The sequence below is a fragment of the Sinohyriopsis cumingii genome, chromosome 15, assembly GCF_028554795.1.
Source record: "Sinohyriopsis cumingii isolate HCF-2022 chromosome 15, ASM2855479v2, whole genome shotgun sequence".
Classification (NCBI taxonomy): Eukaryota; Metazoa; Mollusca; class Bivalvia; order Unionida; family Unionidae; genus Sinohyriopsis; species Sinohyriopsis cumingii.
In genome coordinates, this window is record NC_142975.1 from 130,497,735 (window position 1) to 130,641,913 (window position 144,179).

General features: G+C 36.3%; 3 protein-coding genes across 8 annotated transcripts in view; all 3 read left to right on the forward strand.

Moving 5' to 3' along the window:
- LOC149782777 (uncharacterized) overlaps positions 1-3,410 on the forward strand; it is a 7,194-nt gene extending 3,784 nt beyond the window's left edge. The window contains exon 2 of the mRNA XM_089934925.1: positions 1,140-3,410. Coding sequence (XP_089791051.1) covers positions 1,167-2,963 — 1,797 coding nt within the window. The 5' untranslated portion in view covers positions 1,140-1,166 and the 3' untranslated portion in view covers positions 2,964-3,410. The remainder of the gene's footprint in view (positions 1-1,139) is intronic.
- A 25,549-nt stretch (positions 3,411-28,959) lies between these two features.
- LOC149782778 (uncharacterized) lies at positions 28,960-37,993 on the forward strand. 4 transcript variants are annotated; one of them, XM_089934277.1, is made up of 3 exons: positions 28,982-29,115; positions 31,390-31,642; positions 32,991-37,993. In XM_089934277.1, exon 3 carries the CDS (start codon positions 33,009-33,011, stop codon positions 34,857-34,859), a length of 1,851 nt encoding a protein of 616 aa, XP_089790403.1. In that variant the 5' UTR covers positions 28,982-29,115; positions 31,390-31,642; positions 32,991-33,008; the 3' UTR covers positions 34,860-37,993. The 4 variants fall into 4 exon arrangements, with proteins under 4 accessions (XP_089790402.1, XP_089790403.1, XP_089790400.1 ...); XM_089934274.1 differs by having other exon boundaries at positions 31,390-31,646; positions 32,991-37,992; XM_089934276.1 differs by lacking the exon at positions 31,390-31,642 and having other exon boundaries at positions 28,960-29,115; positions 32,991-37,992.
- An 11,375-nt stretch (positions 37,994-49,368) lies between these two features.
- Positions 49,369-112,393, forward strand: LOC149782779 (uncharacterized). Of its 3 annotated transcripts, XM_089934278.1 has the most exons (3): positions 81,925-82,003; positions 94,095-94,168; positions 106,796-112,393. In XM_089934278.1, exon 3 carries the CDS (start codon positions 106,812-106,814, stop codon positions 108,600-108,602), a length of 1,791 nt encoding a protein of 596 aa, XP_089790404.1. In that variant the 5' UTR covers positions 81,925-82,003; positions 94,095-94,168; positions 106,796-106,811; the 3' UTR covers positions 108,603-112,393. The 3 variants fall into 3 exon arrangements, with proteins under 3 accessions (XP_089790405.1, XP_089790406.1, XP_089790404.1); XM_089934279.1 differs by lacking the exons at positions 81,925-82,003; positions 94,095-94,168 and adding an exon at positions 49,369-49,493; XM_089934280.1 differs by lacking the exon at positions 94,095-94,168 and having other exon boundaries at positions 81,918-82,003.
- Positions 112,394-144,179: the final 31,786 nt, after the last annotated feature.

The window sequence follows — 144,179 nt, forward strand, 5'->3', positions numbered from 1 at the left end:
TAATACATCAGTACAATTTCAGAATATTGGTTTGAAAAGATTCGCCAGACAAAAATTCCATCAAAGGTTCTAGTTGTGAATTTCTCAATGTTACTGTCATGTGGCGAGTAATATTGAAAGTGTAGTATTCGTCATAATTATTTCCATGGTTTTATGGCTCATCTGTTTCATATTATACCTCACAAAATAATAGAGAGGTTCATTCTGGAAGTCGTGTATATGTCATTATATTTCTAGTACATGATACAACAATGCTTTTCGGAGTGAATTAAAATACACTGTTTACGTGAAAGATAATTTGTTGACAAGACATCTCTCTCTCTCTCTCTCTCTTTCTCTCTCTCTCTCTCTCTCTCTCTCTCTCTCTCTCTCTCTCTCTCTTGTCAGCGTAATACGTTAGAGATCACTATCCGTCCCTTTTAATATCTGGATCATCTTTTTAATCCGTACATTTTACGTCTTTGAATGTATTCAGATTTGTTTGCTTAATTTTTATTATAAACTTTTTTCTTTGTATGAGAGCTAGATCTACTGATTTTCCAATACTGGTATTGGGTAGACAGGGTTGTAATAATTGTCTGCCTCGGTGGCCAGCAGATTTACGGCGTGGTTACGTTCCACGTTTCCGTTGTCGTTTTTACATAGACGTAGCTAGAAGCATTTGATCAGACATGAGCACGTGATTACAATATAAGTAAAATGTGAACCGTATACTTAACTCAGATAAATAAAGGGTGGATATCAACAACGTTAAACTAGATGGGCATTTTATTAAATATATAATAATAAATAATCAAATGAACAGAACAACTCGTTAAACACGACCCCTAGGATATTGCTATCTGTCCTCATCAAATCACGTGTTCACTTCCCATCATAACGGGCAGAAAGATATCGTATACAACCAACTAATATGACCTTCTGGATTTTTCTGTCAGACAACAAAGCATTAACAACTCTATAAAGTCTAGTCTCTCCATGTCTTTTTGCAAGAAGCAAAACATAAGTTAGAAAATCATACTGAAGAACTTGAATAATGCCAGCCTTTAAGGTTATATTTGTGTACCATCTGACAAATGCTATGATATCCATACATGCACTATAAAACTCAAGCTAAATTTGCATTTTGATACTTACAGGAAATATATACGACAGAAGAAGTCACGATGGATAAAACGATATGCAGTGATCACGGCAAGCAGGCGTTGTATATTTGCAACGAACATGACATTCCAATATGCGGAGATTGCTTGATAAAAGTTCATTTTTTATGTGTAAGCAGAAAGTCTGTTATTTCCGTAGACGATCGAATGATGGAACTGAGAAAAGAGTGCAAGCAATTAATTGATGAGATACGAAAACATAACGAACTGGCTGGAGTATTAATAGCAGAGAAGAAGAGGCAGAAGGATAATGTTACTGGTAAATGTATGGAGTTCAGGCGAATGATTAAGATCACCAGGGAAGAATTAAATAAAATACTGGATGAAAAGGAAGAAGAAAGTTTGAAAGAGATCAAAGAAATTGAATTAGAAGAGAACACTTTATACAATGATTTCTTAACGAAGATGACAGATGTACAAATAAAACTGTCCTCATTAATAACTGAGTTAGAGAAAATCCAGAATGAATCGTGTGTCCAACTTACTTCAGATCTTAGGAGAGGAAAAGGCTGTGTGAAGGAAATTTCGGAAATAATCAGAAAAGTTTCTACAAATGTGCAGGAATGTGATTTGCAATACCAGGAGAACCAAGAAGTTATTGAAGTCTTAAAAGGTTTTCAAACCTTTGGTAAAATTTCGAAAAGATATGCAACTGATCAGTGCAAATTGGAAAGTGCACGGAACAGCACATGTGGCCAAAATGATTTGTCCTCAGACGACATGGATTCTGAGTATGCTTCTGATGTTTGCAGTTATGAAGTGTCTGATAGTTTTCAGGAAACTTTACAATGTATACTGAATGTATTTGGCTCATCTTCGTCGGCTTTGAAGGAAGGGGATGCTAATGCAAGACAACCTTTCAACATAGACAGAGGTTCAACTTTGCAGCAAAAATCAGATAATGACGATGAAAGTCCATCCTTAACACCAAACATCTTTCCAAGACGTTTAAAAATTAAATGGGACTCGCGTGCCATAACAAGGGAAAACAAAAAAGGCGAAAGTAGCAAATACCAAATGGAACATTTTTGTAGCCTGGAACTGTCCAATCTTTATTCAGAGACGAACATTGTTGCTCTTCCAAATGGCAGACTTGTGGTTTCAGCTGCAATCACCGACAGCATTCAAGTAATCGAAAAAGATGGAACGTTTGCATTCTGTTCCATCGATTTTAAGAACCCTCAAGGTATTGTCCACATCGATGGTAACAGAATAGCGCTTGCTACAGCTAATGGAGTGTTCATATTGGTAGTACAAACCTCACAATTATTTCAACTACAGAAACTTTGCGAGGAAGAGATTTTCGGTATATATTACAGAAATCAAATTCTGGCAATGTGTGCTAATAACTGCGTTCTTATTGCATCCGCTGATGGAAAAGTCATTAGTAGAATTGAGCGCTTTGGTCTCGTTATAAAATATCAGCTGCAGAAACCTAGGCATGTGGCAATAGACATGACTGGAAGATTTGTATACATTTCGGACGAGGACGCAAGAAAAGTTGTATGCTCTACCATAAAAGGAGCTAAGAAATGGGAACACCAACTTCCGAATGGAATGCCCAAAGGAATTGAGTCTTGTGAAAATATATATGTTGCTGTTCCAGAAAAGAACAGCATTACAGAACTTTCCCCTTCAGGAGAGTTTCTAGCATCGTATTGCCTTGATTTAAGTCCGTATGGTTTGCACATCACTGCAGAAGGAAAATTGTATGTGACAAATCATGAGATAATAGACGACAAGTTCGTAGCACATGTAACAATACTTCAGGTATTTGACCGAGCCATCAATAATGTCTGAAAAATGTTTTCTGCAGCCGGAAGTGCAGAAATTACGGAAGTCTTGAAGTTAAAGTGATATGAGTTACCTTTATTCTTTAGTGGAGTAGAGTCCACTTCCATATGCAGTATAGATGGTACCCTAGCTTCTCACCTATGGACTTTGGTTCTCTGACTCTAGAATGTATTGTGAGGATTCATTCTTTAGTACTGTAGAAACCTTTGACATGTTTCTGTTCCACCGTTACTTACAAGTCTTGGCGTAAGCATTATTAATAACCTTGGTCAAACAGTGTTCACTTTGAATTCCACTGCAACAAACTAGTTGGCTTCGACAAACATTCGTGATCGTGTAGTACATTAGCATGAGTGATTAAGGTTTACTTAAAGCATAACACCTGGCTGTATTTTATGCAGCCTAATTTAAGACTATGTTTGAGTTATCGTAGCAAAAATAATATATTCTATATTCTTTCAGGTGTAAATTAAATTAGTAATAACGAAATGAATGGATAACTCCATTTAAATATATTCACTGTGTTTCTGGATGCATGCAAGTTATACTTTTTTAATCTTGTATTACTGCAGCATCTCACAAGATTCTTAATGCGTACAAGAACGCTATAGTTTTGGAAACAAAAGGTTCCGGAACCTAAATGATTTCAGTTAATCAGAAGTATTTGTGAAATATTTGATTAAATAGTTTCAAAATGTTATGTTCGAAATAGACTATATTTTAATTTATTGTATAGAACAAGTAAATTTATGCATAATGCAAGTATGCAAATTTTGCAATAATTAGAAATTAATTAGATATGCAATCAATATTTAATACTTTATTAATTCAGATATGCGAAACAATTGTTCAATGAAATTACAAAAAAAAACAAAATAAAATAAAATAGGCAAAACTAATAACGCAAAAGGTTGATGCGTGTATCGACATGTGCATTCACTCAATAACTGAACAGCCAATAACAATTGTCAACAATGAAAGGAACAATGCAACATACATAATATACAATCAACACGCCGTTTGGAGTGATCAACATCCAGTTATTTACCATTCAAAACCCAATGATCTTCTATTCAGCACCCACACACTGCTATCAACAGGCCGTTTGAAGTTCAGAGCACCCAGTTATCTACTTTGCAAAACCGAATAACCTACCATCCATCACTGAACATCTAATATTAAACCGGAAGATAAAAGGTCATTTCCTAACTAAATTGTATGCTAATACACCAGTAAAAGTCTTATTCTTCTTTTCAGTTATCCTGTTACAATCGGGTACATTTTTGTGGAGGAACTGACATTTATTGTTCTAGTAACACCTATTTCAGTGACGAAGCTTAAGTTTAACTGTTGCAACAGCATACCAATTTAGGGGCGAATCTAACTTTTACTGTGAAGAAAAACTACTTTTACTATTCCTGCTGGACAGGATACAGCTGGGTGTTTGAGAGTAGATGCCTACGTGTTGGATAATTGATCACTGTATTTTGGATGTTAGCCTTTCCAAACGGTATTTTGGTCATTTAGTATTGGTGTCAGATAGTAGTTCACTGGTCCTGACACTTGTAGATAATTGAATGCTAGTCACTCAAATCGGAGCTTTGATATTATTGTTTGGTTCTAGATAGCAGCTAACTGGTTGTTGTATTGTAGATAATTGCGTATTAATTTTTACAGCAATATCTTCAATTTGATGTGAGAGAACAGTTCATGTTTGAATATGCTTTATCATCAGGAATATGTTTTGAGAGAGAATGAAACAAAACGTCAAGGAAGAGAAACATCAAAGATAGGAGGAAAGAGAGCAGCAACACTCGATTTGGTAAAAGCAAAACTAACTTCAACTGATGCTTTCAAGAACATGATCCTAAATGAATATTTTAACATCACAACCCAAGATGAGTGACTTAAAAGAACGCTTGTAGGAACTATCTTTTGAGCTGGAGAACGTAATTGCAATAACTTTACGAAGATCCAAATGAAACGCAAACTAGAAATAGTTTCTTGATTTTTCGAACTAGTCTTATTTACGTATTGTAATAAAACCGCCCCTTTATTTGACGAAAACATTTTATCCAATGTGTCTTAAGAAATGGATTAGATGTCTGGTTTTAAAATAATGCAAACAAGCTCAAAATTGTATCAGGGTATGAATATTAATATTTGGCACTGTGTCTTCAGTCTAATCCACGATTTTGTTTCTCCCATTAAAATAATGTCGGACAGAATATGGAGCCCATAATGGAGTATGTTTTTGCAAAATTTTAAGAAACCCAATATACCTCAGATGTTATTTGACTATCAAGAGAGAGACAGAGACAGAGACAGATAGACAGACAGACATACACAGAGAGACGACCCAGACAATAATATAGAGGTATTTTGTTAGAACATTAGATCTACGCTTGACAAAGAAATATTATAACAACGACGTACTTCAATCCTGTGCGGTGTTACAAAGATTGGGTTGAGCAAGACGATTTCCTTTCTTTCAATTTTGGACGACATGTCGTACGTCTATTATTCCTTAGATTTCGTTTATTTCAAATTTGTGCTGGCAATTTATGATAATTTCTAACTAATTACATTCCTGTTGACGTTTTGTAATGCGTATTTGAATTTTAATTGTAAATTTTTTCAACAAGAATACATATTTAAGTGTTTATCCTTTGTCGTTTTTGTTATTGAAATTCGGAGTCTGATATTCAGATGCACACACGCTCACCCACTCTCTCTCTCTCTCTCTCAATAGTCCGATAGTAGTGTGTAAGTGAGTGTCTTGCTCCACTGGCCTTCTTTGTGGCCCTTCCACCCATCATCGACTCTACCGACTACTCTGCTGTGATTGTAGAAACAAAAAATCCGCAGAGTACATACTTATTCAGACACGCCTATGGAAGCGATCAATACACGCTGCTAGCAGACCGAAACAAGTAAATGAATGTACTGTTTAGCAACTAATGTATTTCGATCAATACCCGTGCTTTACATTCGGTTTTTTTCTGCATCTAAATCCAGGCTGTTTGTTATTTTTGCGTGTAACTGTCTGTGGTTATCCATTTCTGCCAGAATTGTTTCAAACTCAGCCTCACTGATTATTTTATCTTCCATTGCAGCTGAGTACAATTTACTGATCTTATTCAGACTGCCTTATGGACTGAAAGTAATTCGGATAATACGAGTATTCGTGAATGCAGTCACTCTAAATTAATTTGTTAGTACCATCAACTATACCAGTTACTATTGATATGGCACCGAAAATAGTACCGACTGGTACGTATACAATATTGATGTTTTCGTAATTCCAATTACACCAAGACCAACAGTCGTTGCCGCAGGAATACCGCAGAAAGCATCTACGACGAAACACCCGCATTTGTATTTCCCGATCAGCGTGGTTTTCTTGATAATTTTATTTCGCAGCTTTTGTTCCGCTTCGATTATTTTTCACGTCATTAATAAGACAATCGCATATTTTGGTTGCATGACAGACAGACCTTGTACAGTCTCATCATCGAACACAGGCGCATAACGCACATGCACTTCTAGCCAGATATTCTTTTTTACATGCACAATTGTCATGCAGTTATGAAAAACCTTTGCCTCGGGAATACTTAAATCTGTGTCGATTGTACGTTCTGGTGATATGGCACTCTTCCCATTCAAAAACACACCGATTATGCCAGAACCTTTAACATCGAACGATAGTTGCTGCCCAGTAGCGGTTACCAGGTTAAGTGCGTCCTTGTTGCGTAACAGTCGAGATCGTTTTTGTCTCAGCTGAGTCAGTGTTGGTGTAAAATATTCTTTGGTGAACGTTACCCGGGTGGATACATCGGTAAAGGATACTTAACAATTGTAAAAGCAATCCAGGAGAGGTTTTTCATCTGCTGATGAATATAGCGACTGAGTATTTTCACGAGTATTGGCGAAGATTTCAAGCTGACCTCATTTGGTTGTGGTTCATCACGGTTATTCTAAATAGCAATTTTTACTTTAGCCGTAACACAATTATATTGTAGTTCGTACGAAGGCTTGGTAACACTACTTTGATATTCCTCGAGAAGTGGAGCAAAACTATTATCAATGTTAACGTCCGCTGCCAGCTGATCCACCACTCCGTCGGTAGATTCTGCAACTTCATTACCGCGCTCAGATTCCATTAATAATAAACAATGCTATAATCTAATCTTAAACGCAAACCACAAAGACGGTTACGTACACTTCAGGATAAACTTTGAGTGCTTCAAACTGATTTTTATCTTAGGAACCATTTCAATACAGCTTGACCTGGTAAGTTTTGATATTACTGTTAGAAAATCAAGTCAGCATTCCCATTTGACCCCACGTGTCTTTGGTTTTAGTCACCATGAACTACTATTGTTAGGTCTCGCGCACCGTTAAGAAGCATCCTTTGTGTATATTAAAGCTATTTGCATGAAGAGAAGATCAAATATGTCGATCGTTTACTGAGGTTGTGTCAGATTACCTTTCTCCTTCTTTGATTAATAATACATTACTCCGTGACCTTATTACACACGGTGGTGTAGGCACATGTGCGATTTCTCCTTGCACGTATTGTCTTGAATAAATGCAACCGAAACAACGTTGTCTCTGATATCACCGTTGTCGGTCAATACTGTCTTGAATGTCTAAGTTTGATGTTTTCAGTTTGCCAGTTTTAACTTCAAAAATCACAAGCTCACCATGATCAAACACCAAGAACAACACGACCAACAAACTCAGACAAATCCGCTTTGGTGGCAAATCGGCTCAGATGTACATGAGCAGCGTGTGGTCGAACAAAGTTACGACCATAAATGTAAATATATATTTTGTATAATATAATATCACGTGACATCAATAAGTGTTTGTGGTTTGCGATTTCAACTGGCGGTGCATGTCCATACGATTCAAAATACAAACTATGTTGAGATGTTACCACTTATGCACCCAGTAAGAGCAATGTCCTGTTTGATAAATTCAGATTGACAATGCTAGTTTCACGAGTCAATGGCGTGATCTTTTGCGACCGGGTAATCTAAGACCTCTGCCTGATGGCTCATGCAATGTAATCGAAGGCTTCTTCCTTTTCTATACGGTCACCGACTGCCTTTTTGAGAGCAATTCCTGACGCAGTTCCTATAGCTCTTAACGCAGCAGCCTTTGCAGCCGCTGGAGCTGCTGCTGCCAACAATGCTAGAATGACTACAAGGAATGAATCTATTCCACCAGTCTTTTGTATTTATGCCTCTTCTGACCTGGATAATTTTAATATCAGTGAGGTGTGTTTTTGTTTGGCCCCACTAACCAGAACGAGCCGCGTTTTAGATATCATCAATATTTCACAGCGCAAATCAAATTGTCCGTCTTGATCTACAATGGGAAAACGAATATGTGTCTGCCGATTTTTATGACGTGGTTGATACAGAGGTGCTGAGGGAGTAATCGATATTAAATCACCTGGCTCTGTGTTTGGTGAAAACTGAAACAAAGTGTTTAGACCTGCTTCATACATATCACTGATGTCACAAGTTACACTGATGTGTTCTGGAAGTAATTCCAACAATGACAGGCGCGATATGATTTCCCACATCATTATCATCTGGTATTTTGCCATTCCAACCTAAAACTGCTCTTAATTATTACAGTGTGATGTCAACTGCATACGTTTGAGATTCAACGGTAATGACAGACCTGTATGTGGGCTCATGAGCACGTACAGAAATTTTGGAATCTTTGCAAGTCAACACTGAAATTCGAAGTCGATTGTCTTCATCGATCGATTCTCTGTAGTACGTGGCAGAGGGAACTTCAATAGTATGCCAGTACGCATCAGTGTCTGCTGAAAACATAAGTTTTTAAACCTCATAATTCCTCAAGTTTACGTTCTTTTTCTTTTTGTGTGTCGGTGATTGCCCAAGGTATTTACGTCCTCGGGCTTTCTTCTGCAGCATCTTGACTTGGTAATTAAAGCCGTGGTTGCGGTTGTGGTTGTGGCCGTATCATAGGTGGATCCCATCTTCTGACAAAAGCTCTCATGACGCTTCACTTTCTTCAACATGTTCACCCCTAAATGAATTTAATATTTTTCTAAAATGAGCCCACTGAGTTACGGTATATATATATATATATATATATATATATATATATATATATATATATATATATATATATATATATATATATATATATATATATATATATATATATATATACACACTCCCGTTTGAGTCTGACACAGAGCAGTTCATTCCATCATAACTGTTATTCCTGTATTCTGTATGGAGAGAGAGACATAAAGACAGCGAGAGTCACAGAGAGAGAGAGAGAGAGAGAGTGTATGTTGAGCGATGTTGGATAGTAGATGAACTTCATAACGTCAGTGCTGAATTTCCATTTTACCCAATATCGCCTTCGACCGCATCTTAGTACAAACTTATGACGTAAATTTAATATCCGTTTGAATCCATTTTATCCCGAATTACTCCTTACGCACCATAATTGGTCTCCGTCTCTCCTTTGGTTGGATTGTCTTTGATCTATCACGTTGCCTGTGCAACAAAGGACCTTATATCAACTTTCATCTGACAATAGTCCTACAGTTCTACATTAGTCAAAATGCATTTCAAAGTGAGAGTGAAATGAATGGTATTGTTAAATTGACAATATTACGTACTAAATGTTAGATAACGAAAACAATACTGCTCACAAGAAGGTAAAATAAGTGTAATTTATTGAATATTTTAAAGTGATTTTCGCACATACCTCAAAGAAACCTAACCGTCATACCTCTCATGAATTATCTGTGATGTAATTTGGATGAGGCATGGGGTGAAATAGACTTTATTAAGGTGAATTTAAAATCGTCATGTGTTTATAACAAATGTGATTGCAATACTAACACATGCCTTTTTTCATGGATAAGTGATTTCTGAATTTATGACGTTTACCTTCTTGAGTTAGTTCTACCGATTTAACATTGTGATACATCAGTAGCAAGAGAAAGAGAGAGAGAGAGATGGAGAGGGAACATATATATATCATTTGGATGTAACAGTATGAAATTTGCTTATGCCATTGTAACCTACAGCAATATGAAATTGATATATGTAATTTTGCATCACTATGAACTACCACACTGCAGACATCGTAGCTATATGACTTTGTTAAAGCTACCTTAAAAATCCGAATCACACACACACACACACACACACACACACACACACGAGCAATTTCCCATACATAAGAGTATGCATGTGATACACATCTTAACTGTGTCCACTGTGGTCTGTATAATTCTCCTGTAAATGATATTGCCTAAATGAAATGATGTAAAAGTGCTCTACAGCAGCATAGCTAATATCAAGCAAGTTGGACATTGGTTTGAAAAGCTATTGAATAAATAGGTCGAGGCACATAGAACAAATGTAAATCATCGCAAAGATTTGTACAGAAGTTGCATTTTGCAGATCTATATATCGGCTGATGATAAGTGTGTTCTATTTCTCAGGTTGAATCATAAATAAAGTGAGCATATACATTATTCCTTTTCTTGTCACGATGTTTATTTCATTAGAAGGAAGAACAATAACTTGCGATGTGATAATTATTGATAATTAATGAAGTGAAATTGCAATGGTTTGAGGCCTAGAATAAAAGGGTCTCCAACGGCACGATATTTTCAACCATCTTCCAGTCTATTGATGTTTAACATTTCAACATTGCAAAGGGCCGTTACAACCAGCCGTCTATTCACCACCACCCTCTGCTATACTCCCTCCAGACGGCGCGTTTGCATTGCAAAAATGTAAATTGTTTGCCAAATGAAGTTTACGTAAAGTATCTGTCATGTAATCTTAGAAATCAACTTTTGGGGAAAAAACATATATATACTCATTCTTTACATGCCTCCCACAGAAGTAAAGAATGAAGAAAAAAGTCATTCGCCTAGCTACTTAAATTAAACTATATTATAACTTATTATATAATGGAGATATCCGTAACAATATAAGATACTGAAACAATAACGACTTATCCGATAGTATGTGTGATAGTACCTCTAGGATGTTGAATAATAGATGACTTCGTGCTGGTCATTTTACCCTTTTCTTTGGTCACTGTGAGGTGCTTGTCAGTCAAAACAGTGAGATTTATTTCTGTCATACATATCATTCACAACTGTCACAATTTTCAAACAAATATTAAGACGTTAAAATTTATTTTAGTCGTAAATTTTGTTTAAATTAGTCTGAATATTTCTCAGTCTATGTTAAGTTTGACAATATGTGTCCATTGTTTATCTTTCTCAAATGTACAGCTTGTATTTATTTGGCGAGATTTTTTAAGTATCGTCTGAATTCCATACTTCCTTAGGAATTTTGTTATTATTTTAGTATCTACCCTATCTTTTTTCCGGATATTTTAATCTCTGCTAAAATCATTGAAAGTTTCGCACTTTTAGTACTAGCTTTTGTTTAGTTCAATCTTTCTTATTTTCTTTCTGATATTTCTCGCCTCTAGTTGAATATGCAATAGTTTCAGAATTAGCTGTGTTCATTTTATTGTTATTATGAGTTAGGTGTCTTGATTATATATATTTATTATGTCAGTACAATATACACAAACTTACTCAAACTGCCACCATTAATTTTATTGATAAGACGTGTTGACGGTATAATGAAGGGCGTTGAATAGTAGATGACTGTGTTGATTCATACACATGGCATATTGATGGAATAGTGTGTGATGATTGGTAGTGCATGATTAAGGATTGGCCACTAAACACCGCCTGTTGGCGGGTTAATGGTAGAATATGCCTTTTTGGACACAATACACGGCGTGTTGGATAGTAAGTGTCGGGTAGTGTTTACTACACATGTTCTTTTTGGGGATAGTAACTGTAGGGCATTCATCTCTACACACGTCGCATTGATGACATAGAATGGCGTATTGGTCACTATATACAGCGTGCCGGAGAGCATATGTGGGGTAATGGAAAGTATGTGTGGAGTATGGGTCTCTACATCGGATGTTATGACGGCTTTATTAGATGAATTGATGTTGTTCACTATATACGGTGTGTTGAATAGGATGTGTTTCATTTGATGTCAACAAATTCTAACAATATATACAATACGCTCTCTCTCTCTCTCTCTCTCTCTCTCTCTCTCTCTCTCTCTATATATATATATATATATATATATATATATATATATATATATATATATATATATATATATATATATATATATATATATATATATATATATATCCATAGGTAGATAGATTGATAGATAGATAAATATATACAGCTGCAATCTGTTAGTCTCGAAAGACGATGGAAGTGCGCTCATGAGAGATGTCCCAGTTGGTGGTTGTACAGCGTCTGCTGTGGGCTGTGGCGATGTTCATAGTTGTTGATGATGATGCTTGGGAGTCCGCGTCCTGATCCATCACGTTTGTTTTCTTTAGGCTAATGGACAGCCCATGCTCATCGCATGCTTTATATATTTGTGTGTGTGTTTGTGTGTCAAAGGGGCAGAAACTGACTATAAGCAATTGTGTATTGACTGAGTGAAAGAACTCCTTACATTCCTGCCCAATGTGTTCTCTGCAAATTGTAGTTATGTACCTTAGTCGCTATTCCCAAGCGCCTTTACAAATTGATAAGTTGATTGGTTTCATTTTTGAGCTTCTAGTTTTATTCCCGTTGATTAAATAAATATAAGACACACTTGTGACTTAAATATGAAAGATGATAAAATAAAATGAAACAAGAATAGAGCACTACAAAGACTGGATTAGCTTTGTGAACGCAGAGCGCTCAGCCATTCAGGTACCGAAGCATGAAATTAGTGTGGAATATAAACGAAGCGAAAAGACGAACTAACTAGAGATAATTAAAGTGATTTTAATGTATTTACAGTTGATCTAAGCTATTATTCTGCTTTAATTAACATTACTACCGACCACAACATTGTTTCTCTCCCCACCCCACCCCTCTCTCTCTCTCTCTCTCTCTCTTGACAACGTTTTCATATTCACTATGGCGAAATGGTAATGAAATATTCTTACTTCGTAAAGATATTTTCATGAAATACTAGAATCACAGACAGTGTCTAACTTCTCATATCAAACCAGATCTATCCCACTACAAAAAGAATTCTCGATGCAATTAAATACAGATCATGAGTAAGGTTCAAGGAAATAACAGCTGATTTGAATTACCCCCCAAATGTAGCATGATTTTTTTTTCGAATGAAAGACGTTCTTTATAACAGTTATAAGAGGCAATTAAAGAATCACATGGGTAACCCCCCCCCCTCGTAAATACAAAAAAGTGTACTGCATTATGGGTACTGTACAACTCGGTGCGGTCCTGGTATGTCAATATTAACTGATCAATAAATACGTAATTTGAAATTGCATGATTAAATAAGGACATGCCAATGTCATATATGAAACATGATATCGACATAACGTGTGCTATCATGAGCTGTTCTTCATTCTGCACTATTAGGAAGAATGTATGAGTGGATAAGTATTTGGGGTGGGGGAAACAAATTGTAAACAATCCTATTTTAAGCATTATAGTTAGTGTCTGTCAATAAGCAGACAAAATATGCATGTGCAATAAATGCGATAGCAACAGTAATGCCTACCACATCTCAGGCATCATTTATTTATTAATTCAAGATTTTCCTGACTTTTAGATTACATTTCATTCACACTTGCAGGCATACAAATTGAAATTTGTTTATAAATTGTTAAGAAAAGTAAGGTTTTTATATTTTCCCTTTTTCAGACGGCTGACTCAGGGATAGTCTTTCTGTAATTCGAAATTTTTCAATGAGTCTCATCATGTCCCACATATAGAGAGATGTCTATCATTATCTGCGTATGCCTCTGTATAATTATCTTGTCATTACCATTACTTAAACGACATAAAAATCAAAGAAGGAAACAGTAGCATCGCTAATATCGAACAAGTAGGACTTTTTTGTAAACCTTGTGGACAAACACTGAAAAACAGACAAAACTGAGAAATATATTTTTTTACATTGTAAAAGTGTTATTTTTTGTGTGTGCCAAGAGAAGTTGTGTAAATTATCAACCGTATCATTAGGAGTATTGATTGGTCTGTTTCAATGTGCTTAACAGAGCTAACGAACTTAGTGACTGATGCACTCTTACGTTGATCGGTATCTTTACAATCCTGACAAATTGATTGAATCGAAAGTGCTTACCTTGACATCCCCAACCGCCAATAAAGAATGTAAGCTAGATTGTTTAGTCACGGACGACTTCAACTAAACGATAATAAGGTTTATATTAAAACAAATAACAAAGTGATATGTTTTACTAATTGTAAATTTAATTGTCCAGAATTAGAATTAAAGGGGACATATGTTGATTGAACAAAACTAACTTCATTTTAATTTGGAACATTAAAAATATTAGCTGGGTATTTTGTTGAATATATTTGTCTTTAAGTCTGCGAAAAAATATAAGCGTCTTAAAGTTTTGCAGTTGGACTACGCAGAACAATGTTCCTTATTCATCCTTAGGTGTTATTTGAATCAACCTTTGTGTCAGAAGAAACCAAACGAATAAGGTATACCAATTGAAGGGAAGTTCTCTGAGCACTCTAAAAAGTCCAGGAAGTAATTGCTACTAATAACAAAGATCAGGCAAGTTAATTCAACTATTCATATCCCAGTAGGTTACTCTACATCTAAGATGTTCCCTGGAGTGAATGGTCCGTTTGTTTATTGGAAATATCATATAGTTGCGATATGTGCACGATATAATTAATTACCCTCATAACTGATCTATAAATAGGTTCCCGCACTAATGTATTATTTGCCTTAATGTTTGAATCCACTTAAAGAAAGGGCATCTCCTTACTGTTTCTTAAATCTAAATTTCAAAGGTCATGATCAACGGTCTCCATGATTTTTAGATTTTAAATTTAGATAAAGTATACCATCGTGATCCCTCTTATGCAAGGCTATAAATTAAAATCCTTTGACATAAAGATGGATTAAGGCTGTTATTATACCAAGTAAGATTGACGTTGACGTAGTAATGGAAATTAAAGCAGGAAAATAATATTTTGGTATATGCCAGCTTTGTAAATAACTTTAACATGGGGAGGGGATCAAGCAAAGTTTTAACAATAGGGGATTTTATATATATCCATCGACGTTATGGGCAGTGTATTGCTGTCTATTGCATTGTCTGTACATCAAAGTGTCTAAAAAGTTACAGACAAAAGAAGTTAAATTGAATATTTATAAACTTGAGAGATTTCCTAGCTTTGATGAAATTCTAGTTACTATATTGCAAAATTGTCTCAACCTTAGTTTTTTCTTTCTTGTTTTGTTGTAAGAACTTGTATTAACTAGGGCTTTATTCTTTTGAACACATGCTTGAAGTTTTATTTTTAATTATCCTTTTCATCGACATTTATTGTCAAGCTTTGTGGCCTTGTTAGGGGGCATCTTACTCCTAATCCAAGACTTTGATATCTGCACAGTTCAGCCTAGGTCGGCTGACACAGTGTGTCCCTGGGAAAGGCCCCAAATTATTTACTTGCCATTGTATAGCCAATCACGAGTTGAAAATGCCACCAAAGGGAACATTAACTTTAACCAACACCTGACTCAGGTCTAATTTTTGGTTATTAATATATGTTCTTGAAATCTAACACAATCACCGGCTCCGACTATCTAATAAGTTATATGGAGTAAATGGTGCGTTTGTTTATAGCAACTGCACTTAGCAGTTAAATCAGAGTACTTGAACACACCGGACAATTCGGGCGCTTACAGTTGTAAGGGATTTGAAGTATATATTTTGTAAGTATCAACTTATTGCATATTATTATAACTGCATAAGTATGTTTGGCATGTAATACAAAAGCACATTTATATTACCTGTTGTTCACAATAGTTAGAACTCTTGTAAAATTGATGTAATGAAGGTCATCGAAGCTGTAAACTGGATTGATATCTCTAACGAAATCATCACCTTTCGGGATTTGTTTACGTGAAGTGAGCATTTCCTTTTCATATAACGGGTGGTCACTGTGCAATTCAATGTATAATGAAAAGTTATCCCAAAAGATTTCCTCTTCGGCTATAAAAAGAACTGTCTTTCCAGGAATGTAATGTAGTTCTTAGTTAAGGTTTTAAAAACATGTAATTTGTCATTTCCTGCATGGTAAATCTGACCTGTTAAAATGTCGAGACATGCAGGCTAATAGAGTAGTGTCTTTTCATGACTGTTTACTCTAGGTATTGTAAAGATTTGCTACGGCATCAATACACCCAGGAAAAAAGCCTTAAACGCAAATATACCTTAAAGCGGGCTGTGCCCAGTCAAATCAGGTACTGAGTGTGTTTCTGACCTACGCTAATACCCTATGCGACATGTGCTCGACAAAATTTCATTCATTACCCTCTTAATTGATCTTGAAATAGTTTCCCGCACTAATATATTATTTGTATTAATGTTTCATTACACTTCGAAACGGGCATCTCCCTATTGGTTCTCCAATCTAAAGTTCGAAGGTCATGGTCAAATGTCTTTAGGTTTATTTAGATATAAAATTTATATAAATCATGCCCTCGTGTTTCTGCTTATGCACGGCTATAAATTGAAAAATGGATCAAGGCAGTTATTATACAGAGTAAGATTGACGTTGACGTGGTAACAGGAATTAAAGCAGGAAAAAATATTTTGGTACATGCCTTGTTTGCAAGCTTTGTAAATTACTTTAAAATTGTAAGAAGACCAACTAAAGTTTATTAAAATATGGATGTTATATATCCATCGTCATTTGTGGGCAGTGGATTGCTGTCTATTGCATTGTATGTACATCAAAGGGTCTAAACAGTTACAGAAAAATAAGTGAAATTGAATAGTTATAAACTTGAGAGATTTTCTAGCTTTGAAGAAATTCTAGTTGTTATTTTGCTATTTTGCAAAACTATCTCAGCCTTAGGTTTTGTTTGTCGTAAGAACTTATATTAACTAGGTATGTTTTCTTTTACTTTTGAATGTTAGGACTACACCGTATTTTTACCAGTTATAACTTTAGTTAGCATGCAATGGAAATGATATGCTCTTGAGAAAACGTGCTTGAATTTTTTTTTTAATTGTCCATTTCATCTAAATTTATTGTCCAAGCTTAGGGTCCGTGATGGGGAACATCTTATTCCCAATCTAAAACTTTGATATCCGCACAGTTAGGCCTAGGTCTGCTGCCCCAGTGTGTCCCTGGGAATGCTCACAAATTTTCTTGGCATTGTATAGTCAATCACGAGTTGAAAATGTCACAAAAGCCAACATTAACTGTAACCTATATTTCATGAAGGTCTAAAAAGTTTGATTAATATATGTTTTTGAAATCTAACATAATCACCGGCACCGACTGTCACGGGTTAAATAATGTATTTCGTGTTAGAACTATGCAAATTCGACTATTTATTTTCATTTCATTTCAGCCATTTTGTCTCAGATCAGTTTTATTTTTACTAAATTAGCATGTTTTCTAAATTTAACTGAGTTTTATCACAGGACTGGCTTCTAATGATGGCCTATTTGAATTGTCGAAAATAGATTATAGCTTCCTTGATAATCATTTTCATGAATTGATATCTTTAGAAGTTATCCCATTGTTTCAATATAAGGAATATTGTTTATTTTGGCAAAAAGAGTTGTGGTTTCAATATGCCGCTAAATTCATGAAAACTGGCATCACGTGAAAGGTAATGAATTAGTGGTATTTAAACTTGTTTGCGTCAGTATACAATCGATGAGTGTTGTACGTTTGAGTCGATTCTGCTAACAAAACATGTGTTTTGATGTCTATAATACACATTCATTTAATACCTTGCTACGAGTCATGTTTTAAGATAAAACTAAGACCGGTGCTATCGTCGTGATGAATTTTACGAAATTTGTACCTGGAGATAAGGTTATGTTATACTTTGATCTGTGCCTCCTAGGCTCAGGTACTGAACATAGGTAGCGTGGCAGGCTATAGCGTGACAGTGTGACAGGTTATACATCTTAAAAAGAAAGAAAACAAAGCACAACTTTATGAAGCAGAGCTAATATGACAAGGCCTCCCTTACTGGGCTGATCGTATTTAATTCAGCAAAGAGAAATGCGTTGTACATTGCTGTTATTCTAGGGTGTGGACGTATGGACATGTGCGTGTACGGACTATCACCCGAATGCCAAAGTTCAGATTTGTCTCCGCCTTAAATATATCCAAGCGACAATGTTACTGCTTTTCCTGAGTACTATGAAACGGCTTGTATTAATTCGTGTCTCCCGTAATAAGGTAACTGACACAGTCGATCACGTGAAAAAACATGTCGATAAATTAACATGCAAGTGCAGAAACACCTTTTTGAAAATAAAAAAACCCTGCTGCAATTTGAAACCTTCTGTCTGAAGAATGCGCGTTAACCGTGCAATGTTTTCTACCAACCATGAGACCACCTATTCTGGATCCGTTTTGTGGAGGCATAATCCTCACTCAACCATTTTGAAAATGTTTAGGTGAATAAATAATACATAGAAAGGTGAAATTACACGAATCACATTTTCTATGAACTCTTATGTGTAATATATGAACAGTGGTCTAGCTCAAAGGTAACAAAGTAAATCACAAGCAGGAAACGAATGCATACAATCGTATCCAGCATTGTGTTGTTCGATCTCAGTATTTTATTTTACCCCATCGTCACTAGCAGTTTACCCCGTTCATCTTCCAAGACATAATGGATAGTTTAAGTAAAATTAACATGTCTTCTAAAAAGCATATAATACTGACAAATCAGCACCATATACAACATAGATTATATGGGGTATCTATACAGGTCCCTCACTTTCTAACAGGACATGAAATATATATCTACTTGCCAATCTATTACCTACCCTATCTAAACCCGTTCCTAATTTGGTTTCGACTTGTAGCTATTAGATATGATTTATATCTTAATATTTTAGCTTCACAGTTGTATCCATCTGTAAGCGTTTTCAAGCCGTAATTAAGTATTGAAGTATCATAAAACACGACCGAAATATCTATTATAAATAAGTCGCCCTATCTCAGATTATTAAACACCTATAGGTGAAAATATCACGATAACAACTTATGATACGAACTTAGGGAGTGATAATTTTATGAAACTAATTTGAGTTATCATAGAGTCCTGTGAATACTGTAAATTATGACGTAAGCTACTAGGAATAGCTACGTGTTTGGTTTTAGAATATCTTTCAAGCACCGACTACCAATAATCACCAAATACTCACTGAAATTTAACAAAGCTATAAAATGAGATTGCAATGCAAATAACATATACCCAAGGTAGGTGTGTGTGTGTGTGTGTGTGTGTGTGTGTGTGTGATTTGGATGTTTAACGTATCTTTAGCAATGTTTCAGTCATATCGCTACAATATCTGCAGTGTGCAGTTTACAGTGATGTCTAGAACTGGGGCATCATGCCGCAGACAGGTAGCATCATGCCCCACCCGGTCACATTATTATGATGCCAGGCTGACCAGTCCTAGCACTAACCTCTTAATGCTGGGCGCATAGTGAGGCAGCTGTTAGTATCATTTTTATTAGTCTTTAATATGACAACGGTCATGGTTCGAACCCTCGACCTCACTCATCTAAGGCGGACGCTCTAACCACTAGTCCAACGGAGCGGTCCCCTAGATCTTTTACAATACTGATGTTATTGAAGAGAAATAAGTCGAAGCGAGATATGGAAAAAAAACATGGAAAGAAACGTAAAACAAAAGAAGCAAAGAAAAAGAAAGAAGACAAGAAGAGATTACACTCTTAGAATATATTAAACCAACAAGATTTAAATTGCTTGAAATCGTGTTTTGATTACCTTTAGAAATATGAAAATGCATGTGCTGAAAATGAGGTTCACTTTCGACACAAACCGTTACTTCGACCGATTTTGAATATATATTTTCTTAACATAAGTTCTATGTGAGGGAAATGAACTTGTTTTGAGTTTGTCGTCTTTAAGATAGGAGTTTGTCTGCACTCTAAACGAAATGATTGTTGTTTTGCTTGATAAGAAAACTAACCTATTTATCTCCCCTTAAAACCCTATGATCCCTTCAATAAAATTATAATCTACCCATTCTATAATAGCCTCTCCTCCTTTTTTAAAACCAAAACTAGCATCATCTTAATCCATTAAATGTCAAAACCCAGCTATCTGCTATCCAGCACTTACTTGTCTACTACCCATCAACCAATCATCTTCAATCAACCCCTAGTTATTTACTAACTAGGGCTAAGTTATCTAATGTTAAAACCAAGTTATCTACTATCCACCTGACAATTACTATTAAAATCACCCAGTGATTTTACTATACACCTACCAGTTATGTCCTACAAACATATTATTATTAGCAATACTCGGGGATCTTCTATCCGGAAGGTTAAAGAATACATTCTATATCGCCCCTTTTACCCCTAAGGATCTCCTTCCTTTCAAGGAAAAATATAGATTCCCTTATATAACATCCCCATCTAAAACAAAAGTAACATCATAATCGTTGAATATCACTCACTTATGTTTATACTACCCCACAGCATGGATTTAAGAGAAACAGTTTAAATCCATTATCATCAAAACTATCATTAATATATCCATTAAGACGTTACAATTATCAAGTAAACATCTATTAATTAGTATATAATTTCGTTACTGTCCTAACAAAGATACCGTTCCATGCACACAAAATAGGATTTTAAAGATTATGTTTAAATGCAACTTAGAAACTCACTCCCCATCCCAACCCCCAATACCGCCTCAATTCCCTCCCTGCAAGTCATCTTATACATGTTGGCACAAATCTCTGCTTTCATCTTTACTATACCTGCCAACCTCTCCTCTCCTATTATAATCAAGTATATCATCCAATAGCGTGTATTTGTAATATTATTTAGGTGCAAAATATTTGGCTGCACTCTAAATTATATTTCAATTATGGCAGCTGCGAGCGTGGCTCATATGCAACACAATTCAAGATCTTACCATCTGTTAAATTACTTCAAGAGTTATCTTAGATCAAAGTTTCATTCATCACTTTCTATACAAAGTTACAATTTGGCGTCTTCGATAGCTGAGTTGGATAGATCAAAACACTGACCGAAGTTTATGACCCCCAACGTCAGTATATTTGTGACAGTTGCGCATGTATTTTTCTAAATGTAGACACAGATTGTTTGGCGACATGTAATGGTCTGTAACTAATTTTCTTGTACTATCGTTTAAACCCACTAAACTATAGCATATAAGTGTGTGTGTGTGCGTGTGCGTGTATTTGTGTATTAAACCCATAGAGTGAGAGTCCGTGCCAGAGTTTAAGTCTAAGATCCTGGAAAGCGGCATTGCCTATAATCTCAGCTGGCAAAAACGTGTTGGATCATAACCTTTTCTGTAATTCAACTATTATTGAGTTTTACTTACGATTTGGCGTATGATATAAAGGTGATTATTACAAACTTCTATAAACCTTAGACGATACATCAGGAAAAAATAAACGCCACGTTCTATCGGCAGTCTGAAATCAACAGACTTTAAACAAGGCATAGATTGTTAAATTTGTACTTAGCCGATAGAAATCGTCCGTAATAGATGCCTTATTTCACAACAGCTTGTTTTACTCCAGATAGTAGACGACCGGGTGTTGAATATGACGGCTCATAGTTATGTTATTATTGCAATGTAACATTTTTCTGGGTATTGTTTTCATTTTTTTTAAAGAAATTTTCTTCTGATGCAGTGCCAAAACAGAAATAAACATACACTAAGCTAAGACATATGAAACGGCAAAATCCATATTAATGATAAAATTCAAACTGAAGTAAATTCTCTATCTCCGTAAATTAGGACAATGAAAATGTAAAGATTTTAATTTATCTAAATAATACAAAGACACGCAGGAAAATTAGATATTGAAAATAACGACTGTAATGTGTATACCCTCAAGAAATTTCCATGATACAAAACTAAAGATGGAAATGAGTCCATATTACACAGAGACACGCGAAACATTCAAATAATCCACAAAACTGTAATGTGTCTATAGTGCTTAGAAAAACTCAATAAATTAAATTAAATTAATACGAACGATTCCGACTGGAAGTTATCTATAATAAACAGAGACATTCATCAAATTAAAATAATACAAACAATAAAGGCAACAAATTAACTATGCCTTACAGAGATATTTCCACCTATTAGGTACCTTCTTAACAATATACACTTATGACTGCAAACTGAATGTACAAATGTAGAGAGCTTATGAACACATGACTCGGTTACAAAGGTTATTGCATGCACTTGATTTTCTTGTCAGTTAATACACATGAATAAAGGTTGTAAAGGTCAAACTTTTATCAAGACTGTTGAACCTTGTCAATGTACAGATTAACTGTGATCGCACTTCAGATTAGCTACGTATAAGCTATGTATAGTGGCACACTTATAAATAGTACATAGTAGAAAATTATTTATATAGAACTAGCCCACAAATATTGACCATATAATAAAACTGAAGATAATACTGTTGGTCGTATGTCTGGACAGTATTGCAAGTTATTACCAATAAAGAGCGGGAACACTTAATTAAAAAGCGAACATTATCTTAACATAAGTATTTAAATTGGTAGGATCATATATATATATATATATATATATATATATATATATATATATATATATATATATATATATATATATATATATATATAAAGATGCATACGCGTGATATGCATTCAACATTAAAGAAAGCAATTTAAGATAAAGTCAAATGAGTCTAATTCATGTCACAATTTACAAGTAGCGTGAATGAAAATATGAAATTACATCTGTTATTTTCAACCGTTATAGCATATGAACACATCTAGTTTCATATGAAGGTATGTACTACACTGACGAATTGCCCATATAATTGCAAGTAGCAAGAAGGGTGGACGTTCTGAAACAGTCCATTACAATTGATTGAAAGGTCTTTGTACTCCTACGTGAGAACTTCTCTAGAACACTGATCAAAATTTAAACAGTAATCCAGGTAAGATACGTTTAAACAACATTTCATCAACTATTTTAATTTATTGTATGCATGTTTTTTTCTTTCTTCGCCATTAACTTTACATTGTCAAACTCGTGCATTATTTTTTAGATACTACACGGCTTCATACTGCAAGACAAGTGTATACAATAGTATCGTGTATTATTAACTAAATGGTAATTAAACCATGTAAACTCATATCGTAGACGCTTTTGGTTGATTAGATTTGTTTTTGAATGATTAAAAAAGTTGTCATATTCGTTTGAAAGTAGACGATGTGGACGACTTCACTGAGTCACAAATGAAACTTTGAAACAAACAAAGGAATGCACCTTATATTCGGAAATATCAGCAATAAACGTGAGAGACACTTTAATTGAAAATACCATTATGATCATATCAACTGTAGTGGATATAAAAAAAACAAAGGCTTAGTTGTCGTGCTTTTTGAAGAAGATCCATCTGCTGGTCCATTTTTGAAATCTTTCAACCGTGCTGGCAATATTACAGAACAAATATCAATAGAGAGTATATATGATAATGACTGACGAAAAGATCCAAGTCCTGCAATATTTTGATGACGCCAGATAATCGAATACTTGTCTCAGATGAAACAAACGGATCAATTTACTGCTTTGCAGCAGATGGCGGTCTTCTTTTCGATACCAGTGATATCTAATCACCGCTTGGATTATGTCATATGATGTGTAATTTTTTAGTGGTAGTTAATAATGAAAGGATTATACCTATGGAAGCGCAAGATAAGGGATTTGCAATAAAGGACAAATTGTCAAGATATGCATTTTACACACTGTATATACCCATGGTATAGATAGTCTGATTTTTAATCGTCATGTGATAATCAGTGTGGTTTATTCACGGAAATAAACCAGACGACGTGACTATGAAGTCGACAATATGATTACGTATATTAGATGTACAAGTGAAATTAGCCCTTTGACCGTCAAGTAAGCCATTTGTTCAGTACATTACTGTAAAGTTTACCAAACGCAATCCCCATAACAACATAATTATAATGGAATTCAATAAAATGATTACTACCTTATACTTGTTCGACCATTTAATATCACACTTAAGTCTTCATCTACTGTACAATTCAAAATATTTAAGCCTTTTCTCGAGTCATTATTTTGATACTTGTAACCGTCGACCCTCTCAAGATCAATGTACATGACGTAGTCAGTAGCTCTGACATATGGCGCATTGATACCAAAGGATTAACTACTTAATTACTATATATATATATATATATATATATATATATATATATATATATATATATATATATATATATATATATATATATATATATATATATATATATATATAGTAATTAAGTAGTTAATCCTTTGGTATCAGTGCACCATAATTCGGAGCTACTGGTATGGTGGGGAGGGTACATTTGCATGACGCTCTTACGTACAATGATATTTCAGACAATTTTATTACGTTGTAATTCAATATTCAAATTCGTGCAGTGTAATGTTCTGTGATCAATGATACGTATATTCATTTATTAAACAGTCAACACACCTACTATAAAGAGTGATTGTCCTATAGGTGTATTGTAGATTGCAATGTCCAACACATGCGAAGAAATAAAAAACATAGTGACTATGCCATCATGTTTTTTGTTCGCATTCGTAATTAAATGTTTGAATGTAAACATTTCCTATGTAATGTCATTAAACATTTGTATGCAACTGTTACTTATGTGAGCTATGGTTTGGGTTGACTTACACATTAGATGACGGTGCCAATTTACATAGATGTAATTAACATAGTACCACATATTGTCTGCACAAAAAGGTATATCTAAAACGAAAATGCTTAAAGAGACGCTGCCAATTTCAAAGTAAAACAGGGGTCATGTTCTTATGCCTCTCCATTCCCGTTCAAGTAAATGACACAGACTACGCATCGCCAATGTTCCCGGTTCTGGGATGTTCTCTTCAGTTCAGCCCACGTTATTTTGGCAGCCTTTTTTATCTCTTCCTCAACAGACATGCGCAAGGTCTTCTATTGCCTGCTAACATTTACGTTGCCTTGGGATGCCACTCAAGGCTTGCTTAATGGTGCTGTTTGTTGGATTTCTCAATATATGCCCAAACCACCATCACTTCCTTTTGGATAATATTTGTCGAAAAGGAGTTGACCAGTGGTTTCCCACGAGTCAGTGTTACGGATCCGCTCTGGAAATTAGATGTTGAAGAGGTGACGGATGTAACTGTTCACAAAGGAATGAATTGTTAGGGTCGTCGTGCTCACCCTCCAGTTCTGCGAACAGTAGAGAGAAAATACTTCATTTTTGTTTTGAACAGCCAGATATAGTTCTTTTAGAGATGGATGATGAAATCCGTGCTTCTTCATGCCGTTAAATTATTTTCTGGAGTTCCTTATTTAAACTTGTTCTGAAAGTGTCCCGTAAGGAATCACCCAATAAGTGGATATCTTGTATAACTGATGTTTTATAGATATGAACTTTCCTGAGATTCCGTAATGGTGTATCAGATACGAAACTAATTCCCTGCCCATACTATCAAAACACTCCCAGATTCCACCAAATTCATATAGAGAGGCGAATTGCCATTCCAGGAATTGTTACATTATAATAAGCAGTGTAGTGGGGTGGTCTGTGCATGAGCTGTGTTTGCGGATGCCTGCCTGTTCTTCTCCCATCTGTTTCGAGAGACCTCTTTTGTCATTTCGTGATGATTTTGTTGAAGACTTAACTGTTTACAGAGCGGGATAATTTCTTTTACCAGTGTAATCATATATCCCTTCTTCCATTATGTTGAGATTTTTGTCCACATTTTAATGAATAGCTGGTACTTAATTTATGTTGTTTGCTTAATGGCAGTTTTAAGAGTTTCTGGTTGGATGCCACATTGGCCTGCTGACTTGTTTGTTTCTAGTGATGATAGGGCCTTTGAAGGGAATTTAGGAGGCAAATATGAGTATAATGCAGATCAATTTTCGCCCAAAAGGACAAAAATCAAAACACTCCGTACCTAATTCAGTTTCTATACAAGTTTTTATCGAGTGGGAACAACCATGTTGTGAAGGAAATAAAATAGAGACTAAAATTCACATTTGGAAGACAGGCATTCGACCCTGAGCCTGACATGGGACGTCTTGACAATAAAGGTTTATAGACAACCGCTATAAGACTAATAGGCACAGTAGACAAAAGCACCATAAGGTCCCTTTGTATAATATAAAGAACCATTAAAACTGTAGCTGATAAAGAAATATTTATTTGTTGCATATTTATGTCATCAGTTTTAAATTGGTCAATCTATTATGAAAACCTTTAGCAACATATTAAATTGCAAAGTACCTGAAATCTCTTTTAAGTAGCCACAGACGATACTGTTTAATTTTGGCTGATGTAACGTGGTTAAATATGAATATCAAACGAAACAACAAGATCTTACCGGGGTTTTCCCGGGTTCTTCTTCCACCAGTCATTCTAGCCGCCATGCATATCCTATAGTATGTTGAAAAATGCCGTTAAACCCACATCATATGTAATCGTTAAACCCCTTGTTTAACCTCAGGGCAGGAATTCAAATATCACAACCCTCTCACATACTGACACCATATGGTCAACCTATATCAAGCGTTTGGTTAATTTCCAGCCATAGTTTTAGAAGATAAAGTTATAGGCAGTCAGATAAATAAGCAAACGATCGGTTGAATGAACGTCTGCAGATTATCACAATATTCCTGTGCTGAAGCCTATCGAAAAATAAAGGAAATCAGGCATGGCTCGATATGAAATTTTTCTGTTTAAGGCTTGGAATAATTATGTGTGGGTACACTGTTCTTCATTAGGACCTTACATCACAGGATTTATGTCACACTTGTGTATCTTGTAGTAAAAGATAAATCTGTATATATGCATTGTTTGATCTCCATAGTAGCTAAAACATATGTAGTACTTCAAGCATTCTTAATCTGTGAATATACATTAATTTCAAGAAAATAATAGTTTGCTATTTCTTTATATATGTCTTTGAAACTTGGCCTATCATCCTTTACTAAATTACATAAATTCATATAGTTTTTATAAAGAAAGAAGATTAGCAAGAAATAGATAAGATAGACATAAGCTTACCTTCGTAATATACGAAAATAATATTATTGACATAGGATACGAAATGAAAACTAAGGAGGAATCAATATTATCGTAGATATTTTATTTTGTCTGTCTTAAAACAAGACAGAAAAGATTAACTAAGAATTGTATACCGTCCCTCTTCTACGCAATGGTAATCCTTTGTCTTTATTGACTATTGCTATTCTTGGACTGCATACCTGTTGAATGAAAATTGAATTTACTCATAAATTACTATTAAAGGTAAGATTGTTCTAAATTCTTTTGCTATCGGATTTCTTTTAGACCTTTCAACTTTTGATAAAGTTTACAGGGCAAACCTATCGTTCTATTTGCAATGAAAAATTATTAATTAGCATCTTTTCAATATATTGTACTCCATAAAGTCAAAAAGAGTCTCTTTTATCTAATTCGTGGTGTTAATTGTTGCTACTAACGCAACTCGACGATAAGTTATCAACGTTAGGTGGAATGTACAACTGATCAATATTTCTGACCTGACAATGAGCTTGTTCAGTTGTGATATTTTGTCTGTATTTTTTTTTTCTCCGTAATGTGCGCTTCAAATAATGTTCCGGTAACCTTATCGTATTTATTTTTATATGACTGGACCAATATCCAGTATTTATTTGGCATCATTGCCATCGTCAATAGAACTAGCAACATCATCCACCTTTTGACTCTGGCATTTTATTTTCTAAACAATAGCTGATTTTCAAAATTATTATATTCTTAATTGATGATATGCTATAGCGAGGAATTACGTGCCTATTTCTTGAATTTCATTTTAACAATCGTAATTTTACAGATGTAATTTTAACTGTTTCATAGACAATGCAAAGATCGTTTAGCAAAATGTTTTGTTTCTTTGTAGTTGACATTCAGCAGAATACCATATAACATTGTGTGTATGTATCGTACATTACACGCCAGCAATCATAGATAAGAACCAACAAACAAGAGAACTAACAGGATATTATTTAATTATCATGATAATTATATGTTACATTGCTTATAATTCTTTTACTGATAATGAGAAGCAATTTATTGCAACTAATAACATATTTATGACATGTCTATAGCTAATAATGAAGCTATTGTGTAGGGCATAACAATTTGTTCAAACCATCAACTTTACAGGAGGTTGTGTATGTGTGATAATGCACGAAGAATATACAAATTACAAATCAATATCCTTTTTTTGGTAAGGTTGTGATCTAAACAGAAAATTATATGTAGCCGGCTGCAATCACATTTTGCTAATAAGAAGAAAACAACTGGACGATTAATTCCACATCGATAATAAATCGGACGCATGAATTGAGTGTTGTTCTTTGTGTCACATTATATATACACCCCTCTTGTCCTGACGATAAGGCCAAATATTCGATTGTTTAGTACAACACCTGTCTTAATATGTCAGGAAAACCAGGTAGATTTATATATACTGATGACACACTTGATGAAATAAAAATACACATACGTCTAACAAACCAATAATACAATGTTATTTTTACCGTTTTTGTACTAAACGGGCGAAACTTTACGGCGGTTGTAAATTTTATCACCAATGGGAAATCATTAAACTTGACGATTCTGCGCCTACACAAATAGCTCTAAATACTTGTACTCATTATAATACACGGAACAAATGTTCGTTGTGTTTTAGATGTATTACACGAGTGTGTGTAATATGTACCGCAAACTGTTGTATCGAAACAATAGCAGCAAAGTAATGTAATCCAGAAACAAATATACATCAGTTCGGCCTTTTTAATGTGATAACTTTGGTCATATGCAGCCCAAAGTGCAGCCTGTTGGCAGATATGAATATAACAGTCATAGCATATTTGCAACCAGCCGCACAGCAAGACGCCAATGAAGGTAACTATAACCTTTCCGTTCATTCTACTCTTCAGCTGACATTCACACTTCCAAAAACTATCTAAAGTTTCTAAACCTCTCCGTCTAGTATTTTTTCTCTCTTTCATTTATTACGATTTTTTCTGTGTTTGAAGCTCATACATAATTATCTAGTAAGTTGATGTACGATTCAGATGAGAATAAGACTTATAGGACGAAATACGATCTGACTAAATCTTTACATGACATAAACTGTCTATTCAATGTAATTGGATAATATGTAGTTCCCATGTGTTTTGATTTCAATTTTGAAGCTCCTCTTCCATGTTATGTGACGATGTCAACGTTAATATCACTAGGAAAGTTTAAACAAAGTATATGCCCTTGATACAATGACAGAACAAGGATAATAACTTAAATGAGCAGCTGGAACATATTACATCATATTATTACATACAACGCGTCCGCAACGAAATTTCTAAATTAACCATGGTATCGGTTCCCATGTTTATTAAATTTAAATTTTGTGCAAAGTGATATATATATATATATATATATATATATATATATATATATATATATATATATATATATATATAAAGCAACTATCTCTTGGCGATATTATGATATATAAATGTGTATTTGGAAATCCACATTGTTTACAAAATAAAATATAGATTTCTTGGATTATACATTTTGATGAATTTTGCTTTACAAACTGTGTTTTTTATCATATCTTACCTTAACAGTAGCCAGTTCTTCAAAAAAGAAATTCAAAATTGTAGGTAAAATACTGTTCGTACGCTACACCACACTGTAGGCAAATGTTGGTACTCAAGAGTACAATTTTATAGTGCTGAACCTCATGGTCCATGACTTATTTCGGAGTTTGCCTCGTTTTAGTTTCTTTGTCTCTGGTGTTCTGTTTCGTCTGCAGATACACCGCTGCTTTTATCGTGCTTGTTTTTTTTTTTATGCGTAGAAATTATATTATAACGCATCATAGAAAAGGCAAACTTATTTTTTTAGAACTTCTTAGTGTCCGCTGCAATGCATTTTCTCTATTGTCAAGGAACCATAGCCGTGAAAGTGCAGTTCTTGGTCGTAATATGGGATGGATTACTACCCTATATCATGTTATAATTATCTTTCTTTATGCTTGGATTCAACATTTCTATTCAACATTAGGTTTGTTTACACCAGGAGTCAAAAGTAAAACTATAGCTACAAGGTAATGACATGTTGGTAGACAAGCATTGTGTTCCGCTGTATGCATTGCAAATAAAGGTAAGGATCAAACCTTAAATTCAAACTGCATTTATTTAAATTTGCCTATCTCAACCAATTGCGATACCTTGCCTAACCTGCGAACTACTCAGTTTTATCATATTGGTGTACCGTAGGCCTTATCATGATACCGTTGGCTGGACAATCACATTATGGATATCAAGTCACCGTTACAAACGAACTCCCAATATTACTGTGTCTCACATACAGGTTTTCAGTCTCTTAGTCATCAAAAAAGAGATGGTGTTGGTGTAGATACGAAAGATGCATTATTTAAATTAAATGCATGCATGGTCAGCACAATACTTTATATACCTGTATAGGTAAGTTTTTGTATTCCCGATTTATATACGATTTGCGAAGGCACACATTGCTATATTCACGAATCTTAGCCTCTTCTGTATCATCAAAGGCTCGTGGTATTTCTTCATTTCAGTTGTGTCGACACATGAACCCAATTACATGGTACTTACTAGTTTATGATTAAGGAAACCTTGACAAGGACTACATCTGTATGCATGCATGAACTGTTATGTATATCAACATTATGTGTAGTATTTTCATAATAGTAGTTTTTGTAAGGGTAGCTTATTATGAAATATCCAAGGACATGTGGAATTATAGCTGAATTACAATTACTGTGAATTAATTAAAAGCCATTTGGATTTACAACATAATGATTTATCCATATTGTTGATACAGCAATACAATAGATACATAATTTGTAACACCTTCGGAACTTATTCAGAATCCTTACAACATGAAAGTTGATATAACTTTTATGATTTTAGGTATTCATTCATCATACTCTCAGTTATTTTATATCATTCACTTTGTAATTTAAGAAAATAAATTATATTTTCAATTATACAAAACTTGTTGGTTAACTTTCTTTCTTGTTACCCAGTTTAAGACCCTTGAGTCTTAACAGTGTATGTGTGAACGTACGAACATATGTATGTGTGGGGTGAAATGTGGATTATTAACGTAGCTTTAAAAATTTTCCAGTCATACCGCTTCAATGTCTGCAGTGTGGCAGTTTATAGCGATGTCTAGGACTGGGGCATCATGCCACAAACATGTAGCATCATTTCCCACCCAGTCACATTATCCTCACACCAGGCTGACCAGTCCTAACACTACCCTCTTAATGCTGAGCGCCTAGCGTGGCAGCTGTTAGTACTATTTGTATAAGTCTTTGACATGACCCGCATCCGAAGTAGACGCTCTAACTACTAGGCCACCGAAGTGGTGTTCGTATGTATGTATGTGTACCTTTGTTTCGTTTGATTCTATCAGCTTTTACATTTTAGACAGCTTTTAACTATGGGCCTTGAAAAGAATACTACAATCATATAGTCGCGTGTATGTGAACGGAGTGCTGTGTTCTTTTATTTAAAGGTCAATTAATAAGGCAAGAGTCCTCTACTGCTAATTAGTTTGATTGACGCCATTTTATTAGCCATATCCCTTTATGTCAAGATCAATTATCATCCTTAAAAATGATTGCACAATTATGTATTAAACAATTCCTCATTATTGCTTAGACAATTAATTCAAGTAACTGCTTTAATTGTTTTAAGTTGGATATAGCCTTAGTAGCGATCTCTTGACTGTAAAGTACAACATACCTCACATTTCTTTGTTTAGTAAAAATAACCGAAAGAACATAGAAACATAGACTTTGACCATATATATTCCCTCGGACTTTGCGCAATATCTTATCATTGCGTACCCAAAATGTAAAACGATAGGAACATGATGATGCTTCGTACAACGGAATTGAAAGAAAAGTGGATCTTTTTATGTATTTTTAACAGCTCATCTTTATAATTCCATTCGATTTTCCATCAAAAGCTCATTGCATCAATATTAAAATCGATTTCAAGACAAGCGTTATATCACATTATATGCTAATATTTAGTTATCAGCCCATAAATACATAACAGTTCTTTTGATTGGTCAGTACCCGTGAATTCGACTTTGATTTGAACAACTTAAGTTAAGGAAAATATAGTGACGAATCATCAGTATTACCTCCCAACAAGTACAATGTACAATGATGTAAGTTGGCACAGTCATTCTTTGTACCGAGATTAAGTAACTTGCCATGCAATGTCCTTGAACTCACTTATCCGGAGTAAATATATTACGTATAGTGAGCTTTCCATCATATTATGGACTTTTGGACCGCATAATCGTATGTAATAAATGAAAGTTATACCGCTATGTTACAACGTAAAATTCGTTACTTGCCATACGCTAAATAAAAGTAAGTTATAAAGCCAAGTCATATTTTCTGTAATGGTGATGTGTGTGTGTGTGTGATGAAGAACTCTGCCTTTGACTGGACGAATACTAAATCACATCAAACAACCAATGAATGTCGTTAAATAAACTTATTATGTAAACAAAACTGAAGTTGAGTCTAGAGCGAAATATTAAAAGAATAATATGTGATACTGTTTGAATGGGGGAGTGAAGGGAGTAGAAGGTTTTGGAATACTAATATTCTTAACAAACTACAAATATAACCTACAAATAAATAAAGTGTTTTATTTGCAAAACGTTCTGTGTATGCCATTTTACTGCCTTTACTCTTCCTTCAGTGATATCCCCGTTACGCAATGGAAGAGGCAACCCCTAATTGTGCAATGGAAGAAGCAACCCTTCATCGTGGCGTAAACGCGACTGACGAGAATGTTGTACAAGAATCTCAAGTACATAGGAAAAAACAGTATGGCACTATAGACGCAAATGGTGTCGAAAACTGCACTTCTTCCTTAATGGAAACAAAAATGGACGATGCTAAAGAATGTATGCAGCTTGATAAAACAAGAGAACCTTTTAAATCCGACGATATCACAGATAGTTCGACTGCCACCACTTTTTGTCTCAAAAACTATCATGACTCAAAAGTTAAATTAAGAGAACTTGAAGACACTATTCAATTAGTAAACATGACCAGTGAAAGCTTTGCAACCGATAAAAAGAAATTAGAGACTGAACACAGGAGCAATGAAACACTGGATGAAAAATGTCAAAAACATCCGGGTAGAAAATTGGAATATGTCTGCAATGATCACGGAGAAGTAATTTGTATATTATGTAGAGACAAGCATCATTCTATGTGCAAGAGCCAGGGATGTATTAGCGATCTTGAAGACGTATACAGAGTGGAATGCAACGACTACTTGGATAAAAGTAAGAAAATCCTGGATGAAATAGAAACTATACTTTCTGACAAAAAGTTTGAGTATCAGGAAACCAAATGTTCTATTGAGAGATGTAAATCAGATATTGTAAACAATGAACTTAGACAAAGCATCAAATCAAACGAGAATCAGCTTTGCAAGAGGTTGTCAGAAATAGAATCGAGGATAGAAGGGGAGCATTCTGAAAACGTAAAGATTCTGGAAAGAAAACGCAGCGATATTAATAGCCTTGTAAGAAAAATTAATAACTCAAAATCTACAGCCAGCTCTGTCGCAGCTGCTTTTGATGGTCGGAGGATGCTTGAAGAATGCAAGAAATCTCTTGGGTATATAAAAGACAAATTGAAAGTGATAGTGGTCTTTGAAAAAGATCCTTCTGTTGGTCAGTTTCTAACAACTTTCAACGGTATCGGAGATATTAAAGAATTAACAACGGATAATGAATACGATAATACCGTTGAAAACCAGGGCCACACAGAGAATTTCACTTTGCCAACGAGCTCTAAGTCTTGTAATATTTTGGTAATGCCAGACAATCGAATACTTGTCTCAGATGAGACTAATGGAAGCATTTATTGTTTTGGTGCAGATGGTGAATATCTTTTCCACACTAAGGCTATTAAATCACCACTTGGACTATGTCTTATGATGTGGAATTTTGTCGTGGTAGTCAATTATGAAGGCATGACACCTCTGGAAGTGACAAATAAAGAATTTTCCGTAAAAGAAAAATTGTCTGGAGATCCATTCTATGCAATTTCTTTTGGCAGTGGCTACTTTGTTGTTTGTGAAGAAAACGCCATCCTTGTTATGAATTGTCTTGGCCATAAGAAAAAGGAAATCCCAAATGTTGCTGGTTGGCTTTGCAGGACATTATTTTCTAAACCAAAGGCGATATCATTTGACGACGAAAGTGACACCAAGTTTTATGTGACAGATGGAGGCCAGAGAAAGGTTCTCTGCATGACGATAGACGGGAAACGACTTTGGGACCTTAGTATCAGTCAGGGCTGTCCAGGAGAAATAGCGTGTAGAAAGTACATATTTGTTCTTTGTAGGGACATGAGGAAAATCCTTCAGATCGAGAAGAGTGGAAACTTGTCTGCGTTGTACGATACAGGATACGAAAATCCATGTGGAATGTTCGTAGATCAAAATATGACAATATATATGGTGGAAACAGCAAAAGAAAACAATGGACCAGAAACTACACAGATTCGAAAGAAGGATAAAAATGAATGGTTTCGTGAAATAGCTACTTGACGAAATGAAAAACTTGCTAAATGTCAACTAACTTGTTTTTTGAGACGAATCGTCTATTACCCAAATAAATTACTTAATGCGACTGAAAGGTGTTACTCTAAAGTACAAATGCACAATACCTGTTATACTATATATCCTCTATATCTTAATATTATATATGAATATTACTTTATCATTTACACATTAATTTTCACACAAAAATGAAGTACCCAACCATGTCTTTTGCAGATATTTAATTTACTTTCCTTCAAAACGTGTCCAGAATATTAACATATGATATTCAGCTTAAATCCCCGGTATATTGACTGTCAGTTAAAATATTCATATAGAATTTCGTTAAGTGTTATGCTAAATGACCGCCATAAACAATTTTGATGCTGAAATATGTAAAGCTGGCAAACTCATAACATACATAATTTGGGACACATATAATAATAAAACGTTCAGCATTTTGTAAAATGAAAACAACTGCAAATTTAAAACGAAGTTTAATTGGTCAGATGTAATAAAAATTACCTGAATGAGACCTAAGAAACTGTCATGCCTTTCTGACTTCCACACTCTCTACATCACTTCATTTCACAACGAATTAGGGTTTCTGAATTTTCTACAGACCATATAACATATGACCCCTGTAAAATTAAATTTGTGACAATGAACTTACCCGTAATGTCCTCAAACTCTAAAGAGCAAAAACTCCTGTTTCCTTATTCATAGTTCTGATAATGGAATCAGGCAAAGGTATATATCTCAATTTCAATAACACTCTCCAACAAAGAAACAGTCACACACACAAAGACTGAGAAAGTCGATTAGGAACCGTCTGTATGGAAAACTTAAAGCGTAACATCCTCAGCCTTTTGAAGGAAATCGATAATGTAATTTGTCACAAATTAGAACTATATTTTGAGATGTTTTCTTTCACATGGAACAATACGTTGGCAGAAAGGTGATAAAATTACAATAGGAACATTTTAATCCTTTGCTGTTGTAAGATATGTGGTACACTCATCCAGAGTTTAATCACCAAATACATCTAATCCATAGTTATGGTTACAACTACATCTGAGGTTATTTCATGGTGATCGGAACACTACTCGGCCATTTCCGCCAGGTTGCGATGATGAATTTGTACGCCATATTGTACACATGAGAACGAAATTTGCGCAGAATCATAGTTCTCAGTGGCGAAGAAATACATCAGAGATTTCTTAACGGAAAAGACTGAGGATGTTGTTCCTATTGTAATTTCTGCTATAAACTTACCAATCCTGGCAGTATCATCACAAGTACGTATGAGTCCCTTTTAGACAGTCGAGGTTATTTGACTCGCTTCGGAAATAGGCAATGATGTTCCGAATGTACCAAAAAGTACCATTCCGACCATGTTCGCTATTTACAAAATAATGCATCGAACGCTTGTTTCATTCGCAACTTTTCGATCACTCCTAATCTTAAAAGTAGGCCAGATGGTCGAAATCGATTGTGTTTTAATTTTGATCGAAGCAGTTTTCTGCTAGCAAAATGTACTGTATCCCTGTCCCTGACACATATTTCAAGATATTCTAGTTACAGGTTAGAAAGCAGCTGTGGACCACTCTGATTGATCGTCTTTCTATTTTTTAAAATATTTCCACGTGCGTTTCAAACATGCCAGAAAATAACAATGTACGGAAGTCTAGCATTCGATAAACAATTTAAAAATTCCAACAAGACAACTCTTACTCTTCCCAAGATTGCAAGGAATAGCAAACTATTTCTGAATTAAAACCAAATCAGTTCGACTGTATCAAAGCGGCAATATCACACGATGTAAAAATTATTTTGCCGACCGGCTATTGCCAGTTGCTGATATTTGAGATTCTTCCTCATAACGTGTTGGATCTTGATGTTGCTTAGTTCGGTGCGAATTCATAATGACAATGTCCGAACCGTACAGCGTAAAGCTTTACAACAAAAACTAACTTCAGAGCAAAATGTGTCCGTATTAATTATGAAACGTTTCAATCTGATATTCGGATGACTTGGACGTTTTGATTAGCATTGAGGTAACGAATTCCATTCGTTGGCTGTTTTGGGAAAAGCTTAATTTGAAACTACCAGTTTGTGTGTATGTCATCTTATAAGTATATCATACTGATTTTTCTTCTTATTCTTTTCGGTTGGATTAAATTTGGCGCAGTATATTTCCTTTGTTAATTGACCTTTGTAGAAAAATACTAATTTCTTCTAGAGTTTACGTTTATTTAATAGTTTTCAGGGAAACGCCTTGAGCTTGAGATCTAACTTCCTGAAGTATAGTCATAACTGGAAGTAACAAACCTGGCTGCTCGCGAATGGATTTTTTCAATTTCAACATCTAAATATTGGGAGAAGGGTCCCAAGCTGTACAATCAAATCCTAAGATAGTTCTAACTAAACCCTTGAAGTAATTATTTGGCATGTTGTTGGCAAGATGCTTGCATTATTGTAAATGATCTCGTACATTGCATTATGCGTGAGAAGTTACTGCGGTATTCAAAATCATATTATATGTGGACTGTTCTTCCTTCCAAAACTGAATAGTTTCAGTGATGAAGAAACGTTCATAAATATATGATATATACACTTAGTCGGACATCCTTAAGCAAGTTTGTCTCGACATGAAAAAATACAGAAGAGAGTGACAGATTGTAATTGATGAGGTCCACTGTTTTCAAATATGGGGCTTTTTTAGCATTGATAATAGTGACCTCAAAATATTGAGAGCCATTTATTTCCGTAGTACTTATTTGGGCGCTTTCTGATTCAGCTGCAACAGTCCCAGTCATTAAATCTACGTTACATATGAAGCATTATTCCATTGTGAAAAAAACGATTTCTACAGGGCTAATACTTTAATTACAATTTGGAGGCGACCACCAGACACCAATATGAAAAAATCATATGAATTGATCCAGTTATTCAATTAGTATTGATATTAGTAGTACAGGTAGTAGTAGTTGTTGTTGTTGTTGTTTTTGTTGTAGCAGTGATGGTGCTGTTATTATGTTTGTTGTAATATTATTTTAATTTGTTTCCTTTGCATTGTTTTGCTTTTACTGTTTCTAAATTTTTAGTATTACCAACAATGCTGCTTTCAGAAAGGAAGCAAAGCATTGTCACCATCAATAATAAATATTTGTTTGCTTTATATATATATATATATGTTATAGATGATATGGCAGTTGACCCCAGTTACTTTGTGTGTGATGTGGAGGGCTATTAGAACAGAGTGTCCAATGACCTTTCTGTAATTTAAATTTCATTGTATCTGCTTCATATTCTTAAAATACAAGAATTATATTTCATGCTCGTGTAATTTATCTTTTTTGCCATTATTGTTTTTATTTACTTTTCAAGCAATGTGTTCTATCTATTTTAGTATGCTGTATATTAGGGAAAGTGTGAGTAAAGCATTAATTGTCACGGACTAGCAGTTGTTTCTCCAACATGTACTGGAAGCGCTTAAAGAATGCCCTGAGTGTATTATTACAAGTCATATCCTTAATAACGGTCAGTGTTGTCCATTTTCCAGCAAATAAGACAGGGTACAATTTCTTTGTGAGGGCATTCGAAGTGGGATACTACCCCTATATTAATGTGCTTCGTGGGTTGAGCAGTATTCACAACACTCTTTTAATAGTTATTGCCTCTGAAAAAGCACAGAAGCATCTGCTCTCTCCATTTTGGAATTTTTTGTATTTTTGTATTGAAATTGATATTAGTTTAATGAAAATGTCAAATAAACCAACTACAACATGCAAAAAACACACCCAGCAAATAACAATAACTTGTTGACCAACTTGTCACTAAAATTCTCTCTCTCTCACTCTCTCTCTGTTTCTCTCTCTCTCTCTCTCTCTCTCTCTCTCTCTCTCTCTCTCTATATATATATATATATATATATATATATATATATATATATATATATATATATATATATATATATATATATATATATATATATATCTGTGTGTGTGTGTGTGCGTGTGTGTGTGTGTGTGTTTTGGGTAGTCTCAATCAATATTTCATGAGAGTTATTCATAATGGTATAAGTACTTGTATCAACTGACAAATTAAGTTTGTTTATGCAATATTTCTGTGATCATCGTTTCATTCTTTGTTTGTAGGGACAAACAAATTTTCTTCTGTAAATGTGTGTAAGTATGAAACTATGTTATCTTCCTTTTAGGAACTTAATAAGAAGGAGCAGCTCTTGGAAAACATGTTACTGAAATTAACACCGGATACTTTAGGTGCCTAGTGAAAAAAACATGTTACTGAAATTAACACCGGATACTTTAGGTGCCTAGTGAAAAAACATGTTACTGAAATTAACACCGGATACTTTAGGTGCCTAGTGAAAAAACATGTTACTGAAATTAACACCGGATACTTTAGGTGCCTAGTGAAAACACATGTTACTGAAATTAACACCGGATACTTTAGGTGCCTAGTGAAAAAACATGTTACTGAAATTAACACCAAATACTTTAGGTGCCTAGTGAAAACACATGTTTGAAACTTAAGTAGGTCAAGCTTATGAGCGGCTCACGTGGTTTTCTCTATACAGACGTTAGGGTCAAAAATATGTCAATGCTGATAAAGATTGGCTTAATCATAAGAATTAGGAAATATAAATTTATATATATAATTGTTACTATTATAATGTCTCCATAGCTACACTATCTCAACGGTCACGACGGTTCAGAAAATGCATGTCTTTTCTTTTACTTAAATAAAAATAAACCTCCATCTTCTTAAAGTAATATATATATGTAATTTTATTGCACTGAAGCTCAGTAGAATTTACTAAAGTAATAAACAGCTCACTAAAGTAGTACACATTTCATTACATCTTATCTTATTAGCACTGCTAATTTGTGTAACGTCTAACCAAGACATGTGCACACAATGCAAGTGAGAAGTGCAAACCAAGTATGTATCCTACTGATGTCTGTCATGATCGAATAAATAGTGCATACCGAATAATAATAATAATAAGAATAATAATAATTGAACACAATGCTTACACCATTTGCTTTATGTACACCATCCAGGTTACCTTTTACATAAATTTTAGTGTGTTAATATGGAATCGACTTCTAAACAGGAAGTACATGTGACATTCGGTTATCAGTGTCCCCAGTTTTGATGTCATTTCCAATTCGTCATGGGCAGTACCAACAGTTCATTGATAACAATATCACTACCTTTGCCCGGGGAGGGGTATTGCAATTCGTCGATTTTGCATTCCCCGAATGTGCTTAGATCATCCTATTTACCTTTAACAAATGTGAAGACAAGTGGAATATACATGCTACATCATATATTGTCTCTAACTATTTTTTATTTGCTAACTAAATTTGGCTTTATTTTAATTAGTTCAATGCAATAATGAAGGAAACATAATCACTCAAATTCTTTAGACGTTTACCGATTCATGTAATCATTGGGGAGAAGGGAAAGAGTGGGAGACAGATAAAAGACTAGCAACTAATTACTTTTGCCTTTTGTCTCTTTAAAACAAAGCTTTATGCTACGTGTAACTAGGAACACAAATGATAACTGCATGATTACTACAGCTTCGTGTGTACATTAACGATTGCATTTATAAACTGACCTCACGTTTTAAACAAATATTGACCTAATCAAAACACTGATATTGAGACTGCGTTCGACTTCTAACATTTAGTGAAATGAACTGAACTTATTTAAAATTAGGACGTATCTCGTGCTCTCTCTCTTTCTCTCTCTCTCTCCAATCGCAAGTACAATTTACACTAGAACAATTAAAGTATATGCAAATATTCAGTTGGCTTTCACGTTCCTCCGTGCTTGCGAGCGAACGATTATGTAACTAACTGTTATATAGGGTACCCATTCCTTATCAAGTTCTTCGTGACTCTACTCTTTCAAAATGTATATTTTTCTTGTACAAAAATGGCATTATTTGAATTAGATTCTTGTCATAAGGCATACATTTCCTCTTGGCTGCTTCATTATTCACCCAGTTTTATTCAAATTGATTCATGTATCTACTTAATTTCAACAATTTCAATTCAGCTCATCTTGGAAACTTGCACAGAAAGCGTGAATTGCACGCATTGAAAGAATAAGGTGCAAACGATATATATATATATATATACCAGATCCATTAAAAATAACATGGCCTTTGAAGTGTTGGTATAAAGCAACTTGATATACCAATAGTATTGGTATATCAAATTGTGATTTGCCCATGGCGTATGAATACGCATAATGAAGATGTTTTTATAGCTATTATACTCTCTAGACATGGATATGAATTTCTTATAATATTACATTTAAAAATGAAAAAATAACAAAATAATGATTTTCTTGTAAAATAATTTATAGAAACTAACATTTTTATACAAAAAAAAACAAGAATACTCAATTCAGGAAATAAATATTATTGAGCTCCACCCTGTGTCGTCTGCTGTCATCTCTGTCAACACTGCTGTTTCAAGTCTCTCCCTCTGGCAAAAATCAAACACTGCAACTCTGTGGAAAAAAGAAAACAATGACATCAGATAAGGAGCAAGATCAAGAAGCAACATTTAATCTACTGAACTGTGAGTTAATTGGAGAGTTTGATAGAAATATGGCTGAGACATTTGTAAATGAAAAAGATCATTGTGTTAGGGAAGACAGATTTGTACACCATGACCCTGATGATAATACTAAAATTTATAGAAAGTAAGTAGAATGCAAACACTTTAAAAAAGACACTTTTTGATGTAAGGCTAGTGACAGAATTCTTGCAGTCAAAAAATGAATTCAGAAAGTTAGACAAGATAAACCCAAATGAATTGGATCAGCACCTGGCTTGTTTTATACTCAGTGTTAGCAGAAAAGATGATCTGAGTTTGAACCGAACAGCTTAAGAAGCATTATCAGCTCCATTGATCGCCACCTTAAAATCAAGAAATATGCAAGTACAATCATGAGAGGAACAGACACAAATTTTGCATTAACAAGGGAAGCTCTTTGGGCTAAGCAAAACGATTTAAAATCTAAAGGAAAAGGAAATAAACCAATCGGAGTCAACCAATCACAGATGAAGAAATAAATGCCTTGTATAGGAAAAAACTATTGGGGATGGAAAAACCTGAAGCCATTGTTAACACATTGTGGTTTAACAACTCTGTACATTTTGGTTTGTGGGGAGTGACTGAACATTACAATTTGAAATGGGGGGATGTTACACTAAAGAGAGATGTGAATGGCCTCGCATATCTTGAACTCAATGAAAGGCAGACAAAAACAAGAACAGAAGACAATGTCAAGGACATCAGGGATATTAATCCTAAGATGTATGAAAACAAAAACAACAAAGAGAGAGATCCGCTTGCTATCTACAAACGGTATGCTGAGCTAAGACCAGCAGACTTTTGTCAACGTGAAGATCCTTTCTATATTGCGCCCAACACTATGCCAATCTCAGCGACAAACCCAAAATGGTTTAGGAAACAAGTCGTTGGAATTAACAAACTTGGATGCATCATGAAAAAAATGAAAGAGAAGGCAAATATTACAGAAAGAAAGAAATTAACAAACACAAGTAGCCGCAAGTACTTAATTCAGAAGTTAAGAGACAAAAACATTCCCCCAACTGATATCATGCAAATTTCTGGCCACAAAAACGTGCAGTCTATAAACAGCTACTCAAATGTTAGTGAACAACAACAACAGACGTACTCCAATTACCTGAGCAACACCGGCCACCCAAGTAATGATGATGTTAACCCCCACCCTCACAACAAAAAAATTGCCAACTGCACAGCTGCAGACTGCAGTATATCAAGTTCCCAAACGTGTAATATTCAGCAGAATACAATTATAAAGCAACCCATTCTACGGATCAAACATCACCGTACAAAATATGTTTGTTATGAACCTAACGGAAAACATGAACGAGATCCCTAACTGGGTCAACTTTCAACAGGCGAATTCTCAAACAGGGCCCACACAGCGGAAACGTAGGAGATTTATTGAAAGTGACACTGACAGTCAGTAGAAATAGCGAAATATGGACATAAACCATATCAATGAAATGTGGTTAAGGTTAAATTATTTAATTACCTATTGTTCCTTCATTATTTTGACGTTTCTGGCTCGAATCGTACGGTTGCTATCGATGCAAATGGCCGCCCTGTTACTGTTCATGACAACGAACGCTGCAAATTCAATGTTTGCATGCACATTGTTAAAAATATTTTGAATGTTAACTATCAGCCTTGTGCTTTCATTTCATTAATATTGCTAAACGAAACATATATAAATTAATATGAATGAAGTGTACAGGAAATTATGAATAACTACAGAACTTCTTTTTTGAGCGTACATACATGCGAGGGGTTGTGAAGAGTTCACTCCCATAAAGTGCGCTGTTTGTGGCCGTCAGTTTTATCTCCCATATAAAATGAAAACTTTGATGTGGTATAAACAAAATATATGTATAGTATGTACGCTGTATCAATGATATACCACTCGTTGTATACATTTTTCATTAAAAGGAAACTCGGGCAAGCCTCGTTTCCTTTTAATGAAAACTGTATACATCTCGTGGTATATCATTGATACAGCGTACATACTATACATATATATATATATATATATATATATATATATATATATATATATGTGTGTGTGTGTGTGTGTGTGTGTGTGTGTGTGTGTGTGTAGGTATGTATGTATGTATGTATGTATACAACTTTAGAAAAGCTGGTGTTAAGTCAGTATATATATATATATATATATATATATATATATATATATATGTATGTATGTATGTGTGTGTGTGTGTATGTATGTATGTATGTATGTATGCATGTATGTATACAACTTTAGAAAAGCTGGTGTTAAGTCATATGTTACTTGAATTGTCGAACTAGCATAATGTTCAATGAAAAAGTTTAGTCTAGATATAGTATGTCTGAGTGGTCTAACTTTGATTTCCCGCTAATATCTAAAATATTATCCGTGACATAGCAAAGTTAATACAGATTAAGCAAAGCAAAATGTTATTGTTTAATATGTGAAAGACTAGTAAATAAAGAGGAGTAAATTATGTTCTTTTGTACATCCACCATGTTGATATTTAGGTAAGTATTGAGTACATTACGTCACCTTGGTACAGACGTGGTGACATAGACCCAATCAATGTTAAAATTCGGAAAATGTAAAATAAATTGAACAATAATTTTAGAAATGCAATCCTTTCTAATCAGAAAAATGAAGTAAAACATGATCAACTATAAGACGTAATGATGTTAAAAAATTATGTATAATGTGTCGATGATTGCTTTGTGTTTCATCTACCGCACTGCCTTAAAACTTTCATGATTTCCTAATGTTATACATCCTGGAACAGTTTCTTCAAGCACTTCACATCACAATACTTCTTTTTCACAGGGAGGAAATCGACTCACTCAACAAGCATGTGCTCCACTGTCAGTAGACACTGACATGGTACATATTCAGGTCGGTCTTGATCGAGTCAAGTATGTGTATCCGATTGGCTACTCAGAAATATTACATCATGTCTTTAATTGGTTCTGTAGGATGAGGGTAGTATAGAGCAGTTTGCTATGTTTTTCAAGGTTTTATATATAAGCAACGCTTCCACTTAGAACGTCTAGATTGTTAACTGTATTGAAGAATATGGGGTACGAGCTGATGTGATGCAGGATAATGTATCCTGCTAGGGAATTCGACGCCACATGAACGAGGGTCAATATTTTGTAATGCTTAGTCAACAAAATATTTACCATATAGTTTACTGGACTCTCATTAAGCACCGAACACAACTAATCTTATTAAAATGGATAAAATGGTTGGAATGTCCTGTTGGAAAAGAAACGTAACGTACTAATGGTATTAGGAAAATAAATATCGCAATACGTCTGTGAAACTTGACGACACCCTACTGAAAAGATGAATGAGAATTCCTCTAAAGTTATGGAAATGTTTTTTTCTCAAGTTTGCTGTCGTATTGGCGTCATGATTCTTGTGGTCAATCTGTTTTGTATAATACTTCGAAGTAACATGTGGAGTCATTCCTGAATCCCTTGTGTTTCACAATATTCCTAATTCAGGATTATACAACAAAAGAAGCGTTTTTGACTTAAGCATTACTCTCTCTCTCTCTCTCTCTCTCTCTCTCTCTCTCTCTTTTGTGCTAATATCAGCAATTAGAGATCACTAGCCGTCCATCTTCAAAATTTGTATAATTATCTTTTTTCTCCCTGAAATTTAAATCTTTTGATGTATATTAGTTTTTTGAACTGACTGGATAACTGGTATTTTTTCTCTGGATGATAGTTAGATCTACTAATTCACTTGGACTGGCGTGAAGTAGAAAGGGTTACCGCTATTTTCACCCTGGAATGATAATCCGATCCCATTTATGGCGTTGTAAGCGTTCCATATTTCCGCCGCCATTTTTAGATTTCTTTTTCCGAAGTAGTTAACCGCGTGTTCACCATTTAAGGAATATTTCTACTTAACTACGGCCAATAACACTTGGCATTGACCAAGAATAACAACGTTGAACTAATGTGACAGCTAAAAAGTACATAATTTTTATAAATAGACATAACAATAACATAAAAGAACTATCCATAACGTAGTGATGTACCATCCAATACTGAGTCATCTAATATCCAACACCCATCTATCAACTATCCAACCGGAACAGTATAAGTCATTTCTCACTAATCTTTATACAAATCCAGCTATAAAAGACATATTCTCCATTACATTTTTAATGTTACACTTTGATACATTTTCGTGGTAAGACTGACTTTGTATGTTCCAGTTTCACTAATCTTAGTAGAAGAAACCAATGTAAATGTTGCAGTAGCATACAAATTTACGGACAAAATTCACTTTCATGTGCTGTAGAATACACCTTAGCGAAGACAAATTACTTTACTGTTGCTCCAAATAGTAGATAACTTGGTGTTGAATAGTAGATGCCTTCGTGTTGGATTATTGATCACTGTAATTTGGATACTAGATAACTAGGTACTAGCTATTCCAAACGATATGTTGATGGTTTAATATGGGTGTTGGTTAGTTGTTCATCGGTCGTGAATTGTAGGTAACTGGATGCGGGTTACTCCAAATGGCATGTTGATAACATAGTGTGAGTGCTACATTGTAGCTTACTGGGTGTTGTATAGTAGATAACAGGGTTTTAATTTGTTCAACAATATATCAAATCTGAGTAGTCCAAGTTAAATCTCCATATAGTCATTAGTGATCCAATAACCTAGTACATACCCCGAATACAACTCTTTTAATTGAATTTCTTCTTTTTGCACGCAGAAGACACACCACGAATAGAACATATCCATTTTAAACCCACTACATGAATTTTCTTGTTCCGATTTCAACCTCAGATCATATTTGTTTTACCGACACCCCAATAAAGTATGCTAAGATGATTTAAGATGGTTGACATCTGACTGTATTTTTAAAATCAGGAATACGTTTCCAGACAGAATTGTTTAAATAATTGTTTTTCTGCAATTGTTGTCATTTATTTTAAGAACTATTCATACACAAAGAGGTGAACTTAGTTTCGTTACCCTATACGAAGCTTCACATGAACAGAAATTTAGAATAGGAATGTTTGTAAATGTTGCATGCTCCATGACGCGACACCGTGTCTCATTATCTCAGTAGCCATCATCCAGTTGACGTGTTATCTTGTCCTCAAGTTTCCGTTCTTTAACGATACCAACTTCATAGCTGAGTATAGTAATTTATACCTGAAAATATAGGTTGATCACGCAGTGTGCACAAAGGCCATCTCTGGCGAAAGTCAAGATTTTGAGCTAAAAGAAGAAATCTGTAAATGATAATATAGTCAAACATGAAATGAAAATGAGAATCTGTATATATGTTCGATGTTATATGTGGTAATGTGAGATAAGTGTCTCCTCAGAATATGTCGCGTGTTGCTGAGAGCACCTGAAGTTCATTAGGCATATAAAGTCTACGGCACACAAAGCAGTCTTTACTAAAGTCGTTATGAAAATAGTAGCAATCTACCTATAGCTACACATAAGTACGAAAAGCACAATACACTTAAATAGAAACAAAGCAAACGTAAATACAGACCGGCATTATGTGAGCAACTTTAAGTACACAACGTTATTGGGTCATAGACAAGACTGTTTGTTATGTTTCATATTATCTATGATCACATAATTAGTTATTACGTAAGGACCAATGGTTGAGAATATTATATATTTATGCACGCACGCGGGCATGTATGTATGTATGTTTTTAAAATTTAACGGCAATTCAATTCTAGAGTGCTGGGTTAAGTGAGTTAAGATACCATAAATATACAAAAACCATGATGAAACCAAAACAGATAAAATCTTTAAAATGCCATGGCCATTTTAAAAAGCTGCACTCTTTTAAAAGACCAAGATCTTCCCAATGGAGCATCACCATTGAACACATGTCAGGATAAAACGATTGCCTCCATTAGTTGCTTTACTAAACCACATAAATTTGAGGGTAATGTAACTGTCAGAATATAAATGCTGTGAGGTTAATATGCGGAACAGGTTGACGCATCTTTACTAATATTTTTGCGAAAAAGTAATAGCTACAAAGAGTCTTTTGGAATAAATACTGTTTACGAAGTTACCAACGGGTCAAGAGTAGCAAAGGTCGTGTTTAGTATTCAAATTTAGACAAGCATAATAAAGTTTTCTTATTCAACGAAGGAAGGGGATTATTCATTATTACTATATATATATATATATATATATATATATATATATATATATATATATATATATATATATATATATATATATATACACATATCCTTGCCAGAAGCATATGGCATCTAAACTAGGCACCTTTTGATAATGTTTTCGCATATCACTTGAAATAAGGTCTAACCTAAACGATACTTAACGATAAAGGTCTGTTCGTCCGACACTCTCCCAACACTATGTTGTAAAACAAAACCTTAAGAAACTGATCAAGGTCATCTACCAGCTTTCTCAGTGAACTTGTTCTATTGACTTTCATTAAACATATATGTCTGATTCCAACAAAGTATTCGACACTTAAAAATAATTTACAGGTCATATTTAATAGCAATTTTTTGTATTTAATTCAACAGGCGAGCCAAATTAGTATGATTCAGAACTTTCATATACAATAAATTACATTTAAATCCTTCCATCTTGTCGTGGAAAAATTATTTGGCAGTAGTACATCGTTTTCTGGGTACTTAGGTTTGAGTAGAATGTTTGCTAAATAATTCATAGATGTCATATCTGCCTGCAAATCCCTACACTCTTATTTTGTATGTAGGATCCTATCATTTTGAAATTATAAGTGTGCTTCGTCTGGCTGCTAATTCAGAAACATGCGACTTTTATCCAATTTATTTGTTTGGGGCCGGAGGTCTAAAGGGTGAGTTAAGATTTATGTCGACCCTATAGAAAACTAGGAAGTACCATCTCATTACTGAAGTAGTTACATATTTTCTGCTAGAAATATGCTATTTATATACATAGTTATCAATATTTTGCGTTATTACTTCTAAGAACTTAGAAATGTATACTTTGCACTGATCTAAAGGTATCGCTTCAGATAATTCGTAGTGTGTAATGATTATACATTTTACCCTACAGAATAATGAACTAAAAGGATGCATATATGTATGCATGTCATCGGATATTTGTATTAATATTTGTTTCGTATTCATTCTTCTATACTTTTATTCTTCTTACTATCGGCCATATATTGTATTTCTCATTCTGTACATATATTACATACCTTGTCTGTTTATTTATCATTTGTATTTTCAGATGTCTGATATAATGCACGCAACTTCTGCAAGCAAATTTATGATTTTTCGTTGACGTTTGTTCAGACTATCGTATTATTTCAAAAATCATAATTGAACCTAGAAAAACAATTATTTTTTGGAAAAAGCTATAGTAAATTATACTCATATTCACTTAAATGCGTGCCTGATTAATTTACACCTGAGTACACCTTACACATCTATGCTGTGGATTAAAACTATATAACACTATGTCAATATATGACAGAAGTGAAATGATCAGCTGTGTTATAGATTCCTCCATCGGCACATACGTTGGTGAGTCCAGAACATTAAGTATCCTTCTAAAAACACTGAGATCTTCTATATGCTATGAGATTGCACTTGGCATACATTATCTCATAGCTATAAATGTTGACCGGTACGGCAGGCAGTCCACGATGATTAGACTGACGATCAAAATGGCCCTTAAAAGTGTCATATTTTTAAACACAATTCATGTCTCCATTTCATTGGCACTGTTCCACGATCATTTATTATATGAGGTTAATCTTTGCTAAAAGAACTTCCTCATTGTTATGCAGGCAAGAAACTAGAGCAAACTAGGTTAATTCTGTTTGTGATAGCTAGAAAACAGTGTAAACCAGGCATGGAGTAGATAAGATGACGACTGCTATCATAGGCAACCCGAAATATAGACACACATGAGAAGGAAGTAAACAGTTAATAGCAGGTCCAAATCCAACCACAGATCATATAAGGTAAATGCATATGTATCGTCCCTTCATCTGGTGTTGTTGTTGTGTGGTTTAACGCCATTTTTTCAGCACACGATAGGCTATACATGGCGGCCAGTATTAATGATGGAGGAAGAACCCGGGAAAAGCCCGGAAAGAACCACCGATCCACGAGAAGCTACTGGCAAGTTTTCTCATACACCCACAGTGGCCGAATCCGAGACTCGAACCCACGCAGACAGAGGTGAGATGGCAATGATCCGTAACGGATCAGTGAATGTACAGTTTTGTACTTATACTGCCTCGATAAGTGTTGCTTTTTAAACAAGTCTGTTATAGTCTTACTCTAATTCTGTCAGAATGTTAACATGATTAGGGGTATTACTTGATATACTATAACTAGAATCAGTACAATATCCGTACCTTTCTTCGAGAAAAGTCAATGTTTTCTGTCCAAATCAATCTTCTACGTACTTTATCTTGTTTCTTTGTGTTCCAGATGTAAGTCTCTGGATCTACTGTGCTGATCATTCAAGCGAGGTTGCAATTTACGTGTCATTATAATGTCTGGCCATATCTTGTGGTCTAAGTTTTAAAGTCACAGAGGATTTTAACATGCTTCACACATTCATTAGGTGATTAACCTTACGCATACTGCATAAAGGTTAGAAATACTGATTTTGCATATTCACCGTCGCATTGAAGACTTGGAATGTTTGATCTTCAACTGTCATTCGCGGTTTTCCGTTTCTCTCTTTAATCCTCCCATCTGTAGCCATTTTCAAGTGCCCGCACCATCATGCTATTATTTGCCGTGATAAACTGTTCATACATTCCCTTGTTCTACGATCATTGTACTCTTTCCAGCGTCTGCTTTGCTACTACATGTTTTTACTTCATATTGTTTAATAAATTCCCCCTTCCGAACATCAAACCATTGAATTCCTGTTTACTCTCCAGGATGTATTTCCTTGCACTTCATTTTCCAGCCTCAGCCGACATTTTCTCATTTATAAAGCTTTTTCCTGCAATCCTCCTTGGAGCTACATCAGCCTTTGGGTACAGCGCGTGGGAGATGAACATAAGCTTTCTAGTTCTTCTACTAAGATCTGATTTTATTATCATTATTATTAGCGTTGTTATTATTGATATATATATATATATATATATATATATATATATATATATATATATATATATATATATATATCCTCCCGTTTACATCTGTCACACAGCAGTTCATTCCATGAGAGAGAGAGACAGAGAGAGAGAGACTGAGAGACAGAGACAGAGAGAGAGAATGCGTTGAGCGGTGTTGGATAGTAGATGAACTTTATAACGTCAGTGCTAAATTCCCGTTTTACCCAATACCGCCACCAACCGCACTTAGTACAAACATACAACATAAGTTTAATATCCCTTTGAATCCATTTTATCCCGAATTACTACTTACGCTCCATAATTGGTCTCCATCTCTCCTTTGGTTGCATTGTCTTTGATCTATCATGTTGCCTGTGCAACAAGGAACCATACATCAACTTCATCTTGGTCGCAAGTGTGACGCCCTGGAAGTGACACTAGTCCTACATTAGTCAAAATGCATTTCGAGGTGAGATTGAAATGAATGGTATAGTTAACTTACACGATCTTACGTAAATGTTAGATAACGAAAACAGATACTGAAAAGAAGGTAAAACAAGTATAATTTATTGAATATATTATATTTTAAAGTGATTTTCACACATGCCTTAAAGAAACCTAACCGTTATACCTCTTATGAATTATCTGTGATATAATTTGGATGAGGCATGGGAAGAAATAGTTTTTATTAAGGCGAATTTGAAACCATCATAGGTGTTTATAATAAATGTGATTGCAATACTAACACTTGCCTTTTTTCATGGATAAGTCATTTACGAATTTGTGAGTTTTACCTTCTTGAGTTAGTTCTACAGATTTAACATTGTGATACATCAGTAGGAAGAGAGAGAAGAGAAAGAGATGGAGAGAGAGAGAGAGGAAAAAGGTCTATACCATTTTTATGCAACAGTATGAATTTTTCTCATGTCATTGTAACTACATCAATATAAAATTGATATATGTGATTTTGCTCTAAATTAAATATATGACATGTTTGAGGACGCCGGTACTTTAATACATCTACTAGGGACTTGGTTTATTCTTAGTGAGGTTCCGTTTGATAACTGTGTCAGGTGAAATTGGTGAAGCGGTTAAGTTCTGGTTGTGATTGTACATTTATTAATGGAAGCAAAAATTCTAAAATCTGGAGGGGAATGTATTAATAATGGCGGTTATATAAACTGGAAGTCTGATTGGATAAATTCGAAACGGTCACTCGAATTTTGATGAAATGTACCGTATCTATGTAAACGGAACTGCTAATTGCACTTCTGAACTTGGAATTAATTTAGTTTCTAGTATTTACTAGTAGGGGTGTGTCCTACAATCAGTCTTCTACAATTTGCGTTGTTTATCTAAGTAAATTGTTATATGGTGTATATGGGGGCACGTTTTGTTCTGATATCCATTTATCCTATGCATTAATTTCATATTTAAATATTTGTTTGATCCAGGATATAACACCGAGCTCGGTCGTCCCTTAGACATCGATAATCATCATTTAAAAGGTAATAAGCCACCACATTTGACATAATCATGATCATTTGTTTTTAGACTATAGACAATGTTTACATGTTTACTATGATTACTCTTATGCATATCTGTATTGGGTCTGACATTTGATAGGATTCTAACTTGGAACGAAAATGTTTGCTAAAATTAGTGTTCACGACATTAACTCGTTTATAATTTGATGGATTGTTCAATTAGAAATGACTCACATATTGGTCGTGTTAAATATGTATAAATGTAAGTTTGGTAAACAAATTATTCATTCCTGTTTCATATCAGTCTTTGGGAAATATATTATCATAATTTTCGGTTGTTTTAAGATATCATTTGAGAATAAACTATTCCAATTATTCATTCATATTACTAAATTGCACATTGACATTTAGATTAGCACATTATTTTGGAATTATTGAGAACTCAATCAAATACATGCAGGATTGCATTCTTATGGCACATTAGGACTTTCAAGACTACTGGTACAGCAGGACAGTCAAGACTCTGGAATTCATTCGGAACATTCTATAGTTTTGGACCTGGGAAAAAACATTTAGGTCTTTTTTTGATTTAATTCATAATATTGTAAGCGTCTTTTGAGCTTGAGTTTTATATTCAAGGGAAATGGAATAATTTTACTTAAATGGCTAGTTTCACTTCCTTTTTGTTACATATTTTAAGACCTAAAGTAATAATACTACCCGGTAATCAAGTACAAGTCTTTCATAGAGGTAATATCTAAATACGGTTATCACAAAATGTACGTTCTCATTCTCTATAAACACAAATCTATCCCGCTTTTTAGAACTATATGTACTATTCAGTACAGATTATAGATAAGCTTAAGGGAAGAATACAATCGATTTGAATTGCTCAAGAAAATTTATTATTTAATTTGAACGAAAGACGTTATTGATAGCATAACGACACGTATAAGTAAGTAGCAAATAAGTTCCCCCAGAACCGTAAATACAAGAAAAGTGTGCTGCTATAAAATATGGGCACTATACATTTCAAGTCCTCTTCGTATTTCAATATTTATTGATCAGTAAGGATGGAATTTAAAACTGTATGTTTATGCAAGCAAGGATATGCCAAGGCGATATTCTTATATGAAACATAATATATAAAATACGCGCTGTCGTCGTATGCTCTTATTGTAAAGCGACTTCGAAGCATGGGTGGCTTGGTGGTGCTGAAGCATGTGAGGGGAGGGTAGAGAAATACTAATTTAAAATCATCCTTTCTAATGAATTAGGGACAGTGTCTATGAATAAGGAGGTAAAATATACCTGCGTTATAAATGCGATAGCAAGACTAATTCCTACCACATTTCATGGGTCACTCATTTGCTAATTCAAGATTCTTGCCGGCCTTTCGATTACATTTCGTACATATGTGCAGATCCACATATTGATAAATTGGAAAGGAAAGTAAGGTACTATTTTAAAAGGGTTGACTCAGGGAAATATCAAGGTCTGTAGGCCTTATGAAAGTTGGCATTCAGTCCCATCCTCTGTGTGTGTGTGTGTGTGTGTGTGTGTGTGTGTGAGAGAGAGAGAGAGAGAGAGAATGGTGGAGGCGATATCTGTATCATTACGTGCACTTTCTATACATAAGTGTGTGCATCTGCTTAAGTAAGGTCGTTTGCGTAACTCACGCAAGACGTACGTTATGCACAGCTTACGCACTTAAGTGAAATGGGTCCCTGATTCACATCTTAGCTGTGTTCACTGTGGTCTAAATAATTATCCTGTAAATGATATTTCCTAAATGAAATAATGTAAAAGTGCCTTACAGCAGCATAGCTAATATCAAGCAAGTCGGACATTCGAGACACATGGAACATATGCAAATCATCGCAAAGATTTTTTTTACAGAAGTTGCATTTTACAGATCTTTATATCGGATGTTGATAAGCGTGTTCTATTTCTCGGGTTGAATCATAGGTAAAGTGCGCAGATCAAGTGCGCATTTAAATTATTCCTTCCCTTGTCACGATGTTTATTTCATAAGCGAGAAGAACAATAACTTGTGATGTGATAATTAACGACAATTAATGAAGTGAAATTGTAATGGTTTGAGGCTTGGATTAGAAGGGTCCCCAAAGGCACGATATTTACAAACATCTACCAGTCTATTGATCTTTCTTTTAACATTGCAATGGGCCGCTACATCCATCCCTCTATCCACCACCGCCCTCTGACATACCGCCCTCCAGACGCCGCGTTTGCATTGCAAAAATGTCTTCTTTTTGTCAAAGGAAGTTTAAATAAAGTATCTGTAAGGTAACCTCAGAAATCAACCTTTAGGGAAAGTACATACATATATTCAATTTTTTACCTGCCCGCCACAAAAGTAAAGAATAAAAAAAATTAAATGTCATTCAACTTGCGACTTAAAGAAAACTATGTTATAAATTAATACAGATATAATACAGATATCTGTAACAATATAAGATGCTGCAAAAAATAATGACTTGTCCGATAGTATGTGTGATAGTACCTCTAGAATGTTGAATAATAGATGACTTCGTGTTGGTTATTCTACCCATTCCATTGGTCACTGTGAGGCGTTTGTCACTATAATCATTGAGATTTTATTTCTTTCATACATATCATCCACAACTATCACAACTTTAAAAAATATATTAAAATATTAACCTTTATTTTTACAAGTCGTAAATTTTGTTTTAATCGGTCTGGATACTTCTCAATCTTTGTTAAGCTCGGTAACATGTGTCCCTTGTTTATGTTTCTCAAAAGATGCAATTGAGTAAATGTTTCACTTTTAATTTTTTCCACAATTTGTAAGTTTATAGTTACAGCTTATATTTATTTGGCAAGAATTTTTTTTAAAATATCGTTCTCAATTTCCATACTGCCATAGAAGTGTTATTATTATTTTAGTATTTACCCTATTTTATTTTTTTCCGGATATTTTAATCTCTGCTAAAATCCTTGAAAGCTTCAGAATTTTAGTATTACCTTTAGTTTAGTTCAATCGGTCTTATTTTCTTTCCAATATTAATCGCCTCTAGTAGATTATGCAATAGTTTTAGAATTAGCTGTGTTCGTTTTATTGTTATTATGAGTCGGTTACTCAAACTGCCATCATTAATTTGATGTGTAGATAAGGCGTGTTGACGGTATAACGAAGGGTGTTGAATAGTAGATGTCTGTGTGTTGATTCTTACACATGACATATTGATGGAATAGTGTCTGATGATTGGTAGTGCATGAGTAAGGATTGGTCACTACACATGGCCTGTTAATGGTAGAATATGCTTTTTGGGACACTACACATGGAGCGTTGGATAGTAAGTGTTGTGTAATGTTTACTACACACGGTTTCTTGGATAGCAACTGTAGGGCATTCAGCTCTACAAACGTCGTGCGGATAACATATTAAGGCGTATTAGTCATTATACACAGTGTGAAGGAGATTATATGGGGGTACTGGACAGGGCTTGTATAGTATGGTTCCCTACATAGGATGTATTGACGGCGTTATTAGATGACTTGATGTTATTCACTACATTTGGTGTGCTGAATATTATGTGTTTCATCTGAGGTCAACAAATTCTAAAAATATATACAATATGCTATCGAAGATATATATATATATATATATATATATATATATATATATATATATATATGCAACTGTGTATTGACGGAGCGAATGTTTATATGCAACTATGTATACATATGCAACTGTGTATTGACGGAGTGAATGAACTCCTTACATCCCTGCCCAGTGTGTCCGCTACAAATTGAAGTTTTGCGCCTTAGTCGCTATTCACAATCACGTTTGCAAATTGATAAGTTGATTGTTTTCTATTTTGAGCCTCTATTTTTATTCGCTTTGATTAATCAATATAAAATATATTTATAAAATTAAAAATAAAACAAAATTAGAACACTATAAACTCATGGTTAACTTCGTGAACACTGAATGCTCAGCTGTTCACGCACCGGAGCTTAGAATTAGTGTGAAATAGAAACGAAGCGAAACGAAGCCCACAAGAAGTATTTAAAATAATTTAATGTATTTACAGCTGATCTAAATTATTATTCTGCTTTAATTAACATTATCACCTACCATACAATTGTTTATTCTCTCTCTCTCTCTCTCTCTCTCTCTCTCCATCGATCGATTGACAAGGTTTTCATATGTACTATAATGATAGGGTAATGAAATATTCTCTCTTCATAAAGATATTTTCATTAAAAATTAGAATCACAAGCAGTGTCTTACATGCTTTTCATATAAAACCAGATCTGTACTACTGCAAAAATATTTCTCGATGGAATTAAATACAGAAAATGAGCAAGTTTCAAGGAAAGAACATCTGATTTGAATTGCCCCAAAATGTAGAATTTATTTCGAATGGAAGCTTTTTGACAAAATTTATAAGCGGCAATTAAAGGAGCAAACACCACTCTCTTAATTATAAAATCAGTATACCGTAATACAGTACAGGTACTTCACAACTCAAGGCGGTCTTGGTATGTCAGTATCAGTTGATCAGTAAATACTTAACTTGAAATTGCATGTTTAAATAAGGACATGCCAATGCGAATAAGAAACATGATATCGAGATAATGTGCAATGTTCTTCTTTCTGCACTACTAGGAAGAGTGTATGGGTGGGTACGTGATTGGGTTGGAGAAACAAATTTTAAACAATCCTATTGGATGCATTATGGTTAGTGTCTGTCAATAAGCAGACAAAATATGCTTGTGTAATTAATGCGACAGCAATAGTAATGCCTACCACATTTCAGGTATCAGTCAGTTATTAATTCAAGATTTTTCCTGACCTTTCCATTACATTTCATTCACACGTGCCGCAGTAGTGAATAGGGATACCCTAGCATCAATGGGAATTAGCATTACAGACCCCCTTGGGACAATCTAGCATCAATGGAAAATTAACATGGAGAAAAATCGTGGGACAATCTAGCGTCAAGGGGAATTTAACATGGGAATAAATCGTGGGACTGTCTAGCGTCAAGGGGAATTGAACATGGGAATAAATCGTGGGACTGTCTAGCGTCAAGGGGAATTGAATATGGGATTTTTTTTTTTTTAAAAATTTTTAAATTTAAATTTAAATTTAAATTTAAAAAAAGGGTAGGCAATTGAAAAGTCATTCTCTTTTCGAGAAATATGGCTGGCCCTGAAAAGGGCCTTTGGTTTTTCTTCTTCTTCTTCTTCTGCTTCTAATTTCTTCTTTTCCTCCACCAACTTCTTATTTTCTCACCTACACTCTTTTTCTTCTTTTTTTTCTCCTCCTCTTCTTTCTTCTCTTCCTCCTCCTCTTCTTTCTTCCTCTTCTCATTTTCTTCTTCTTTTTCAATTTTTTCATTCCATGCTCTCATCCTTATCCTTTCCTCTTCATCCTCCTTCTCCTCCTTTATTTCTTTCAACAGATCACTGATGATTACCTTCATTTTTCGTAAATTGTTTATCTCCATCTTCACTCGATGGGGACTATAAGAGTAGTGATCCTCGTTTAGGTTAACCAACATTTGCTCAAACATTCCTAAATTGTCCAGGACGTTTTGCAATTTTTCCATTTTGTTAATGTGGTTCGAAGCCATCTTCTTTTTTATTCTTTGCAGAATGGTTTGAACGACGAATACTGTGGGTTCTTATACGAAAAGCGCGGACGTGATGGAAAACATCCCCCTAAGACATAAAAAATTGATCTTACCTAGATCATGACCAAACAACGCGCGGACGTGAAGGAAAACATCCCCTACTTTCTCATTTCATATAATAAAACCAAAACTATACTCTCCACATACGCTAAGAAACAATAAAGAAACTACTATTCACACAAACTTACGTGAACAGTTTCAAACACAAACACAATCACACAAACACATACACTTCCACTATCAATAAAAGAGTTAGTGTTTATATTCACACTACTCTACCTACACACACTGGCAAATGGATCGTTATTTCTTTTCTAGAGTATTGGGGTAGCCCTGAAAAGGGCTGTTTGTTTTTAACTTCAGAGGCCCTCGTTAATGGTGGCACCTTCTGGGTCTGGCACCACAGTCACAACGCCTACTCCAATCATTGGTCCAATTGACTGAAGTTGTTGGAAGAGCTGACGGGGGGTGAGTGGCTTCACTATCCCACTCCTCCGTTTGCGGAATAGTGAACACTTCTTCTTCCCTTTGTCTACTTTGTCTTCTATTCCTCATTCGAGGATGAACAATTGGTCTCCTTACCTCTTGTTGTGGTTGTAACTGTGGTGCAGTCATTGCCTGTGGAGGTTCCATCACCCAGGGCTTCACCTCACATTTCTCTATCATGAACACGTGAGACCTTATCCCTCTCTTTTTTTCTTCCTCTTCTTTCAGTTTTCTTTCTTCTTCCTCTTGTTCTATCCTGGCTTCTTCCACAAGGGCCTCTGAAGCCAGCTCATTCAGGAGGCATCTGGCATACTCTAGATGCATCTGAAGTTCCATCAATTTAGTCAGTCTGCTGCTCATTTTTCTAGTGTTGAACAATCAACAAGGGTAGCTAAACTGTCCAGCTAGTTTCAATTTATACTGAAAGCGCGGACGTGAAGGAAAACATCCCCCTAAAAAACATAAAATTGATCTTACCTAGATCATGACCCAACAACGCGCGGACCTAAAAGAAACACTCACTCACTTTTTTATGCTACCCATCACTATTTTAAAATTTTTTATTAATCACTTCAATAGACTATTTACATACCCAAAGCAATCCAATCTAACCCCAAATATACACCTCAAACACCAAAAAAAGACATTATTTTAATCTACTATTCACACAAACTTACGTAAACTCTTACAAACACACAAACACATACACTCTCACTATCAATAAAGAGTTAGTGTTTATATTCACACTACTCTACCTACACACATTGGCAAATCGATGGTTATTTCTTTTCTAGAGTATTGGGGTAGCCCTGAAAAGGGCTGTTTTTTTTTGTTTGCTATGGCATTCTTTTTTAGTTTCTAAGAATGCGATGTCCTCTGATTATAGACTTTCTGGCAATAGGTCTGCTTCTTCGGAAAGAGAAGAAGAACTCTTTGGTGTCGATACGGCAATCGACAAAGTCTCAGTCAAGTTCAGGTTGCTGCTGCTGCTGCTGTTGTTGTTGTTGTTGCTGTTGCTGCTGTTTCTGAAGTCTGTACTTCTCTGTCCATTCTTCTTTCTCCCTGTTCACTTCTTCTCTGAAGAGCTCTTCTATCAGGTCTTCAGTGACTTTTAGCATTCTCACGTTCTCTATTTCTTCTGGCTTCGGTATCAGACTGTGTCTGACCCTATGCAAATTCACGTAGGCTTCGTTGAGCTTAGCTAGTTTGGAGCACATCTTCTTAGGAGGATGAGTCGACAATGGATGGTTAGTCTGGAAACAACCCCGGTTCTTAAAGTCAAAGCGCGGACGTGAAGGAAAACATCCCCACACGGTTTTCGAGCCGCAACGTTCAGTGAGTGTCATGAGAGGGATAGTAAGAAATGAAAGAGCATCAATCCAACATTCTTATAGCTAAACAAAAGACAAAGGCATTTTTTTCCAAAACACAACATTTTTTATTCAAAAATCACTTAACACTAACCAACAACAACTGTAACATTTTTTAACAATAATCCAACATGATAACATCAAACATTTTTTTCTTCAAATACAGTCTACTTTAAACAGGGCTGACAACGTTGTGAATGAAATTGTGATTTCCACTGTTGGAAATCATTAGGCCAGTGATGGACACTACGTTTCCTAGCTTGAGACAAAAGATAAGCATAATGGTCACAGAACCATCGATCTACTTTCACATCGTTTCTAGCAGAAGAACGAGGATCAAAATGAGTCACTAAATGTTCTAAGGAATAGCCCAGGCTGCGATGATGCAGAAAATACACACAGTACTGTCCACACACCAAGGAATCTGTGCCTTGTAATTTCACATTATTGAATCGGGTGGTTTGAGCATTTCTTCTCATAAAGTCAATGATATCGTCTTCCAAAGGGGGCAATCCATAGGAATCGAAATATTCCACACATCCTTCTTGAGGAAAGTAAACGGCTACCCAGTGGGTTCCTGGGAGATGACTGTCGTCCGTGTTGATCACGTAAGCTTGATGGTCTTGAGGTTTGCGATGAGGGAGTTCATCTTTAGCACAGACGACAGGATTCCAAGAAGCCGTATACGAACTGTGGTTCAAAAGGTAATAAAGTTCCCAGGTATCCATTGTTTTGTGTTTTTTTTCTTCTTCACAGGTAATAATAAGTCGTCAATTCGATTCTGACTTTTTGCTTGAAAATGTCTGACGAATAAACGGTTATTCGTTCTGTTTCCTCACTCTGATTCAGGAGAGCTTCGATACGATGGATCTCTTGAGTGGTTAATGGTGGACAAGAATGTTCACGCAAGTCTTTATACCACTGATGCAACACGTCTTTGTTCGAGATGAGACTCCAAGCTTCATCCAGATACTCGTCCAATTTTTCTTCTTGACTCAGCATCAGACATTTATCGTGTTGAATTTGACTGGGATGATCGTTTTGACATCCATAACAATTTTTCTTGATCAATTCCGTCATTTTTTCCACCAAGTGTTTGGCAAACAGGAGACTAAATGGGCTTCTTGTTCTGGCCATCTTGACTTCATCATGATCACTTCTTCTTCTTTTTCTATGGTCTCCTCACATTTCATGTCCAAAGTTTCTCCACTAGGTAAAGAGGGATAACAGTCTTCCATGGTTTCTAGTAATCTAGAATGACTTCTCTCAAACTGTTGATTTCTATGGTATTATCGAATTCAGCATACAGGATGACGTTCACTGTGTTATCTGCGCGTAAAGCTTCTGCAAACTGAATTTCCACACGAATTTGGCCAGATTTTATAGGGTGGAAATGTCCCTCGTCGCTGCCTTGGTAAGGAGTGAAATCGAAAGCCCACAAAGTGTAGCCTCCTGCATAATCGTCGTACGTAATGCCGTGACTGGTGTTGGTTCAGAACTGGCCCGTGGCTTCGTACAAGGACAAGTACGATCTCAAGTAATTCTTCTGGGCAAAGTTAGGCTCGAAAGGTCGGGTACACAAGGTCTTGCCGTCGCGACTGACTTCGATCTTGGACACATTGTAATGTTGAAACTCAAAAGGATTTTCGTTGTAGGCTCCGTTGAAGGCTGTATTCTTGACGATACCAACAATCAAACGCTTGGGTAACTGTACTTGGAACAGATGATCTTCGATCATGGATCGCTGTCCAGCAGGAATGGTGAAGGTTTTCACTTCTACGCGCCGGATCGGGTACTTGGCGGTCGTTCTGCTCAACGTCTGACTGATGTCGTTTCCCACTTTAGGCAACACTTCCACACGACGCACGTAAAGTCTGGCTTCTTGAATGACGGTTTTGTAAGAAGGGATATCATCACCAACACCAGACATCAAATGGAAAGCGGCACTGCTGCGATTCAGTCTCAGGCGGACATCCACCCCGTTCAGCAAATACTTTTCTTGTAACCATATGTCCAAATGCAAGCGATCCATCAGTTCTAAACTACGACTTCCAGCAATTTTCTTTCGTCGTTCTACAAATCCCGATAAATTTTGAGTTTCCCCACTAATTGTAACGGTGTTGAACCTAGTCGCTTGGTCAGGTTTCCATACCAAGCAAGCATCCAGATGAGTGTTCTTGGCTTCTTTTCCGTACGTCAAGAGATTTTCCAGGTAGGCTCGGTAAGGGTAAGTATCCATGCTGCTGCTGACTAGTTTGTTATTCAAGTACAAGTCCACTTCGCTGAACAAGGAATGCATGAAATTATTGACGGGAGCTACTGCATCATAATTGTCTAGGTTAGTGTTGGGTGGTTCGATCACTTTCACTTTCAAGTACAGGTAACTGCTATTCAGATCGATGTAATCTTCGGGCTATCCTTTGATTTCAAACTCGATGGGAGCGGAATCGGTCAATGAGGAGACCGGGTGAAATTCCACCCACTGGGATTCTTGCATGGTCATCATGGTGGGGGGCATGGCAAACATATCCAGTTCCGTCTTGGAACAAGCGCAAGACTCTCGGTGCATCACTTTTTTTTTCTGTGTCTCAATAATCGAAAACGTCTAAGTCTCGAACGGTTCTTCTTTTCTTAGCCTTTCTCGCTTGAAGTCTGGTGAAAGGGTGTTTTCTGCGTCGTCTCTTTCTGCCTTGTCCTTGCTGAATGCCTGACTCGGTAGCGTGCAGGGCATTTATAGGTGTGTCTCGTCGGCCCAAAATGTCTTTGCCCGTTTGCAGCAAGACATTTTTACCTGCCCTCATGAAGGCTTCTTTAGGGTTTTGTTTGTCGATGATGACATTTTGGAGAAATTCTTTGCCTTGCGTCAGTGCCGCATCTTTCAAGGCGTGCAATCGGCGTGTCACCATCGGTTTCAACACCGGGGCCACCGAACGAAAGGCCGATTTTAACATGTCTCCTAAACCGTGTCCTCGCTGTCGTGCAACCCCTCGGTACACTGGATACATGACTTACTTACGAGTCGTGAGAGAACCGTTTTCGAAAATGGAGTTTCACAGTGACTTTGCTTTGATGATTGGAATATTTTGTCCCAAATCTCCTTTTATAGTAATGTTGACCGTGTCCAAATACGACTTGCTGACAGGCAAATAGTGAGGATGGACAAATTCGCGGTGAACGTGGTAAGTGTTTCCACCTTCCTCGTCAGCGTTCGTGGCAGAATCCACTTTGAAAGGAATGACACGCAGTAACGGTACGGAAGTGTGTCCCACCACGTTGTACTGCAACACATCGGAGTACACAAACATCAAATTCAGTCCTTGGTTCAGTTCTACCGGGGTACGAAAATACTTGGCAAAAGTCTCGTTGTCGGCAATGATTGGTAATTCGGGTTTTTGTTCTACTTTCTTCCTCAGCTCCATGTCTCCGCCCAACATGTCAAACAATTCAGGACAAAATAAGAAAGACATTTTACGCCCCTCAGGAAATTTTATCAGGAAGCGACGAGCTGTTTTGTGGTACTCCAGGGTGACGATACCTTTATTGACACTTTCCAAAGCTTTCAGAAACACGCCATTAAACCTGGTGGCTATTGGGCTGACCAAATGTTGACCACTAAAATAATAGCCTGGGGGAATGAACAAGTGATAGGTGGTGTACTTTTGATTTTGTAAACGGGTTTTCTTGTCATATTTGCTATGGGTATCCATCCACTGTTGCAATTGCTCGTCATAAACTTCCACATCAAATTTATTTTGATTGGGAAGGACATTGAGGACTTGGGTCGGGTGAATCATTTCCACTAAAGCCACTTCCCAATGGGCTTCGTAATCTAAGGGGATGGCCTGAGGTAATTTGGCCGTGTAACAGCACAACGTGTTGTGGGGAAACACCTCCATGGAACTGTCACTGGGTAAGGTTAAGTAAAATTGGTTTTCGTGACTCATAATTCCAGAGTTCTGTGGCTGTCCGAGGGGTTATTACTGGACGTCAGAGGCGTGTCTCCACCAAAAATGGGGTTCTGGTTGTGGTTGGACTGGTGACTGGCACTGGCACTGGACACAAGGTTCCCGTGGTTCCCGTTCGAGGAGATTTTCAGGGAGGGATTGGGAAGCAGGTAACCGATGCAACTACTCAATAAAATGGTCCACAATTGTTTGTCTCCTTGTTGCAAACTCAAATTGGCAATGGCTGCCCCGATGACACAATACACCACGAAGATTTGGCAGAAAAAGACGATTTGCGTTTTAGGCACACGTTCTCCACACCACACCCACAAGGGTTGTTTTTGTAACTCTTGCACAGAAGAACTAGGTGAAGGAGGAGTGGTCGACGTAGTAGCTGCGTCTGTGTGAAAGGGCATGATGGTCACTTCTTCTTTTTATAGTCGATGACTTGCGAAGCGTCGATCCAAGAATCAAAACTGGGTGGATATCCTTTCCAACGTACTTTGACTTCTTTGACACGTCGTTTGCCCACTTTACGGGTTCTGCGTTCGAGAATGCTTTCGATGTCGTACACGTCGTCTTCTTTTTTGGTGACACGTTCTAACTCGGGCAAATAAAACGTTCCTTTGAGCACTTCTCCGTTCATGTCTTCCAATTTATAGACGGCACGATGACGGCAATGCACTCATCCAGTGACGCGAAACAATTCGGTCGTCCAGTTAGGTAAGTAACCTTTGTCGAAAGTGCGTTTGGTTTTGCCAATGCGCACCCAATCTCCTACGACCAACTCTCCACTTTTCTTGGGGACAGCCCTCGTCGGGGACGTACCAAACAGACGCTCAAACACCAACACTTCGTTGTCGGGAGTCACGTCTTGCGGGGCACGTCCGATGCTTCGATGGTAAGATTGGTTGTACGCTTGCACCAGGTGAGGTAAGATGTCGATGTACTTCAGAGTGTGGTGATGCGTAAAATATTTCCACATGCGTTCTTTCAAAGTGCGTTGAAAACGTTCCACGATGCTGGCTTTGGTTTCGGGATTCTCGGTGGTAAAAAAATGAATGTCACGTTTCTTTAATTCTTTTTGGAAAGCTTGGTTCAGAATTTCGGTGCCTTGTCCGTTTGCCATCGAAGAGGGTGACGACCGCTTTGTTTCAGCACCCGTTGCAGGGCTCGCATTAACTCGCTGCTGGATTTGGAAGTCAAGGGCACGACCCAGGCAAATTTGGAAAAGACGTCGATGACACAGAACAAATATTTGTAGCCACGATTGTAGCTGGCTAAATGAGAGACATCGGCTAAATCGGCTTGCCATTGATGATCGATGCCTTCCACTCGGGTGCGACTTCTGGCAAACTTGCGTCGAATGGGCTTGTGTAAAGTGTAGGTAGCTTGTTCTTGTAACCATCGTTGCACTTGAGGTAAACGGAGACTTTTCAGTCGAGTTTTGGCAGCACGATACAATTTTTGAACTCCTGCGTAACCTGCAGGATGCGAGGGATCGTAGTAAATGCTGGCTAAGACTTTTTCCATTTTTTTGTGTTGGTTTGTGTGTTAATAAGTTACCCACTGTTCGGTGATGCTACTTTGGGTGGGACGAAAGGGTGGTTTGGAAACGGATTTACGTGTCCGATGGGCTACGGGAGTAGAAGTCGAAGGTAGTGGTGGTGGTGGAGGTGGCAATGGAATGGCTTTGGTCTTCTTTTCTTTTTTCACTTCTGGTTTCCCTTCCTTCTTTTTCACTTCTGTCGAAGGAGGAGTGGACATCATCTTTTTAACCCAAGCTTTCATTTCTTCTCGTTGGGGTGTGGGGGACGGTGTCAACAAGGATGCTGCAATCTTACTCGAAATGGGAGCTGCTGACGGTGTTTGAAACACTTCTCGCATCTCTTCTTCCTCAGGTCTTCGTGGGGTAGCATCTCTGGTGACCCCTGGGGATGGTAGTAGTGGTGGTGGTGGTGGTAATAATGATGGTGCTGGACTTTTCATCAAGGTCTTAGAATCTTTCAAAGTGGGTAGAGCTGTTTCGTCTAAAGCTTTCTGGTGAAAGAGTTGCAGTCGTTGCAAGAGTTGACCGTACTTTTGCGATTTTTCTGTTTCGGACAAATCTTGGCGATCCATCAAAGACTGTAATTCGTGTTGTAACTGGGACATCTCGCTCAAATTGGGATTGGGAGGTAAATGCGGGGTGCATTGTTCTTGCCACCGATGGTATTCCATCCATCGTTTGTAAGGCACTAAAGCTAGTTTTCGTCCTTCCAAGGGGTTGTCAGGGGTCGATTCTGAGATCTTGGGACTTCCGAGGGCCTTTTTATCTTGCTCCCACCAGTCCTCCCAACATGGTTCCCAAGACTCCTTTCAGTATGGGGCCTGACAAGAGAGGCAAAATGCCTCCACGTTGGACTAACATCTTCTTTTGACGAATGGGAATTTTGTTTCGAACCATTTGGCGAAGAACGTGACGATGTTTGCTTAAGCATTGTTTCTGGTGTTTGGACAAAGGGATCGTGCCTTTCAAAACGTTCAAACAACATTCGCACACGGTATCGATGACCTCTTTGGAGGCTGATTGAATGAGTTTTTTTCGTAGAGGTGAAGAAGCTTGGGACAGGACAGATAACATGTCCCCATGTTTGACTAAACGTGGTGGTAGTCCTTTCCTTTTCTTTCCTTGGGGTTTTCTGGAGGGTGACATCTTTGAGTCTTCAGGAGTACCAAAAAACACTGATACCCCCGACTTGGTCACACACCTTTTTTATACTGGAACGCGTCGCCACTGATTGTCTTTACGTCGTATCAGTTTGAGGACAGGCATGACACGTCGTGCAGGGGTACGCAACGGACTAAATCGAGCCAGTTCTTGCTTGGACAAATCCAGTAAACTTTGTAACATGCCCGATCTTTCATGGACTTTGATTTTGGGAGAAGGTACTTTGTGAGCAGCAGCCACTGCCACTAAATTGGAGGGTCCTGCCACTGGGGAAGTTCTTTTTGGGGTCATCAACGGAGAAGTTCTTGGTGTGATCAACGTCTCCAAGTACTCTTCAGTTCCTGGTGTCATCAACGGAGAAGTGGATAAACGTGAGGCTGCCGGAGACACAGTCGCCGACTTGGCAGGTCGTGGTTTGCGAGTGTAAGGTTGCGTCCTGGCCGAAGTGCCTCTCTTACGACTAGTTTTCTTCTGTGGACTTTTCTTTTTCTGGGGACTTTTTCTCTGTTTCTTTTTCTGGGGGCTTCTTTTCTTTTTCCGGGGTGGTGTCTGGTCAGAGGAGGGTCCCGCCACTGGAGAAGTTCTCCTTGGGGACTTGGTCTTTTTCTTCTTGGGGCTTCGTTGGACTTTTTTCTTGGGGATAACTTTGGGGGCATTAGGATCCCATCTTAAGAGTGAGCGAATGATGACGCCTCCTAGAGTACCGCTACCTCCAGGTTTCAAAATGATTTGTTTTTTGGTTTGAGTGTCGATGCGGGGATCGGCCAGTTGGACCAAAGCGACTTTGTTTCGATCGAAAAAGCGTTTGGTTTGATGAGGAATCTGAATGATTCCTTGGAGTATTTGACGTGCCGTCACCGTGAACCATCGTAAGACTTCTTTGAGACTAGCTTCTAAGACACGAGCTCGTGTTTGTGGATTTTTTTCTCGACTGATGCCATACAAGGCACGAATCAATAACGGGAAGATGCGACTGAAGGGACGACATGTTCACACTGTGTGTGAGACAGACGAAAAGGGTCTGAGGTTTTTATAGATTTTTTGATGGGGAGTGAAATGAAGTCGAGGACGGAGACGTGTACAGGACAGGCCCTCCGTCTTGGCACCAATGGTGAAACAAGTGGGTACGACATCGCAATTCCTCGGAGGTGGTAGGTTTCAAATCGACGAGTAAATTGGCGTGTGGCGTTTGAGTGGCATCGTCGTAGGCCTGAGTCAGCCAAGGCGTTCCTAACTGTTTGGATAAGACTTGCACTTGCAATTTATCTCGAGGGCTTTTAAACAAGACCACGTAATGCGCATTGAGACTGATGGTGCGATGGGCTTTACTTTGTTGAAACAAATTTTGGGTGATGTAAACGACACTGGCATTACGGTGATGCCCTTTGCGCGTGAACCACAGTTTAATTTCTTCTTCGTCTTCTCCTAACATGTCGTCGAAAATGACCAAATGGGTTTGACGGGAGTCAGAGACGATGCCGTCGTCTTCTTTAGGAATGCCTTCCACAAACACGATGGAATCGCCTTGACTTTCCCGCAAGAGGTTGTACGCCGATTGCCACTCTTTGTAACACCACACGATCCGCTGAGGTGGTCGATCGATCAAATGATGTTTATGTTCGATCAAACGTTTGACGAATTCGGTTTTGCCTGAACCGCTAGGTCCAGCAATGAGCATGTTAAAGGGATGGCGAAGATACAAAGCCTCCCAACTGGCACGATCTAAGTGTTCGTCGATGACTTTGACAGTAAAGGAAGAGGGAGCAGAGACAGCAGAGGTAGCCATTGTGTCAGAAATGTCACTTGTGACACGAAAACAAACAAGACAAGAGTTTATATACTTTTTTCAGAACACTTTAATTGAATGTTTTTTTCAAACATGAATACGAAAGACAAAAATACATAAAAGCCAAAGGCTTAAGTACAAGGATAAAAGGCACATGATAACCATGAACGCGGAATAAAAACAAGTGTCTGTACAACATGTTTTGGGTAATGTTCTAACCAGTTCTATAGTAAGGGGTAAGGTCACACAAGTGTCCTCCCGAAAGGGTCTTTCAGGTCTGTCCACGACAGTCCTGTCCTGGGTGACGGGTTCTTCTGGCACCGTCACTAACACGGGTTGAAAAGTAACTTTTTTTCCTTGAACAACTCTCGTGCATACTGGGCCACTTCTTCGGTCCAAGCCTCAAAACCCCATTCTTTCCAGGCACGGACATCTGTCCAATGGGGATGTAAGTCACAAGCTACACACACATCGTCATACACGTCTTGGGTCGCTAAAAGTTGACGAATCTTTTTTTCCCGTTGAGGTCGAGAAGTATCCAGATGAAACCGCAAGGCTTTGAGCAAAAGGAGTTTTTCGTGACCATTTAAGGCCATGGGGGTATGGTAAGTACTGATCGTAAAGAGTCCACAAAGAATCGGCTGGTAAACGAAATCCCAGAAAACAAGTCACTAAGACACACACCAATTGTCGTCCCAAATTGAATGGATACAGTTCTTGTAATAATCGATGGTAATGATCCACGGTTTGAATATGGTCATTGAGTTCCTTCCACGGAATCTGTTGAATGATATGTGACATAATCCGTGGCATGGCAACTTGATTTTATAGTGTCTTTGTTTCGGAAGCAATAAATGTAATTTCTAACCAAACACGTTCGTTCTCCAGTAGGGAATTTAAATGTTACATACCGTAATTGAAACGTCAGAGTTTGTCTAGATGTTTCGTCTTTTTCTAAGCAGATTCCATGTAACAAATGTTGGTAATCCTTTAACTCGTCTTCCTCAATACGTTGCAGTAAGTGAATCTCGAAGTAACCAAAATTACGAACGTCTGGTCCATCATCATCCATTAACTGAAAGTGTTCAACAAGGTCTGACCACTGAAAAAATTTCTGACGAATCAGTCCTCTTATACCATTCAGATACCAGTGGTTAAAGATCTGGTGACATAACGGATGCAATTGTTCTTTACGTTTCACTTGTATTTTCACCAGCTCTCGGTAAATCCTTTCTCTCAACTCCTCAGGCAAGCCCAAAATGTTCTCTTGTAAAGTATCCATAAGTATATACACTGTTTTTGGAATCGTTGGGTGGTGGCCAATAGCCTCGTTTAACTTTGTGCCTAATGTAATATCCACTCATAATCAGTCTTCTTGTACTTTGGAACATAGCATAATTTAAAAACGGATGAATCACTTTGAGTTTGCGTTTCACTTGTATTTTGATCAGTTCTCGGTAAATGCGTTCTCTCAACTCCACAGGCAAAGCACGAATGTTCTCTAACAAAGTATCCATAAATAAGTCAGTCCGTACAATTCACAATCTTCTCATAGAGAGCAAAAGTAATCCACATAGTGAGTAATTTCTGACCACTGCCATTCAGGGTAACGTCCAAGAATGTCACTGAACTCTTTTGATGTAAACGGTCTAAAGCGATATAATAGGATGAATGCACCCTTGACCCAAAGAAATCTAACACACTGGTTGACTTTTTTCACTTTCCTCTTGTGAATTTCTCGACACAAAAGTTCTACAGTGACCCATTGAGATTTCACTCTGGCAAACCCCTGCCAAACTTCTTTGTAAATCTTCTCTTGTAGTTCTTTAGGTAATGATTCAATATCGTTTTTGAAATGAAGTTTAAATACTGGTCTCGGTGATGTCCAACATTTGACTCCTAACCAATCTGGTTTCTTCTTCGTCAACGACATGGTAAGTTACTTCAATGTCTCGGTCCCACTAAGGGTAAGTAATGACAATTCGGTGACCATCGAGCATGTTCTACGTAGGCCGAATCTTGCTGTTCCCAGTGGTGAAGTGACACACCGCAACTGAAGCACTTGACTTTATCTCCTTCGCCCAAGTAGAAAAATCCGGCTCTGGCTAATTCTTCGGGGGTCGGTCCTCCCAGATACTTAAGCCATTTTCCTTTGAACGATTGAAGACGATTTTCAAAGTCGCAGTATTCCGACAAACGCACAGGAAACGAATATTCGTCTTTCACAGGTTCGTTTCGATAAGGGTTGGGTGACAGGAACAGGAGTTTGCTCAAGGCTGGATGACATCCGTAGGGGGGTAAACGTGAAGGTGAACATTCCCCTTTAAAACGAAACCCAGTAAAATGTCCAAGAGGACGAGCGGCATCCCTTTCGCATCCCTCAGGTTTGACACGCACAGCATCACTTTCCATGATAGAGGTAGTGACACTAAAGTTCCCATGATGCTTTACGCCATCGCTCAGGTCACAAGGTACAGCATCGTATCCATCACAAGGCTCACAATCGCATTCCACTTCCGAAGCCCCACACTTGAATTGTGCCTTTCTAAACAACTTGTTTTGTGTTTCTCTGAAAGTATTCATCTTGTTCGCTCGGTCTTGGTAGTCACAATGAACTATCGATCTTGCCTAGGGTTCCTTTTTTATATACAGACCAATACCGACGTGTCCATAAGGTAAGGTGAAATGATTGGGAAGTCGCACTCGCTTCTGGTACACGATTTGATAGACTTTTTCCAACGGCCGACTGACGACGTGGTGAGTGGGTAAACGTACAATTTTGTTCGGTTGGTAAGTGGTCACTTTAAAGTTTGCATCCTCTCCCGATTGCAAGGCTTCTTTCAATACCCCAAAGTTCACCACTTGAGTCGTACGATAATTCAGAGTCAGTCCTTTCACTTTGCACGTCGTGTGCACTTCTCCTTGTGGGTCCCGGTATTCGTAGCCGTAATTTTTGGGACCGCCACTGACGAAACTTAGAATCTTGTCGTCGGGATGCTCGTCTGTCCAGGCTCCTAAACGGTCTCCTTCGATGTCAGGGTGATGTTGAATCGGATGATGGATGTAAATGCAACTGTCCGTGTCAAAGTACAGGACGCGTTCCCCTAACAGTTCTAAAGCTTCGTACAATTTTAAGCGAGCATGGGCTGTCACGTAAGCCGCAATGATGACATTTCCAAAAGGGTCGTCTTGTACAAAGTCCAGATCTTCTTCGTAATTGACCAAGATCAAATCCTCGCGAACGACGTCCACGTGTTTCATGTATTTGGTTTTGTCGTGAATCATCTGGAAGTAGCGGGAAGGTTCTGTCAAATATTCCGTCTTGGGTAAACACGGTCGTTGTGCCATTTTACCCCACAAGCAATTTAACATCACTTTGGCAAACGACCGCCTGCCTTCGTTTTTCTCGATGTGGTCTAAAGTGATGCCTTCTTGTTCGTAATATTTCTCTTTGAATTGTATTTGGTCTTCGGGAGTGTGACACCAGGAAGGATAGCTGCTGGCTTCTTGCTTCAGTTTCAAAAAGGCATCCACATAGTCGGCGAAAATGCCTTTCTGACTGGGATCACCCTTGTGGTATTGTTGTGTCTTGGGAAAGTGACAAATTTCGTACACTTCTAACAGTTGGTATCCCATGTCCAAAGCTTTGAACAATTCTAAGCTGACCCAGGTTCCCGTCAAGGCCCGTTCTTCCTGGCTGTGATGACAAGGCTGGTCTTGGTTGCACGTTTCGGCACAAGTACGGCACAATGGAAACATCAGTTTGCCTTGACAATGGTGAGGTAAGACGGGATGGTATAGGTTCGTGGGAGGCAAAACTTTACACTTGATCAAGCCTTCGTATTGTCGAATGTTTTTCAGGTCGATGTGTTCCGTTAAGAATTGTGGGTGCCCTACAGGAAAGCGACAATATTTGCACACGTAGGGATACAGCGAACACACGTCCAAGTATTTGATTTCTTCTCCTTTCTCTTCGTCGGCGTGGTACAGCAAACAGGTGGCATTGGTCCTTCCTCCGTACAAACTATCCCTCGGGTTCAGCGGGTCCATGAACTGGTAACTTTCCACGAGGCGTTTAAACTCGGGATCGGTTTTCATACGGTGATCGTACTCGTGTTCCCACATTTCCACCACTTGGTATCCTTGCTGTTCTAACTTTAGGCGTCGCTGACAAGTGTCCTGGTACAAGTCTTCCATGGTTCGTTGCAAAAACTGATTTTTAGTGCCACGGTCAGGGTAACAAACAGGACATCCGTGAAATAAGCAACCGTTAAACTCGTACACGATCTTGGGGTTTTCTAAGTCCCAGCCATCGACCGAATACGTTCCGATGGTCTTTTCGCCTCCTCCGTTGCGGGCATGCTGAATCCACTTGTCTTCCTTGTCGCACAAGTAATGTAACCAACGTAGGGCTTTGACCGAGTATTGACGTTTGACAAAGTGGGTCGTTTGAGGGCTGATGACAGCCACGGTGTTTTCAGGCATGAATCGTTGTCGATACACTAAGGAACATGCTTTGGCAATGGTGCAAGCTTCTTTCAAAGGATCGACCCCTCCGTGTTCCATGAACAGTTCTCGAAATTTTCCACAGCAACGCCGTAAAATGTCCACGTCGGAACGACAATACTTTAGCATTTCTTCCTGAAAGTCGAAAGGGTCCGAGGCGTGAGCCTGGTACCAAGCGTAGAAAGCTTCTCGTTGTTCGGTACGCATGTTGTCGGGGTCGTAATAGTGAGCCTCAGGCAAATGGGGTAGAACGGTGTGTTGATTGGCTTCCGTATTGAAAAAAATGTGGAATGTACCCTTTAGCCATTTCTGTCATTCCAAACGTTTTAGGCATTCGACTCAAAGGCATGGCCAAGTAACTCATCGAATCTTTAAACTGCACTTGTCCCACTTGTATGAAAATGATTTTGGCTCCGTTCAAAGTCACTTTAGGACGCTCGGTGCCATGTTCCGTATAGTATCTGAGAAGAAACTGTCCATCGTATCCGGAGAAATTGTGAGCCATCACCGTGGCATGACGATGACAATCTCCATAACGTTCGATGTCCTCTTGGCTCCACGTCTTGTCGATGGGGTCTAAAACCCATTGGGCAAAATCGGCTAACGTGTTCGGTCCCCGAAAGATTTTTTCATGCCCTCCAGGAATCTTGCTGCAGTGAGGGCAATGACTGAAGATAGGTTCTTGAATGCACTTCTCGCACGCTCGATGAGCCACGCAGAAATTAGGAATGTGAATGCCGGTCTCTTGCATACATTCGAAATCGAAAAAGATGAAATTGCCTTTCTTCTTGTGACCGTCCTCTTTCTCTGGCGGGGGTTGGTATTTTTGCACGTAACATTCGTGTTCCAAGTCCACGATGTGGTGACAAATGTGACATTTTTTCTTTCCTCGACATACGTGTGCCTTGGCAGTATTGGTACATATGCCTTGTCCGCAGGTAGGGCACAATCTCAGGAGTTGACAAGCACATTTCTTCTGTGAACCTTGTGTTTTCAAATGTTGTTGGTAACAGGTAGGGCTAACAAACGTGCGCAGACAAGTTGAACAAGGCACTGGTTCTTCGCTCAGACAGGGTGTAGAGGCCAAATATCCTGGGCATTTCGATCCACAATGCTTGTGTTGCTCTCGATTGTTATAACCATAATCACATTTCTCACAATAATAACCGTATCCTAGGAATCCAGTGATACTGGTAATGGTATCGAAATGGCCATCGTTATAATAGACATGAATGTATTTTCCGTCCTTAAATTCTTGGCCTCGAAACAACAGAGGCCCGCGCATTTCTTGAGGGTGCACTTTCAAGGTGTAGCGTGGAGCTAGGGCATCTTGCAATTTTTGCATCTCAGGAATGCCACAGGGTGTGTCTTTGGACAGTCCGGCTTGTTGTAACAGGAGTTCTGCTTCATTTCGTTGTTTGGCTCGGTCGGATTGTTGAATAGTTTTCCAGGTTCATTTCCATTCTACCTTGTCGTTCTTGTTGGCATAGGTTCGTCCCACCACGACGGCTCGGGCTAAACACATCTGGTCATGAGGGTTGTGAATTTGGACGAGACTTGTTTTGGTGCTGCGAAGCTCGTCCACCAATAACATCTTTTTGCGTCCAGTCCCTTGAGGAGGAGAGACGTGGGTCATGTCCAGTGTGGCTTTTCCATCGGTGATGTCAAACTGGTCATTAGATTGTTGTACGTGTTGAATCTTGTCCATGACTTTGGAAGCGGTCAATTATGCAGGGGTGCTAAATTCGATCCAAACAGGGGATTTCAAACCGTCGTGTTGTATGGAAAGTCTCAAGCGATCGTCTTCTTTGGGTTGACATTGTCGCTTGAGTGCAGTGAGCAAAGAATCCCACACCCCAGTGATAAACACTTCTGCTTTCTCTAACGGCACTTCAGCCTTGAAATCTTTAAACTTCACCGTGTATTTGTAAGCCGTGGTTCTAAATTTTCTAGAGGAGTGCTTTTCCGTCTCTCGAATGGAATAGGATTTTTCAAGGTTGACTAAGGGTGGTGAACTTGGTTTAGAGGTTTCAAATTCTGGTTCACTCACGTCCTCTTCAAAATCACTGGCATGAATTTGTGCCAAGATCTGAGCCCTAGTTCGAGGCGATAGATCACGTTTCTGCCTCTTACTTTCTTCTTTCTTCTCGAATAGGATCGTTTCATCTTGAGTGTAAAACGTCAAATGACTCAAGTTTAAACACCATAGACTAATTTATAGTCATGCCAAACCAGCGTATATAAAAGGGTGTGTGTCTTGTCCTTTCACTATTCATTTCACTCTCAAGCCGAGCACAACGATGGAAGAGACTAATCAAATCGAACGTTTCGTCAGAGCTTTGCGAGGAGTCATTAGAAAATTCTCTTCAGACCAGCCCACGGTCTACTCTCCTTCCTTTCGAGATAAAAGTCAAGATACTTGCTATATCTGTCAGAAGAAAGGGCATTGGTCTTCGGAGTGTCCAGACCGTCAAAAAAGAAAAAAAACAGGGACTAAAAAAGACAAAAGTCAAGATACCTGTTATTATTGTAAAGAAAAAAGACATTGGTCTCCAGATTGCCCAAAAAAGAAACAAGAGGAATCAGAAGAAAAGAGGAATTCTTCAGAAGAAGAGAGGGATTCTTCAGAGGAAGAGAGGGATTCTTCTGAGGAAGAAAGAAGACAGGTGAAGAAAAAGAAACAGGAGAAAAAGAGAAGAAGGGAAGAAAGCGAGGAGGAGGAGGAGGAGGAAGAAGAAGAGGAAAAGAGTGTGACGGTGAAAAAATTCAAAAAACAGAGAGACTAAACAAGGAGACAGAAGAAGTCAATGAACTTTTAATTAAAGTGTTATGTTGTGAATTGTGAATTGGATTGTAACAATGGATAAAAGAATAAATGTATGATATAAGGTAAGTGTCTTTGAGTTTTGATTTTAAAATAAGAAGCTACACTCACGCACTCATACACAGACACGTACTATAAGGGTAAAATGGGTGGGGTATTTTTTGAGTTATTGGCAAATTGAAAGGCTATCTCTTTTTGAGAAATGTGGGTGGCCCTGAAAAGGGCCTTTTTTCTTTATGGTGTAGGGGTAAGTTTAAGCAATCAACTTTAACTGCCTTAAGCCTTTGCCACGGCCAAGGCCTACTTCTGGACTGCGTACTGTTGATGATGATGATGATGATTTGGCTGAAATCACTAAGGGTGGTACGGTAGGCTTAGTCACAGGGTTAACGTGTTTAGCTCGGGAAGGTCGTATTCTCTTCGGTCGTAATAAAGAAGTCTGATACATTTGTTTCAGACTTCTTAACTCCGCTAAAATGTCCAACAGTAGCGTGACCGTTTGATTTTCACCCTCTTGTTTCTTTGCTGCTACTTCTTCTTGCTGTTGTTGCTGTTGTTTTTTTCTTACCTCTTCTTCTTGCTGCTGTAGGAGAAAAGCTTGTTCCGCTTCCTTTTGTCGTTGTATAAATTTCTCCAATTCTTCTTTCTGTCTCTGTCTAAAATTCTCCACTTGCGGTAATGAAGAAGGTAACGAAGGTTCCGGAACAAATTCTTGCGAGGTAAGAAAATGCACAAAATCCCAATTCACCTCTTCTGAAAGTAAATCCGGGTTCCCTTGGTCAGTCTCCCCTGTTGGTGCACCCCAATGGATCGTTTTCTGAGTTTCCGTCATGTTGAATCACTGTCGCATAGATTGACTGTACACAAGCACTAGCGAATCTATATAGACTACGTGACGTCACAGACTGCTCTATTCGGATTGGATGCGAGCTGACTGAATTTTGTAACGCGTGTTCGGATTGGTGAATGAACTCAATCCGTTTCAATCCTTCCTCTGCCTATAAATAAGCGCAGTTCACTGCATTGATTCACCTGTTCTCGTCGCTTCAAGATGTGGACCACAGTTGAGTCATCCACCCTTGTGTCTTCCATGATGTTTAGGAAGGACATGCTCATGTATGTCCGGTCCAAGTGGACTATTGTTGATAGGACAGATACTAGTCTATGGATGAGAAGAGTTTACATAGAAAGACAAGGATGTCTCAAGAGGGTACTTGTGTATGGACCTGCAGTTAGAAGGAGTTTAAGAAGAAGAAGAAGATGTGACAGATGCCATCTATGTTAATATTAATATTAACATAAACCCAAAGGCCCTTTTCAGGGCCAGCCATATTTCTCGAAAAGAGAATGACTTTTCAATTGCCTACCCTTTTTTTAAATTTAAATTTAAATTTAAATTTAAATTTAAATTTTTAAAAAAAAAAAAAAAAAGATCCCATATTCAATTCCCCTTGACGCTAGACAGTCCCACGATTTATTCCCATGTTCAATTCCCCTTGACGCTAGACAGTCCCACGATTTATTCCCATGTTAAATTCCCCTTGACGCTAGATTGTCCCACGATTTTTCTCCATGTTAATTTTCCATTGACGCTAGATCGTCCCAAGGGGGGTCTGTAATGCTAATTCCCATTGACGCTAGGGTATCCCTATTCACTACTTGCCGCCATACAAATCGAAAATAGTTTATAAATTGTTAAGAAAAGTAAGGGGATTATCTTTGCCTTCTGTTTATAAGAAAGTCTTTCTGTCAAATGAAATTTATCAATGAGTCTCATCCTGTCCAGAGAGAGAGAGAGAGAGAGGTTGGTCTATCATTATATGCATATGCCTCTATAATTCTTTTACCATTACCATTGCTTATGTGACAAAACGGTCAAAGAGCCAAATATTATCATCAATAATATCGAACAAGTAGGACTTTTTAAAACTGGTGGACAAACATTGATAAACATACAAAATCAGGAAATGCTTTTTCGCATTGTACAAGTTTTTTTTTCTCTTTTATTTGTGTTAAGAAACGTTTTTGTAATTTATCCACCATAGTATAATAGTATTTATTGGCAAACCACAAACTCTATTTCAATGTTCCTAAATTAACTAACGAATTTGGTGATTGATACACTCTTATGTTGAGAGGTATCTGTAGAATCCATACAAATTCATTTTCAAATTGTTCAACTGAAAGTGCTTACATTGTCATCCCGCACTGCCAATAAAGAAGGAAAACTACATTATTTATTCACAATTGACTTCAAATAAACGATGATAAGGGTTTTGTTAAAACAAATAAAAAGTAACTTGTTTTACTAATTGTAAATTTTAGGTAGAGATTCACACATGCACGTCGATGGCCAGAATCAAAGGGGATATATGTAGCTTGAACAAAACCAACTCCATCTTATTTCGAGCATTAAAAGTATTAGCTGGGTATTTAGTTGCATATAGTTGTCTTTAAGTCTGCGAAAATTCAAAGCGTCTAAAACATGTTGCAGTTGGACTACGCAGAACGACATAATGTCATAAAAAAATACAGGAGGAAGAAGAAATTTAGTGGCTGTGTTGCTTAAGTTTAGAAATAATGTAAACATAAAACGTGAAGTTAAGAGAGAAGCATGCAGAATATGGGAATAATCATGTGGAATCATGCCTGCAGACTGATAGGGAGAAGATAGATAGATAGATAGATAGATAGATAGGTCGATGGATGGATGGATGGACAGATCGATAATAGATAGATACATAGATAGATAGATACATAGATAGATAGATAGATATACAGACAGATAGATAGATAGATAGATAGATAGATAGATAGATAGATAGATAGATAGATAGATAGATAGATAGATAGATGGATGGATGGATGGATGGATGCATGGATAGGCAGGCAGGCAGGCAAATAGGTAGGTATGTAAGTAGATAGATAGATAGACTGATATATATATATATATATATATATATAGTTAGGTAGGCAGGTATATAGATAGACAGATAGATAGATAAATAGATAGATAGATAGAAAGATGGATGGATGGATGGATAGATCAATGCATGGATGGATGCATGGATCGATGGATGGATGGATGGATGGATGGATGGATAAATGGACGCATGGATGGATGGATGGATGGATGGATATATATATATATATATATATATATATATATATATATATATATATATATATATATATATATATATATATATAGGCAGGCAGGCAGACAGTAGGTAGGTAGGTAGGTTGGTAGGTAGGTAGGTAGATAGATAGATAGTTAGATAGATAAGTAGATAGACTGATAGATAGATAGATAGATATATTGATAGTCAGATAGATAGATAGAGCGATAGAGAGATATATGGATGGATGGATGGATAGATAGATAGATAGATAGATAGATAGATAGATAGATAGATAGATAGATAGACTGATAGATAGGTAGCTAGGTAGGCAGGTATATAGATATATTGATAGATAGATAGGTAGGTAGGTAGGTAGATAGATAGTTGGACAGACAGGCAGGCAGGCAGGCAGATAGGTAGGTATGTAGATAGATAGATAGGTAGGTAGATAGATATATAGATAGATAGCTAGATATGTAGGTAGGTAGGTAGGAAGGTAGATAGGTAGATAGATAGATAGATACTTGTACTGGCTAGACTGACGAAATGAAATATCGAAAAATGATAGAGTGTACCATGAACTTCTGTTACTGACTTCCAATGAACAAATGGGAAGATATGTATATAAATATAGAAATATGCATCTTTAAGTGTTATTTGAATCTACTTTTGTGTTAGAAGAAACCCCACGAATAAGGTATACCAATTGAAGTGAAGTCATCGGAGCACTCTAAATACACCAGGAAGTAATTGTTCCTAACAACAAAGATCAGGCAGGTACCGTATTTTCCCGCATATATCCCGCAAACGCAGATAATCCGCACCCTCATATAGCCCGCGGGTTTTGGGGTTTTGTGTAAAAAATCTTTGGCATAACCCGCACCTTTGTATAACCCGCAACCATAGATTGATGAACTTTTTTGTGTATGTTCACATTGTCTACCATTACTGTTTTTAGAAGGACCGAATTCGTCAATGCTCACATGTGGATGACGAACGATACTACAACTACTACATTTTCACTCACCCGCCCAACATGCAAATTTGTATTTACGCTATCAAGTCAGTCGGCCCCGGTCCATATTCATCCCTCTGCATCAGTTCAAGTTAGTCACCCTGCCTCCACCATATTCCGGCTGGCAGCCGGCAGATTTGAATTTTGAAGTCAGGTACTTGTGAACCGGATATGCAATGGTGTGAGGTCCTGAGGCTGAATGCCACAATTGTCAATTTCGAATGTAGCTCGCATGACGTCAATTAACTACCGGTATTCAGGTTCGGTACACAGTGCTTGTGTGCGCGTAGGCTGTCTATAGGAGCTGTGCCTCAACTACAGGCTACATAAACGCGGACATTTCTAAATAATCTTGTATTCTTTTTAATTGTAGATTCGAGTTTAAATAATTTCTTTCTGTTTAATTTAAAAAATGCCGAAACGAAAGTCTTACACAGCCGACTTCAAGCTAACTGCCATTGCGTATGCTGAAGTGCATGGCAATAGAGCCACAGGCAGAAAATTTTATATTGATGAGAGTGTAATCCGAGGTTGGAGAAAAGAAAAAGGAACGTTGGAGAAGATGAATCCACGAAAACGTGCTCGTCGTGGACCTAAAGCAAAATGGCCTCACCTTGAAGCTGACCTGAAGCAGTGGATCGTGGCCCAGAGGGAAAACAACCGACCAGTCTCGACAGTTGCCATCAAACTGAAGGCCAGACTCATGGCGGCAGAGAAGCACATTGATGATTTTAAAGGAGGAGTGCATTGGGTATATAAATTTATGAAGAGGAACCAATTGTGTCAGAACACGAACGACCGTCGGCCAACATCTACCCGAAAATTGGGAGAAGAAGATGGATGATTTTCGTGAATTCGTCGCCAGGGAAATTCAGAAGCTTGACCTTCCCCATTCTGCCATTATTAATATGGACGAAGTACCGATGTGTTTCGACATGCCGACAACAAGGTCGGTGGACGAAGTCGGCGTTAAAACCGTTAAAGTGGCAACAACCGGGCACGAGCGAACCTCTTTCACGGTTGTACTGGCTTGTGCTGCAAATGGAGTGAAAATTAAACCTATGGTGATTTTCAAGCGGGTGACAATGCCTCGTGAGAAACTACCTTCAGGCATTGTTGTCCATTGCAACAAAAAAGGATGGATGAGCTGTGATGTAATGAAAATCTGGATCGATAAATGTTATCAAGCCAGGCCTGGAGGATTTTTCTCCCCGAGATCTCTGTTGATTTTTGATTCGATGGCGGCACACAAAGAAACAGAAGTTCAAGCAGTTATAAACTCTTGTGGTGCGCATATTGCCGTAATCCTTTGAGGTCTAACGTGCAAGTTCCAGCCCCTGGATATTGCTGTCAACCATCCCTTCAAAACTTACGTGCGCGCGGAATGGGAAAATTGGATGGCGAATGGGGAACATTCGTTCACCCCAGCAGGCAGACAACGCAGGGCAACATATGTAGAAGTGTGCAAGTGGGTTGTGACAGCTTGGAACAAAATAAAACCGGAAACGATGCGAAATGGATTCGTCAAAGCTGGATTGATCCCTCCTCCTGTTGAAGCTCAAGCAAGTTCCGACGATACTGACGAAGAAGAAGAGGATCAACATGTCACCGAACTGCGCCTTCAGAATGCTCTTGACATTCTGGACAACGACAGTGACATTAATGAGGATTTTGAGGGTTTCAGTGATGCCGCCAGTGATGAAGATGAACCAGATAATTAATTATGATATTATTAGTTTTAAATTTTATTATCAAGATTCAAGTTATTACTCATTAGTCTACCCATAGTTTGTAGTAAAATAATATCAACCAAAGAAAATAAAGTTTGATTCTTTGTCTTCATCTTTGCTATTTATAATGTCTTTGTTTTCAATCATCGGATGCGGTCTTTTTGAGACGAGTCGACAAGATAAACAACAAAACACGTGTTTTTAATTTTTATCATTAAATATGTAAAATTAGGTAGTTATTTCAATTGAAAACAGAAAATATTGATTATGAAAACATCACGGATACGAAATTTTAAGTTTTTATCCCGAAATGTTGATTTGGTCCCGATACCGTAAGTTGTTGTGAAGTCACCGTAGTAGCCATAATATCCAACCCTAGCAAAACAAAACTAGAACAATATATAAGTTAATGTAGTTATGTTTTTCAAACAATATATTGAAATATTATTACGTGTAAAAAATTTGTGATATAGCCCGCACCCTTATATAACCCGCACCCCACCCCACCCCCGTTTGTAAAATCTGGTATAACCCGCGGGATATATGCGGGAAAATACGGTAAATTCAACTATTCACATCCTAGTAGGTTACTCTACATCTAAGACGTTATCTGGAGTAAATAGTGTGTTTATTTATAGCAACTTCACTAAGCAGGTAAATCAGAGTACTTGAACACACCGGACAATTCGGGCGCTTACAGTTGTAAGGGATTTGAAGTATACATTTTGTAAGTATCAACTTATTGTATATTATTATAACTGCATAAGTATGTTTGGCATGTAATAAAAATGCACATTTATATTACCTTTTGTTCACAATAGTTAGAACTCCTGTAAAATTGATGTAATGAAGGTCATCGGAGCTGTAAACTGGATTGATATATCTAACGAAATCATCACCTTTCGGGATTTGTTTACGTGAAGTGAGCATTTCCTTTTCATATAACGGGTGGTCACTGTGCAAGTCAATGTATAACAAAGGTATTGTAAAGATTTGCTATGGCATGAATACACCCAGGAAAAATGCCTTAAACGCAAATATACCTTAAAGCGGGCTGTGCTCAGTCAAATCAGGTACTGAGTGTGTTTCTGATCTACGCTAATACCCTATAGTTGCGACATGTGCTCGATATAATTTCATTAATTACCCTCTTAATTGATCTATAAATAGTTTCCCGCGCTAATATGTTATTTGCCTTAATGTTTCATTACACTTCAAAAAGAGCATCTCCCTATTGGTTCTCCAATCTAAAGTTCGAAGGTCATGGTCAAATGTCTCTCGGATTATTTAGATTCGAAATTGATATGAATTATACCCTCGTGTTCCTGCTTATACACTGCAATAAATTAAAAAATTTGGTCATAAAGATGGATTAAGGCTGTTATTGTACCGAGTAAGATTGACGTTGACGTAGTAATGGGAATTAAAGCAAGACAATCATATGTTGGTATATGCCTTGTTTGCAAGCTTTGTAAATTACTTTAAAATAATACGAAGATCAACCAAAGTTTATTAAAATATGGATGTTACATATCCATCGTCATTTGTGAGCAGTGGATTGCTGTCTATTGCATTGTATGTACATCAAAGTGTCTAAACAGTTACAGAAAAATTAATGAAATTGAATATTTATAAACTTGAGAGATTTTCTAGCTTTGATGAAATTCTAGTTGTTATTTTGCAAAACTATCTCAGCCTTAGGTTTTGTTTGTCGTAAGAACTTATATTAACTAGGTATGTTTTCTTTTACTTTTCGATGTCAGGACTGCACCGTATTTCTACCAGTTATAATTTCAGTTAGCATGCAATGGAAATGATATGCTCTTGAGAACACGTGCTTGAATTTTATTTTTAAATATCTATTTCATCTAAATGTATTGTCCGTGATGGGGAGCATCTTATTCCCAATCTAAGACTTTGATATCCGCACAGTTCGGCCTTGGTCAGCTGCCCCAATGTGTCCCTGAGAAAAGATCACAAATTTCCTTGGCATTGTACAGCCAATCACGAGTTGAAAATGTCACAAAAGCCAACATTAACTGTAATCTATATTTCATCAAGGTCTAAAGTTTTGTGATTAATATATGTTCTTGAAATCTAACACAATCACCGGCTCCGATTGTCTCGGGTTAAGTACTGTATTTCGTGTTAGAACTCTGCAACTTCGATTCTTTGTTTTCATTTCTTTTCATCCATGTTGTTTATTAAAATTTATTATCATCTCTCAGATAATTTTTTAAAAATTAGCATGTTATCTAAATTTAGCTGAGTTATATCACGTGACTCGCTTGTAATGATGGGCTATTTGAATTGTGGAAAATAGATTAACGCTTCCTTGATGATTATTTTCATGAATAGGTATATTTCGAAGTCATCCCATTGTTTCAATATAAGGATTATTGTTTATTGTGGCAAAAAGAGTTGTGGTTTTAATATGCCGCTAAATCCTTGAAAATTGTCATCCCATGAAAGGTAATGAATTGTGGTATTTAAACTTGTTTGTATCAGTGTACATTCGATGATCGTTGTACACTATAGTAAATTCTACCAACAAAACATCTGTTTTAATGTCTACAATGCACATTAATATAATGCTTTACTACCAGTCATGTTTAAATAAAAAACTTAGACCGGTGCTATCCTCGTGACAGATTTTACGAAACTTGTACCTGAAGAAAATGTGCTATTATACTTTAATGTATACCGCACTGGTTCAGGTATGACAAGGGCTCCTTTATTCGGCAGCTAGTGTTTGATTAAGCAAAGAGTTCGTTTTACATTGCTCTTAGTCTAGGGTGTGGATGTATGGACAGATGCGTGTGCTAACAATTATACGAACGCTAAAGTTCAGCTTTGTCTCCGCCATAAATATATCCAAGCGACAATGTTCCTGATTTTCTTGAGTACGATGGAACGGCTTGTTTTCATTCTTGTCTCCCACAACCAGGTAACTGACAGAGCCGATCACGTGAAATAACATATCGATAAAATAAAATGCAAGTGCAGCAAACCCTTTATGAAAAGAAAAATAAAACCCTGTTGCAATTGGAAACCTTCTATCTGAAGACAGTGTATGAACCGTGCATTGTTTCCTACCTACCATGACACCATCTATTCTGGATCCATTTTGTGTAGGCAGAATCTTCACTCAACCATTCTGAAAATTCTGAGGTGAATAAATAACAAACAGAAAAGGTGAAATCATATGTATCACATTTCCCATAAACTCTTATATGTAATATATGAACCGTGGTCTTGCTGAAAGGTAACAAATTAAACCACAAGCACAAAAAGAAGTATACATAACGTAAGTAGTAATAGGGGACAGTATAGCGTCAATGGAAAATACATTACAGACCCCCTGGGAAGATATAGCGTCAAGATTTATAGCGTCAAAGGGAATTAGCATTACAGACCCCCCCCCCCCCCCCTTGGGACTGTATAACGTCAAGATGTATAGCGACAATGGGAAAATACATTACAGGTATGGTGACGTCACAGGACTGAAGATTGGTAACAATGTAGCAAGGGGCTAACCTCAATCGGGACCAAAAAGCGGTAAAAAACCCTAGAATGTTTGGGTGGGACAGAGACAGAGATAACACATACAACATACAAACACAAAAATCTATACAATCGACTAAAAAAATGTAGGCATAAAACGTAAATCTTTTCGAGGCATATGAGTGGCCCTGAGAAGGGTATTTGGTTTCTTCTTCTTCTTTTTTCTCCACTTCTTCCACTATCACCTCACTTTCTTAATGATTCCTTTCTTCTTTTTTCCGTCTCTGGAATCCAGTCAGAATGTCCCATCAATTTAAAGTTTCCTGTATCTTCATCTAATTTTCATTCAGCTTTTCAAACCACTCTTTTTTATTTATATTTTCTTTGTCCTTTCTTTCTTTAGCCCAGTTGTCTTCTATCTTCTTCACCTCTTCTTCCATCACTTTTCTCATTATTTCTTCCCCTTTCTTTAGTTGGTCCAGACTCCACTTCACAAATGATTACTCTGTCCAATGCAATGTGTCTTCTGGAAAGCACCTGACTCTCATGACACCATCAAGCGCCTCCTTCAAGATGCCCACTCTTACATATGGAGGTTGAATGAAACCTCGTAACTTTTCTACTTCCTCTTCTATCTTACCTGTAAAAGATCCCTGGCTACTTTCAGGCTGGTCACAAAGTCTGGGCTGCCTGGATACTTCCATTCCTTCTCAAGCCTTTCCACCACATAGGCTGCGACCATGATCCAGTACCAACAGTCCTTCAATTTGTTGAAAAAAGCTATTGTCATCTTCGTTTATTCAATGTTGAATGGGGCAAACGACGAAAGGTTTGACTTTATATTTGTCAAGCAACCACATGAAGAAAAACATCCATTACGCTCACTTCACGTATTATATACTATCCACACACGGGAAGGAGAAAAAACAAACCTTTACAATACTATCCACTAACCACACATATAATATCAACACAAAGGTGAGGTGCAAAAACAAACCAAAATATACTATCCACACACAGGAAGGAGAAAAAACAAGCCCTTACTATACTATCCACAAGCCGCATATATACTAATAACACAAAGGTGAGGAGCAAAAACAAACCAAAACATACTATCCACACACGAGAAGGAGAAAAAACAAATTCCAAATTATACCATCAAAAAACTGCAATATCTGCTATTCAAACAAACGTACACTAACGCTTACAAACCCCAAAAATCTAATATCTACACAGACGCATGCCCACTTATGCAAACACAGGACGTGTACACGACAGGCCCTCAGTCTTGACACAAGTAGTGAAACAGATGGGTACGAAATCACAAATAATCGGTGGTGGTGGGTTTTAAATCCACAGGTAAGTAGGCGTGTGGAGTTTGAGTGCCATCGTCGTACGCATGAGTCAGCCAAGGCGTTCCTAACTGTTTGGCTAAGACATACACTTGCGAATTATCTATAGGGCTTTTAAACAGGACCACGTAATGCGCATTGAGACTGATGGTGTGATGGGCTTTACTTTATTGAAACAAATTTTGGGTGATGTAAACGACACTGGCATTACGGTGATGCCCTTTGCGCGTAAACCACAGTTTAATTTCTTCTTCGTCTTCTCCTAACATGTAGTCGAAAATGACCAGATGGGTTTGACTGGGGTCAGACACGATTCCGTCGTCTTCGTTAGGAATTCCTTCCACAAACACGATGGAATCACCTTGACTTTCTCGCAAGAGGCTGTACGCCGGTTGCCAATCTTTGTAACACCACACGATCCGCTGAGGTGGACGATCGATCAAATGATGTTTATGTTCCACCAAACGTTTGACAAATTCGGTTTTGCCTGAACCACTAGGTCCAGCAATTAACATGTTAAAGGGATGGCGAAGATACAGGGCCTCCCAACTGGCACAATCTAAGTGTCCGTCGATGACTTTGAGAGTGGAGGAAGAGGGAGCAGAAACAGCAGAGGTAGCCATAGTGCAAGGAATGTCACGTTTGACACGAAAACAGAGAAGACAAGAGTTTTTATGCTTTTTCAGAACAAGTTTATTGCAACTAAAAATGGAACAACACGAAAGAAAAACAATACTTAAAAGCTAAATGGTTAAGTACAACGATACAATACACATCAAAACGATCGAAGTGGAATAGAAACAAGTCACTGTACAACATGTTTTTGGTATTCAGGTACCAGTGATTTAAAGATCGGTGACGTAACGGATGCAATTGTTCTTTTCGATTCACTTGTATTTTGACCAGCTCTCAGTAAATGCGTTCTCTCAACTCCACAGGCAAACCACGAATGTTCTCTTGTAAAGTATCCATGATCATGTCATGCTATACCCTCTTTTGTTGGAAGTAATAAGTGTACTTTCTGCACAGAGATGATCCAGTGGCGAATCTAAATGATTTAGTCACAAACTTACACGTCACACTTCGTTTAGAAGTTTCCTCTTGAACTAAATGTACGTTGCGTAAAAGATTTTAGTAACCCTCTAACTCTTCTTCTGGAATTCATTGCAGTAAGTCTACCTTGTAGCAAATATAATCAGCAGTAACAAACCAATTATTCATGCCAGTGCGTAGTTGACCAATGTCTGACCGCGGCAACACTTTCATCTGAATCAGTCCTAGTATACCATTCAGGTACCAGTGGTTACAACCCCGGTGACGTAATGGATACAATTGTTGATAGCAAAACTTAAAATTTTCTCGTCGGGGTGTTAGTCTGTCCAGGCTCCTAAACGGTCTCTTTCGATGTCAGGGTGACGTTGACCCGGGGGACCGATGTAGATGCATCTGTGTCAATGTACAGGACGAGATCTCTTAACAGTTCTAAAGCTTCGTACAATTGTAAGCGAGCATGGACTGTCACGTAAGCCGCAATGATGGCATTTCCAAATTCGTCAGCTTGTACAAAGTCCAGTTCTTCTTCGTAATTGACTTAGATTAAATCCTCACGAACGACATCCACGTGGTTCATGTATTTGATTTTGTCGTGAATCATCTGAAAGTAACGCGAAGATTCTGTCAAATACTCTGTCTTGGGTAAACATGGTCGTTGTGCCATTTTACCCCACAAGCAATTTGGCATAACTTTAGTAAACGATCGCCTGCCTTAGTTTTTCTCCACGTAGTCTAAAGTGATGTCCTCCTGCTCCCAGTATTTTCTCTGCATTTCTTTTGGTCTTCGGGAGTCTGACACCAGGAAGGATAGCCACTGGCTTCTTTCAGTTTCAAAAAGGCATCCACGTAGTCTGCGAAAATGCCTTTCTCAGTCTCGTCGCCCTTGTGGTACTGTGCTGTCATGGGAAAGTGGTAAATTTCGTACACTTCTAACAGTTGATATCCTAAGTCCAGAGCTTAAAGAATTCCACGCTGACCCACGTTCCCGTCAAGGCGCATTCTTCCTGGGTGTGTCGGTCATGGTTGCACATTTCGGCACAACTACGGCACAAGGCGATGACAATCTCTGTAACGTTCGATGTCCTCTTGGTTCCACGTCTCGTCGACGGGGTCTAAGATAAATTGGGCGGAATAGGCTAGCATGTTCGGTCCCCGAAATATTTTTTCAAGTCCTCCAGGAATTTTGCTGTAGTGAGGGAAATGACTAAAGATAGGGTCTTGGATGCACTTCTCGCTCGCTCGAAGAGCCACACAGAAATTAGGAATGTGAATGCCGGTCTCTTGCATGCATTCGAAATCGAAAAAGATGAAATTCCCTTTATTCTGGTCATTCTTCTGGTCATCTTCCTCTTCTTGTTTGGAATGGTATTTTTGAATGTAGCATTCGTATTCCAAGTCCACGATTTACCGACAAATGTGACATCGTTTCTTTCCTCCACAAACTTGTAATGTGGCACTATTGGTACGTTTGCTTTGTCCACAAATAGGGCACAATCTCAGCAGTTGACAACCAATTTTCTGATTTGAACCTTGTGTTTTTACATGTTGTTGGTAACAGGTTGGACTGACAAACGTTCGTTGACAAGCAGGGCAATGCACTCGTTGTTGTCTTTCGTCCAGACAGGTTTGAGAGGCCAAACATCCTGAGCATTTCGATCCACAATGCTTGTGTTACTCTTGATTGTTATAGCCATAATAACATTTCTCACAGTAATAACCATATCCCAAGAATGTGGTGATACTGGTGATGGCTTCGAAATGTTCATCGTGATGATAGACTTGAATGTATTTTCCGTCTTTGAAATCTTTGCCTCGAAACAATAGAAGTCCGCGCACTTCTTGAGGGTGCACTTTCAAGGTGTAGCCAGGACATTTTTCAATTTTTGCATTTCAGGAATGCCACAGAGTTTGTCTTTGGACAGGCCAGCTTGCTGTAACAGGATTTCTGCTTCTCTTCGTTGCTTAGCTCGGCACGATTGTTAATTTATTTTCCAGGCTCTTTTCCATTCTAACGTGTCGTTCTTGTAGAAAATACGTTCGTCCCAAAACGATGAAACTGGCTAAACACATCTGGTCTTGAGGATTGTTAATTTTAACAAGGCTACTCTTAATGCTACGAAGGTTGTCGACCAGTAATACCGTTTTGCGTTATCCGGTCCCTTGGGGAAGAGAAATGTGGGTCATGAGTATTGTCACTTTTCCATCGGTAATGTGAAACGTGTCATTGGATTTTTGCACGTGATGGATCTTGTCGATGACTTTGGAAGGTGACTGTTCTGACAGACTGCTAAACTCGATCCAAACGGGGGACTTCAGACTGTCGTGATGAATGGAAAGTCTCAAGCGATCGTCTTCTTTGGCTTTACATTGCCGTTTCAGTGTGGTTAACTAAGAATCCCACACCTCGGTGATGAACCCTTCTGCTTTCTCCAGTTGTACGTGGGACTTGAAATCTTTAAACTTCACTGTGTACGTGTAAGCCGTGGTTCTACATTTTCTACAGGAGTACTTTTCATTCTTTCGAATGTGGCAGTAATTTTCAGGGTTTACTGATGGTGGTGAACTTTGGTTGGGTGTAGAATCTCTTGGTCTGGATTCTGTCTCACTCATGTCATCTTCAAAATCACTGGCAAGAATTTGTGCCAAATCTTTAGCTACTGTACGAGGCGATACATCACGTTTCTGACTCTTACCTTCTTATCCTTTCTCTACGACATGATGCGATCGTTTCATCTTGTCTGAAAAGGTCAGATGACCATATTTTAAACGCCATGGGTCCCTTTATATCATGTCAGACCAATGCAGTATTCATTTCACTCTCAAACTGACAAGAACGATGGAAGAGCCCACACAGATCGAACTTCCGATCAGAGCTTTGCGAGGTGTCATAAGAAAGTTTTCTTCAGACAAGCCGACGGACTACCCACCTCCTTTCGAGATAAAAGTCAAGATACTTGCTATATCTTTAAGAAGAAAGTACATTGGTCTTCAGAGTGTCCAGACCATCAAAAAAGCAAAACAGGTGTCAGAAGAGACAAAGGTCAAGTTATCTGTTATCACTGTCAAGAGAAAGGAGATTGGTCGTCAGAATTGGTCTTCAAAATGCCCTAAGAAACAACGGGAGCAATAGGAAGAGAGGGGTTACGAACAGGAAGAAGAAAAGGTACCCTCCCCAAAGGAAGAATCCAGACACGTACAGAAAGAGAAGAAAAGAAGAAGAGGAGAAAGTGAGGAAGCAGAGGAGGAAAAACTTGAGAAAAAGTGAAGAAATTCAAAAAACAGAGACAGTAAACAAAAGACACAAAAGAAGTCTATGAACTTTATAAAGTGTTGTGTTGTGATATTGAATTGCAAAATAAGTACTACAATAGACCAGGCAGAAAACGTAAGTGTCTCTTGGTTTTGATTATTTAGCATAAGAACCTACACTCACGCACTCACACACACGCACACGTACATCATGGTTAAAAAAGGTATTTTGAGTTTTAATTGAGTTTGGCAATTGAAATAATATCTCTTTTTGGGAGAAGTAGGTGGTCCTGAAAAGGACCATTGGGTATTTGTTTGTTCAAAAAACAAACTCAGGAACGTGACGTAATCAGTTTTAACTGCCTTAAGCCTTTGCCACGGCCAAGGCCTACTTCTGGACTGGCTCCTGTCCATGATGATTTGGTAGAAATCACTAAGAGTGGTATTGCAGGAGGAGTTACAGGGTTGAGTTGCTTGGCTCGGGAATGTCTTTTTCTCTTGGGTGGCATTAAAGAAGTCTGATACATTTGTTTCAGACTCCATAACTCTGCCAAAATGACTAAGAGTACCGTTACCGTTTGACATTCACTGTCCTCCTTCTCTCCTACACGTTGTGTCTTCTATACTACTGCTACTTCTTCTTGTCCTTTCCTTCTTCTTACCTCTTCTTCTTGTTGTTGCTGTTAAAGGAGAAAAGCTTGTTCTGCTTCTTTCTGCTGTTGTAACAATTTCTCCAATTCTTCTTTCTGTCTCTGTTTAAAAGCCTTGACGTGTAGTAAAGAAGGAGACTTGAACCGGAACAAATTATTGTGAAGGAGAAAAAATATCAATTAAATCCCAATTAAATCGACCTCTTCTGGAAGAAGGCTTGTGTTGACATAGGTAGCCGCTGCTATGCCATCGATTCTCGTCTCCACGGCTGGTGCACCCAAATTCATCGTCGTCTTATTTTATGTCATGTTTGAAAACTGTCGCATAGACTGACTGCGCACAGACGCTAGTGCACTTATAAAGGGAATGTGACGTCACAGAAAGCTCTTTTCGGATTGGAAGACAGACTTCACACTGTGACTGAATTTCGTAACACGTGTTAGGATTGGTGAATAAACTCGGTCCGTTCTTCCACTATAAGTAACCCCGTTCAGTTCATTCCCTTCACCTGTTCTCGTAACAAGATGTGGAAAAACCTAGAATCATCTACTCGTGTATCGCCAATGCTGTTCCGTACGGACTTACCCATGTAGGTCAGATCATCATGGACAATTGTCCGGATCACCGATACCAGCGTTTGGAAAAAAAGAATTTAAGTGAAGAGACAAGGCTGTTTGAAGAGATTTCTCATCTACGGACCAGAAGTCAGAAGATGTTTGAGGAAGAAAAGAAGACCTATGCGATGAACTCTATATTAACGGAATGATGTCAACATAAACCCAAAGGTCCTTTTCCGTGCCACTCATATGCCTCGAAAAGATTTGCTTTTTTTTGCCTAAACAATTTTTAGTCAGTTGTATAGTTGTTTGTGTTTGTATGTTGTTTGTTGTAAGTGTTATCTCTGTCTCTGTCCCACAAAAACGTTCTAGTTTTTTCCACCGCTCTTTGGTCTCGACTGAAGTCAGCCCCTTGCTACATTGTTACCAATCTTCAGTCCTGTGACGTCACATTACCTGCAATGTATTTTCCCATTGTCGCCATACATCTTGACGCTATACAGTCCCAAGGTGGGTCTGTAATGCTAATTCCCATTGACGGTATAAATCTTGACGCTATATCGTCGCTGGGGGGGGGGGGGGGGCTGTAATGTATTTTCCATTGACGCTATATCGTCCCTTATTACTACTAACGTCTTTCTCCTTCGATTAGTCCAGTGGCCAGACTTAAAATGTTTAAAATGTTTTTGGTATTTTTATAAATGGAGATATATTTGCAGCTGAGAAACGCTCCAACAACTTACAAAGTTGGATAGGGTCCTATCACTAAGCATGGACTGATATTATAAGAAATATGACACCTTGGTCTCCAACATATAGTGTCTGATTTGTGTAGTTGCGGTAGGAAAGGTCTTGCCAAAGGGACTTTGCAGAGTTGTCAAACCTTACTGAATGCACACCAACGCATACCGGACTGGTTCTTACGGACTAAACATGATATGTATAGACAAATTAAGAAATTTTATGGTGTATTGTTGCCAATAGAACTCTACAAAAGGATTCCACTCATATTGCCGTTTCCTGCGAGCTTCTTCACTTTCCTTCTAACTTTAGAACTTATGTCATATAAAGGTATGCATACTTTAAACTTTACAGTATTTGGCTTTGGAACAATTTTGTACTTCTTTGGGTGTCATTTATCATTTAAATCACGTTGATAAGCTGAAATTCAATGCATAAAATGGTATCCAGCACTGTGTATGTTCGATCTCAGTATTTTATTTTACCCCATCGTCTCTAGCGGTTTACCCGTCCCTCTCCCCGGACATAATGGATAATTTGAGTAAAATTAACAGGTGTTATGACCAGCATATATTACTGCAAAATCAGTACCACAGACAATATAGAGAATAGAGGGTAACTGTACAGGTCCCTCTCTTTCTAACAGGATATGAACTATATATATACTTAACAATCTTTTGCCTACCCAATCTAATCCCGCTACCACTTTAGCTTGCACCTGTAGATATTGGATATAATTTATAGCTTAATGTTATAGCTTCACAGTTATATCCATCTGTAAGCCGTAATTTTATACTTAACGCCAAGCATTACAAAACTCGACCGAAATTCCTATTATAAAGAATTCGTCCTATCTCAGATTACTAAACACCTATAGGTGAAAATATCACGGTAACTACTTATGATACGAAATTAGGGAGTGTCCATTTTATGGAACTAATTCAAGCTATCATAGCATCCTGTCAATACTGTAAATTACGAAGTATGCAACTAGGAATAGCTTCTTGCTTGGTTTGAGAAATATCTTTCAAACACCGACTACCAATAATCACCAAATAATCACTAAAATCGAAGAAAGCTATAAACTGAGATTTCAATGCAAATAGTCTTTGGTATGAGTCGACCGGGGTTCGAACCCACGACCTCCCGCATCCAAGGTGGACGCTCTAACCACTATGTCAACGGAGCGGTCCCCTAGGTTTCTTATAACACGGATGTTATTGAAGAGAAATATGTCAAAAAGATATATGGAAAAAGCATGAGAAAAAGAAACTAAACAGACAATCAAAGAAAAAGAAAGAAAACGATAACACACTGCACTCTTAGAAGACATTAAACAAACAAGATTTAAATTACTTGATCTCGTATTTTGATAAGTGATGATGCATGTGCTGGAAACGAGGTTTACGTTTTTGACCCAAATCGTTACTTCGACCAATTTAAAATATATCGTTTCCTAATGTATGTTCTATGTTGGTACTTCACAGAACAGTTTCGTTTCCGAAATGGGTATTAACCTCTACTGCGTTTTTAATGCAAAATGTTGCATTCATATACAGTGGAAAATACCAGTTGACGAGAATCAACGTTTTATATATATGGTATATGTGCTCTGTGTGTGTACTATGGGGTGTACATGGGTGTATAAAAGGAAGAAGTTAGTATTCTCTTGTCCATTTTTAGTTGTAATAATTTATATGTTTCATATTAGTTGCCAGCAGTAGTGGATGCCACTTTATAGCCAAGCGGAACTCTCATGTTAACATGAGGTCTCCAGTGTGAAAGGTACGTTCTGTAGCAGTACACCTCGAGGCGATGGTCTGCACTCGAGCGAAAATACCATATTATGTAATAGGTATGTCGTGTGGTGAGTCTGTTTATAAATAGCGAAGCATTTTAGAGGAGTTTGTCAGGAAATGTGAGTTTGACTGCCTGATGAAAGAAATACCATTAAGGAGTCCCTAGTTAAATAGGGCTAAATATTTACAAGGACAAATGGGAAATTAACTCTAGGTCTCGATTTTGAATGGTATGAGTTTCAATAGTGTACCATGAGGCGACTGTCTGCTCTTGAACTAACATATTCAATTACGACAAACCTTTCACATGAGAAGTCTGTTTGTTTGCTGATTCTTATTATGAGGGAAATTATCTTGTTTTGAGTTTGTCGACCGGGAAAACGGGTGTTTGCATGAACTCATTGTGACATTTGTGTTGTTTTGCTTCATAAGTAAACTAAGCTCTCTATCTCCCCTTTAAACTCTATGATCCCTTCCATAAAACTAAAATCTATCCCATTATGCAATAGCCGTACCCTTCCTCTCCTCATTTAAAAAAACAACTAACATCATCATAATCAATTAAATATCAATATCCAGCTATTTACTATCCAACACCTACTTATCTACTATCCATCAATCAATCATCTACAATCAACGCCTAGTTATTTACTAACAAGAACCCAGTTAGCTGATGTTAAAACCAAGTTATCTAATATTCGTCAGCTAATTACTATTATAAACATCCAATGATTTGCTATGCACCTACCAGTTATGTCCTGCAAACACATTATTATCTATTAGCAATATTCAGTGCTCTTCTGTTAAGCCAATTATAAATAAAGTTAAAGATAATCTTCTCATTCTATAATCTACCTACGATCAATATCATCCATATGTGAACAAAGATACCATCCCATTCACACAAGGTATGATACAAATGAAAAGCTATATTTAAAAAGAAAATAAATACGTACCAACAAGAATACCTTCTATATCGCCCATTTTACCTCTAGGGATCTAATCCCTTTCAAGTAAAAACTATAAATATCGCCTTATATAACATCCCCACCTAAAACAAAAGTAATCCTCAAATATCACGCACCTATGTTTCTACTGCCCCACATCTTTGGATGTAAGAGAAACCGTTTAAGTCCCTTATCATCAAACCAAATCAAATCGTTAATATCTCCATTAAGACTCTTCAGTTATGAAGTAAACAGCTATTAATTCGTATATAATGTTGCTACTGTCCTAACAAAGATACCGTCCCATGCACACAGGATAGGATTTGAAAGAAGATACATGAAAGAAGATGTGTAAATACAACTTAGAATCCCACACCTCATCCCAACCCACGATCCCTCCTCAATGTCGTGCAAGTAATAATGTTAAAAATAACTGCTTCTCTACTATTCCTGCCCAACTCTACTCTCTAGTTGTAATCAAGTATTCCATCCTATAGCGTCTATTTGTTCTATTTAGGTGCAAAATAGTTGGCTGCACTCTAAATAATATTACAATTCTGGCAGCTACGAGTGTGGCTCACATGCAACAAAATTCAAAATCTTAATATATATTACGTTTCTGCCAGAGTATTGTTAGATCAAAGTTGCATTCATCACTTTCTATAGAAATTTACAATTGTGCGTCTTCGATAGCTGAGTTGGAGAGATCAAAACACTGGCCGAATTGTGTGACCCCCAACGTCAATATAGAAATCGTCCGTAATAGATGCCTTATTTAACAACAGCGTACGTTGCTCCAGATTGTAGACGACCGGGTATTGAATAGGACGGCTCATAGTTATTGTTGCATTGTAACATTTTTCTGGGTATTGTTTTCATTTTTGAAAAAAAAAAGTATAATGCAAGAACTTTTCTTTTGAATGAATGCAGTGCCAAAATAGAAATAGCCATACAGTAAGATAAGAAATGTGACAACGGCAAAATCCATACTAATGATAACAAATTCAAACAAGTAAATTTTCTATAACCGCAAATTAAGACAATGAAAATGTAAAGATTAGAATTTGTCTATAAAATGCAAAGACACTCAGGAAAAAAGTATTCAAAATACAGACTGTGATTTGTACATAGCACACAGTGACCATCAAGAAATTGCAATGATATCGAAAAAGAGACTGAAATGTGTCGGTACTACACAGAGACCACGCGAAAAAATACAATAATGCACAAAAGCCTATAATGTGTCTAGAAATACTCAGTAAATTATATTAAATTAATACGAACAATTCGGACTGGAATTTATCTGTATTAAACAGAGATTCTCATCAAATTAAAATAATACATACAATAAAGACAACAAATTGACTATGCTACACAGAGACATTTAGACCTATTAGGTACCTCCTTAACAATATATCCTTATGACTGCAAACTGAATGAATAAATGCAGGGAGCTTATGAACACATGACTCGATTACAAAGTTTATTGCATGCACATGATTTAAATGTTAGATAATACAGCTGCCTAAAACTTGTAAAGAACAAAGTCCATCAGGGCTGTTGAACCTTGCCAATGTACAGATTAAATTGTGTTCGCTTTCAGATTAGGTACGTATACTTGACGACAAATATTAAAAATATTGTATGACCGAATATAATAATGTTGGTCTTATTTATGGAAAGTATTGCACCTTATTATCAATAAAAAGCGGGAACACTTAACTAAAACAGCGAATAGTATTGTAGTATAAGTATTTAAATTGGTAGGGTTACACACATATGATGCATACACATGTGATAAGCGTTTAAATTTAAGAAAATAATTAGAGATAAAAGCGAATGCGTCTGATTCAAGTCACAGTTTACAAGTAGCGTGAATGAAATTATAAATTTACATATATTATTTTAAACCGTTATAAGATATATATATATATATATATATATATATATATATATATATATATATATATATATATATATATATATATATATATATATATATATATATATATATATTATAACGGTGAATTTACCTACACTGACGAATGTCCGATATCATTGTAAGTAGCAAGGAGGGCAGACACTCTGAAACAGACCGTTACCATTGATTGAAAGGTCTTCCTACTTCTACGTCTCTACTATATGATAAATATTTAAACAGTAATCCAGGTAATCCAGGTAAGATAAGTTTAAACAACATTTCGTCAGCTATTTGAATTTATTGTCCACTCATTTTACTTCTCCGTTAACTACATTGTCAAAATCGTGCAGTACATCGATACCACAAGACTCAATACTGCTTGACACGTGTCTAAAATAGTATCGTGTGTTAGTAACTACTTTGTAAACAAACCATATACACTCATGTCGTGGACGCTTTTGGTTGATTAGATTTTTTGTGAGTAACAAACATAAGGTTTTTGTCCATTTGAAAGTAGTCGATGTGGTCGACTTTACTGAGTCACAAATAAAACTTTGAAACAAGCTAACGAATGCACGTGATATTCGGAAATGTCAACAACAAACGTGCGAGATGGTTTAATTGAAAATACCATTGTGATCATTTAAGCAGTTATTGTACAAAACATATTCGTAACTTTTTGCACATAAAATGATTCAGATTATAACCAGTGCTCTCTAGGGTCTATACAAATATCTAGAAAAGCATATTGAGGACAAGGGCTATCGTATATATATCAGATAGGTATCATTTCACAGGTCAGTCAAAATACTAAATTTGATAAAAATATAACTAAAGGTTTTGATAGAAAACTAATGGCATCAGAACCAATAAGCCTAGAAGACGGAAAAGTATTATTTCCGCTGGTTAAATGGACTGTCCAAAACAACTGCTTTGCAATTTTCCCAATTTTAACTATTTTGATGCAGTGGTAGGCTAGTGATAGTAGACACACACTGACTTTATGATAGAGGTCATAGCCGGAGTCACTCCAACAGCGAGTATGCAAGTGAAAGGGCATAAATAAAAGAGTTCTTGAGCTGGTTATAAAGATGGTAATAAATACACTTTCATTTATATATCTTGACTTCCTTCAAAATATTCTTTTTAGTTCTGCAAATCTGAATGACACGACCTTAGTTATGGAAATAAAATGATACACACCGAAATTGTACTGAAATGTTGACCACATTTCCAGCTGAAATAGCATTCTCCTTACAGCAGTGAATTAACCCAATAGATCCATTCCATCATAAACAGAACAGAAGAACTAAGCTGGATCAACAGAAAAACAAAATCCATCTATTCCAGACGAATTAGAAAAGTTTTCTCCATGTGAATTAATTCAAACTATCACTGTTTCATTTTTAAGTAAACCAAAACTAGTATTTTTAAACTAGTTCAAAAGTCGCTGGGATTTACATTATGTGCATCAATATTGTAATATGTATTGATGCATCTACGGTTGTGTATTTATTTTTAGTTACATCATAATAAAATTACTTTGTTTCTGGTAGTGTATTCCTTTATTATTTAACATCAGGTAAGAACACAGAATGAATTACAGAAAGATTGCCAAATGTCTACGGCAAAAGATGAATTCGTTCTCTCGGACTAGTACTGCACGACTTTGAAAGTGCATTATTACTAAAAAAATATCTTTCATATTTTACCATACAAATGCAGTAACCTATAAATATATATAATCATCATCATCATCATCAGTCTCTTGATCTAGTGTGGTCGTCGAGGCTCTGTGCTGCTGAACATCTGACCAGTGCCCGCCACTTGTCTCGATCATGTGCCAATGTCTGTGCCTCCGCAAAACTTTTCCTGGTCCATACTGTGATGTTGTCAGTCCACTTTTTACTTTGTCTGCCTCTCCTTCTGCCACCATGGACGTGCCCTGCAGGACTGTTGTGGATAGACTGTTGGCTCTAATGACATGGCCATACCATTTCTGCTTTCTCCTTTTGACGGTGGTGAGGAGGTCTTCATATTGGCCTAATTTGCGCCTGATGGTGTTACGCACTTCTTCATTTGTGATGTGGTCCATGTAAGAGATGTCATGGATAGTTCTGTGGCGTTTCATTTCAAGTGCCGGGATTCTTCGTTGTAATTCTGCTGTCAGGGTCCAGGCCTCGCATGAATACAAAAGATTGAGATGACCTGTGTTCACAAAGATCTGATTTTAGTTTTCAGACAGATATTCTTGTCTCTCCAGATGGGTCTTAGCTGCCGTTGTTTGTGCTGTTCTTGAGAAAAGTTCTGCTCTTGATCCCTCTTCGGTGATTATGTAACCAAGATATTTGAACTATTTTAGTTCCTGACCTCTGACTTTAATCTTGGCTGAGATTTTGTTGCCACTATTTATCATCGGCTTTGTCTTCTCAGATTTTAACTCCATGTCAAATTTGGAAGATGTTTCATCCAAGTTCTTCACTAAGGTGGTAAGCTCGTCTTCACTGCCTGCCAGCCCATCAATGTCGCCTGCAAATCGGAGGTTGATGATGTTACGCGCTCCAATGCTGACTGTCTCACAGTGGTTTTCCAGGGCTTCGCTCGTGATGCGCTTTATGTAGATGTTGAAAAGCGTGGGTCACAGGAGGCAGCCTTGACGTTTTCCGACTGTTGTCTGGAACCAGTCCCCCACAGAACCTTGGGCAATTACTGCACTGATAGCCTTGGCGTACAGCTGCTTGATGCTATTGGTCAGCTTTTGACCTATGTTTTACATCTTATTGTGACCCACAATGCCTCATGCCACACTCTGTCAAAGGCCTTTTTGAAATCTATGAACACATGATATATGTCTTGTTGATGTTGTGAGTAATTTTCGCACAGAACCCTGAGATTTAATATTTGGTCTGTTGTGCTTCTTCCACTCAGGAACCCGGCCTGTTATTCAGCGATTATTTATTCTGCTTGTGGTTTCAATCTGTTCAAGATGATCTTCAGCATCACCTTACTAGCATGGCTGATCAAACAGATAATTCTGTAATTTTGGCACAGCTGGAGATCGCCATTTTGGGGGAGTGTTATAATCAGTGACTGGGTCCACTGTGTTAGCCATTCACCTGTCTGTCAGATCTTGTTGCCGATCTTTGTTAGTAGCTCTATCACACACACACACACACACGTCCCCCTTGATAATTTTAGCTGGAATGTTGTCTACTCCAACTGCATTCCCATTCTTCAGTGCTCTTATTGCTGATTCAACCTCTTCTTTGAGAATGGGGAAATCATCATTTTCGGAGTTTGGAACTTCAAGCACCTCTGGGTCTCCTGTGGATTGATGGTTGTAGAGTTCTTTGCAATATTCAGTTCATCTTTCTGCAATGCCACTCGCTTCTGTAAGGGATTTTCCATTTTCGTCTTGAATGATACTAACTCTAAGATACTTATAAATGTCTTTGTCACAACATGGACATTCGAGTTCTTAGACCATATTGTATTTTATTTATTATGTATTAAAAAGAATAGATTATTTTCTTCTATTTCATAGAAACATATTGATCAACATAATTAAGTACTAAGGTGTTGGTTGTGATAATGCTCGTTACTTTCATTGTTAGAAGAGTATGCGTTTAGGCTGGTCTAGTGCAAATGACCTTTCATCAATTTCTCAGTAATTTTAAAATAGAAGGAAATTTGATAAAGGAATGAAAACAATAGTATATCCAAATGTGTCTCCTCTGTTTCAAATAATTTCAAACAGGGCTTTTATCTTTAAATACCTTTTTAAAAAATATACGTTTAAATGTATCAATTTCTATTTAAAATTATTCGTATTCAGGAAAATTATCATTCTTGATAGTTTTGAGCATATCTGTACTTTCAAGACTGTTTGTGAAATGACATTATTTAGATATTACTGGACATGTGTCGCACCCTGAATCTCTGGAAAGAGTATATTGTGACCGAATGTTGTATTCAAGAGTTTTCATCCTCTCTTTTCGTGTTCCAATGGTGATTCACTTAAACAGCATAACTGAAGTGATAGAGCAACATCCCGGCCAATTTCATGTAAGACAAAATAAAGGCCATGCAAAAGCCTAAACTTTGAATATCTGATAGCCAAGCATATGGTTTGTCAGCAGTACAGGTGGTGCTACTATGTTATGATATCTCCATGACGCTACAATCCACTTATTCATGCAAACAGGACATCAGGAGATATTGTGCCATTCTTATTGCTGATATAAGCAAATACCATAGGAATATTAATCAATCATATTTTCTCCATCCCTCATATGTTCTACCTTACCTAAATCATTATTGCTAAATTAAATTAATATATGTTTCTTTTCCTTCAACGAAGACTATTACTGAAGTTTTGTTTTTACATGTAATTAAATCATCTCAGCAATAGGAGAGCACTTGGAGTATTTGACCACATACAGACAGTAAAATGACATACCACAGTCACACAAGCCTGAAAATTATGTCAAATTGACCAAGCAGGATATGGACGAGTTACTCCACTTCAGATTCATTTACTTCACAGGTTTAAGTCTGTGATGAATCTCTTTGTTTCCCTGCAAACCTACTAGCCGTAGGTATTCCAGAAATTTACGTTTGGGGATAATTGCCGTAGGTCATCCTCCATACAAACCAAACGAAACACATGTTCATTTGTCTTCTACAACATGAATCATCATCTTACCAATTAGCATCTGGGACATTGTCCATCACTACTTGTTTTGACTCTTTGTTCCCCTGGAACATATTTTTTTTAATCTCTATTTCATCTTTCATACAATGAATCCTCCCTTTTAATGGAAGAGTAAGTTAGTAGTCAAAAGTTTAAACGTACCGACCTCTACCTTTATTCGTGCAATGTTGCGATTGTGCTGATAATCTATGAGCCGCACTTGTGGATTTAGATAGCTCAAAGCGTGAGGCTTATATGGTTAGGGGCTTACTAGTTTGACATATTTGGTAATTGGTGCCTACGTATTCGTCATACTATTATATATGCTATAGCTTATCAACATGTATGTGCAACATCTTTGTTTTTCAGCCTAACCATTTCAAATCACTCAGAGGTGCCCTATTGCCCTATTAGAATGACCAGAGTGTTGCTCTAAAGTATTTGTCCTCTTGATGGTCCGGAATGACCTTTTACTCGCCCCTTTCTGTCCTTGCGCTCATGGTTTGCATACTGCAATTGGTCTTGAAGCGTTTATTGTGTGTGTATTTTATAACATTTTTTCCATATGTTTGATTTTGTCCTGATTTTGTCACAATAATTTTCATGCTTCCTCAAATAGTCCGCTCATTGGATAATGCGGTTTGCTAAGTTCAACATGTGATGGATACTATTTATATTATTATATCATTATGATGACGATGATCAATCAAATGACTGTTAAGATAATAGTGATGAAAGGGGATGACAGATTCTGTATTTTATTAATATTATTATTAGTAATAGTATTAGTCGTGGTACTCGTAGTACTAGTTGTGGTCATAAGAGTAGTAGTAGTAGTAGCTATATTAGTATTGGCAGCGGTGGTGGTATATGTGGGCTTTATCTATAACCGTCGCGTATAATATACTATATGAAATATTCGGATATAACTAAGTTATAAATATTTATAATATTTTCCAAACATACTAAATGTCTAAAAGCCATGATCTAGAAGTTTATTTGAGTAAATAACATGTAAAAATAATTTCCGGACACATATAATTAAATTGATGTTGATTGATCATATATTTGATTAAATTTTATTGATCTGACTTCCGAGTTTGTTTTTGTTTCCACAAACGTTTTCACAATCGTCTTTGGAACATATTCTCAAACTTGTTTTACTCAGAAATGGATTATTAACACAAGCCACCTAAATATAAAAATGATGATTCCGGATGCCCCAAGACCATTGCAAAGTACTTTTTAGCGGGTGTAATTAACTTGAGCACCTTTGGTTAGAACAGGAACCGACCAATCGAAATTTATATAGCTTACATGTAGTATATTTTAGAGGGTGTAGTTAACTTTAGAACCTTTGGTTAGAGCACGAACCGACCAATCGAAACTATATATTTGCTTCACGAAATGCTTTCGGTATATCAAACTGAATAGAAGAATTCCGAATCTGAGGTAAACTAGTATTGGTATTCCTTTTATGTATTTATGTGATTATCCGAATGAATAGTATATCATACACAATTTTCTTATTTCAATTGTCCAACATTCATGTTTTCTGCACTGAAAATGTTAAATTCAAGTTTGTGCCCGTTGTATGATATTTTGGCGCTGCAGCGTAATCTAAATGGGCAGGATCTGAGTTTTTGTTTTTTAGCTCTCTATTCTCTGGTATTTGTGTTCTTTTCTTTCTTGTGTATAAATGGACCTTTATATTTTGTCAGCATAATTTGTACCTAACTAATTATGAACAAAGCAGTATATAGTTTCTAGCTTTGTAGTATATATGTTATCTGTCAATGAATGTTTGTGTGATGAAGAAACTATAATCACTACTTTGGACGTTTACATGTATTTGTTTTTATTGAATGAATGATTGCAGCGAATGATGTCTGAGTAATTTATATACTGTGCATATTATATCTTCTCTTTGGCTTTATCATTTGTTGTTATATTAAGAGTCAAGTGTAAAACTGTAGCTGGCAGCTCATGACATGCTGATGAAGTTTCATTATGCTTTAGATTGTCTAGTGGATGAAAACCTTTTGTAACCTTATGAATCATCTTTGTATTTTGCACATAAATATAAGATATAATATCTTCAATATAGTCAGTAATTCTTTTTTTAAGCTGGTAAATTGCAATACCTTTCCTAACTTGTGAACCATACGATTATATAAAGTCATTCCACGATAGTCTTATAGCTCAGTGAGATCCTCTAATGATTATTGCGAGCCTCCTGTACAAAAGGGCCTATATATGCCTGTCTGTCACACGAAAAGTTATGATACGGTAAATCCGTTAATGACAGCAGATAAAAGTAAACACATCAAAGGTAAAGACTATGTATGTATGTATGTATGTATGTATGTATGTATGCATGTATGTATGTATGTATATGTATATATGTATGTGTGCATGTATATATGTATTTATGTATGCATGTGTGTATGTATGTATGTATGTATGTATGTATGTATGTATGTATGCATGTACGTACGTACGTACGTACGTACGTATGTATGTATGTATGTATGTATGTATGGATGTATGTAGGTAAGTACGTACGTACGTACGGATGTATGTATGTATGTATGTATGTATGTATGTATGCATGTACGTACGTACGTACGTATGTATGTATGTATGTATGTATGTATGTATGTATGTATGGATGGATGGATGGATGTAGGTAAGTACGTACGTACGTACGTACGTACGGATGTATGTATGTATGTATGTATGTATGTATGTATGTATGTATGTATGTATGTATGTATGTTGTTAGGAGTCTATACTCTTAAAATAAAAAACAGAAAAGATCGAAACACAAGGAGCTTAGTAAAATTTAACAAATATTTTTTTCCCTATAATTCAAACTGAAAATGAGATAAAAGAACTTATGGTATTGTAAATTAAATTCTAAAGTAATAAACAAATTACTGATACAAGTCCCTATAACTTAAAATACTGAACAAAATTCAGTAAAAGTCATGGGGAAATTCCAAAATTGAAGCCGATGACGTGTCTGTGTCAGCTATTAATGTTTTGATGTGTCAAACAGTCTTATGTTGAATCACAGAAATATAATTCAATGTTGGAAATCATTATAAATTCCAGTGAATATCTTTATCAAAGTATTTTATCAGAGACGTTTGTATTTCCGGAGAAAATAATCACTTGAATTCATTAATTTGAACAAAAAATATTCCAGCCCAAAATAAATAACAATACTAGTCACAACAGATAATACAACATGAAAGAGCTAGATAGTAAAGCATGAATGATCAAATCCCCACAATTACAACATTATATAGTTCTTTACTTTCACCTCATGACAAAATTAGCATATTCTAAACAAATCCATTTTCTAAATGAAAATGATATTCTAGAACGATTAAGATGTCTACAAAAACAAAACCATAGCCTATGTAAATTAACTTCCAAATATCTGACACAAATCAACATATTTGCTTCTTCTGTTAATAAAGATCCTAATAGTAAGCCCATAAACATAGAGAATAGTTTAGTCTTATATTAGTTGTTGCCATAAAATGAAATATAAAAAAATTAAAAAGTCAACCAGGTCAAGCAGAAGTGAACTCAATTTTGGACAAGGATAAGTCTAGCGTACAATGTTACATTACAATATCATGTGATGAAGTAAAAATACAATTTTAAACTAACAAACAGAAAAATTAAATTGAATATGCATTACACTTCCTCTCATAAAGGAAAAGAATGCTTTACGCAAGAAAGATTTAATTTTAGTATAAGTCAAATGTACATGTAGTAAAAAAGCACAATATCAAATCTTAAGAATGACACAAAGGATAGATGAAATAATATATTTCTATACGCGTTAAAGTGCATCTGCTATTAAATTGTCTTTTCCCTTGATGTGCCTGATGTCAAGATTATATTCCTGCATAAACAAACGCCACCTAAATAATCTCTGTTTATAGTTTAGGTAGTTACTTGTAAAAGAATAACAAAGCAAAATTATTATTCTAACATTAAAATTGGTACGGTTAACATATAACTGTAGTATTATTGACACATGCATATATGACTATAGGTGACCTCAGAACAATTTTATTGTTTATTTTCAATTTTTATACACAACCAATTTTATTTCATCCTCTATATAAATAAATTTACATCAACAGTACATTGAGTGTGAAGCTTTATATCACGTTAAATCATTTTCCTTATTGCCAGAATTAAAACATTGAGTTTCTATGCAGTAGTCAAGACCCAGAAAATTCACTTTAACTTAACCAATCACCGACCAATCATCATTGGTATTAGGTATGTATAAATAAAATAAAATACATGGAACTTATAATTTTTTGTACTGGGTTCAAGTGACCTGCCCAAGTAAAACCACAGAAAATGCCTATGCGGAATATACTTATTATCTATTGCGAGTTATGCGGATTATGAACTCTTGGACGGCATAGCTTCCTCTAAATGATGGCCATACCGCTAAGTTCCAACATGTCATTTTAAGTACTTGATATACACACCAAAAATAAACCTATTACAAGCTACGTCACTTATAATGTTCATGATATTTAAGGACACTGCCTTTCAGTCGAATAATAATATTTTTTAACTAAAGTATCTGAAAATGAAAGACTGAGGTACACGAGTTGTTCTTCACTTGCAAATCTTGAACAAAACATTCGGAGATTTACAATCAATATTGAATGAATGATTTGATCTTTTGTCATTCAATTTATAAAAAAAAATATGATTCAAAGTTAAATAAAAATCAGAACAATTTTAAAATTAATATGTTATTTTGTTGATAATTGTTTGAGGAGAATCCTAAAAATGGTCTATATTATGAAATAAACATTGTTGTGTTAGCCGTACAGAAGATGAATTAACAGTAGCAGCATAAAGAAACAATATTTTGTTTATCAGTTAAAGGTGTGAAAGGTTATGGAATCTTACAGACTGTGCACAAACTATAAATCTGACCTATAGAATCCTGTTTCATAAAGTTGACAAGTATTTCTCATTTTCTTTTCTTTACTCTTTCTTCAGTGATAAATATTTTACAATGGAAGAGGTAGTCCCTCATTCTGACGAAAGCATAGAAGGTGGAGTAACTCATTCTGACGTAAATGAAAAAGATGCGCAGGCAGTAGATGAAACTCAGCTAGGCAGGGCTAAAAAGAAAGATACTCTAGTGAAGCATGACCCTGATGACAGTAGTGCTCCATTTACAGAACTAAATATTAGCGATACTAAAGAACCTATAGAGCATGATGACACAACGACAAAAACTGATAACTCAGATCAGCTGACTGAGACAAGTGATGATTCCAGAAAAAGTGCTGAATCAAGGTGCATTATGACTGTCGACAGTACTGTAAAATACGTTAATAACGAGACTGAATTCATGAGTGATGAGATACCAGCTGAAACGTGTGGCAAACATCCGGGTAAATTACTGGAATATGTGTGCAACGATCACGGAGAAGTAATTTGCATGCGATGCAGAGACAAACATCATTCTAAGTGTCAAAGCAAGGGATATATTGAGGAACTTCAAAACGTATACAAAATGGAATGCAACGACTACTTGGAAAAAGGCGAGAAACACCTGGATGAAATAGAAGAAATGCTTGCTGAGAAACAAATTGGGTTCGATAATACCAAATTTTCTATTCAAGTTTGCAAAACAAAAATTCTTGAACTACACAAAACGTTTAGAGATAGCATTCAATTGAGCGAAGATCAACTAATGAAAATGTTGTCAGAGATAGGTCCCAAGCTAGAAAGGGAGCATTTAACCGATGTAGATACTCTGGATCGTACGAAGAAAGAGCTTAATGATTTGATCAGCAAAATTAGTGCTTCGAAACGACAATCTACAGCCAGTTCCGTCGTAGCTGCGTTTGAGGGTCGGAGGTTGATTAAAAAGCACAAGGAAGCTCTAATGGATGCAAAAAACAAAGGCTCAGTTGTCGTTCTCTTTGAAGAAGACCCATCTGTTGGTCCATTCTTGAAATCTTTCAACCGTGCTGGTAATATTACAGAAAAAATATCAACAGAGAGCATATACGATAATGACGGTAAAAGCGATGAAGTACAACGATTAGAAAATTTCACTTTGAAAAAAATCTCTAATTCTTGCAATATTTTGGCGATGCCAGACAATCGAATACTTGTCTCAGATGAAACAAACGGATCAATTTACTGTTTTGCTGCAGATGGCGGTCTTCTCTTCGATACCGACAATATCAAATCACCGCTAGGATTATGCCATATGATGTGGAATTTTGTTGTTGTAGTTAATAAAGAAGGGATGATACCTATGGAAGTGCAAGATAGGGGATTTGCCATAAAGGAAAAATTTTCAAGTGATGCATTTTGTGCGATTTCCTTCCGCAGTGGTCATTTTGTTCTTTGTGCTGAAAACACTGTCCATGTCAAGAACATTCTTGGACATACGATAAAGGAAATTCCAGATGGTAGGGGATATTTTTGCAAGCCATTTTTTTATCAGGCAAAGGCAGCATCATTTGACGACGAAAGCGACAGTAAGTTCTATGTCACAGATGGACGACAGAGAAAGGTTTTCTGCATAACAATAGATGGAAAACAAATTTGGAGTTATAGTGTTAGAAATAGTTCCCCAGGAGAAATAACATGTCGAAGATACATATTTGTTTTGTGCAGGGATACGAGTCGAATCCTTCAGCTTGAAAAAAGTGGAAACTTACTTACCAGTTATGATACGGAGTACCAAAATCCATGCGGCATGTTCGTAGATCACAATATGACAATGTATCTATTGGAGACAAAAGAAACATCTACTAAAATTATAAAAAGGGATATAAAATAATGGTATCATTATTAGCTACTTGATACAAATACAAGCTTGTAAGCTTTCAACTAAGAGTATTGATTTTATCATTCAGGTGATTATAATTTCGGTCCTTTCAGGGTCTATTAACCAACGTACAATGAACTGTAGGACTAATATGTGTCATTATATGCTATAATTGTACAAGCGGGAGTACGATGTAGCAAACCTAAACCCTGGACATGTTTGGAAAATGTAGCAGGAACCTGAACAGTTTCTTTAAGATATTTGTGTATTTTACCCAAGAGTGTATCGTATGATATATTTGGTATAGTGACAACCAAGGATAAAAGTTTCTTTCGTAAATCATAATTCCGACCACACTGTATATACACCTGGTATCGATTGTCTGATTTTTAATCTTCATGTGATAATTAGTGTGGTTTATTCAAGAAATAAATCTACAATTTTAACGGATTCATTTCTCTGGTTAGTCAACAAATGTGAAGAGATGGAAATAAATCAGATGAGGTGACTACGAAGTTGACATTATGATTACACATATTTGCTGTACAGGTAAAAATAGCCCTTTGGCCACCAAATAAGACATTTTTTCAGTACGTGTTTACAATAATGCCAATGATCGTTGGAAAGTCGCTACGGTTTTATTTAAAAGTTGTTGTGGTTTCATGCTTCGAAAACGATGTACAGTCAAAATTCAACCATGCCAGAACAAATAATCTGTAATTGTCGTCTCATATATAAAATTGGAATTATCTTGACTTTAGAGCAGAAACTAAGTTTAAAAAAAGCGAACACTCAGGATTAGCTTCACATTTAGTCTCCAACTGTGTTGAATTATTTGTATTCTATAGACGTAGTAGAGATGGCAAATACGGAAGTATGAAAACAAAACTTAATACAATGTCACCAACATTGTAAATAAATATATATTTAACAATAACATCTCAACTTTACAAAACCAGTCAAGTCTCATTATATGAGCACTTTACAAAATAAATATTAAAAGACAAGTATATCCTTTAAATTTAGTACATGATCATAAAGTTCACAAACAACACTCCCCATAACATTATAATTATAATTTTAATTCAGTAAAATGAATAATGTCCTTTATTTGTTCGACCATTTAATATCACACTTAAGTCTTCATTTACTGTACAATTCAAAAAAATTAAGCCTTTTCTCAATTAATTATTATGATAATTGTAATCGTAGACCCTCTCACAAGACACTAAGAGGGTGGATCATACGTAGCTAAATATATTTCTTTCAAGTTGAATGTAATGGTATTGCTTTCAGTTTAATATACGCGTTATATATATGTGATTTTTTCGAACAGCGAGGAGTGGATATCCTACTAAAAGACCAGCCAGCACACCTTATTGAAGACTCAAGGAAAGTGCTCTATCTGAGCATAAAAGGCAACGCCAAGGAAGTCTGGGCAAAGCCAATCATGAACAGTGTTTGCTGGCGGCTTTCGAAGTCGAGGCACATCTGGAAAACTTCAGTGCGATAAACATAGCTACATATATAGATATATATCTATGTATATCGCACTGAAGTTTTCCACACGGCTGGTCTTTTAGTAGGATATCCGCTCCTCACTATTCGAACAGATCAAAGATAAAAGTAACCAGCGAAGCTCTGATGGAAATTAGGCTGGTGTTTCTCTTTCCTTTGTGAGCATGATTTATCTGGTTGACCTTGACGTAGTCCCTTAGACTGTTTTTCTTGATGCCTGGTCTTTGCTGGGATGAATGTAGCAATAAAGGTATTTATTGTTGCTGCTGTGGCAGTAGTCAACACTGTCATAGGTCCATTTGCTGCTTTTTCTGCTGTCGTGTTTTTGTTTCAGTACTTCCTATTATTACTGTCGCCGCTGATGATGATAATAATGACTATGATGATCATGATGTTGTTGTTGGTGCTGCAATTAATGCTGCAAATATTTGGTGCTTCTTATGTTACTTTACCTTACTCTCTGTTGCCTCTGCGTTTTAAATTCCTAAATCTGGATCAACCCTCTACCGCCGCTCTGGCTGGTTAGAATCTATATCTCGAGGCGATGGGGTTTGCTTTCCAGTTACAATAACTGGATTTGCGGGAGTCAGTGTAAGTCTCGGAGTTCGAGATAATGTCTTTAGATGGATCTCTGGAGGGGAAAATAACGGCGGTTGTAGTTATTATGCTTGCGCTCTCCCCTCTACCGTTGTTCTCCCTCTCGGTCGAGGCCTCGCTCTTCTTGGGGTGCTACTTCTCCGATTCGTGTTGTTGGCATTTTCTTCCCAGATAAGCAGAAAGGCCATTATTCTTCCTTGCGCCCTAAGGCTCCACCCTAACGCATCTCTGATTATATTTCCTCTACCTGCTCCTCGTTCCTCTGATAGGCAAAGAAAATAACAAGACTGTCCTCCTTCCTTCCTTTCCTCCTTAAATTAACATCGTCTTCTTCCAAATAAGACATGGCGACCGGTTATTTACAGCACAGCCTTTTCTTCAGTTTACCGCACGAGAGGGAATTAGATCCTCACCCTCATGAGATTTATTGCAAGTACCGCTCTCTACTTGTTCTCCGTGACCAGCCGAGCAAGGGAAGAAAACGAGGACAAGGGAGTCATGCATTTCTTATTCGTGTATATTTATTTTTGACCCCCTTTTCAAAAGACAAAATTTAGTCGTCTTCTCGGAATTTAGAACATACTGACTATGTGCATTACTCTGTTACAGTAGACATAGCTAACCATACAGAGATCTGATAATTGGTAAGATATTACTATTTACTATTGTCATGACTGTTAATCTAGAGATTTAAATACATTACTTTAGTGTGTCACATTGTGCGGCCGGACCTGATGGTTCGGGGCATTTATGTGACCTAACGTTTGGGACCAAATTTGTTACGCTTTCACCAATCTCTTCATATACAAATGATTATATAATTATTCTAATTCATTTGCACTGTGCAAAGGAGGATAGCAGGGGTTGATTATTTGGACTTTATCACATCATAATTCATAATTTGGGATCCTATGTAACCTATTTGATCCTAGTTATAACTGCCACTTCATGTGGCCGGGTATGACGACCCTGGTTTTTGGACCGACATATATATAAATATATCTTATTAGGGTATTGTATTCTTAGGTGTTTGTATTTAATAACAAATATTGCCAAGTTGGGTCTAGTGGGTTATGGCCAGTTGTCCTGATGTTAATAATTTTGTTTCCCTAAAGAAGAAAAGCTGAAGAGGGAATAGTATTTTAGGCAATAATGTCGAGTAATCTATTCGTGAGACATGTTACCATATACATAATATCTAAACAATGCTTTCTTTTATATAATGTGTTGTATTGTCATATTACATTGCCTATTCACACATTAAGCTTAATAAACTTTGGACTTAATACTACTACCATTGCCATTACACAGTGCTCCGTTGTTGTGTTAAGGGGTATCTTTCATCATTACATTGCTTAGATGTTTGTAATATTGAATTTTCTGGCCTGTTATAATTAACATTAACCGTAATATTCAGTGTCTATTCTAGCTGTCAGACGTACACAAGGCAGGAAGTTCCATCTCAACTAATGATGGATCTGAGTCCGCGCAATGGTGAAAACAGATCTTAATCGACTTGAATTCCCTCCTCCTACATTATCCGTTTCGTCCTCCCTGGCCCTTTCTCAAGGTCCAGCAGTGCATGGTGACATACTGCAGGATTAGACACATTTGTGACAAGTATATTGGGTATGATGAATAATCAGCAATTTATGGGAACTGGTATTGGCGAATAAATGAACAAATTTCATACTTTTTCTTTCTTTTCTTATCTCCGAAAAAAATTCAGTATGTTGACATAGGTCAGATTCTTATTTTTACAACATGACATCTACAATTCAGGATATGAACTAAGCGAATCTTTTTTCTTCTGATTTTCCTGGACCATTTTTCTTTGTGTTGAGTAGTGTTGACATTCGTTGAAAACATGATTTAGATCTTCTAATTTTGGGTAATGTGGACAGTTAGTTCCACAGACGAGATTGTTTGGGAGGTAAGTTCCAAACCTAAGATGTGCCTCACGTACATACCCTGGAATTTAGCCATCTTTTCAAACCGGATTGGAATATTATTCATGTATAATATTAAGGGATCCCTTTTGGTTTGGTTTCTGGAGAGAAAAGAACCCTGATTCTCTTGTTTGGTGATATCGTAAAACCCCACATGTCACTCCGTTATCCTCTCCTGTTTAAGCCTCCTTTAAGTTCACTTATAACGGTTTCGCTAGACGGATTGCCTACTTTCTAGATAACGCTGTCATAAGCGAACTGAGAGAAGTCTATTTTGTCATGTTCAATAAATTGATCCAAATCATTAATCATAATGATGAAAAGTGTTGGGCTTACTATACTTTCTTGTGCTGTTCCATTTTCCAGACTGAATGTTTCGGAGCAATCATTGCAACATCTGGTTTTGATTTTGCGGTTAGTTAGGAAGTTCGATATCCATTTGTGAATGTGGCCTGATAACCCCATAGTTTTAAGCTTTGCGATAAGACCCTTTCTCCAAATCAGATAAGATGTTTTCACATTCTTCATCAATTGCTGCTCTAATAGAAAAACTATACGTTACCATGCGTTACCCAAGACAATACCCAATCAAGTGGACCATCTCGGAACAGGAAATACCAAAATAGAAATTTTCTATGTTTATAACACAGGGGTAACACTTCATCAACGATAAATACTTCTAAATTAATGTTAAGTAACCAATGGACACAAACTGTAATCTGCGGTGACCTTAAACGCGCACAGTAACCGGTGGAGCAAAAATACTATCGGCAAAAGCGAATAGACCATTGAAAAATGGATCAATAAGACCCAGGAAACGGACCTCACCCCGAACACTATGTTTATTTCTAGGATCCCTCGGCGGGATCCTTTGTTGTTTTCCTGTTTGAACTAATGTCGTTTTTTCTTTATTCTTACAATTAAGTGGTTGCTTTCCTTTGACATGAATTTCTTTCGTGTTGTGCAGCTTTCTTCTGTGGAGATAGTAGTTTCATGCATTCTTCCATGGACAAGCCCAGGAATTCTTCGATCATGAGAGGGTTTTGGGACGAAGGTTTCGACACTCCAGGAGTTTGGCTGCAATGTATTCCTCACGGTTATTTTTCTTCCCTCTTTTGTTTGTTATCTTTGTGCAAACTATGGTGATTAATGTTCTTTGCTTTGGTAATTGGCTGTTGATTCATCGCTGGGGAGGAATATTCACTTTCTTTATCACCTTTGGTGATTTTTGGCGTAGGATGGCGACTTTGGAGTTTATAGTGATGATACGATTATTGCTGTTGAAAAGAGGGCTATTTGTGTCAGTCCAGTTATTGGTGTTGCTGGTATCTGACATGGATTTTGGTTTCTTGCGTCTCATCTTCTCGTTTTCCTTCGAATGATGATTCGTTTTGGTTATATATTACGTTTGCTTTTTGCAGTGGGAATTTCTCTGGAGCCGGAGTTGTCGAGTGTGATGACGTTGCATCTGTTGATGTCACATACTGATTCCTACGTTCTGTTGTTGAATCTAAATTTTCACTTATATCTTCTTTTCTTCATCATTCTGGTTTCTGTTCGCAGATTTCTGCGGTTGAGATGAGGATATTATTGTTGTTGTTATGTTTGTTATGCTTATGGCAAGACCGGAAAACGCTCCGTTTGATATGACTGTATGAAAACACCCACCCCTCACCCAAACTACAAATCACATTCAAGACCCTATCACGGAAAAGAGATAGTAATGATCGGACCTGAAAGAAACTCTCTTTCCACATTTTTACAATCCAATACGCAATTACAAACAAAACAAGCTATACTCTATACCAACACATATTTGAAAAGGGAAGATGTTTTGAAAGATATACACAAACGGATATATTCGTCATACCTCCCAAATACACACCATTACACAAGCAATGTTAGTAAATGTTAATAGTCACACCACTAAACCGTCATATACAAACACACAATTCAGAATGGAAAGGAGTGCTTTGTTTTGGGAAGAAAGCAAACACATACACACAAACATCAATACGCAAATTTGTTTTTGACACATTGATCAGTATCTCTTTTCTAAAGATATAGTTGGCTCTGAAAAGGGTAGTTTTCTTCTTCCAGTGCACCTGTTTAATGCCATCTCCTCTAGGGAATAGCCCCACCTCACAGCGGTGACTCCAATCATTCTTCCATGCCATGATGAAAGATGGGAGTGCGATGTGCCTGTAGATGTTGTTGCTGCCTTGGTTGCAGCTCGCGAACCAACTTTAGATCCCAGTTCTCAATCTGGGGGACAGTGGCAAACAAATACTTGTACAACACAAAGACAAAACATATTGTGGTGGTTCTTGGTGATCTTACTACACCACCAGTATACACAACAGGGTCCTTCTGTGCATTTAAAACACAAATATGGCAAGGACGAAATAATTTTTAAAATGTTTAACATTTCAATATTCTCTACCCTACTGCAAGTATGGTTGCAGTTTTAATAGATCAGAACTAATTTTGACGAACATAAACCCTGAACATGTCTGGAAAATGTAGCAAGACCCATAACAGCTTCTTAAAGAGATATGTGTATCTTACCTAAGAGTGTATCGTAGGATACATTTAGAACAGTGTCAAACAAGGATAAACATTTATTTCGTAAATCAAACTTCCGACCACATTGTATATATCCATTTTAATTAATCTCAAGGAAGGATTAGTTAGAGGGTAACAGATGTAACTGCAAAATGGTCCACAGTTGTTTGTCTCCTTGTTGTAAACTTACATTAGCGACGGCAGCTCCTATTACACAATACATCATTCATATTTGGCAGAAGTAGACAATTTGACATTTAGGCACACGTTATCCACACTACATGCACAGGGGTTATCTTGAAGAGAAGAACTCTGAGAAGGACTGGTCGATCCTATTGTATCAAACGGCATGTAGGTCATTTCTTATTAATGTCGCTGACATGCCAAGAATCAAAACTTGGGAGATATCCTTTCCAACTCACTTTCCAACTCACTTTCATTTTATTACTTTTGCTTACCGTCCAGAATGCATTCGATGTCATACACGTCGTCTTCTTTGTTGGTCATTCTTTGCAACTCAGACAAGTAAAATGTTACTTCTAACACTTAGCCGTTCATGTTTTCCAATTTATTGCGCACCCAATCTACAGTCCTTACCAGGCAACGTGTCTTGGGGCAGTATGGGACGATCCTAACAAGTGCTCCAACAAGGCCACTTAGTTGTCTTCAAGGTTGCGTACGAATGTTTCAATGGTATGATTGTTTGTAAGCTTTCACCAAAAAGGCAAGACGTTGATGTACTTGAGCGTGAGTTTCTTCAATTCATTTTGGAAAGCTTGATTCAGAATATTGGTGCCTTTGTCTGTTTGCCATTGGAGAAGTGCCTGACGATTTGTTTCAACAACCAGTGCAATGCCTGGTATTAACTCGCAGTTCGTTTTGGAAGTCAACGGTACGACCGAATCACATTTAGAAAAGCCATCAATAACACAAAACAAATATTTGTAGCCGCAATTGTACTCGACCAAATGAGAGTTTTCTATTAAATAGCCCTGTTATTGATGTTCGATGAACTCCGTTTGTGGTCAACGTCTGGAAACCTTTCGTCAAATTGGTTTGTGTAACATGTACGTGGCTTGTTCTTGAAACCATCGTGGCACATGGGGTAAAACGTTAACTTTTCAGTTGGGTTTTGGCAGCACGATACAAATCTTGAACTCCGCTGTAACCCGCCAGATGGGAAGATTTGTAGTAAATGCTGATGAAAAGAGTTTGCATCAGGATCCTCTTGAATATATCACCCACTGTTCACGAATGTTACTCTTGGTTTCGAGGGGTTTCGCAACAGGAGTATGAGCGGAGGGTAGTGGTAGCAAAGAGATCATGTTTTTCCTGCTCTCTTTTTCACTTCTGGCTTGCCTTCTTTATTTTACAAGGTTTCGACTTTATCTTTATAACCCAAGCTTTGAGGGCTTCTCTTTGGGGAGTGGGAGGTCAACAAGGACAATGCAGTCTTACTAGCCGACGGTGTTTGACTGACTTCTCGTACGTCTTATTCCACTGGCTTCCGTGTCTTGGCTACTTGGAGTGCTGATGGTGATCGGCTTTTCTTCACGACCTTGAAATCTTTCAGAATTGGTATAGCTGTTTCGTCAAAAGATTTCTATTGAAAGAGTTGAAGACGTCGCAAAACTTAACAGTACCGTTTCTGACAAATCGGTGGGATCGATCAACGATTGCAATTTGTGTTGTAACTGTGACATCTCGTTTAGATTAGGATTGCCTCTGAAGTAGAAAAAGAGGTCGTTATGGGAGGAAAAGTCCCTTTAGAAACGAGCTTCCATTTCTTAATCAAGTTTGGAAAGACCAGGTCAGGCGCTAGTGGAGTTTCTTCGCAACTGATACAGTACAGGGTACAAATTAATTTGGCTGGAAGATGATATTGAAAGGAAGTCATGTTGATGATTCGTGAGACAAAATAAATTGTCGAAGTTTTTTTATAGTCTTTAAACCAACAGCGATGTGAAAACAACTGGCGTTCCGTCCTGACACCAGTCATGAAACAGATGGGTACCATATCGCAAATATAAATAAATATTTCCCAAGGAGTTATTTTCTATGATTGTATGACAGATGTAGCAGTAAAGAAAAATAGTAATTGGTTATAGTAACTTGTCCATGTTACACCGGATCAATGTATGCCTGTCATTCAATGATTAATAGAAGAAATATGATAGACTCTCAATGTCTTCGGCGTTCATCATGAAATATAAACTCGTATGTGTGGTCGTAGATACAATATGTGGGTTTACGGCTGCAAAAACTGTTGGTATAGGTGTGGTTGATATCACGACCTATACAACCATCACAGGTGCACAAAGTAGGGTAATGTCCTTTAAATTTAAAGCTGTGTGATAATGACATTTATGCTGGTTACTGATACACTAACCGCATTTTATACCCCATGATTCTCTTTAAGCATGATCGGATATTGATAACTTTTATGGATTACAATCCGCGATTTAACATGCATATGTTTTAATATATTGTAATATAAACATAAGTCACGTACCCTGTATCAGTAACCGCTTCCGAAAACCTCCATCATAACACAAGTTCCCTTGAAATGCGACGCTAATAAAAACTTAATATCATACTTCCAAGCCATATCGGTTCTTAAAGTCTTCTTTTAAGAGTGAACAACTACGCATGCGCAATTCAGTCAAGGCTGAGAATAAAAATGTATAGTTCCCTATCAAAAGCTAATGAGTCTTGTTTCCAAGGTACCTTATCTATGAGTACCAAAACTGGTACTACCAAGTTTTGATAGCTCATCTGTATTCCATTATTTTCAAACAACCATTACATCTTACAGATATTTGCAACCATTATTGATGATTGAATCATTGGATTTATAATATTATATCATTCTAATTTCTCCATTTTCATCCTTTCTTTATATGTGTTTTCCTGGTCCAGAAAATTAATAGATCCTTTCTTAACTAAATATTCTACCTAAAATGTAGTGTTGACTTGTAAACAAAGGTCATCTCACCATTATTGATGATTGAATCATTGGATTTATAATATTATATCATTCTAATTTCTCCATTTTCATCCTCTCTTTATATGTGTTTTCCTGGTCCAGAAAATTAATAGATCCTTTCTTAACTAAATATTCTACCTAAAATGTAGTGTTGACTTGTAAACAAAGGTCATCTCACCTACAGTAACACACTTGCAGTATCTAGCTATATACATTAAATACCACGGACATTCATGCCTGACAATTAAGTCAAAGTAACCTAGATTTAGTATGGATGCGTTGACCATTTCAGACACATCCACATGTCAATGTTAATGAGTGTAATAATGAGTTCAAAGACATACCAACTATTCTTGAGTACAGACCAAATATGGTACACTATATTGAGGATATAAAGAACAGATTACAGAAATATTTTAGCTGTTCGTTTCTTCTACCCTCAATATATTGCACCCTGATTCTCGCGAGCACTGGTATATAACTGGATCTCAAAGGAAGTGACTGGGTAAAGCATAAATATATATAAACAAACATACGCTATAATATAAGCTGTAATGAAGACTGTGTCTATTTGAAATAGTTTTGATTTGGTCGTGTCACTTTTATTGAACATTTGAAAATAAAATACTAGCTTCCTCATGACAATTAGGCTACACTGATTTAATGCTGGTTCGGTTCACTTTGTTTCGTCAAGGCTATTCTCGATTCAGTTGGTTCTGAACTCTATATCGAAGCTTTTATATAAAACAAACTTTCACCTCTATTTATGAATACCTTGTTTACTTTTTTGCCATTACATTTCTTGAAGTGAATATTGAAGTTTATTTTGAAGGTTTGGCTTTATTATATGTTTGCCTGTTTCAAATAATATTTAATCTATACAATATTACCAGGATTGTCCTGAACAGCAATTAAAACCTTACATATACATACATATATGCATACATACATACATACATACATACATACATACATACATACATACATACATACATACATATATACTACATACATACATACATACATACATACATACGCATTTTTTTTCTGACAGTAAGTAAAATAAAACAAGAATATAGTTATTGAGTGTAAAAAGACAAGAAAGAGACCTAAACATACAAAACGTCATCAAGTTGATGCAACTTATGTCACTTTGGCCTAGATTTGGTATGACTCATATTTTCAAGACAAATCAACATACCACTTGTCATGTTTGTAGGTGAAATAGGGCTCTTGCGACTGACATAATGAAGGGGCACAAGAACTGACAGGGAAAATGCACCAAGGCATCGCAGAAATATTTTATCGAGAGGGTGAATAGCTAAACAATGTCATGGAGGGGAGGGTACATTTGCACAACGCTCTTACGTACAATGATATTTCAGTCAGAAACACGCTATTACGTTGTAATTCAATATTCAGATTCGTAGGGTATAATGTTATGTGATAAATGATAAGTATATTCATTTATTAAGCAGGTAACACATACTACAAACAGTGATTATAAGTGTATAGTAGATTAAAATGTCCAACACATGCGAAGAAATAAAAAACATAGTGACTATGCCATCCTGTTTTTTGTGTCTTTGTTCGCATTCGTAATTAAACATCTGAATGTAAATTTCGTTATATGTAATGTCATTTTACATTTGTATGCAATTGTTACTTATGTGCGCTTATGTGAGCTATGTTTTCAGTTGGCTTACGCATTAGATGAGGGTGCCAATTTAAATAGATGTAATTAACATAGTACCACATATTTTCCGCACAAAAAGGTATATCTGAAACGAAAATGTTTAAAGAGACGCTGACAATTTCAAAGTAAAACAGGGGTCATCATATGTTTCTCCGCCCCCGTTCAAGTAAATGACATACACTACGCCAGTTCTGGAATGTACTCTTCAGTTCAGCCAACGTTGTTTTGGCAGCTTTTTGATCTGTTCCTCAACAGACTTGCGCAAGGTCTTCCACTGCCTGCCAACATTTTCCTTCCTTTGGGGATACCACTCAAGGCTTGCCTAATGGTGCTGTTTGTTGGATTTCAAAACTTATGCCCAAACCACCATCATTTCCTTTTGGATAATGTTTGTCAAAAAGGAGTTGACCGGTGGTTTCCCACGAGACTGTGTTACAGGTCCACTCTGGCCATTAGATGTTGAAGAGGCGACGAATGTCACTGTTCACAGAGGTATGAACTTAATTAGGGTCGTCGTGCTCATCCTCCATTTCTGCGAACCGTAGAAAAGGAATACCCCACGTTTGTTTTGAACAGCTGGATCTTGTTCTTTTAAAGATTGACGAGGAACCCTGTGCTCTTTCGTGCTGTTAATTTCTTGTCTGGAGTTCCTTATTTAAACTTATTCTGAAAGTGTCCCGTACGGAATCACTCAGCAAGTAGACTTCTTGCATAACTGATGTTTTAAAGGTATTAAGGAAATCAAATAGGGACTAAAATTCACATTTGAAAGACAAGCATTTGACGTTGAGCATGACATGGGACTTTTTGACATTAATAACCTGTTTAAAACAAATAGGCACAGTAGACGAAGGCACTATATGGTCCCTTTGTATAATATAAAGGACCATTAAAACTGTAGCTGATAAAGGCATATTTATTTGTTGCATATTTATGTCATCAGTTCTAAATTTATCAATCTATTACGAAAACCTTTAGCAACATATTAAATTGCCAAGTACCTGAAATCTCTTTAAAATAGCCACAAACGATACGGTAAAATTTTGGTTGGGTAAGACAATTGTTGTTGTAATGTGGTTAAATATGAATATCAAATAAAATAACAAGATCTTACCGGGGTTTTCCCGGGTTCTTTTTTCACCAGTCATACTAGCCGCCATGCATGTCTTATAGTATGCTGAAATTTCCGTTAAACCCACATCATAATCGTTAAACCTTTGTTAAACCTCAGGGAATGAATTCAAATATGACAACCCTCTCACATATTGACACCATGTGCTCAACCTATATCAAGCATTTGGTTTATTTCCAGTCTTTTTTAGAAGATAAAGTTCCAGACAGTCGGGACGGATAAGACAAAGGTTCTGTTGAATGGATAGCTGCAGATTATCACAATATTCCTGTGCTGAAGCTCATGGAAAAATAATAGAAATCAGGCATGGCTCATTATGACATGTTGCTGTTTAAGCCTTGGAATAATTATGAGTGAGTACTATCTGTGACACTCATGTGTATCTTGAAGTAAAAGATAAATTGTATATGTGCATTATTTTATCTCCATGGTAGCTTAAAACATATACGGTACTTCAAGCATTCTTAATCTGTGAATATACCTTTAATTTCAAGAAATTAATGGTTTGCTAATTCTTTCTAAATGTCTTTACAACTTGGCCTATCAAATCTTACTAAATTACATCAATCCATATAGGAATTTGGAAAGAATGAAGATTAGCAAGAAATAAATTTTTAAAAAAACATGAGCTTACCTTCGCACTATACAAATAAAAATATTATTATTATGGGATACAAAAGGAAAACTAAAGAAGAATCAATATTATCTTACATATTTTATTTTGTCTCTCTTAAAACAAGATATAAAGGATTAACTAACAATTTTATGCTGACATTCATATGATGGCAAGAAAATTTGAACGTTTAAGATAATGTATAACTTAGCATTCTCAATTAAGAGACAATTATTATGAAAACAGAAAACGTGCCGAGTTTATTCACCGTTTTAAAAATAATGTTTTGAGGTCTGTATATATTCACTGCTGTACGTAAAGTAAAAAGCCTTTATTACAAATGTGACCTGGGCTAGGATTACCTTCATGGATCCTCTCAAGAAAAGCTTCTGAATTAGAACTCCACAAGGCAATCTTTGTTATCTGCGTACCGTCCCTCTCCTACGCAATGGTAATCCTTTATCTTTATTGACTATTGCTATTATTGGACTGCATACCTGTTGAATGAAAATTTAATTTCCTCATCAATTACTATCAAGGGTAAGATTGTTCTAAATTCGGTTGCTCGCGGCGTTTTCTGTATTGACCTTTCATCTGTTGACAAACTTCTAGGGCTACACTATCGTTCCATTTGTTAAGAAAAATAATAATTAGTATCTTTCAGTATATTGTACTCCATAAAGTCTTAATGAGTCTCTTTTATCTAATTCGTGGTGTTATTTGTTGCTACTAGCCCAAATCGACGATAAGTTATCAATGTTAGGTGGAATGTACAACTAATGGATATTTCAGACGTGACAATGAGCTTGTTCAGTTGTGATATTTTCTCTGTATTTTTTTTCACCGTAAAGTGCGCTTCAAATAATGTTCAGATAACGTTATCATATAATTTTATATGACCGGACCAATATCCAGTATTTTGTCCGATAACGTTATCATATCCTTTTTATATGACTGGACCAATCTTCAGTGTTTTATCTGATAATATTCCAATATCCATTTTATATGACTGGACCAATATCCAGTTTTTTATCCGATAATGTTATCATATCCTTTTTTGTATAACTGGAACAATATCCAGTATTTTATTTTGTATCATTGCCCTCGTCAATACAACTAGCAACATCATCCACCATTTGACTCGGATATTTTATTTTCCGAACAATAGCGGATTTAAAAAGATATATTCTATGAGCTTTTTTTAATTGATAATTTGATATAACGAGGAATTACTTATCTATTGCATGAATGTTTTGCTCAATTCAGTATAAATTAATTGTAACAATCGTAATTTTACATATGTAATTTTAACCGTTTCATAGACAATTTAAAGATCGTTTAGCAAAATGTTTTGTTTCTTTGTAGTTGACATTCAGCAGAATACCATATACCATTGCGTGTATGTATAGTACATTACAAGCCAGCAATCATAAATATGAGCCAACAAACAGGAAGAATAACAGAATATCATTCATGATAGTTATATGTCACATTAACTATAATTCTTAAACTGATAATAAGAAGCAATGTGTCACAACGAATAGCATATTTTGTCAGAAGTCTCAAGATTGAAACTGTTTTATAATGCATAATAATTTGATCAAACTATCATCATTTCAGGAGGTTATATATGTGTGAAAATGCACATAGAATCTACAAATTACAAATCAATACCCTTTCTTAATAAGGTTGTGATAGAAACAGAAAATAATATGTAGCCGGCTGCAATTTTACATTTTTACGAATCAAAACTGGACGATTAGTTCCACATCGATAATAATCGATCATAAATAGGATGCATGAACTGAATGATGTTCTTGGTATCACATTATATATATATATATATATATATATATATATATATATATATATATATATATATATATATATATATATATATATATACATCATTCTGTTTAATCTGTACCGCAAACAATTGATTCCATAGAACAGCATCAAGGTAATGTACTCCAGAAACAAGCATACATCGGTTCGGCCTTTTTAATATAATTTTGGTCATATGCAGCCCAAAGTGAATCCTGTTTGCAGATGTGGAAAAAAAACAGTCTTAACGTGTCTGCAATCAGATGCCCACGAAGACGATAATAAAGGTAAATATAGCCTTTTTGTTCATTCTATTTAAACTTATATAGCTGTCATTCACACTTTCAATAACTACCTAAAGTTTGAAAACCTCTCAGTCTAGTAATTCACTTGTTCTCATTCTTTTCTATCGATTGTTGGTGTGTTAGAAACTCATGCATAATTATCTAAGTTGATGTACGAGTCAGATACGAATAAGATTTATAAGACAAAATACGATCTGACTAAATTTTTACATGATATAAACTGTCTCTACAATGTAATGGAATAATATGTAGTTCCCATGTGTTTTGAAGTTAGTTCTGAAGTTGCTTCTCCATGTTATGTGACGATGTCAACATAAATATCATTACAAAGGTTTAAATATAAACCCAAAGCCCTTCACACAATGACAGGACAAACTTCAAGGTAATTACTTCAAGTATGCATGAGCGGCTGGAACATATGACAACATTATTTTACGTACAAAGTGTCCACAAAGAAATGTCTGAATTAACCATGGTTTCTATTCCCATGTTTATTTAATTTACACTTTGTGCTAAGTAATATATATATATATATATATATATATATATATATATATATATATATATATATATATATATATATATATATATATATATTATAGCAACTATCGCTTGACGACATCATGATATATAAATGTGTATTTGGATATCCACTTTCTTTACAAAATAAAATTTAGCTTACTTGGATGCACAATTTTTTTAATATAAATTTTGCTTAAAAAATTCGTTTTAATTATATTAATTCTAACAGTAGCCAGTTTTTCAAAAGGTAAATTCAGAATTGTAAGTAAAATACTATTCATATGCAGCAACACAAAGTAGGCAAATATCGGTGCTCAATAAGTACGACTTTAATGTGCTGAACCTCAATGTCAGTGCGCTAAATCGAAGTTTGTCTCCCTTTCGGTTTTTTTGTATCTAGTGTTCTGTTTTGTGTGCAGGTACGCTTTTGTTTTAATCGTGCTTGTTTGTTTACTGCGTAGAAATTGTTTTATGGCTTATCATAGAAAAGGTAAAATATTTTTTTAAAAACTTGTTAGTGTCTTCTGCAATGAATTTTATCTATGATCAAGGAACTATAGCCGCGAAAGTGTAATTCTTGGTCGTAATATAGGATGGATTACTACCCTACACCATGAGTTATCTCTATGAGCAAGGAACCATGGGATGGATGACTACCCTCCACCATGTTATAATTGTATTTCTTTAGGCTTCGTTTTCATTTTTGCATTGAACATTTTGTTTCTTCACATCAAGAGTCAAAGGTAAAACTATAGGTAGAAGGTGATGACTTATTGGTAGACAGATATTGTGTTTTAAATAATGTAATAAATATATCAACCATTTTTTTCGTGTCATAAATCCGCTGTATGCTTTGCAAATAACGGTAAGGATCAAAGCTTAACTTCAAAATGTATTTATTTAAATGTTCATAACTCAGCCAATTGCGATACTTTACCTAACGTGTGAACTACTCAGTTTTATCATATCAGTGTACCATAGGCCTTATCGTGATACCGTTTGCTAGCGAATCCCATTATAGATATCAGGTCACCGTTGCAAACGAAACCCTGATAGTACTGAGTCTCAAATAAAGGTTTTTCAGTCTCTTAGCCATTGAAAAATAGATGGTGTTGAAAAGACGTGATACGACAGATGAATTGTTTAAGTAAATACTTGCATGGTCCGCACAAAACTTTATATACCTTCATAGGTATGATTGTGTTTTCCCAAATTAAATACGATTTGCGCAGGCACACTTTTGCTATACTGACGAATTTTAGCCTCTTCCGTAGTATCAAACGCTCGTGCCATTTCTTCCTTTCAACTGTGTAGACACGTGAACCACGTTACATGATACTTAATAGTTTATGATTAAGGAAACCACGACAAGGACTACATCTGTATGCATGCATGTCCTGTTATGTATATTAAAATTATGTGTATTATTTCCATAATAGTAGTTTTTTTAATGTTAGTTTCTTATGAATATGCTTGTATTGAATATTACTTCGCAACACGTACAATGATATGAGATGGTACAGTAATTTTTTGTACTGAGATTAACTTGCCAGGTAAAGTCCTTGATCTCGCTTATCCGGAGTAAATCCATAACACATAGTGAACTTTCCATAGTATGGTCTTTTGGACCGCATTTCTGTATGCAATAAATGAAGATTGTACAGCTACAACCTTAAATTCGTTACTTGCCATACGCTAAAAGATCGTAAGTTCAAAAGAAATGTCATATTTTATGTAATGATGATGTGTGTGTGTTAGTGTGTGTGTGTGTGGTTGTGTGTTATGTGTGATGAACGGCACTGCTTTCCACTGGAAGAATACTAAATCTCGACTTAAAATGTCAAATAACGAAAATGAATAAGGATGGGTCGATAATCACATCAAGCAACCAGCGAATATCGTGAAGAAAAAAATATTATGTAAACCAAGCTGAAGTTGAATCTAGAGCAAAATATTAAGAAATTATTATGTGATATTGTTGGAATTTGGGAGTGAACGGAGTAGAAGTTTATGGAATACTAGTATTCGTAACAAAATATAAATGTAACCTATAAATAAACATTGTGTTATTATTTTCAAAAAGTTTTGAGCATGCCATTTTACTTGCCCTTAATTTATTTTCAGTAATATCGTCGTCGTGCAATGGAAGTGATATCGTCGTCGTGCATAGTGGCGTAAACAAGAATGACGAGCATGTTCTACAAAAGTCTAAAGCACATAGGAAAAAACAGTATGGCATTATAGACGCAAATGGTGTCGAAATCTGCACTTCTTCTTTAATGGAAACAAAAATGGACGATACTAAAGAATGTATGCAGCATGATAAAGCAAGAAAAAATTATAAATCAGACGATATCACAGAAATTACGACTACCAACACTCCATGTCACGAAAACCATCATAACTTGAAAATTCAAATCAGAAAACATGACCAGTGAAAGCTTTGTGGATGAAAAGCGTCATAAACATCCTGATAAAAAAGTTGAATATGTCTGCAACGATCACGTAGAAGTAATTTGTATTTAAGTAAAGACAAGCACCATTCAATGTGTAAGAGTCAGTGATGTATTGGCGATCTTGAAGACGTATACAAATGGAACGCAAGGACTATTTGGATTAAAGTAAGAAAATCCTGGATGAAATAGAAGCTATACTTTCTGACAAAATGATTGAATATGACGAAACCAAATGTTCTATTGAGAAATGTAAATCAGATATTATAAAGAATGAACTTAGACAAGCATCAAATCAAACGAGGATCAGTTATGCAAGAGGTTGTCAGAAATAGAATCGAAGACAGAAGGGGAGCATTCAGAAAACGGTAAGATTCTGGAAAGAACATTCGGCGATATTAATAGCCTTGTAGGAAAGGTTAATAATTCAAACTCTACAGCCAGCTCTGTAGCAGCTGCTTTTGATGGGCAGAGTATGCTTCAAGAATGCAAGAAATCTCTAAGGTATATAAAAGACAAATTGAAAGCTTTAGTGGTCTATGAAAAAGACCTTTCTTTTGGTCAGTTTCTAACAACTTCCATCGGTATCAAAGATATTAAAGAAATAAAAATGAATTAATGATCACGATAATATCGATGTAAACAAGGGCCAGAATTTTACTTTGCCAACGAGTTCCAAGTCTTGTAATATTTTGGTAATGCCAGACAGTCGAATACTTATCTCCGATGAGACCAATGGAAGTATTTATTGTTTTGGTGCAGATGGTGATCTTTTCCAAACTAAGGCTATTAAGTCACCAATAGGACTATGTCATATGATGTGAAATTTTGTCGTGGTAGTCATTTGTGAAGGTATGACACCTCTGAAAGTGATAAATAAAGAATTGTTCGCAAACAAAAAATTGTCTGGAGATCCCTTATATGCAATTTCTTTTGGCAGTGGCTACGTTGCTGTTTGTGTAGAAAACGCCATTCACGTTATGCATTGTCTTGGCCATAAGAAAAAGAAAATTCCAAATGTTGCTGGTCGGCTTTGCAGGCCATTGTTTTCTAAACCAATGGCGATATCATTTGACGACGAAAGTGTCACCAAGTTTTATGTGACAGATGGAGACCAGAGATTGGTTCTCTGCATGACGATAGATGGAAAACTACTTTGGGGACTCAGTATCAGTCAGGGGTCTCCAGCAGAAATAACTTGTAGAAAGTACATATTTTTTCTTTGCAGGGACACTAGGTAAATCCTTCAGATTGAGAAGACTGGAAACTTGTCTGCGTTTTACGATACAGGATACAAAAGTCTATGTGGAATTATCGTAGATCAAAATATGACAATATATATGGTGGAGACATCAAAAGAAAACAACGGACGAGAAACTAAACAGATTCGAAAGATGGATAAAAATGTGAGGTTTCATGAAATAGCTACTTCACGAAATTAATAACTTGCTAAATTTCTACTAACTTTATTACTTTTATCAGTTAGGAAATCTTTATTTCCGCCCTTCTGAGACGACTCGTCTATTACCCAAATAAACTAGGTAATAGGACTGAAAAGTGTCACTCTAAAGTAAAAATGTACAATATGTGTTATAATATCTGTCCTCTAGATCTTAATATTATACGTGAATATCCATTGATCATTAACAATTTAATTTTGACAAAGATTATCCAACCATGTCTTTTGTAGATATTTAATTTATTTTTCTTCAAAACGTGTCCAGAATATTCACAGATGTCCACAATATATTGACTGTCAGTTAAAATGTTCATATAGAATTTCGTTAAGTATTATGCTTAATTACCACCATAAACAATGCTGATGCTGAAATATGGAAAGCTGGCAAACTCATAACATATATATTTTGGGACACTTGTAATAATAAAACGTTCAGCATTTTGTAATATGAAAACAACTGCAAATATAAAACGAATTTGAATTGGTCAAATACAATAAAAATTTCCGAAATGAGACATAAGAAACTGTCATGCCTTTCTGACTTCCACACTCTCAACGTCACTTCAGAGAGAGGGGCCCCGAGTGGCCGAGTGGTCACTGCCAACTCATCTCTGTCTGCGTTGGTTCGAGTCCAAGGCTTGGCTAGCGTGGGTACGTGGGAAAGCCTGCCAGTAGCTTCTCGTGGGTCGGTGGTTCTTCCCTGGGTTTTCCAGGGTTCTTCCTCCACCAATTATACTGGCCGCCATGTATAGCCTATCTTTTGCTAAATAAAATGGCGTTAAACTCTAGAATAACAACAACAACAACATGTCGCAGAGAATTAGGGTTTCTGAATTTTCTACAGACCTTATAAAATGTGACCCCTGTAAAATTTAAATTGTGACAATGAAACTACCCTTAACGTCCTCAAATTCTCAAGAGCAAAACTCCTGTTTCCTTATTTAAAGTAGTGATAATGGAATCAGGCAAAGGTATATATCTCAATTCCAAAAAATCCTCCTAAAAGAAACATTCACACAAAAAACCCCACTGAGAAGTCGATTAGAAACCGTCTGTGTGGAAAACTTAAAGCGTAACATCCTCGACCATTTGAATGAAACCGCTAATGTAATTTGTCACAAATTAGAACTATATTCTGAGCTGTCTTCTTTCACATTGAACAATATATAAGCAGAAAGGTGATAAAATTACAATAGGAACATTTTAATCCTTTGCTGTTGTAAGATATGTGGTACACTCATCCAGAGGTTAATCACCAAATACATCTAATCTATATTTATGGTTACAACTACATCTGAGGTTATTTCATGGTGATCGGAGCACTGCTTGGCCATTTCCGCCAGGTTAAGATGATGAATTTGTACACAATATTGTACAATTGTGAACGAAATTTGCGCAGAATCATAGTTCTCAGTAGCAAAGAATTACATCAGAAATTTCTTGAGGGGAAAGACTGAGGATGTTCCGTTTGTAATTTCGGTTATAAACTTACCAATCCTGGCAGTATCATCAAAAGTACCTATGAGTCCCTTTTAGACATTCGAGGTTATTCGACTCTCATCGGAAATCGGCAATTATGTTCCGAATGTACCAAAAGGTACTATTCGGACCATGTTAGCTATTTACAAAATAATGCATCGAACGTTTGTTTCATTCGCAACTTTTCGATCACTCCTAATCTTAGAAGTAGGCCAGGTGGTCCACATAGATTGTATTTTATTTTTTATCGAAGCAATTTTCTGCTAGCAAAATGCACTCTTTCGATGTCCCAAGATATACTTGATACACATTTCAAGATATTCTAGTTACAGGTTAGAAAGCAGCTGTGGACCACTCTGATTGATCGTCTTTCTATTTTTTAAATACTTCCACGTGCGTTTCAAACATGCCAGAAAATAACAATGTACGGAAGTCTAGCATTCGATAAACAATTTGAAAATTCCAACAAGACAAATCTTACTCTTCCCAAGATTGCAAGGAATAGCAAACTATTTCTGAATTAAAACCAAATCAGTTCGACTGTATCCAACCGGCTATATCACACGATGTACAAATTATTTTGCCTACCTACTGTTGCAAATTGCGGGTATTTGAAATTCTTCCTGTTGGATCTTGATCTTGCTTAGTTTGGTGCGACTTCATAATAATAATGTATGCACGGTACAGCGTAAAGCTTTACGACAAAAACTAACTTTAGAACAAAATGTGTCCCTGGTAATTATGAAACGTTTTCAATCTGATATTCTGATGACTTGGCAATTATGATTAGCATTGCGGTAACGAATTCCAGTCGTTGGCTGTTTGGGGAAAAGGCTAATTTAAAACTACCAGTTTGTGCGTATGTTATGTTACACGTATATTTATTCGGATATTTTCTTATTCTTTTCGGTTGGATTAAATTTGGCGGAGTACGTTTCCTTTGTTTGTTGACCTTTATATAACAATATTAATTTCTTTTCCAGTCTACGTTTATTTAATGTTTTCCAGAGAAACGCCATGAGCATGAGACCTTACTTCCTAAGGTATAGTTATAATTGGATAAAACAAATCTGGCTGCTCGCTTTTGGACTTTTTCAATTTCAACTTCTAAATACTGGGAGAAGGGTTCCAAACTGTACAGTCAAATTCTAAAATAGGTCTAACTAAACCCTTGAGGTAATTTGTTTGCATGTTGTTGGCAAGATTACAAGTTATGTCGTGATAAATCTAAGCACATACTTGCATTATTGTAATTGATCTCGTATACGCTATTTTGCATAAGCAGTTACTGCGGTAGGCCTTATTCACAATTAGGCTATATATGGACAGTTCTTAATTCCAAAACTGAATAGTTTCAGTAATGAAGAAAAACCTCCAGCCTCTTAAAGTACTATATATATATATATATATATATATATATATATATATATATATATATATATATATATATATTTCATTAAAGAATTTTAGAATTTATTAAAGTAATAAACGGTTCACTAAATTAGTACACATTTCATTACATCTTACCTTATTAGCACTGCATGAAATTTATGTCATATCTAACCAATATATGTGCACACAATGCAAGTGAAAAGTGCCAACAAAGTATGTATCCTGCTGACGTCTGTCATGATCGAATGAAAAGTGCACACCTAATAATAATAATAATAACAATAATAGTGATAGTAATAATAATGATAATAAAAATAATAAAATATAATTGAACACAATGCTTACACCATTTGTTTTATGTACACTATCCAGGTTACCTTTTACATAATTTTCAGTGTGTTAATATGGAATCGACTTCTAAACAGGACAGTGTCCCCAGTTTTGACGTCATTTCCAATTCGTGATGGCTAGTACCAACAATTCATTGATCACGATATCACTACCTTTGCCCGGGGAGGGGTATTTCTACTTGTCGATTTTGCATTCACCGAATGTGCTTAGATCGACCTATTTACCTTTAAATAATTAACGAAAAGTGGCACATATAAGCTACATCATAGTGTCTCAAACTATTTTTAATTTGCTAAATAACTTTGCCTTTATTTTAATTAGATCAATGCAATAATGAAGGTAACATAATCACTCAAATTCATTAGAAATTTACCGATTCATATGATCATTCGGGAGAAGGGAAAGGGGTGTGTGACATAAAAAAAATAGGAGCTAATTACTTTTGCCCTCTATCTCTTTATAACAAAGAACTATGATAGTGTTTAATTATAATACAAAAACTATTTATATCTCCATGATTACAACAGCTTCATGTGCACATTAGCGATTGTATTTCTAAATTGACCACACGTATAAATTAAATATTGACCTAATCGGGACATTGATATTATGAATGCTTCGACTTTTATCATCTAGTGAATTGAACTGAACCGATTACAAATTAGGACGTAGCTCGTCCTTTCTCTCTCTCTCTCTCTTTCTCTCTCTCTCTCTCTCTCTCTCTCTCTCTCTCTCTCTCTCTAATCGCACGTGAATTTACATTAGATCAATTTAAGTACATGCAAATATTCAGTTGTCTTTCAGGTTCCTCCGTGCTTGCGAGCAAATGATTATGTAACTAACTGTTATATAGGTTTCCCATTCCTTATCAATTTCATCGTGTCTTTACTCTTCCAAAATGTATATTTTTATCGTGCAAAAATAAAGTTATTTGAACTAGATTCTTTGCCATGAGGAATAATTTTCCTCTTGTCTGTTATTGACCTAGTTTTATTCTAATTGATGCAGGACTCAACCTAATTTCCACAATTTCAATTCGGCTCATCTTGGAAACTTGCATTGAAAGTGTGCATTGTACGCATTGATAGAATGGACGCACATTAGTGACGTTCTAAGAGCACACTATTCAAGAACATACAGACTTTAAAGAAAAAGAAAATAATTAGTTAAATAGAATTTTATTCTCAGCGGCACATATGAACTAACAAATTATCATCTCAGAAATAATATACCAAACTAATACGCTGCTTCCTGAAGGAACTTTCGCCATAAGGTATGTTAAGTCATATATTATTTTAAAGTGAATCACGGGGATGAGATGGCCTCAAAATGAGAAGTTATAAGGAGAATTATTGTAATGATCACTTCTTATCCAGTATTTTCCTTTCAGAATATATGCATATTACATATTATTTGAAAGATATTTAATGCTCTTTTTTTCCAACACTATCTCTCTATAATTGAAGGTCACCAATTCGACACGTTGCATTATAGCAAAACACAATTATGCAGCAGATTATTTTCTAAACACCAGGCATTTATATCATTATCCAAATAGTTCATCTAAGTATCTTTCTTGCCACAGTGCATAAAAAAGCAGAAATGTCTTTATTTTAATAAAAAAAATTCTCGATCATGTGCATCCGACATATATATAAAAGAATAATCTTTGATGGATATAACATACCATTTTATATCATATTTGTTTCCAATTTAATGGTGTGTGTGTGTGTGTGTGTGTGTGATTTGGATTTTTAACGTGGCTTTAACAATTTTTCAGTCGTATCGCTAGGCATCATGCCGCAGACGTGTAGCATCATTCCCACCCAGTCACATTATCCTAACACCAGACCGACCAGTCCTAACATTAACCTCTTAATGATGAGCGCCAAGCCAGGTAGCTGTTAGTACCATTTGTAAGTCTTCGGTATGACTCGGTCGGGGCTCTAACCACTTGGCCAACGCAGATGTCCCAATATGAATGTAACTTTCGTTTGACGCTAAAGAAATCTGTTTCATTAATCTGCAACCAAGTCAATAATGGTACTTAGTGACCCATATACGACTGCTGTCGCGTGAACCAGTACATTGATAATTAAATCGGAACCTTTCCCCTTTGATGTAGAATGTAAGTGTGTGTGTGTTCATGTATGTATGTATACATGCATGTATGTATGCATGTATGTCTCCTTATCTTTCCATCTATGTATTTACCTCCCTCCCTCTTTCTATATCTCTGTGTATATTTATTTGTATTTATGCATACTACTTTAGAAAAGCTGATGTCAAGTCATATGTTACTTGAATTGTCGAACTAGCATAATGTTCAATCGCAAACTTTAGCATAGATATAGATTGTCTTAGTTGCCTAACTTTGATTGCACGCAGATATCAAAATTATTATCCATAACATAACAAAGTTAATACAGATTAAGCAAAGTATTATGTTCTTGGTTAATATGGGAAACATTCATAAATAAGGATTAAATTACAGTGCTTCAGTACGTACACCAGGTTGATACATGTATATTTATATAAGTATGTAGTGTTTTATGGCACCTTGGCACGAACATGATTACATAGCCCCAACCAAAGTTTAAATTCGAAAATTGTAAAATGAATTGAACAATAATTTTAGAAAGGCAAACCATTACAATCAGAAAAAATGAAGTAAAACAGGATCAAATGAAAGTCGTAAGGATGTTAAAATTATGTAAAACGCTTTTAATTTCTTTGTGTTTTATAAACCGCACTGCCTGTTAAAATTATGTAAAATGTTTCATCATTCCTTTGTGTTTCATGTACCGCACTGTTTAAAATATACACGATTTCCTCGGGTGATACATCCTGGAACGGTTTCTTCAAACACTTCACATCAAAATAATTCTTTCTCACTGGGTGGAAAATGACTCGGTCAATAAGAATATGCTCCACTGTCAGTAGACGCTGGCATGGTATATATTCAGGATAATCGAGTCAAGTATGTGAGATTCAGGAATACTATGCCATCTCTTTAATTGGTTATGTAAGAAGGATGATCCCCCAATAAGCTACTATACATCAGTATGCTTTGTTCCTCTAGGCATTATATATTAACTACACTTCCATTTAGAATGTATATTGAACTGCGTACTGATGAATATTTGGTCCGAGCTGATGCGATGAAGGATAAGTTTTAAGGGAAACGGACGCCACATGGACTAGGATCAATATTTTTTAATGCTCCGTCAATAAAATATTAGCTATATTCGTTATTGCTATGGACTCTCATTTAGCAGTGAACAAAAGGAATTTTATTAAAATGGAGAGAATGGGTGAAATGTCCTGTAGCAAAAGAAGCGTAATGAACTAATGATATTAGGAAACAAATAACACAATACTTCAATGAAACTTGAGGACACCAGAATGAAAAGTTATGCAATTTTTTTCTCGGTGTTGCTGTCGTGTTCCCATCATGATTCTTGCGATCAATCTGTTTTGCATAAAATCTCCAAGTAAAATATGGATTCATTTTGGAATCCCTTGTGTTTCATTTCAATCTTATTTCAAGATTAGATCATAAAAGATGAGTTTTTGACTGATACATTACTCTCTTTCTCTCCCGGTCTCTCTGTCTGTCTATCTCTCTCTCTCTCTCTCTCTCTCTCTCTCTCTCTCTCTCTCGTTAACATCAGCAATTACATATTACTAGTCGTCCATCTTCAATATTTGTAATAATCATATTAGTCTCCCTGCAACTTAAATCTTTGGTTGCATTTTGTTTTTTAAACTGGATAACAGACATTTTTCTCTGAGAGTTAGACCGATTAGTTCACTTGGACTGGCGTGAAGTAGAAAGGGTTACTGCCACTGTCACCATGTCATGGCCATCCGATCCGATTTATGACATTGTAAGCGTTCCATATTAGTTAATTGCACGTTCACCATTTAAGGAATATTTCTGCTTAACTAAACCCAGTAACGCTGGATATTCATCAATAGTAACAAAATTAAACTAATCGGACAGCTTAAGAAATACATAATTTTCATAAATAGACATAAAAAGAACAATCGTTAAATCCAATTCCTAGGATGTTACTATCTCTATTCATATCCCCTTTTTCACTTGGCAACAAACCGGATAAAACATATCAATTAGAACCAGCTAAGGTGATTTCTCGTTTTTCTGTCGGACAGCGAAATATCAAGAGTTATCTAGAATCAAGTTTATTAATGTTTGTTTTGCATGAAATAAAACTTAATGTTGAAAAGAATTTCGAAGATCATACATATTTCTTACTTTTGAGATTGGGGGTTGGTTAAACAAAGTAGTTATATTGTTTATATTAGCATTCTACCTAACGAATTATATCAAAATTTACCGTGCATAACTCAGCTTAAATTTGCCTTTTCATACATGTAGGAAATATGTACGAAAAAAGCAATCACGATAGGAAAATTGACAGATATCGATCTTGGCAAGAAGATGTATATTTCCAACGGTCACGCAGTATGCGGAGATTGCTTAACTGAAGTTCACTTTGTAAGCAAACAATGTGTTATTTCATTATGATCAAATGGTGGAATTAAGAAACAAGAGTAGGGAATTCAATAATGAGGTAAGACAAAAGTTCAACCTAATCGATTAAATTTGATAATGGATAAAATAGGAAAATACATTTTGAAACGATCAAAGAAATTTAAATGGAAGAGAGATCACGATGTAATGATTCTTTCACGAAAATTACAAAAGTACAAGGTAAATTTACCTGATTAATCACCGAATTAGAGAAGGCTCGGAATGAATCGTATGTCTAACTTAACTCAGATCTTATAAGAGGAAAGGGCTGTGTGAAAGTTAGTAAAATTTCAAAACGATATATCACCGATATATCAGAGAAAATCGAAAAGTGAACTTTACAGCTGACATAGCCACAATTGATATGTATTCAGCTCTCATGGATATCGACAATATTTCTGCTATCAGCAATGCTGAAATGTCTATTCAAGTTTTGATGTTACTAAGAATATTAGGTTAGTGCCCCATTTTAGAGAAAGAGAAGTAGACAAATATTTTCCTCATTTTGAAAAAGCTGCTGAAATTCGAAATGGACAAGGGAGCATTGGACTCTATTATTACAGACTGCACTTTTCTGCAAAGCCCTAGACATCTATGCATCCCTGTCAGTACAGCAAAGTGCCGACTATGATCTGGTTAAGGAATGAATCTTAAAGGATTATGAGTTAGTCCCTGAGGCTCATCGACAAAAATTCATGAACTATGGAAAAGAAGCTGGACAAACCCGTGTCGAATCTGCAAGAGATAGGAGGTGCTTAGCCAAGAAAGATGATGAAGCTTATAAAAATCTAAGACAACTCGTATTGCTCGAAGAGTACAAGAATTGCGTCCATAGTGACATTCAGATTTATCTTGATGAGGATAAGGTCGAAACCTTGGAAAATTCTGATCGTATGCTGACGAGTATTCCTTAGCTCATACAGTTTCTTTTGTAAGTAAGGTTTCCCCTTAGCCGTCGTCTGGTAAAAAAATATTTCAGCCTAATACGAACCCTTCAAAATTTCAACTGGCAAACCTTTAGAAATCAAGTTTCTGATAAGCATTGATCAGAAATCCTTATCTCTTCCTACGTGTACCTATTGCAAGAAGAAAGAACACGTTATTTCTGATTGCTACAAAATAAAATTAATCAACAAAATCGAGACATACCTATTCCGAATGCTCTTATTTCGAAGAGGTCAATGTTACGGTCGTGTATTGAAAACGTTGCATTTACTGGGTCAAATTAACCCCAGTCTGATTTACCTATGGAGAATTATGAACCATTCATTTCGAAGGGTTTTATATTACGTATGGTTGACTCGGCCAATCCTATCCATATTAAGATTTTAAGGGACCCAGGACCTTCACAGGGTCTTTTATCATCAGGCACTTTGCCATTTTATGAGAAGTTTTCTTTTAATGAGAGTGTCTTTATTCAGGGAGAAGAGTGCAAATGTATTAATGCTTCTCTCCATTGTGTAAATTTGTCAACCGGCGTAGTCTCAGGACCTATGACAGTCGGAACAGAATCTGCTTTATCCATTAAGGGCATTCATTTATTACTAGGCAACCACCTAACTAGAGATTAGGTTGTGATTAATCCATTTGTAACTGACAATACCTTTTTGGGTCAGAAAGTCGATCCTATTGAAAAAAATTCCCCGATTTATACCCACTTGTGCAATTACTAGAGCTATGTCAAAGAATGCTCTTATGAATGATGTTGATCAGGAAAGTATTCCTTTAGCTGACACATGTATTGGTCAGGTTTTGATAAGGTCACTTTTACTCCTCGTTTGGATCAATCAAAGGGTATTGATCACAGTGAACCTCTTTTAACTACTCATTTTTTTTAATTCTAATCAGGGTGAAAAACGACAATCAGTTCTCGTCGACCAGGAAAATGATCCAGAGATCTTCTGTTTGTTTGAAAAGGTCATTAGTGAAACTGAAGTCTCAGAAGTACCTGTTTGTTTTTTTCATTAAAATTGGGATTCTTATGAGAAAAAGGAGACCTCCCGAGGTACCTGCTGGTGACGTGTGGTCAGTGAACTATCAAATTGTAGTTCCAAAATTTTACAGAGAGGAAATACTTAATCTGGCCCGTGAAACTCCTTTGGCTGGTCATTTAGGGATTAATAAAACTTATCACAACATCTTGAACCACTTCTATTGGCCAAAAATTAAAAGTGATATTTGTAAATATTGCTGATCTTGTCATATTAGTCAAATGGTAGGTAAACCTAATCAGAAGGTACCTACGGCTCATCTGCAACTTATTCCTGAATTTGACGAACTATTTAGCAGAATAATGTAGATTGTGTTGGTCCCGTACCTAAGACCAAGTCACGTAACCAATATTTGTTGACCATAATGTGTGCGTCAACAAGATTCCCAGAGGCAATTCCTTTGAGGAATATTAAAACTAAAACAACAGCAAAATCTTTGATATAGTTTTCTTATACTCAATTTGGCCTTCTCAAATCTGTCCAATCTGATCAAGGGTCAAATTTTATGTCTGGAATTTTCCAGCATGTTATGTACGAATTAGGCACCCAACAATTTAAATCTTCTGACTATTACACTGAGAGCCAGGGGGTTTTAGAAAGATTTCATCAAATTTTGAAAAATATGATTCGGTTATATTTTTTTTATACGGGCAAAGATTGGGTTAAAGACGTTCATTTACTAGTGTTTGCTGTTAGTTCAGATTTAGTCTCTGTGAACTACTCTTTGGACATATTGAGCCACTGAAGCTGTTAAAAAAGAAACTTCTTTCTAATGAAGGTACAGAAATTAATCTTCTCGATTATGTTTCCACTTTTAAGTATAAGTTGTCAAAGGCTTGTGAGGTTGCAAGAACTACTCTGCACTCTACTTAGTCAAAAATGAAAATACAGTATGATAACAATACAAAGGAGATGAGTTGTCAGCCTAGTGATAAGAGTTCTGGCTCTCTTCGTCATACCACACAATGCTCTTTAGACTAAGCACTAGGGTCCTTACACAGCTGAAAAGAAAGTAAATGATTTAAATTATATCAACAATTCTGCTGAGAGGCGAAAACAAAAACAACTTTGCCATATAAATATGTTAAAGGAATATGTGGATAGAGATAGGCAGGTTAATCATGCAATTAATGTGTTTGTATCTGTCCCACACACTGAAGATTTAAGCGAAGGATTGCAATCAGACTGTATTGACTTTGGTGTAACCAATCTTCGGAATTCAGAAATTATGAATAATATGGATCATAACCTTTCACATTTACAACAACAAGAAAGGAATTAACTTAAACAGTTATTACTTGAATATAAGCACTTATTTTCAAATGTTCCTTAAAGAACAAACAAAATCTACCATGACGTGGACATTGTAAAGTCCACACCTGTGAAACAAAACCCGTACAGGATGAATCCTCTCAAACAGGAAAGCTTGGGGAAAAAATTAAGTATTTGCTGGAGATTAATTTCATAGAACCCAGTAAATGTGACTGGATTTCACCAAGTATACTTGTTCCGAAACCAGATAATACTTTCCACGTCTACACTGATTATAGAAAGGTGAACAGTGTCACTAAAACAGATTCATTACCATCACCTAGAAAAAATGACTGCATTGATAAAATTTAAAATGCAAAGTATGTCACCAAATCTGACCTTCTGGAAGGGTTTTGTCAATTCCACTGACGGAAATGGCAAATGAAATTTTGGCATTCGTGACTCTAGATGGACTTGATCAATATAAAATGATGCAGTTTGGGATGAAAGGTTTGCCAGGTACTTTTCAACGTTTAATGATTATCTCTGGTCTAGATAATTGTGATGCGTACATCGATGAGATCATCATCTACAATAACATCTGGAGAGAACATTTAGCGACAATACGGAAATTCTTTGACAGACCCACTGATGCAAGTTTGACAATTACTTTATCCAAATGTGAGTTTTGCCATGCTTGTTTAACATTTCTAGGACATATCGTGGGACATGAACAAGTTAAACCTACAGATGATAAGGTCAAGGCTATCTCTGAATTCCCTGTGCCTCTTATTTAAAAACAACTGATGCGAGTTTTGGGCATGGCTGGATATTATCGGATATTTTGTTCCAATTTTTATATAATTGCTGAACCTATGACAAATTTATTGAGCAAGAAAACCAAGTTTCGTTGGACTGAAACATTTCAGTTAAAGGCCATACTTAAGAGTGCATCACTACAGCTCCAATTTTCAGCCAATCATTTAAACTGTCTGCTGATGCAAGTGATGTTATGGTTGGAGCAGTATTGATTCAAAACAATAAAATTGGTGTTGATCATCCAGTCTTCTATTTTTGAAAGAAACTAAAGAAGCACCAAAGAAATTATTCAACAATCAAGAAGGAATGTTTGGCTTTGATATTGATATTACAACACTTTGAAGTTTACATTAGTTCAACTCCTTCTCCGATTATTGTGTTTAGTGATCACAAATCCTTTACTTTCATCGGCAAGATAAAAAACAAATATCAGAGATCATTAGGGTTGAGTTTATTCTTACAGGAATATAATATTGACATCAGGTACATCAAGGAAAAAGATAACTGAAGAGCAGATGCGCTTTCACGTGTATATAAATATATCGTTTCATGTATACTTTGTGTCATTCATAAGATTTCAACTTATGTTTTACCATACGTATATTTGATTTATTGTAAAAAGAAAGCTTTTTGTATAAATATGTCTTTTCTTTATGAGGGGAAGTGTTAAAAAGATTTAATTTAATTATTTGTCTGTTATTTTTTAATCCATTACATGTTATTGTAATGTAACATTGTTTACTGGACTTGACCTTGTTTGAAATTGAGTTCATGTCTGCTTTATCTAATTGACATTTTTTTAAATTTCTTTTATGTAAACAACTAATAATAGCTTCCTATTCTCTATGCGTATTAGCTTAGTAACAAAATTATAATTCAGGTAAACTAGAAGTGGTAAATATGTTGATTTTAGAAAATGCTAATGTGACCCGAGGTTAAGCAGAGAACTATATTATCTTGTGACTGAGAGGACTTTACCAGTCAAGCATTAACATCTGGCACTTTAAGATGTAATATGCGTGACCAGTTTGGGTTGACTTTTATTTTCTTCAAAATTTTTAATTAATTAAGTAATTACTTTCTCCGGAAATACAAAAGTGTCATAACAAAATTCTTGGATAAAGACATTCATTGGAATTTATACTGAATTCAAAACTAGAATAATATTTCTGTGATTAAACAAGAGACCGTTGACAACTCAGTACTTTGTAGGCTATAACAGACACGTCATCGCCATCAATTTCGGATTTCTTCGGGACTTGATCTGAGTTTCAATCAGGACTTTTTATTACTAAGACTAGTGTCCTTAATTCGTAGATTATTTTTGGATTTAATTCGCAATACCTTAAAGTTGTTTTTTTTTCTTCTCATTTTTCACTTTGTATTCTATGGAAATAAATTATTTGTTAAATTTTACAAAGCTTGTTGTCTTCAACCTTTTCTGCTACTTATTTTAAGAGCATAGATTCGTAACATCTGTGTAACTGACGCAAGAATACAGTATTCTAAGATGATTTAAGATTATTGACATTTGACTATTTTGTAATCAAGACTATGTTTCGAGATAGACTAAACATTGTATGAATGCAAATTGTCCACAAAATCAAAGAAGGAAACCTTAAGAATAGAAGAAAGGATAGTGTGTGTGTAATTCGGATTTTCAACGTAGCTTTAACAATTTTTCAGTCACATCGCTACGATGTCTGCAGTGTGGCAGTTTTATTGTGATGTCTAGCACTGGGGCATCATGCCGCAGACATGTAGCATGATGTCCCACCCAGTCACATTATCCTGACACCAGTCAGACCAGTCATAACACTAACCTCTTAATGCTCAGCGCCAAGCCAGGCAGCTGTTAATACCATTTTTGTAAATCTTTGGTATGACTTGGCCGGAGATCGAACCTCCCGCATCCGAGGCGGACGCTCTAACCACTAGGCCACCGGAGCGGTTGAAAAAATGATAATACTTACACACAAAATTTAGTGAAAACAAAACGTACGTTTACTTCTGCATTTAAATAATATGATCCTAAACTAATATTTCCACATTACCGCCCTTGATGAGTGATTTACAAGAAAACATTTATAATCTACCCAAAATTGGGCTGTAGAAAGACTTTGTCCAGATTCAATGAAACTCAAACTCAGAATCATTTCTCGATCTCTTTCTAAAATGTATTGCTAGTTCCATAGAGTAAAACGATGTCACAATCACAATATCTATCTCAGGATATTTGGCTGCAAGACGGAAAAAGTTGCATACAGTATGTATTAGTCGACAAAAATATATCCAATGTTTCAGAAAAAATTTAATGATATTAGATCTGTATTTTTGTTTTCTTTTAAAAAATATCCCAACAAACTCTGGAAGAATTTTAATTAGGGTATCGGCAGTAATATTTGGCGCTGAACATCTTCAATCTAAACCACACCATTTTTTGCCAAGAAAATTTGGGTTAAAGATGAAGCACATATTGATTTCTACAGATTTTAAGGAACGCGGTAGAAAGCTAATCGCGAAATATGCCTCCGTCGTGCTTTTAGAAAGCAAATGAAAGCGATGAATTAAGAATTGCAAGCTTTGCGCAAAACACGACGGGATGACAGTAAAGGTTTTTATGGTTTGAAAAATAGATCTACCCTTGATGAAGAAAACTATATTAACCACATACTTCAATCTTGTGTGGTTTTAGAAATACGATGATACACTTTTCTTGAAGTTTGGACAACACGTGTGTGAATGTTAGTACATCTATTCTTTTGATTCCGGTTACTTGCATATTTTTGTGGTTAATTTATAAATATTTTCACACAAAGTACCGATGTGTTGTCTTTTCGAAAACGTGTCTCTACAATATAAAAACAACTTATTCAAAGTAAATGCTTCATATACATATACATATATATATATATATATATATATATATATATATATATCAGTGCTTATCTTTTGTAGTTTCTCTTAAAGTCATATTGGAAAAATACCTGTTGTGGTCTCCAGTTCTTTCTCTTCAAGCATAGAGTAGTATTTACAACGTCGGGCTAGCTTTCTTTCTTCTGCATCGTTTTGGACTTTTTACATATTTCCTCTCAAGGTAGGTGAGTATGGATGAAATCATTATATTGATGATGAAGGCATTTCTCTAAACGTGATGATTCTCGCTGTTTTTGCTGCCTTCACTTATCGTTTCCATGTATTTGATTACTTCGCTAGACCTTTCGGTGTATACGCTGAACGTCTCTCTGTTCGCAACTTGGAAACTGGTTTTCGTAAGCGATTTTAACTTTCCTTCGACAATATCCAACAATGACTTTTGAGCTTTTTTTAATATTATTCGCCAAGTGTTAGTCGCATGTATCTGACTCCTAACCCGGTCAATTTTTGCAGGTGCTTAACAGTTACACAGACTATTTTTTGACGACTCTGTGGTCTTAAAATAAATAATAAAAAGAGAGAAATCCATGAAGCTTATTAAAATTCAGTAAATAATTTATTTTCTATCAATATAAATCGAAAATTTAAAAAGAACTTCCTGTGTTGCGAATTAAGTCCCAATAGTGCGAACGTTCTATCACATGTCCATAATCATAAAGTATTACGAAAGAATTCCAGTGCTGTTCCGAATGAATTCCAATCTTGAATGTGCAGATGTATCAATAGCCTGGAATAGTGATCATTTGTTAACAGTCTTGATGTATCACAATAATATATTCCAGAATGTTTCCCAATGAAATCATAGCAATTCCATAACAGTGATTTCGTCCAAATCTGTTAATTAGCACTTTGTGTTTCCAATGAATAATTTAACTAAATAACTCCTCTCAAATATTAACTGAAACACAACCCAACGACTGATTTTACTACAAAGGTTGTGGTAGGAATTAGCAAATCTGATGTAAACAACCTTGTTAAAAATCTAAAACAAAACAAGACGGTCAGGATGATGATTCGACATTCATTTCCACAACATTCTGAATTCTAAACAAGATCAGGTCTTTTACTGAATTGTTTTTAATAAATAACATGATACTATCAAGTAGACGAGGACTTTCCAAGTGTAAAACCAATGTCCTGAACCCAAATCCAAGCAACAAGTACAATCTACAATAATGGATAAAAGCCAAAC

Excerpts from the sequence above, each read along its gene's own strand:
- LOC149782778 (XM_089934276.1), top strand. The coding sequence starts at position 33,009 with ATGGAAGAGGCAACCCCTAATTGTGCAATGGAAGAAGCAACCCTTCAT.
- LOC149782779 (XM_089934279.1), top strand. The coding sequence starts at position 106,812 with ATGGAAGAGGTAGTCCCTCATTCTGACGAAAGCATAGAAGGTGGAGTA.